The sequence below is a fragment of the Taudactylus pleione genome, unplaced genomic scaffold, assembly GCF_031769625.1.
Source record: "Taudactylus pleione unplaced genomic scaffold, aTauple2 ptg000041l, whole genome shotgun sequence".
In the NCBI taxonomy this organism is placed as follows: Eukaryota; Metazoa; Chordata; class Amphibia; order Anura; family Myobatrachidae; genus Taudactylus; species Taudactylus pleione.
This window is the reverse complement of record NW_028284443.1, coordinates 23,141,767-23,285,945: the sequence shown is the minus strand read 5'-3', so window position 1 is coordinate 23,285,945 and position 144,179 is coordinate 23,141,767. Positions and strand designations below refer to the sequence as shown.

The following is a 144,179-nucleotide window of genomic DNA, read 5'->3' as shown; positions in this document are numbered from 1 at the left end:
GTTATTTGCTAACAAAGAGCAAAAATGCCTAATTAATGACTATAATTACTATAGGTTACTGCTCATTTGCACACTATAGGGTCGATTCAATTAGAATTACTTGTGGACACGAGTAAGTGTGGCTATATCCCCACTATAGAGCATTTATAAAATGAGTTTATGTAGCCATCTGGACCCGGGGCCTTGTTTGAAGGGAGATCATTAATTTCGGTTATTATCTCCTCTACTGACCAAGGGCGGCTAAGAGACTGAAGGGCTTCTTTGTCCAGAGAGGGCAAATGTATGTTTCCTAGGAATTTGTCAATGTCATCTATGGTCGGCTGAGGAGTTGCAGAGTCATTGGTCAAATTGTAGAAGTGAGAGTAATACTTAGCAAATGCATCAGCAATTTCCATTGGATCGGTAACATTAATTCCCTGTAAATTAGTAATAGTTCTAAGCCGCTCTCTAGCCACCTTTCCTCTAAGTTTTCTAGCCAACAATCTGCCAGCCCTATCTCCTTGTACATAGAATTTCTGCCTCAAATGAAGCATTGCTTTATGTACGGCCTTCAAAGCCAGCACATTCTATACCTCCCTAACTTTAAGGAGAGTTCTATAAATTTTTTTATTGGATGGGGATGCTTTATGTTTAGATTCAAGGTCGGCAATCTGGGTTTCCAAATCTGTTTGTTTTTGTAGAGCGCTCTTACGGAGTCCAGCTGCGGTCTGGATGGCAGTCCTGCGAACCACTACTTTTAAGGCACACCATACCGTAAACACAGATGTTTCCCCTACTGGGTTAGTCTCGAGATATAATGATAAAGATTGGGAGATTGATTTTTTTGCATCCTGATCATTAAGAAGATATTTGTTCAATCTCCATGGTCTGGGAAGGGTTCTAACAGGAGAGACATTCCATTGTAGGCTAAGTGCGGAGTGGTCAGACCACATCAATGGCAGGATAGAGGCCTTTTTTATCTGTTGGAGGGTCCATTTGTCTGAAAGGGCTAAGTCGATCCGAGAGTATGAGAAATTAACCTGGGAAAAGAAGGTGTAATCTCTTACAGAAGGATTTTTGGCTCTCCAAATATCATACCAAATATCAAATTCCAGCAGAATGCATCGGAATGCCTGAGAATGGTCATTGGAGGGGCGAGATAAAATTAGGCGTGGATTTGTCCACGTTCGGGTCTAGCACCATATTAAAGTCTCCTAAAATAAGAGGCAAACCTTTACAATGGGAGCGAAAGACATTACAGAAACGTCTGGTGAAGCTAACCTGTTTCGAGTTAGCGGCGTAAACCGTGGCTAGAGTCACCTGGGTGTTCTCGAGTTTACCAATAAGGTTGAGATAGCGGCCCTCCTGGTCCGCTATCTGTTTGTCTAGGGTAAACTGTCAAGATGCAGCCAGAAGTATAGCTCCTCCTGCTTTCTTGCTAGGGACATTTGATGTATAACAATGAGGGAATTTGTAGTAAAAAAAATTGGGGGGGCAGAACGAGAAAAATGTGTCTCTTGTACAGTCACGATTTGAGCTTTAGTGTTGGAAAAGTAGCAAAGTGCCCGTTTCCTTTTATTAGGGGAGTTTAGACCTTTCGAATTTATTGATATTACTTTAACCATTGTAGGTCAGAAGAAAAGAGGATGATAGTTGGTGGTATACAGTTGACATATCTAGGAGAATCGTTCTAATGTGTATGTGCGGAGAGGGGTCAGGGATACAATACCAGGGATAGTTACTCAAACAAAAAGGGTAGAACATAGTAGTAAAAGAAAAAAAAATAGCGGTAAATTTACTAAAGGGAATAATTAAAAAATAATAAAGAAAACATAGACCCATAGTGGGGCTATATGGGGCCACCTCCAGAGGCAGCACAATGGGGTACGTGGAAACATGAAAGGAAAACACTCCCTCCAACACTCCATTTAACATAGAATTTAAAGCACATAATAACCATATCCTATAGAAAAAGGAAAATAACATTGACACTTAGCCGCCAACCAGGCCAGATCTTCAGCACCATGCTCCAGGCATCTGAATCATCATCTCAACTTTGATAAGGACAAGAGAATCAAGGAGCAATAACATCGAGCAAAACAGTCCCGTCCCGGGACAGCCATGCCAATATTTATATATTAATATTAATTATATATTATATTTATTAATATAATATAAACATATATGCTTCATCAATAGAAAACATTTGTAAACACTAGCAAACAACAAAATTAGATAAATCGCAATAGTCATATACTATAGCAGAAGTAGTGAACATTAAGCTATTGTAAGCCCAGATTAAGTAATGAGAATCTTATAAACAAATTAGGCACAGATTGCCAGATAAAAATTATAGAAATAATTCTAGGCAACAGTAATATAAACAGGAAAACAAATATTCCCATCTGTAAAAACAAGCTTAGCTAGGTATTAAAGTAAGGATTTAGTAAGTACTTACAGGCAACCAGACAAAATTTAACCTAATAATTCTTTCATGTGGAGGAGCTGCCCGCCGTGGTCCACTCTCTATCTACATGGGGGTTATCAGTAAGTTTTGAAGAAATGTCCTCCAGGTTCCATGATACTAGTAGTTGAATTCCATCAGTAGGGTTAAGGACCACTGAAGTAGCGCCATCTCTTCTGATAAGCAGTTTAGTCAGGTATCCCCACCGATATGGAATATTAGCCTTCTGTAAAGCTCTTGTGACCGGTAAAAAGGATCTGCGCAGGGCCAGGGTGGATGCAGAGAGGTCCCCAAAAATTTGAAGATTTCTCAATATCTTGGAGGTGGCATCTGAGGGTCTGGCTGCACGGAGGATAGCATCTTTAATGTAGTAGTAATGGAGACGCATTAAGGTATGATGTGGGGCACTTGTCGGGACATTCCTTGCTTTAGGTAAGCGATGGATGCGATCCAGAAGAAAGTCAGATATATAATTGGTGGGCAGAAATTTCGTAAATATGTCCGTGACATATTGTGTATGATCCGGTGGGGAGACTGATTCAGGGATGCCACGGATTTTGGTATTATTCCATCTTGGCCGATCTTCCAGATCTCCAACCTTTCTCTGAAGGGACCCTAATTCTGCCTGCATTTCCTCAAGAAGGTTAATAAGATTATTATGCAATTTTACCACTTCTTCGAGTTTATTCTCTAGGTGATCAGTACGCTGGCCTAAGTCATCCACCGATTGTTGGCATGTCTGGAGGGCTAGTTTGAATTCAGCAGAAATGTCAGTTTTAAATGATGCCAGGAGGCGTTTCATAGAGCCCACTGTCAGGGGGGCATCATCGCTGGGATCATCATTTGGGGATAGTGTAGGAGTTTTAGGGCTTTGAAGGGGGGCGGGGGGATCCAGCTTCTTATTCCTTGTGTTCATTCCAGAATGGCGTTTAACAGACTCTGTAGGAGGAGTATGTTTGAAGAAACTGATTGTGGGCACTGCTGTCGGAGTTTTCTGACGTTTAGGCGGCATGAGTTGAATTCCAATGTTATACAACTCAAAACACTGGATTGACAAAGTACTGCTGGGTATATGACAGAAACACACCGGTGAAATGTATATATAGATAGAGGTAGTACTGATGTCCACTAGGTTGTCTGCAGCAAATACATGCAAGAAGGAGTGAACGAAGGGAGGAAGTGGATATATCTAGGCCATATTGATCATATCAGAGTTTCCCTCACAACGTATGTGGGGTAGATTGTATGAAGAAAAGGAATGTTTGACACCACTGATTGCAATAGAATTATAAACCACAGAGATGGTTTTTCACATGAAATGAGTAAATAGGCAGGTATAGGAATCCACCTCTAGGCCCTTTCCTTACAATATGTGTGCATTAGAGCACAACACTAGCAATGATAAGCTCAGTGGTTAATGGGTACAAGGGAGAGAAACACTGCAGAATAGCAGCTAAATGGCAGGAGCTGATCTGTAGGCTTGATCCTGCAAGGGTTAATTCTTTAGCTCAAAGTTAGGAGGGCAGCTGAAGGTGGAAGGTATAGGGTGGGCCAGGGAGCCACCTGCGCTGCCAAGGCACTTAATCTGAGTGTGTATAGCTGGGCTGAGCAGAGTTGTGCTGTGCACTTATCTGTAGGAGCACTCTCCGGCTCCCTCACCGCTTCCTGGCAGAGCAGGGGAATCCAAGATGGCGGGTGCTCTTCTTCCACAGGTGCTGGCCAGCGCCAGGCGCCTACGCAGGGCCGGTAGGAGAACGAACAGGTAGGTCCTTCTAGATTCTTCTGCAGGCACGTTAGCTGTGGGGGCCTCAGCAGAGGTTGCTAGCGTTTCCGGCGGGCTCGCGATCCGCCGTGGAAATTTAGGTCCCGGCTTCAAGGGGGAATGATAGGCCACAGAATGCTAAAATCGGCCAACTACGAGCGAACGCCGCTTTGCGTCCAGGTCTGAATCGGTCCCTCTGTGCAATATTCTTCATGTGGAAAACGCCTCACGTAGGGGCTTGGTTTCCAAATAAGCAAATATTACTTTCAACAGGGAGACTAACTTTTTGTCACTGTTGAACGGTGTACGGTGTACTGAATGATGATTTTTAGCCCAGGTGCGTCAGTGCATTCTATGGCATTTTGTCAGAAGCATGTTGTTTCTTTCTTTTTGGGGGGGGGCAAGGGGGGGTTTACAGCCACAGATCAAGTGCTTGCAAATGCCTATGGACAGTACATGTGCAGACATTTGCTTTCCATTGTGACAAAAATATAAGGTATGTGATGTGCCTTATCTGAAAGACAGATGCACAGAAGAACTGGATCTTGGCATCCATTGGGCTCTCTGATTGTGCTAGAAAATGTTTCTTTGTGTTTTTTAATAATTCTTCAAAAGTTATTTGAATACAGTTAATTTTATTTGTAATATTTCTTAAAAAAAAAAAAAAGATTTGAAGGCGATTTTCCTTGTCAAACATGGAGGCGCATATGATAAAGTTACTTCCAAATTCCAAAGAAAAGCATGCTCAACTATTTATATCAAATGCTGAATGCTAAATGGTCAACAAACTGCATCATCTCATTGGTCAGCTACTGTCTGTATCCATTATAACTGCTTGTGATTTTTAACAGAGTGACACATTTAAAAACTAGACTAATATCTGAACAAAATGGTACATAACACCTTTATAGTAGCACAATAACAATATTAACAAAATTGCAAGCACAATAAAAAACATGTTGACATGAAGTGATGCAGGACTTTTTGCAACTATTGTAGCTCAGTTTTATATTAATTAATATTATTGTACAATGTTATTTAATCTCATCAAAATTAAGTGGTTAAACCAGCTGCAGTAAATAGGACAAGAACAGTACAGCAGGCAGAAAAATAAATAATTCTTAGTACAGACGTGGAAAAAGTTTACATAACTATCCTAACAGAAGAGGTGGAGCTGAATACAAAAAAAAACTTTAATGTAAATGATGTTGACAAAGCTATCAGTGATACAGATGATCAGAGTGTTGCAAGCATTGAACTATATTTATAACAATAATAGAATTAGATCAGCAGTTTGGCTGACACCCATGGTATGTGGAAAACCTTTCCACGTGGAGTTAGACACTGGGGGCCTGATTCTGAATTGCATGCAAGTCCGAATGTAGCTGCATCTCAGGATTCTTAGCAAACTGCAATTCCCCACAGCCAATATACGCAACTTAAAACCGCTACAAGTGATTCTAAACCATACACTTCTCAAAGACAGCTGAATAGGCATTACTCGATTGCAACTGGGCGATAGCGGGGTGTTTGCACATAAGAGCAGTGGACCGTGTGTGTAGCCAGAGTTGTAACATATTATTTTTGTTGTGCATATGGTGTGCTTGCCATTTTTAGTTGCATCTTCTGAACCAAGCATAGGGTAGGCGGAAGTGTCATTACTAGTGATGACTGCTTCTCTCCTGGCTGGAGGGCTAGTGGTGGTATGATCACATACATACATACATACATACACATGTATGAATACTGACTATTGGTTGTCTGGAATTGCCACTACATTACGTGTGACTCAGAATCAAGCCCTGGTCTATAGTGTCCATTACAGCATGCTCTGAATACTGTACAGAAAGTTTCGGTACATTTCCCACTACAGAAAACATTATTACCACTTTAATCATATATTGGGCAAAAACATGCACCTTGGTATGTTTAAGTTGATGTAGAATATCAACATGTAAAACATATATTGAACTAATATTGTATATTGTTAAGAAAGGAGGACCAGCATTTTACCATGGTGTTGACTGGAAATCCATTAAATGTTCTATTCTGTAGCAGTGGGTATCCCAAAATAAGTGAATCCGCAACTAATTGGCTTTATTAAATTGGGCATCAGAAGTTTTCAGAGTAGGAACACATACCACAGAGCCTTGAAAGAAAACATATCGGTTGATGAAATAATAGCATATCCAAAATGACACATCCTGTACCAGAAAATGTAAATCGAAAAGTGGAAGCGAACAGAAAGTTGAGGAAAGGGTGATATAATTTCACACAATACAAAGTGGCTGACAAACTCCTATTTTTAAGCAAAATGGGAACTAAGGGTTAGTTGAGTATTTGTTTTCAGGACTGGGTTTACAGCAACCCTCAAAACTCATCAATGTCCATGAATAAAATATAGCATGCATAGCATTCTGTTGGACAACAGTTTAGGGCCGGGATGTACTAAAGGAAAAATGTGGTAAAGACCCCGTTATCTGGGTTTTTACCGCATTTCCATATGTGCAAAGGCCCGGCCGCACTTTTATCGGTGCAGAGGGTAACGCCAGAAAAACCTGGCGTTATCCTAAAGAAGCCTATGGGCTTCTTACCGCACCCTGCACCCGACGCTTCGCCGACGCCTCCCAGCCATCGCCCAGCCACTCACCTGCTCTCCATAGTCGCCGGCCCGCGCTCCTCCTGGGTCCTCCACCTCCTCCTAATCTTCTGGGTGCAGGGAGGAGGAGCCCAGGGCTTCCCGTCCCACGGGCACCAAGTCACCGAGCGTCGGCTGGTTTGCAAAGGGCAGCTCTTATCGCAAGAGCTGCCCTTTATGATACTAATCGCATATGTTAGTACATATGCGATTAGTAAGGTTGCGGTGGCTGGCGGAATGGTCACCGCAACCTTAGTACATCCCGGCCTAGGAGCGTTGACGTCTCCTATACATATCTACAAATGGAAATTCTCCCTAACAGTGAGACTGCTATACTAGCACAACAGAATGGTGTGTGACATTTTCCAGCACCTGCTATCTGGCAAATAATAATGAACCAAGGTTTGCAAGCAATGCTTTACCCAGGGGGTTGTCTCTACCATAGGTTGTGTTGTGGTACTGATAATATAGTCCTTATTAGTGATGTAAAAATTGACTGCATCTATTAAAGTCATATACAGTATATCTACAACTCATCAGTTTTCCAACCTCTGTTAAAAAATTTATTATTCACTAGACACTCAGGGCCTGATTCAGACCCACTCAATAGCAAGTGGCCGCTCGTTGCAGATGATGCTCGCTAATGTGTGCATGCGTGTAGTTCGCAGTGCGTGTGCGCAAACTAGTATGAGCGATCGGAATGTGCTCGCTCGCCCTGCAAAGACAGCCCAGTGGAGTGAGTGACAGGAGAGGCCGTTTGTGGGTGGTAACAGGGGCAGGCCAGTAGTAACGGGGGAGTGGAGTTGCGGACGCAGGCATGCCTGAGTGTTTTCACGCCGTTTCTGGGGTGTGCATAATTAACAGGCAGTGCCATAGTACACGTCACTTGGTAGATTTTTACACTGAGCTGCTCGCAGTGCTTGCAGTAGGGTACAGTCAACCGCAAGCGCTGCGGTCTGATCTGATGGTTCCCGATGTACCGATGGTTGTATATACTTCCTGGAGATGACGTACGCTAGTGGGCGGCTAAAGACAGGCTGGTGGGTGTCTATAAACACAAAGTGATCGCTCGCCAAGACATAGTGGGCGTGCTTATGTCTTGCCGTGCAAGCGGCTGCCTTGACGTCACTTAGCTGAATTACCATACGCTGGGAGCGAGCGGCCGCATCTAGCGAGGGTCTGAATCAGGCCCTCAATTTTTACATTTGTCTTTTATTGCAGTCTTGCTTGCACTCAAGAACTCATTTCAGCTCACCAGAGCTTCCCAAAAGTCTTCAATTTCTGTAAACTCAATAAAATGAGCTGACCTTTGGGATTAAGCCTTCACTAGGGAAATACGCGCCAAAGCAGTGTCTGCGGATCCCACTGTACACACAATGGGACCCCACCTCACAACAGTGCTCTTGATGGTATACCCTTTATCAACAGGTACCCTTTTATGAGCCACAAAGTAAACAGATACATGTGTTTTATACAGTTACAGTATACTGTAAGTAGCAGGAGGCAAAGAGGGTAAGTGTCCCTTCTTCTACCAATACAGTGAACCCTATAGCTCTGTGACCCATGTATCCCCCCATTCCCATCTACTCAAAACACCAGGGGGTATATTTACTAAAGTGAGAGTTTTTAGAAGTGGAGATGTTGCCCATAGCAACCATTCAGATTCTACTTAACATTTAACTAGCACCTTCAAGAAGATAATAGCTAGAATTTGATTAGTTGCTATGGGCAACATCTCCACTTCTTAAAACTCTTACTTTAGTAAATGTATCTCCAACTTGGATTCCACTAATGCCCCACACACCAATACACTTGTCTACTCTCCCAAAACAGCCGTAAAGCTCCAGAACCTCAGGTGGCAATCCCAACCTCCAGGAAGAGCATTCAAGTCCCAAGTGAAGTGGGCAATCCGGGCAGCCCATGCCGCAATTTGTGTAGATCGCATCATCGTAGAGCCATCCACTGCTTTAAAATAATGTAATGTCAAAATTGTAATGGGCGGGTTGGGTCCACAATGACGCTATGGTGCCGTCAACCACCCCGCACTGCCCACCTAAATTTGTATTGTTTTTAAAAAAAATTTACGTTGGGAACCCAGCAATGCCCCACACCCTAACGCATAACTCCCAACATTGGTAAGTATGGCATCATGGCACCATGGGTGGCCGAAAAAAAATATTGTATAAAAGGTTATATGTACGAGAACAAAATTCCCTGGGGAAAAGTGCACAGACGTAATATAAACAATAGGATAAATTGTTTTTTCCAATTTTTTTAATTCACAGCTATATGTACATAAACAAAACGCACTGAGGGACAGCACACACAGGTTGTATAAACAATTTTGTTTTCTTTTTCCAGAAATGACAACTGCGGAGTCAAGAGAAACAAACCTAAAAACTATTTTCTAGAAAATACAGCGCATAAATGCAATGTAAATTAACAAAAAAACAAAAAACAAAAACCAACATATATAAATGTATCAATTAATAAAAATAAATAAATACTGTGTGGGCGACCTATGCAAATATATAAAAAACTAGTTCAATGAACATAATATGCAATCCAAATGTTAGAACAAGCACAAACACATGGTTATATACATAGTATTAAGAAGAAGTGATGTAAAATGGGTATTTTAAATAATCAGAGATATGGACCAATCCCTCTTTTGCAAAAGCATTGAAAATAGTCAATGGAGGCTCCAAATATAATTATCGGGAGCCTGCTCAGTCCTATTGGGTGCAGTGGTAAAGATCCAGCAGGGTTGGAATAGCCTGCAGCTTGTGCAGTCCCTTGGCTGTAAGATGCTCCCAAATAGTAAGGTTCCAGCGAGGCTTGGCTTGTAATCATCCGGTTTTGGATAGAACAAAGGCTCAGTCCCAAGATGGTAGGCAATAGGGGTCCAGTAAAGTGCAAATCTCTGGTAATTGGGCTGACGCGTTTCCCTGTCACAGACAGCTCTTTCAAAGGCAGTATATGTTTTGCTCCAATTCATAAAGGAGTATAAATACTCCTTCTCATTAGAGAACAAACTGCGGAGTCACACTGCTTATATCGCAGTGGGGTATGGACTGCGGAGTCACAGTGCAGCACCACTGTATGACAGTTAGACTGGTAATAATAAATAATACTATAATAATTCCTGCACTATAAAAAAAAAATAAAACAATGATTTGCCATCTGCCTGTACTGTAAATCTAACTTGGCCAATATTAACAGTGTTTAACAATAAGGGGAATGTAGTGGACACAGCACAGCAGCATCAACTGGAGGTGGGGAGGATGGGCCCAGCAGCACTGCAGACACAGTGAGTGGATGGACACAGCAGCAGCCACGAGACACAAGGACTGAAGAGGGCTGCCAAGAGATGGGTCGGGCCTGGGTGTTGCAGTGCCGCAAAGCGGTGCTGTGAGCTTGGGAGGGGGCCACTGTGAGCCCCTCAGCCCAGCACATATCCAGGGGGTGCGATCAGGATGATCGCTCCCTCCCACAGGCAGAGGAGACTGATGCTGCAGCCAGGGGTGCAGAGAAAGGGGGGGAGCTGATACAAATTACCCGGACCTGCTGGAGGGACCCGGCGCCGCCCGCCCCCCAGCACACATGCTATTGTGTGCTGGGCTGCACTGGGAGACTGCTCGCGGCTGCTAAACAGCAGCCGCAGCAGTCTCCTATGCCTGTGGGGGGAGCGATCAAACTGATGGCACCCCACACTGGCTATGCACAGGGCAGAGGGGGCTCACACCGCCTCCTCCCCAGCGCGCGGCGCTGCAAAAATGTTGCCTTTATTGTTATTTTTCTAAAGGGGGCGTGGACACGGCTCCCACGATTAGGTCACGGCCCCTTTTTACGGGCCCAGAGCAGCTCTTGGCGCTCCTGGCTGCAGCAGCAAGCAGTCTCCCTGTGCAGCCCTCCCCCTCTCATTGCCCCTGGGGCATCATTGAAACTTTCACCAGAACATGGACTGAAGTTAAGGAGTAATTTAGAACAATGTGAAAGGGCCCTTCAAACATATGTCTGTTCTCCAAATGCAATGAAATCTTTAACTGCACTTGGAGGACAGACAAATGTCCAGGCCATTTTTTGGGATCCACTTATCCACTGGATTTGAATTGACAGTTTTGTGTGATAATGCAAAATTTTTTTCCTATTGTTATGAATGATCTAGGAATGATTTCCAGTACAGTGCATTATAATTCTTGATTTCTTACCCCTGAGTAAGTCCATTTATGGACAAAACGCATAGGGTTTCTGGTGCCATGTCCATACACTAAGCTGGAGGATCCTGCTAATTGAGCTCACACCCATAAGGGTGGCGGCAGGAATATGTCATCACCTTTGTGCTCTAAGCATTTTTATAAATCATGTACTGTATTCTATCAAAAATAATAAAATTGGCAACTGTTTACTGATCACCCATTTTGGCCTTTTTTCTTGTCGTGTGAACTTTGGTGAGAGGGTATTTTTAGGAACATCGTGGACATGTCAGCCTCCACAATTCCACACCTTGAGGTGTCCTAGTGGAAATAACTTGTAGACACAGTAAAGATGACCTACTGATCTTATCATATGATTTCATCACTCGTATATTTTAATATTTATTCTATATAGCGTCCTCTGGTTTTTGCATTTGAGTATTATTGTTTTATCCTTACTAACAGGGGATTTACTGAGAGATGCAGCTTTTTACAATAGTTTGTTTAAGCGCAAGATAAAGGCATTGGTTTCTACTTTATATATATATATATATATATATATATATATATATAAAACACAATGACTACAATTAGTTCAATAACGCCTTAGTTGTCCTGTTAAGTCTTTCAGTGTTCTTTTAGTTGTTGAAGTTGGAGGATAAGGTTTTTCTTATTGTTTCTACAATGAGACCCTCACACCAGAGTTCACCCAAATATGCAATAATCAGTTTCTGTATACTTGATTCATAGTTATTTATTATAAAAATTTAAAAGGTTAAAATTCTTACATAGTACATGCAGAGTGGCCTATATGGGCTAGATGTTAATAACTTGATGTCCCTCCTTTTCAGGAGTAAGAGCTCTTTAACAGCAAGTTAGCCCACTTTTGGTTACTTTGCATTATCACCCAAAGCTTTTAGTCAAATATCGACTTCTTCAGGGGTGTTTACTATCCGAACAGATATGCCCAATAGATACTTCTTTATCAGGCCACCGCTGGTTTAAATAAATCTCTCCTTTTTGATATGCTTAATTTCCAATGAGTGTTTCAAGCTTTTTTGAGGCAATGGTTTTGCATTAATAGTCCTCAGATGTACTCGATTCAGTGAGGATGACTGTTCTCTGCATGTGTGCTCAGTTCCCTTGTCAGGCAGTGAAAAAAATTATATATACAGCCAGCAATGCCCTGGCACTCAATGGAAATCCGAATAGCCTGCTCCGGTGCCTTCCTAGAGGGACAGCACCCTCAATATTCACCAGAACATACAGATGCGGCACTCGGAGACTGAGTATATGGTGAAATACCCCCAACTGGGGTGTTTTATTTATCAACGTTTCAGGGATCGAATCCCCTTCCTCAAAACAATAAACATGTTTGTTGTCCGTAGGAAGGGGATTCGATCCCCGAAACATTGATTAATAAAACACCCCATATACTCAGTCTACGAGTGCCGCCTTCTGTATGTTCTGGTGTGAGATATATATATATATATATATCTAATAGTAGTTTCAGGCTCGGACTGGGCTGCCGGGGAATCGGGTAATTCCCCTGTGGTTCCCAGTGCATAGTGGCCATGCCCCTTTCTGTGAGAGGGTGGGGCTTAGGAGGCTGCGAACGGGGGGTACATTGCAATCAGGGCCTGATTAATAATGGGAAAGTGAAACTCCAGACCCCTGCCCATTCAGCCCCTGTCAGTCCAAAGCCCCACCCAAGGCCAATGGAGCTCCGCCCACCTGCAGACAGCCAAAGTTCCACCCACTTTCTGGGTAAACTAGGTTCCAAACATTTTCTCCTGTGATGTCACGTGCAGCCAGTGGGGGGAGGAGCCCAGGCTGCTGGAGGCACTCACTGCAGTGCACAAACACAGAATAGAGGAGCCAGATCCATCCATCACTGAGAGACATATCCTCCCTCTGGGCAGGTAAGTTTAACTGGTGATCTGAATCTAAGGGTTTGGTATATGGTGGGGGAGAGGGGTGGATTTGTTTTTTCCTGGGGGATGCCGTGTTTTAATATTGTTTATGGTGGTGTAATAATGTTGTATGTGTGTGTCGAGGTGGGGTGTATTAATATTGCGTGTGTGCGTAAAGGGTTTATTCATATTTGTGTTATATGTGGGTCACCGATGTTCACTATATTAGATCACATCCACTGCAAAATTCGGTATTATATTGTGAGCACTGGGACAATCTCTGCATTGTATGGTAGGTACTGCGGCACTCTCTACTATATGGCGGTAACTGCGGCACTTTCTATATTATTTGGCAGCACTGCGACACCTTCTGCATTATATAATGAATACTGCAACAACTCTCTGCATTATATGGTGGGCACTGCGGCACAAAGTGTAGCAGGCGCAGGCACCTTAATGTACCGGGACTATGAATGAGTTTTTCCCTCACCCCACATACATTTCAGACTTTACAATGCTGATAGCTGTATTCAAGGTAGCCCAAGGTGACTAGAGCTACAGCTTCTAAACCATATGCCTTCTGGAGACTGGACGTAAAAATTATTACTTACCTGGTTTTACACTATAACTAGATTACCAGATTTAGCGTTGTTATTCTTTTTCTTTTTAATTTTGGCTCTGTACCTGTGCGTTTTTTTTTATTTAAATATTACTTATGTTCGTCTGCTAGCTAGCCACACTCCTGGCTGGCCACACCCCTTTAGCTTTGCACCGTCTCCTTTCAGTCGGCCCCTACCATTGCATTCTCCCTGTGGGCCCTGTCACGACTCTAGGAAATTTGGCCTCCTGTGACGAATCAGATTCTTCGGGCTGAGACCGTGGTAGCAAGAACTGGGGAGGTTTCAGATAGCTTTTCCTCATAGGAGAATTACGACTCCAATCTTAATAGATTTTGAAAGAATACGAGGCTTTATTAGAACAAGCAGAGGGATGTTGGGAATGATGGGTAGAATCAGCACTAAAAGTCCAGAATGATAAGAACATAAATCTGCGACGGGAATGTAGCAGTGCAGTAGGAGTGAGATGACTGGTATTTAGTGCATGAACTCCACAGCAAACAGGACACTGGTCAGGAGATGCTGAGTTATCTTCAATAGACGGAAGCGGGAATCCTGAGTCCGAAACACTGGGGTTCACCCAGTAAGACGAGACTGGGATCCTAGATCAAAGATATAGAGGTATACAATGGTGCGTTGAACTCCAGATGTAGTACACTGAGATGTGTCATGGAGATATGGACAAGATGCGCAGGAGTGCGTCTACAGGTGCTCCGGGTTTGTACCCAGAGTAGCATCTTTAGGTGTTTCAGGCTTTGTACCTAGAGTAGCGTCTTTTAGGTGCTTCGGGTTTTGTACCTAGAGTAGTGTCTTTAGGTGCTTCGGGTTTTGTACCCAAAGTAGTGTCTTAAGACAAAGGTCGGGACATGAACATATACTGGAAGTCAGAAACTAGACAATATCAGGAGCCAAATACTAAGACTTGAGAAGATATTGTACAGGCACTGAATGAACGTCCATGAAGGATTTATATAGGCAGTGCCTGTCACTGATTGGCGGCAGATTCCCAGTAGACCTGAGGGTTAGATCTGATTGGTTGCTTCGACATCCCATGGCAGAAGCAAGATGGCCGCACCCATGAACCAGCGTCCTCACTGTTGGTATTGGAGGATGATGCATCACTGTAGGAGAAGTATCAATCAGTCCTGGAGTGAGAGTTAGAGAGTGATAGGATCTACACTCTGTGTCAGTGAACCAGAGGCCGGAGGTATGTAATGCTGCTGAGTGGGCCTTGCGTCGGGGCCTGGCGATCACATTCCTGACAGGCCATTCATGTCCCAGTCCGACAATGAGTAGTTTAACAGATTCAGCATATACTAGGTCACCTCAGTCTCCACCCCCGTGCTTGGGTCCATCCTCTCTTTGGAAACCCCCCTACAAATCCTGCATTTGCCCCTGCCAACCCTTTTCTTGATATAGGTCTCCTTTTGCAGCCATAATATAGGCTGTTGATCAGAGCTCTCTGTGCTGTTTCCTCATAGCTGTTCCATAGTAATGTAGGTTCGCTACTGGGACTCCACAACCTCCAACCAAAATGCGCTTCTGCACATGCACACCATTAATGCATATTTTCCTCTACTGTCATCCGGATATTAAGACTGTGCCCCTGAGTGTTTTCCAAGAGGAGATAGTGTCATAGACACTGTTGGGTACGGTATACAATCGGGAAGCCGGCTGCCTTAATACCGGCAGCCGGCCTCCCGACTGTCATATCCAGGCGAGGGATGAAATGCCGGGCGTCTAGATGTAGACGCCCGGCATTTCCCCAATGCCAGGAGACCGGCGCCCGCCATCCCGATCGAAGGGATGCCGGGTGCCACGAGTGGTCAGCCGCGTGGGGGAGGGTTAGGTTTAGGCCACCCGGGGGGGACTTAGGGTTAGGCACCCCCCCCGGGAGGGTTAGGGTTAGGCTAGAGGGAGGGAGGGTTAGGGTTAGGCACTTAGAGGGGGGATTAGGGTTAGGCACTTGGGGGGGGAGGTTAGGGTTAGGCACCGCTAAGGAGGGTTAGGGTTAGGGGGTTAGGTTAGAGAATACTTACCTATCCACGATCGGGATTTCCAGCGCTGTCGGGCTTCCGCTGCCGGGAACTCTGCTGATGTCGGCCAGGCGCTGCCGGGAATCGAACCGATTCCCTGGGTACAACTAAAGCCACTCTGTTACCACACTTACCGCCACATATATATTTCACTGCCTCCACTGCCTGTATCTGTAGGTGTGTGCTCCATCCCAATGCACACCACCTGCATTAACCCACATCCAACTGTATCTGTTTTATATTGTATGTTTCAGCATTGTGCTGCATTAACTCTGTGTTCTATCACATTCTACTTCTCTAACTGGTTAATAAACCAATCCCTGGTTACAGTATTCATTATGTGGACTAGCCTCCATTACACATGGCTGACCCCTTATAACATACTGAAGGTTCTGGCAATCGGTTATGGGCCCAGGCTAGCAGCGTTTGAAGAATAACGATTTCAAGAATGCATTTTTACCAACATCGACTAAAAAGATTTGAGTAGGTATAGAAAATACATTTATTCATACTGTGGATGAAAATGTAAAGTGTAAATGGTACTCGCCAAGATAACAGATTATTATCTGGAACTGGGTGGAGGCCATGCAGCAGTCTCTGGAGTGGGCTGAAGGCTGGCCAGTCGTTACAGGAACTGGGTGGAGGCCAGGTAGCAGACTCTGAAGTGGACTGAAGGCTAGCCAGTGGTCTTTGGAGTGGGATATAGGACGACCCAAAGTCTTTGGGGAGAGCTGTAGGCTGACCAGCACTATCTGGAGTGAGATGGAGCCTGTTCAACAATTTGTGCAGTAAACTGGAGGCCAGAGAGTGGTCTCTGCAGCAGGCTGGATGCAGGACAACAGTCTCTGGAGCAGGCTGGAGTCCATCTCTCAGTCTCTAAAAATAACTGGTGGTAGACCAGTGGTCTCTGAAATGGGCTGGAGGCCAAACTGCAGTCTCTTAAAATACTAGGAGGCAGGCCAATGGTCAGTGGGGCAAGATGGAAGCTGGCAAGTAGTCTCTTAAGTGGGCTGTAAGGCAGCCAGGGATATCTGGACTGGGGGCCAACTAGTAGGCTGAAGGCAGGCCAACAGTCTCTGGAGTGGGTGGAGGTCAGCCAGCTGTCTCTGGAGTGGGCTAAAGGCTGGATAGTGGTCTCTGGGCTTGAGGCTAACCAGTGTTCTCTGGAGTGGTCAATTGTAAGGCCTAGAGGCAGGCCCATGGTATTTGGGGTGACCTGAGGAAGACCACCACTCTTTGTTGCTTCTGAAGGTTGGCCAGTAGTCTCTGGAGTAAGCTGGTGGCTAACTTGCAGTCTCTGGAAAAGGCTAGAGGCTGGCCAGCAATTATCTGATGGATGGATGCTAGACAGCGGTCTCTGGTGCATTCTCTGGAACAACTAGAGGTTGGTTAGTGGTCTCTGGCACTGTATGGAGACCAAGTAGTGGTTTATAGAGTGGGCTGAAAGCCAGCTATCATTCTTTGGTGTGGAATGGGTGCAGGCCTGCAGGCCCTGGGGAGAGCTGGCGGCTGTCCAGCTGTCTCTGAAGTTGGCTGGTTTCCAGACAGTTTTCTCTAGAATGTGGTGGAACCAGCATTGTGGTCTTTGGGACAAGCGGGAGGCTGGCCAGCAATCTTTGGTGCAGTCTCTGGAATGAGCTTAATGCTGGCTTGTGGTCTCTGGAGCTGGGTGAAGGCCTGGCAGTGATTTCTGGGTGGAGGCCATGCAGCAGTCTCTAGATTGGGCTGGAAGCCAGGTTTTGGTCTCTGGTCAAGCTTGAGGCCAGACAGTGGTCTACAGAATGGACTGGAGGCAGGAAGGCAGTTTCTGGAGTGGACTGGAGGCAGGGCAGCAGTGTCTAGTGAATACCTGGATCAAGACTCGAGATGTAGACATATTTGGGAGCTGTATTCATTATTTTTTTTGAGTCCAAGGAATATGTCCAGCTAGTAGGGTTTATGCAACTAATCTTCATTGTGTGCCAGAAACATTTTGATACAGTCATGTCTAGTGGGCTCCTGTTATTAGGAAGATTCAAAATCACCTTCCTCGACATCACTCTTTTTGCATCTAGATGCATACCAACGTACCCATCCATAAATGAAGCCTGCCAGTAACCCAGCACTGATGCCAGCCACCAGCATGATGTATAATCTTATTTGTAATATGGTAAGTTTAGCCTCTGTAACTGGTCGTCTTCTTTGTGATATCTGAGCCATCACCTTCTGGCTCCTAGCAAGTAACTTGTCAGTGTGGAGACTGGCAATTTTAGGATTCCGCACCTTAATCCCAAAATATTGCCTTTTCACTAACCTATGGTCTTGTTTATTATGCACATCACATTAGTATGTCCCAGCATGTTCCTCCTGTATGTGTGGAAACACCACCATGTAACTACTTTCCAGTAAATATCCACTGTCTCCAGGTCTGCTTCAGTGTCTGGGTTTAAACATGTAATATTAAAATATTCCCCAACAGCCTTGGTGTATGTGTACATACCTCACATCCAGCTGGTCACACATCGCACTGCCACCTTTTCACAGTCATCCACCAGGCCATCTTTGTCCACTGTGCAGCGGGTCTCTATCCTTGTGCCTACTCCGCAGGATGTACTACATGTTGTGCTCTCTTTCATCACCTTAGCAGAAATACCTTTCAGTAGGTAGTATTGTCACCATCTCCAGATTTTCCAGAGATCTGTCCTGGGTTCTGCATAACCCAAATATGAAGAATAAAACAAAAATATTCACCAACATTTTCTTTCTCTGATAAACACAATGGTTTTTACAGATATAAAACCTGTAATGAGCCAAGTAACTTGTGTCTGGGTATTATATAGTGAGTCACCAGTATTGTTGTACAGAAATCCATCTATTACATCACAATGGCAGATAGAATTTTCAGACAAGCTTACAAGGATATCTCATGTGCATGGGATGGAGTCAGGTGAATGCACTTGATCAGAATAACCAGTACACTATTATATATACAGGCATGCCAAGAAAAGGGGGAGAGACCAAGTACCCAGGCTGGGAAGGCATATAAATATCCACCAAAGTGGCCCCCCTCAGCCTATATGATAAATGCACCAGATGGGAAGTTGCAACCCCCCCATCAGTTTGGGGCCTGCCAGAACCTGATTACATAATAACAATGGAATATATAAATAACACATTCACTAGTCTGTTTGGTGTAAAGGCCACAGTCCCTTTTCTTGTACAAGTTCTATAGTAACATGTCACATACTAACCCAAGTTCTATAGTAACATGTCACATCAAAGCCGCAGCTCAGCCATATTTAACCCAAGTTCTATAGTACCCTGTCACATCAAAGCCTCAGCTCAGCCATACTGACCCAAGTTGCCCATTTCTCCTTAACAGCTCAGCTACCTAACTTGAAATTCTATGTGTATAACTGTAATTCGCCATCATTTATTTACTAAGCCTCAGGTTCTAAATCCCGACGCTACTGATCGTGTTTATGCCCAAAATGTAAAAGGGCAATACTATTACTAGCAAAGCACAGTTAGTAAAAGCATTCCCCTTTTTAAATTTTGGGCATAAACACGATTGGAAGCACCGGTTTTAGAATCCGATGTTTAGTAAATAAACCCCCTAGCATGAGAAGAGAGCTTCAGCTTTACAAGGATATTTCACAATAATAATAAATCACATTCATAAGCAGAATTTTTATTTATGTTTATGTAAAATTGACACATTAAATAGTAAAATATATATAAAAAGAAAAATATGGTGGAAGCAAGCAGTAGTTTTCTAAGCGGGTTTGTAATAGCTGCATATCGCTGGCCATCCAAACATCCGGGGTTATTATCTGCGTAGGGTCAAGATATGAAGAAGGAAGGTAAGTAGTAACCACTAAAAAGAGGCACATACTGTATATGCATTATTAATTGAAAGGGACAAATATTTGTCAGGGGCTTCATATAATATTTTTTAATTGACGGAGACCACATATATTACTTATTATTTGATTGTGATCCCATATATCATTTATACATTGAAAGGAACACAGATTCTAAATGTACTTTCAACAAGATAGCAAGTTTTTTTTTTACTCTAGATTTGCAAATGCTGCAACTAACAATTAATATTGCATTTCTTGTACTAAATGATCACATACTTACCTACTCTCCTGGAAGTTGCGGGAGACAATTTTTTGTGTAGTCTCCCGGACCTCGGCAGATTGGATGGATCTCCAGTGACCTGCCCACTTCCTAGTGAGGCCCAGCTGTGCTTGTTTAATTAATTTTACCATTTTAAGATAACATTTTATTGTGGCTCCTAATGTGGTCCTTAGGCCAAAAAAGGTTGTGTACCACTGGTACAGTATTTGATTGTTTTGCTCTTGCTCCTAGCTAGCAATAGCATAATATGTACACTTGATTGGGCAGTGATATATGTAATCTCATGTTGTACACACCAGCTAAATATTTGATATTTATCTGTTTAGCTTTAATTTTTTTATGTAGCTGTATGTATAATCAAGTTTAATACATTGATACTAATACTAATGTACACTCATAATTCATTTTAGATGTCGCCTAATTAGACAGTTGACATCTGGTACTTCACATTTGTAGAACTCTATTTACCTGCCTAAATCCTGATAACATTTGGTGTGTGTATATCACACAATACTGTGCAAAAGTTTTGGGCAGGTGCGGAAAAAATTCTACAAAGTAAAAATGCTTTAGAAAATAGAAGTGTTCATAGTCTATTTTTATCAAGTAACAAAATGCAAAGTGTATGAACAGAAGATAAATCTAAATCAAATCATCAATATTTGGTGTGACCACCCTTTGCCTTCAAAACAGCATCAATTCTTCTAGGTACACTTGCATAAAGTCAGGGATTTTGTAGGATTATAGTTAGGTGTATGATTAACCTATCATACCAAACATGTGATAATGATCATCATTTTCATATGTAGGTTAAAACGCAGTCATTAACTGAAACAGAAACAGTTGTGTAGGAGGCTTAAAATGGGTTGGAAACAGCCAGACTCTGCTACAGAGGTTAGGTTGTGGAAGACCATTTCATGTCACAGGTCATACACCATGGCAAGACTGAGCACAGCAACAAGACACAAGGTAGTTATACTGCATCAGCAAGGTCTCTCTCAGGCAAAGATTTCAAAGCAGACTGGGGTTTCAAGGTGTGTTGTGCAAGCTTTTTAAGAAGCGCAAAGAAACTGGCATTGTTGAGGACCATAGATGCAGTGGTCGGCCTAGGAAACTTAGTGCATCAGATGAAAGACACATCATGCTTCCCTTCGAAATCAGAAGATATCCAACAGCTCCTTCATAGCCACAGCATCATCTTTGGTTACAGCCCCTCTGCGGGCTTTAGTGGCCGGACCGGAACCACCACCACTTAGGGGAACACCTCCGTGTATGGAGAAGTATTTCCCCCCTGTAATGCCCAGAAAGTCCCAGCACCCTGAAAAAGATGGGCGCCGATCTAAGATGGTGGCTGCTGCTCCCACGACCACACCCTCAGCTGCTTCCCCGCAGTATCAACTCTCCCCTGTGGTCTATCTGCTCCCTCCTCTGGAGCCCCTCCTGATGATGTACAGCCAGGATTATTGGTTACCTATGCGAACATTGTGAAAGACTATGGCTCCCATGATACAAGAGCAGGCAGACTCTTTTAAGCAAGCTTTAAAGGAGGCGAATACTAACATTATTCAGCTCACAAGTACAGGCTACTAAGAACAGGCTGGGCAAGACATTTAATGATTTCTCTAATTTAAAGCAACAGTATGAGATGCTTTATAAGTAACAAAAGCATGTTTTAAACAAGGTGGACGACCTTGAGAACCGCTCGCCAAGGAATAACTTAAGAATCGTGGTCCTCCCGGAATCCGTGAAAGGAGACTCATTGATCTGTTTCATCACCAGAATTGGACTGCTGCGATGGTATGATAGTGGAAAGAGTGCATCGGATTGATCCCTCCCGCACTAACGCTGATTCACGCCCCAGAGTGGCCATTTCCTGCTGTCTTAATTTCCTTCATCGCGAAGCTCTTTGGCAAGCATCCAGACATAATCGTTCCATCACTTGGGATGGGCACAAACTGTTTATTTTTCAGGATTACTCTGCAGAGGTGACCAGAGCCAGGTGTGCTTTCTCCGTGGTGTGTGCGGGATTGGTTAAAGACAGTCATCATTTTGCCTTACTGTTTCCTGCCCGTCTCTGCATATTAATCGAGGAATCCTTTGTGGACTTTTCTACCACGCAAGATGCTGACGCATATCTCCGAGAAGAGGCCCTGGCCAAATTGATTCCTGTTTCTGCTTCTCATATTGACTCTCGGGACTGATTGCCATTTAGGCATATGTTGAAGCTTCTCCTGAGTCCCTTGGGGGCATAATACTCCCTTTCCTTAGGAGCTGGTATTGTATATTTAAATACTATGTTATTGCATTATGTATACTGTTTTATTTGCATTGTTCTGTAATTGCAAGTATTACTGTTACATCATTGGTGGTGGTGTAGGTTCGGTTACTTTACATATCATACTCCTCTCACTCTGTTTACATTTTTATGCCATATATTCTGTTGTATTGTTTTATTGTGTGAGATGACCATTGTATGCTGTGGCTCCTTGGAGCCCATCTCTCCGTTGTATTTTGGGTCTGGTTATGTATGCCTGGAGATTTACTTTTTGGCCAGAGGGCATGTGGGTGACTTATGTCCTTGCTTTACTTTTATTGGTTACTGGATACAGTTTTTGATTTCTACTGTATCTGTTCTGCATATGTTTCTGTTATTTTTTTTGTAATTATGTTTTTTTCTCTATTTGATGCTAGAATGCACTGGGTTATTACATGTGTTGGGATTCATACTTGCTCTAGGGTGCATATGCTGTTGTTCTATGTTTTTAAGAAAAAATGTGTTCTCAGTATATGAATAACTCTGCCTTAACATGGCTCCATTAAAAATTTGCTCATGGAATGTGGGTGGGATTAATTCCCCTATAGAAAAAAAAAAAGATTTTTACCTACATACGTAAACTTGGGATAGATGTGATGATGCTACAGGAGACTCATTTATTGCAAGCTGAAGTTTTAAAACTAAATATTATGGGTTACTCCGTGTTGTCTTATACAAACTATTCGTCTAAGAAATGTGGAGTGGTCACGTTGGTCAGAAAACAATTAGCCCCACAGCTACACACATCACTGGTTGATCCATTTGGAAGATACGTTATTTCTGAAGTCACTATTTTGGGTTATAAATTTGCATTTTGCAAGTTATCTGCACCTAACGTGTACTCCGGATGTTTTTTCCAGTTATAGAATTAATTTACATTAGTCGGATTTGCTCCCTTTAGGTGGCATCAATAATGAGGATTTCAGAGATCCTGCCTATAGCCAATTCCTTATTACCACCTCACATTTTAAATTACTATCCCCATAATGCTGTCTTCACTTTATCACATGAACTTTTCTCCAGTGTTGACACAGGTAGCTAAATTGCTGGAGTGCTGGAAACTATTACCCCTGTCCATTCTGGGTCATTTAGCCTTTAGTGGTTCCTATTTCTCTGTCACTCTTGGATATAAAATTTTATACTAACATTTTTACTGCATTCCTATGGAAAGGTAACCACCCAAGGATAGAGGTCACCAAATTACGGTTGGCAAGAGAAAAGGGAGGGCTGGGTTTGCCGAATATTAGTTTGTTTACTAAAGCTGTGTTTTTTTAGATATATTAGTGATTGGCTATTGGTTAGGGAAGCTTATACTCACTCTTCCTCTGAATCAGCCTAATTTGCCCCCTATTCAGCGGCTACCCTTATCCATATGCCCAAAAGGCTCACCCTCCTCATACTTATAATAATGTTCTTTTTTATGACATGTATTTGGCTTGGAAAAGTATTTTTTCCAAACTATCTGGGCCTCCAAATTTATATCTTTTTGAGGTAACCCACTTTTCCCACCAGGCATTTCGAAAATTAAAGAAGTGTTTGACCCTGGTGGTGGTCTCTCATTTACTGCACTACATGATAGTTATCATATTCCACATAGACAGTTTTTTATGTATAACAACAATTGCCGGAACCGGCTTCTCCGGATCCTGTTCACTCGCTGTTATCTTTTATTGTGTTGCATATATATAAGACAAGATATGTCTGCTCGGAATTGGTGAAACATACACCTTCTAGGCAACGTGGAAACGTGATATACCCTCCATTGACTCTTCTGAGTCCCTCTTGCTTCATTATGATACTGTGTTGAGATATCTTCGCTGCTCTTGGCTACAAGAGGTTCATATTCAAACGATACACTGTGTTTACATCTCCCAGGCTCATAGATGCCACATGATTTTAGAGGAGTCGGGTGATTGCTTAAAATGTAAATGCCCTAATGCACCACCTCTCCAGTTGGCCTTGACCATTTTATACCTATTATTTTCAATGATCTTGGGTTGTTCTTACAGTATGTGTATTTTTATAATGATTCGAGAGACTATGGGGGGTATATTCAATTGGGCGTGAGGTTTAGTGAGGCTAAAACCTTGCGGCCAATATCGGAATCCCACGCGCTCTCCCGATACCCGCGGGATTCAATTAAAAAAAACAGTGGACACGGGGTTTTCATCAATGAAAACCCCACGCCGAGTAAATTACAAGAAAAAAAAAATCACTTACCTGCCCGGGTTTTCGCGGCTCCCAGTGGCTTACCCTCTCTCTTCTTACTGGAGAGGGGGCTGCTGGGAGTCCTGGGGGCTGATGGGAGGAGCAAGGGCTGCTGGGAGATGTAGTTCTCCCAGCGCCCATTCCAGGGGGGGCCACACACACCGCACCAGGGGTCACACACACTCATGCACACACACACACACACACTCACTCACTCATACACACATACAGCACACACACTGACATACTTACCCTGCTGCAGAAGAGCTGGCTCCCGATGCTGGATGCAGAAGAAGAAGAAGAAGACAGCGCTTCTAAAGGTGAGTAATTAAGATAATTGGATACTTCCAATTGCTTGATTAGTCCTCAGGGGTTGTGCCGTGGGGGTGTCAGAGCAAGTCTCTGTGACTTTTCCTTAAATCATTGATTTTAGGAAAAATCACGCTTGCTCAGGAGGTGCATGAAAAAAAACCTCCCGGTGCATGTTTTTTACAAAACCATGCACCTAAAAGAATAGCAAAAAACCCTCACCTGCAGGAAAAACCTCGCAGGTGCGGGTTTTTTGCATTCTCGCACACAATTGAATATGCCCCTATGGGTCTCAAGCCCTTTATAGATGTTCCTGACATGCTCTGCCATTCTAACGTTCAATTGTCTAGATGTTCTGCCCATGTATGGGTAGCTGCGTGGGCATTCTGCCAGATAAATTACTTCTGCGCCTGCACAAGTTATGTGTTCCCTAATTTAATATTCTTTGTTTTATTAGACATAAATGTTTTAATGCATTTTGTAGTTATTTTCATCGTCTTGCAGCTTGCAAAGCTCCCGCAGTGATAAAATCCATTTTGCAGTTTGCCCATTGATAATGTAGTTTGGTCTGATGCGGTTTTTGAGATATGGTTGGTGACCAGTTTTTTCTTTAGGTCCGGAGCTTTTTTGTATGTGACCAAAGGTTTTGGTGTTAAGATGTCGGCTAATGTCTCATCTTTGAGCAATATATGCCTGTGTTTTTTGCAGCACATTTTGAAGTTAGGAGCATTTTGGCTGTATTCTGCTATAAATCTCATTTGATTATTTGTTTCTTTCTGTTTGTGTGTACTGGTTGGGTTCAGAAGTGTCGCTCGGTAGATTTGAAAGGCTTCTTTGAAGGCCTGTTCTATTTCTATCTTATTGTAATTCTTTGTGATAAATTATTCTTTCAGATTAGCCCCTAATCTGGGGCAATTCCTCCTCATTCTTCGGAATTGGTTCATGGGTATATTCCCTAGCCAACTTGGTTGGTGCCCACTATCTGGTGAGATATAACTGTTTGCATCAACAGGTTTCTGGTATGTCCTTGTATTCATTTTGTTGTTCTCTATGAATACGGTGATGTCTAAAAAATTAACATGAGTTTTACTGAAGTCCGTGTAGAATATTCAGTGCTGGTTGTTGTTATTGATGTATTTGAGAAATTCTTGCAGTGTTGACTCATCTCCTTTCCATATAAAGAAGATTCCAGAGGACCAAATTTGCCCCAAACTTATGCTGTGTCCAGATGGTGTCATTCTCCCATTTACTCATTAAGAGTTTCGCATAGCTTAGGGAAAATTTAGCCCCATCGAAGTCCCAGTGGTTTGCCTGTAAAATGTGTTGCCAAGCTACACATAGGTGTGTTCTAGTATGCGTTGAACTTCTTGTTCTATAAAAGTTGCTTGTTCTTCTTTCATAGTTATGTCTCTTCCAAGGAAGTAACTGATTGCTTCCAATCCTTGACAGTGATCTACCACTGAATACAGTGACATCACATCACTTGTGCAGAGCTAATATGTGTCTTGAAAATCTATGTCTTGCAGAATTAGTAGTATGTCCATGGTATCTTTAAGATACGATTCTTGTTCTTTTACATATGATTGTAAGTAGTAGTCGATGTAGGCTAATAGGTTTGTTGTCAGGGAATCGATCCCAAAGATTATGGGCCTTCCAGGTGGTTTTTGGGGGTGTTTGTGAACCTTTGGAAGGTAATAAAATACCGGTGTTATCAAGTGTTCTTTGTCTAAATATTCATGTTCTTGTTTTGTCAATATTCCTTTGTTACGTCCTTCTTTAAGTAATTTCCTTGTGTTGGTGTCACCTAGAATCCTAAGGGATTCTGTTTCATAGTCTATTTTGTTCAGCAGCACAATCCCCCCTCCCTTGTCAGTGTTAAAGTCTGTTTTTGTTGTGGACCCGGGATGGAAACAGGAGTAAACACCTGAACAGGTTAAAACTGAAAAGTAAGTAGTTTAATGTGGTTTTTGGTAGAAATTAACAAAAGATAACTAAAGTCCAGTAATAGCAGGAGGAAACTCTAGTGAGTGGGAATAAATAAATGTCCAGCACGTTGACAGAGATGAATAAGGTGAATCCAGATAGGCTGTAAAGGTGAAATGGAAATCCGGGTATGCAGAGTAATGGCTTGAGAGGGATATCCGGGAATTCTATGATGTTGGCTGTACAGGAATGGGTCAATTGAGGAGACAGGTTCAGGCTGTCTCCTCAGAGACCGCCTGAACCTGTAAGTGTTAGAGGTGTAAGTGTTAGATATGCTTATATGCAGTGGCGGCTCCAGAGGTGGGGTTGCAGCGCAGTCCAAAATTCAAATAGGGGAGCCACACCAACTACACTTCCAACCGCTGGCCAGGACTCACTGGCAGTTGGTGTGGTTCCCCTATTTGACTTTTGGACTATGCTGCAGCCCCATCTCTGCAGCCACCACTGGTCATACATCTTATTTTCGTGGTATGTGCAGTCCAATACAAATTTGTGATTTTCCGCTATGCAACCAGGCATATGCCAATCTCAGCATGAGTCCGTTAATGTCTAACTATACTATTTATCTTTAGTTTATTAACGGAAGAATAAAATATTGTCTTCATATGAATTTAAATTCTATTTTGCCATTTTTAATAAAAATACAATTGTGGTATGCAGACAAATTAATAACGTTCAACATTAACTGTACATATTTTTTCTTTTTCTGCTAGCTGTATGTGTTTATCAAGGCCAACTCTATTTTGATGGGGAGAATCAAGCAGTTTATTCTAGTTCTGGAGCTTGTGCACTTTTCCAATGCAAGGTACTGTAAGATGTTTTAATTTTGTTTTGTTTAGACAAAGTTTCCATGACAGATGTGTGTTCATATCTTGTATTGTCTGCGCTGCATGGAAATGTTTCTTCTGCTCCCTGGGAATTGAATTTTTTGTAAGAATTGTAAAAAGGCAGTTTGTTCATGCTGCAAGAAGGGTAAATAGTAATTGCAGGAGCAAGTATAAAAGTCTCCCACTCTAACCTTTTGCCAAACATAACCTGCCCCATTTCAAAATTCGGGATTTAGTAATGAGACCGACTGCTCTCAATGCTGACAGCGGAATCCCGGCAAGGGATGTAACATAGGCGTCGAAATACAGATGCCTGTTAATCCCGACGCCGGAACACAGAGGACGCCAGCCCGAACGAAGGTAAGTCCGGGGCGCCCTTAGCGTTAGCCGCAGGGGGGGAGGGTTAGTATTAGGGAGTCTAGCGGGGTTAGTGTTCGGTTTTGGGGGGGATTAGGGTTAGGCACCCCTAGGAGAGAGGGTTAGGCTTAGGCACCACCCTGGGGAGGGTTAGGTTTAGGGTGCAGGAAGTGGGTGTTAGGTTTAGGCACCCCTGGGTGGGAGGTTAGGGTTAGACTATAAGGGGGGAGGTTAGGCACCACTAAGGGAGGGTTAGGGTGCCTACAGTTAAACAGCCATCAGCATTTCAATCCCATTCCTCACAATTCATATATCTATATGATAATCTGATAAGGCCTGTCCTGTCTCCAATATTCGCAGTGGGAGCCGTTGAAGGGGCGGTGCAGGGAGGGCAAGACCTTAGCCGATGGAACACTCTGTGCCTGGAAGGGGTAAATATATACAGTGGGGATAGAGCTTTGAGGTGGCAGGATGGGACGGAACGGGATGACCCAGAAGGTGTCCTATAAGTAGTGTAATAATAGCACATCTAACATTCTTAGCAGCCTATTCATGCCTAACTTTTATAGCAAATGACCAGTATATAAAGAGCACTATAGTATACTTGCCTACCCTCCTGGAATGTGTGGGAGGCCCCCAAACATCATTAAGTTCTTACAAGAAAGTAAACCTTCATTCCAGCCCCCACCCCCCCTCTGTCCTCTCTGGGGTTTTATGACAATAATAGTGCCATTAAGGAACTCCCCATCACCTAATGCTGCAAATTGCATCATTGCACAGTGGGGGGCAGAACTTGCGACCACAAATCTTGTCACTATTTCCCAGGCATGCCCTATTTGGCCCCCATCCCCAGCGATCTCCCAGTGGGGAGGCATACAATATCAGCAGATATACACTGCATAACTCGGTTCTTTTGTTTAGAACACTAAAACTGAAAAAGTATTACTTGAATAAGGAGAATTGTAAATGTAACTTAATCAGTTTGTCAACTTGCAGTATAGATGTGTCCTTATATATCTAGCCTGAATACACCATGTGGCGCAAGTGAGTCTCCAGATCCCTTGCGACTCTTCTAGTGGCGGGAGAATTTTTTGCATCCTTTTCGCTCAAAAATGCAGTTTGGTTGTAATGTCATGTACTAGGATTCACCAGGAGAGACTGTGCTGATTAATTTGATATGTGACATTGTATATATGACTGTTTGGCGCAACTGCAGCAAGAATGTATGTGGACACATCTGTATGTCGACGGGACAATGCTGATGTCAGTATGCCGATATAATAGTTATGGTAACACCATTTAAACTAGAGATGTGCGGGTTCGGTTTTATTCTGTTCTTATCGCCAAATTATCGCAAGTTCGGATTAGCTCTGTTCTCTCTTACTGGCTATCCAAAACACATGATAGCCGGATAGCCAATATGATGCTGTTTTTGAGATCCAAACATATCCGAGTAAATCCAAACTGCACATCTTTAACTTAAACAGAGTCGGCAGTATAACATTAAGGTTTATGATTAGGTTTAAAGTTATACTGCTGGCATGGTTAAATTGCTGTAATATTACAACTGTGTCAGCATAATGATGTCTACATTCTCCCATCCACATACAGTCAGGTGCATAAATATTGGGACATTGACAGAATTTTCAAATTGTGTCCTCTATTCACCACCATTTCAAAGCCATTGTGGCTTTGAAATGAAACAAACAAGATGTGCTTTAACTATAGACTTTCAGATTTAATTTGAGGGTAATTACATCCAAATCAGGTAAACGGTATAGGTTTCTATATGTGCCTCCCACTTTTTAAGGGGCCAAAAGTAATGGGACAAACTAAACAATCCTAAATCTAACTTTCACTTTTTAATACTTTGTTGCAAATCCTTTGCAGGCAATTACAGCCTGAAGTCTGGAACGCATAGACATCACCAGACGCTGGGTTTCATCCCTGGTGATGCTCTGCCAGGCCTCTACTGCAAATGTCTTTAGTTCCTGCTTGTTCTTGGGGCATTTTCCCTTCAGTTTTGTCTTCATCAAGTGAAATGCATGCTCAATCGGATTCAGGTCACGGGATTGACTTGACCATTGCATAACATTCCACTTTTTAGCCTTAAAAAACTCTTTGGTTGCTTTTGCAGTATGCTTCGGGTCATTGTCCATCTACACTTTGAAGCGCTGTCCAATGAGTTCTGAGGCATTTGACTGAATATGAGCATATAATATTGCCCAAAACATTTCAGAATTCATTCTGCTACTTTTGTCAGCAGTCACATCATCAATAAATACAAGGGAACCAGTTCCATTGGCAGCCATACATGCCCACACCATGACACTACCACCACCATGCTTCACTGATGAGGTGGTATGTTTTGGATCATGAGCAGTTCCTTTCCTTCTCCATACTCTTCCCTTCCCATCACTCTGGTACAAGTTGATCTTTGCCTCATCTGTCCATAGGATGTTGTTCCACAACTGTAATGGCTTTTTTAGATGTTGTTTGGCAAACTCTAATCTGGTCTTCCTGTTTTTGTGGCTCACCAATGGTTTACATCTTGTGGTGAACCCTCTATATCCACTCTTGTGAAGTCTTCTCTTGATTGTAGACTTTGACACATATACACCTACCTCCTGGAGAGTGTTCTTGATTTGGCCAACTGTTGTGAAGGGGTTTTTCTTCACCAGGGAAATAATTCTTCTGTTATCCACCACAGTTGTTTTCCGTGGTCTTCCGGGTCTTTTGGTGTTGCTGAGCTCTCCGGTGCGTTCTTTCTTTTTAAGAATGTTCCAAACAGTTGATTTGGACACATCTAATGTTTTTGCTATTTCTCTGATGGGTTTGTTTTGATTTTTCAGCCTAATGATGGCTTGCTTCACTGATAGTGACAGCTCTTTGGATCTCATATTGAGAGTCAACAGCAACTGATTCCAAATGCAAATGTCACACCTAGAATCAACTCCAGACCTTTTACCTGCTTAATTGATAATGAAATAACGAGGGAATAGCCCACACCTGTCCATGAAATTGCTTTTGAGTTGATAGTCCCATTACTTTTGGCCCCTTAAAAAGTGTGAGGCACATATAGAAACCGTTGTACTTCCTATACCGTTCACCTGATTTGGATGTAATTACCCTCAAATTAAATCTGAAAGTCTGCAGTTAAAGCACATCTTGTTTGTTTCATTTCAAAGCCATTGTGATGGTGAATAGAGGCCAAAATAAGAAAATTCTGTCAATGTCCCAATATTTATGCACCTGACTGTATAGTTTGCCAACATATTGACTATTAACAAACCATATGTACAGCATTCCATTCTAAATACAAAGTATTGAGCCTTCTTTTCTAAAAATGCCTTTGAAATGACTAGTAAGATGAGTCATATATTAAACAGTTTGCTTGACATAAAATAATATTACTGTATGGGAGATATTTAAGATTCGTGTTAGTCGATTTGGTGTCTTTTTGTGATTTGGTGTGATTTTGCAAATCGGAGATTTACTAACAGCCAATTTGATTGCAACTTGCAGGTTAAACACGACTTCATACACCAATTCAGCACAATACATATTGTATACTCTAGGTCTGGTGCCGGACCTGGAAAGTGGCACTTCAACGCACACAAAAAGGGAGCATGGCCACTAGAAAAGGGTGTGTGTCTTTAAGACATGCCCCCTTTTCATCACTCTTGGGGGCGTGGCGGCACTTACGGACATGCCGGGCTGCCCCCAAGTTCTTTTGTCTCTGTGAATAGATGGCGGGTGAATGTGCCCAGCATTTATTCACTGGCGGTGACTGCTGCACCGCTATTTTTCCCACCCGTGGGACACTGTGGCCCACGAGTGAGGACTGCACCCGGGAGGTTGTTTTAGAGGGGTTCCGCCAGAAGGGCAGGGTGCAGCATCCCGCTCAAACAGCCACTGTCGGACGAAACATCACATCGTGGACTAAAATAGCAAATCATGAATTTACTAAGAAATGTGTTTGTCAGATTGTTGAAAATCACAGCAAAATGCTCTAAACAAATAGACCTGTCTGTGATAAGCGAGTTTGACTGAAGCACTGGTGTTTTAAATGATTTATTAAAAGGTTAAGCTAAAGAAAAGAAAAAAAAAAGGTTTCTGTTGCATGCGAAATCAGTTGAATTGTCCTGTTTACAATAGACTCTGCTGATAAATCAAAGAATGAATCCGCTGACAATCGGCAGTGATCAGTATGACCTGTGCAGGATTTTGTATTATAAAATGTAATTAAATGGTTAATTAAAAAAATTAAAAAAAGTGTGTGGGCTCTCAGCCCTGAACCTCTGAGTCTGGTCTGGTACTAGAAAATTGGGGGGGGGGGGGGGGATTACCTGCGTGCGGTCCCCCTATTTTTCAGTAACCAGCATTGGGCTGAACCAGCCAGCTTACACTTTATCAGAGATACACACAGCATGAGGTCCCACTGCCATAATGTAAACCAGCCCCAAACTGGTCAGCCCAGGGCTGGAATTTCTAATTTATTAATATTTTTTCCTATAAGATTATTTGATCTATATTTGTATCAGGCAGGGTTGTCTTAACAGCAGTGTGGGCCATGGGCAAAGCAATGCACTGGGGCCCCTACCCACCCATTCATGGGAAAAAAAATGTAAATGGTCAATAAAAGTAAACCCTCCTGCATGCCCATCAGACTTCCCACACATGCAGAGAGACTCTGGGGCCTATTCATCAACACTAAAATACATTTTCCTTAAATAACGTAATTTTAGTATTCATGATGACACTTAGCACAGGAGAAAACACTGATATCTCCTGTGCTAAGTCCCTCTGCGTTAATTTCCACACTCCCCATACATTAGTATGGGGATATGGAAATTATGGTATTCATCAAATTCCTGCGGTCAGCTAGACCGGTTCCCACGCAGCTCCCTCCGGCGCTCTGGTCCCTCCTCTGGCTCCGGTGGTTGCTCGCACACTGTGTTCTCCTAGCAGAACACAATAAAGTTTAAGAAAAAAAGTTTTTTTATTTTTTTCTAAACTATACTGTGGTGTGGTGGGAGACCACATGTCAGACCAGCAGGACGGAGCCGGAGGCTGCTGCGCGGCAGGTAAGTGCGGGACGGGGGGAAGTGAGCGGAGGGGGGAGAGGGGGTTGGGGGGGCACACAAACTTTCCGCCGCTGTAGGTAGTGCTGCACATGCGCTGGGTTTACGAATGTAACAGCGCATGCGCAGCATTGTTTCCAGCTGCGGTAACTTAGAGTAGAGAGGGAAAACTATTTCCTGAAAAGCGGTCATCGCAAAAATTACAGCTTTTCGGAATAGATACTGATGGAGAGGAGGAATGATGAATTCCTCCTGTAATTAGGTAGAACTCCATGCGGGTTCTAAACCTAATTACCTCCATTGATTTTTAAGGTATGATGAATAGGCCCCTCTGTCTGACTGGTCTGAAGCCAGCGGATGAAGTGAAACTGGGACTGAGGTGAGTACTCGTCCCCGGGGGGGGGGATGGGGTGGGGGAGGTTAGATCGGAATATAGTGCACCGGCGGCCGGCTTATAAAAATATCACAAATTTACCAACTGGCCGCAGCTGCAGGGGGGCGAGTTGGCGGGCCTCTACAAGCTTCAGGCCCTCGGGCAACTGCCCAACAAGCCCAATGAATGCGAATGCCCTGGTATCAGGGGCGGTTTAAGCTAGCAGGGAGCCCATGTACAGCCTCTGCACGGACCGCCTCCTCTTCGGGAACGCAGTAGACTCTGGCTTTGTGCACACCCTGCACCCATTATAAATACGCCAATATTTTGCATTATTATGTTAATAAATCCACAATACATATATAAGAAGACACAGAGCTGGTATTTAATTTAATTTTTCTCTTTTTGTGTTTACATACGCTCTATTAAATCTTCTTATCCATTATTTCAAGAAATGTTTTTAAAATTATTATCGAATGATCTTTTTATTTTAGTGAAAATGATAAAAATGACATTTTACTATACAATAGTACTGTTTAACAGACTTTTCTTTCTCCTGGTATTGTCTCCAATTAGTCTGTGGTAGCACCCCCTGATTTCAGAGGTGAACTTTGACCATACATTGTAAAATATAGGGGTAGTCAACCTTAACGCAAGGAAATTCCTAGTGCAAGGATGCAACTCTTCCACAATCCACCAGCCATCACAACTACTTAGGTGGGACCAGGGACATGATGACGCAATTCTCTATGAATCTCATCATCTCAGCCCAGCCCCCAGCAATGCAAAACTCATTATCACAACAAAACATCAAGATAGCAGAGCCATGATTACTCGATTGGCAGCGCCCACTCACACAGACCTCCTGGAGAGGGACAAAGTTGGCAAGTGTGCTCTATTGTCGCCTGCTAAATCATGAACGCACCCTAAACAAGTACTGTATATGTCTTGAAGCTCATATAAATATATTGTCCTGCAACAATAGATCATGTTTTTGCATGTGGGACAATGTGCCATGAGCGTTCCTGCGCCTATCTGACATTCAGCTTAGAACCATGTGAAGAAAAATTACTACCACATGACCAGCTACAGTAAGCCATACTGTACATAAATCTGTGTAACCTATATAAATACACCAAAAATAGACATACATAGTAACCCTCTAGAAAGGTAAAAAAAAATAAAAATGTTGCATTGTGGGCCGGCATGTTTTGTATACATGACCTTTCATCTTATTATCCCAATTATAAGGAACAGGATTATTGAACAAATCTTTGTCAATAGTGACGACAATCACCCAACACGTTTCGTCAATCACAACTGCATCAGGGGTTCTTTGACTTACTTGTCTCAAAATGTGTAAGAGACCACCCTTTTAATGAAAGCTAAGACTGGTTGATTCGTTAGACAGCTCCTGAGTATTTAAAATCCTTAATTATAGGAACATATAAAGTTTGTTCTATCTTTCAAACTTAAATTCTGTTCTCCCAGGTTTGGATCTTGATTTTGATAGAAACCATCTTTAGATGTTAATGAGGTGTATAATCCTGTCAGTCATGTAAATGCAGGATCTTGCTTGCGAATGGACCTCTCCACTATGTACACAGCGATGGAATATTCCAGCAGGATAATGCACCATGTCATTGGTTCCAAGTTGTCCAGAATTGGTTCGAGGAGCACTCTGGAGAGTTTTGATGAATGATGTACCAACACGTTCTCCCGACGTGAATCCAATCGTGCATTTATGGGACATAGTGGAGAGGCCCTAATGAATCCGGTCTAGTGCATACACAGCAGTCTAAAAAGTCCAAGAGTCTCTTGTATGTTTGTCGGCAGTTCCATGTATATATATATATATATATAATATATATATATATATATATACTTATATATGATGGTATTAGGCAAATCAGAAGTCCACATAACAATGTCCACTATGCGCATGTTCAGAATACAAACCAACACCGCCTAATGGCAAGTGAATACAGCTGTGTGTTAATTAGTTAGGGTATTTATATTGCATCTAGTGAGCCTTAATGCACAATTCTGATGAAGGACAAATGGTCTGAAACGCGTTAAGCATGGGTTCTATGGACTGCATCCATTACTATGTGGCTGGGCATCTATCAGAATTTCCTGCCCCTGTGGTGTATCCCGGTATCTGGAGCTGGTTTATCACCTTCCTTATCTACCATCTAGGACTACAAGGATGGATTCTATGAAAACGCTGCTGCTATGCCACTGTGGATGTATTTTTAGATGCTTGATTCTCACTACATTTTGTAAGTGCAATCTATTATTAAAGTGTATCTGCCAAGTCTGATCTGCACTATTGTTGTATTTCTCTTTGTAGCCTCCCACACCTGTGGTGCTCTAACCAGCACATAAGGAGGGAATATAAAAACTCTATTTCAGATTCCACCAAGGATTAATCATAAATATGTGTTGTATGGACCTAATGGGATGATCCAATGTTTAGTTTGTATTTAAAGGTGATTACTATCTTTGCAACTTCTGTCATCCCCTACCTGCATATATTTGTTAATGGGAGAGCGCGAGAAGGTGACACACATACTCATTTATATCAATGTTCTTTTGAGTACTGGGTGTTTACTCTATTATGTTATCACCACTTGCTGCATTTCTGATTTTATTGCGCACTGGTTTTGTCATATTTCTAAATTTACTATATTTATTCATCCTATTGATAAATAAGTGCTGCAAACATGTTTACATTTAGGGAAACAAGAAAGAAAATTATTGAAAATACCTTCTCACAAATAACTGAAGAAACAGAAGTTTGTGATGATAATTTATGATCCGTATTTAAGAAATTAGAAACTGTGATAGTGAAATAAAATAAATTTTGTTGGGAGCTGGTTACAGAGGAACAATATCAATCCACCCAAATTATCCCCAAGGGTTTGAAAATCATAAAACCACCTTCTTTTGATTCCTCAGAGGAAAGTTTTAAAAAAGAATGGGAAACCATCCTTGAAACATGCTCCTTCTCCCTGATTAGTTTAATTATTAAGGAAAGAAGGAACATACTGGTGAAATTAAATAAAGAAATAACCACATTGCAGACTATGGTACATGCTTTTAGGGATCTAGAGGATTTTAGAACACTGGAAAGTAAACTCATGTTAAAAATAAATAAGAATACAAGAGAACTAAGTGACAAAAAGCAAAAGAAATACCTGAGGGATATTAATTTAGCACTTGTTCCCAATAAAGGGAAAATGACAACTAATATGGATAATGAAAAAAAAATTGAAAAAAATATGGTAAGAAATTAGAAAAATGTTAGTAATAAACCACCATTAATGAGAGGAAAAGATTCTTTGGTAAACAATAAAATAGAGAGAATTATTCTCCTAGGTACCAGGAAACTAGAGATATAGGATGGAGAAAAATAGGAAATAAAGAAAAAATAAATTATGGAGATAAATGGGGAAACAAATGTTTCTATGAAAGACAAGAGGAGGTGTTTAAAAGACAGCCAAATATGGCTACATATAACCGTTTTTCACCACTAAAGAATGTGAATATAGATGGTCCTTCTACATCAAAATATTCATCTTTTTTAAAGTGGGACCAGAGAACACCAAGGAAAAACGGGTACTAGACCAGTCAAAAACAACTAAATCATGTAGATGGAAAAGAACAGGCAAACAAAAAAGAAGAGTTAAAAAAAAACATAAACTCATGATCAAACAATTCTTCTTGAATAAAGAAAAGGAGGATGGTATTAATCAACTACAGAGTTGAGGCTAAATCCAATTTTAAACCCCCATCCACGTTTAATCCTGTGCAGTCAAGAGGTAGCTATATAGAGTGTTTTAATAAAGTTGTCTGTGAAGATATTGAAAAATTATACAGAAACAACATAAAGGACATAAACATAAATTGAATCTAAGTAAAAAGGAATTTGAGGCAGCGAGATCCTTGAAAGATGATAAAAATCTCGTCATAAAATCACCCGATAAGGGTGGAGGTGTGGTCCTTATGAAAGAGAAACATATATGGAGGAAATAGCTAAGCAGTTAAATGATGGAGTAACATATAAAAAGCTAAAAGGCGATCCAACATTAAGAATTTAAAAAGCTCTAACTGATTTAGTTATGAAAGCATTTGATGGGAAAATACCATCACTAAAAGTTAATCCAATTTTTTTACTAATTAAGGAACCTTCTATATCTACCATATATGTGTTACCAAAAGTGCACAAGGACCCCCTTCTCCCTCCTGGTCAACCTATAGTATCAGGCTGTAACAGTCTGACGAGTAACGCTGCCCCTTGTTCAAAAAACTAAAGCATATCTAAAAGACACCAGTGATATATTATGTAAGGTGTTGAGGATAGATTGGCAAGTGGGTAATATTCTATGTAGTGCAGATGTCAGCACACTATACACTATAATCAACTTACATAAGGGATTAGAAGCAGTTAATTATTTTTTTAAAATGACTGAATATAATGAGAGAACTAAGTCCTTTTTTATTGGAAAGTATTACATTTATTATATCAAATAATTATTTTTATTTTGATGGGCATTTTATTTTTCAAATCATCAGCACTGCCATGGGCACCAGGTTCACGACCAGGTATGCAAATTTATTTATGGCGTACTGGGAAGACTGCCACATATGGATTGGTGGTGGTCTGGTGGCAGACCTGGTGTCATGGCAGCACTTTATAGATGATGTATATTTTATTTGGAGGGGAAGTGCGGAAGCACTTTTACATTTTTGTACTGTGCTTAATAAGAATACCTTCTCCATCAAGATTACATTTGCACATAGCACTTTATTGGTCTCTTTTCGAGATCTATTAATTTATATAAAAAATGGATCGATTAATGCTAAGACATTTAGGAAGATTACTGATTCAAATGGCTTTATAGAGAAAACAAGTCAGCATCATCCAAATTGGCTGGATGGGATCCCCTTCTGACAATTCCTAAGAATCAAGAGGAATTGTACCGAGGGGGATATCTGCCAACAGCAATTGGATGAATTATCTGATCGATTTAGCGTAAAAGGCTACTCAGAAGCGATTCTTGAGAAATCCATAGAAAAAGTTGACATACTGGATCGCACTGACCTGATTAAAGAGAAAGGGGATAACACTATATGTAAGTAAGATTTCCTGTGGGCCTTTATTACACAACATAATTCATCTTATAAAGAAATTGAAAAAATTGTAAAAAAGAACTGGAATATACTTATACAAGACCCAATTATTGGAGATGTGATTCCAGAAAGACCAAAGTTTATTTATAGAAAGTCCCCCTCCTTTAAAGATAAATTAGTTAGGAGCAGTGTGGAAGTTGAGAAAAGACAAAGTATAAGAACGAAAGGATTCCATCGTGGAAGTTATTTGATGTGCAAAACTGTAAAATCAAATGAAAGGAAAATTACTGAGTTTACTGTGAATGATATAAAGTACCCCTTCAGAGAGTTCATCACATGCCACTCCAAGAATGTGATATACATCTTGGAGTGTGCATGTTGTTTATTTTATGTAGGAAAGACAGGTAGAATTTAAAAGTAAGGTTAGCAGAATATACCTATAACATCCGTAAAGGACCGGGGACACATACGGTCGCTATGCATTTTAAAAAGCACCATAACTATAAGGAATGTCATTTTAAAAAATGTATAGGCATACAATGAGAGATCTAGATAATTGTCTCTTGTAATTAGAGACGTATTGGATCCACCAATTAAAAACCCTTGTGCCCAAGGGATTAAATGGTGATTTCAAACTGAAGTGCTTTTTAACTTAATTCAATGATCCTATATTAAATGTGATTTCAAACTGAAGTGCTTTTTTAACTTAATTCAATGATCCTATATTTAAATGTGTCATGTTTACATTTTTTATTTATTTATTCTTCACAACTACCTAATTTTCCTTTAAGTATTTTTATCTGTTTTTATTAATATATAACATATATTTCCTATTTTTTGATGTGATTATGAAATGGACATTGTTATGTGGACTTTTGATTTGCTCTATACCATCGTCCATATATGGAACTGCCGACAAACATACAAAAGACTCGGGGACTTTTTAGCCTTCTGTATATGCACTGGACCGGATTCATTAGGCACTACTTCCGCCACGTGGAATGCACTAATACTCCACTGCATCAAGGTATAAGTAGATGTAACTTCCGGTGACCTTGGAACGCACCGCCATCTTGTTTTCGGGATTGCAGGGACTATGCGCCTATGCAGAATACAAACCAACGCCGCCTAGTGGCTAGTGAACACAGCTGTGGCAAGTGAACACAGCTGTTAGGGTATTTATATTGCTTCTAGTGAGCCTTTATGCATGCTTCTGATGAAGGACAAATGGTCTGAAACGCGTTAAGCATGGGCTCTATGGACTACATCCATTACTAAGTGGCTGGGTGTCTATCAGAATTTCCTGCCCCTGTGGTGTATCCCGGTATCTGGAGCTGGTTTATCACCTTCCTTATCTACCATCTAGGACTACAAGGACGGATTCTATGAAAACGCTGCTGCTATGCCACTGTGGATGTATTTTTAGATGCTTGATTCTCACTACATTTTGTAAGTGCAATCTATTATTAAAGTGTATCTGCCAAGTCTGATCTGCACTATTGTTGTATTTCTCTTTGTAGCCTCCCACACCTGTGTTGCTCTAACCAGCACATAAGGAGGGAAGATAAAAACTCTATTTCAGATTCCACCAAGGATCAATCATAAATATGTGTTGTATGGACCTAATTGGATGATCCAATATTCAGTTTGTATTTAAAGGTGATTACTGTCTTTGCTACATCTGTCATCCCCTACCTGTGTATATTTGTTATTGGGAGAGCACGAGAATGTGACACACATACTAATGTATATCAATGTTCTTTTGAGTACTGGGTGTTTACTCTATTGTGTTATCACCACTTGCTGCATTACTGATTTTATTGCACTCTGGATATGTCATTTTTCTAAATTTAGATTACCTCTGTTGCAGGTCTGGACATTTCCAAGATGTCACAGTATGGTGAAGCCTCCTACCATTACCTTTACATACTGCTATCCCATGACTTTTGGCACTCCAGTGTATAATGGTGTGCAGGTTTTTTTTTCTTTTTGAAATTTTTGCAAGCAGCCATGAATAATCACCCTAAACAAGTCTAAAGATAACGTTTGTTAAACTGGGAACATTAGTAATCATTACAAAGTATTGAAAAATTAAGGTTACCAGGGCCGGATTAAGGTCTGTGGGGACCCCTGGCCAACAAATTTGTGGGGGCCCCTATATACCACCGTTTCTTGTCACCCTTAATTTTATTTCTTTCTATTCACCTTAATGCCCCCAGTAGTAATGCCCCTCTTGCAATGCCCACTGTAGAAGTGCCCCTTATGCAATGTCCCCAGTAATGGTTCCCCCTATGCAGTGCTCCTTATGCAGTGCCCCCTGTAGTAGTGCCCCTTATGCAGTGCCCCCAGTAGTAGTGCCCCTTATGCAGTGTCCCCAGTAGTGGTCTCCCCTATGCAGTGCCCCCAGTAGTGGTCCCCCTATGCATTGCCCTCAGTAGTAGTCCCCCCTATGCATTGCCCTCAGTAGTAGTCCTTCCCTATGCATTGCCCCCAGTAGTAGTCCCCCTTATGCATTGCCCTTAGTAGTAGTCCTCCCTGTGCATTGCCCCTAGAAGTAGTCCCCTCCCTATTAAGTGCCCCCAGTAGTAGTCCCTCCCTAAACAGTGCCCCCCGTAGTAGTCCCACCTCAGTGTCTTTTATATAGTGCCCCAGTAGTATTCCCCCCTATGCATTGCCCCCAGTAGTAGTCCCCACTCTATGCATTGACCCCAGTAGTAGTCCCCCCCTATGCATTGCCCCCAGTAGTAGTCCCCCCATACAGTGCCCCCAGTAGAAGTCCCCCCTATACAGTGCCCCCAGTAGTAGTCCCCCCTATACATTGCCCCCAGTAGTAGTCCTCCCATACAGTGCCCCCAGTAGAAGTCCCCCCTATACAGTGCCCCCAGTAGTAGTCCACCTCATGCTCTGCCCCAGTAGTAGTCCCCTCCAATACAGTGCCCCCCGTAGTAGTCCCCGCATGCTCTGCTCCCAGTAGTAGTCCCCCCTATACAGTGCCCCCAGTGGTAGTCCCCCCCTATGCATTGCCCCTAGTAGCACCCCCCCTATACAGTGCCCCCATGAAGTGGCACCCCTATACAGTGACCCCTGTAGCGGCCCCCCTATACAATGATGCCTGTAGCGCTCCCCCCCTGTGCAGTGACAGTGCATAAACACACAAAAAAAAGAAACAACTTACCTGAGTCCCCGCTCCTGATGCGACCGCCGCTGTCCGCTCTGAGTCCCGGCTCTTCTCCTGCACTACAGTATGGGAGAGACGTCATGACGTCTCTCCCATCACCCGCTGCGGGGGAGCCAGAAGGCGGAGCTCATAAGCGAGCTCCAGCCGGCTCCCTCAGTTGATGCAGCAGCGAATGAGAGTCTGTCTGACTCTCATCAGCTGCTGTAACATACACACAGCTGCCGCTGGCGGCTGTGTGTATGTCACTGTGTAGTGTGGCCACGCTCCCTGCGGTCTACACTACACTAGCGGAGGGGACACTAGCGGTAGGTGCAGACAGCGGCCGCTAGTGGGGTCCCCTCCATGTGTGGGGGCCCAGGGACGACTGCCCCTGTCGCCCCCCCCTTAATCCGGCCCTGAAGGTTACTATATGTATATAAAACATAATTCAATGTATCACAATATTGCTGTTTTCAAAGTACTTTAATGCAACATGAAACAGCAGTAGTAATCTGTTGATAATCAGGGCCTACGTGCATTCTTAAAAATAGCTTGCCTCTTGTATGATGCAGGAGGCCAACATTTGATGAGCAGTTCCAGGTGTATGAATGTCCGCATCATCCAAATGAAAAGGTCATGGCAACAGTTGCTACTATCAAATTCCTGACAGTTTCTGCCATGTGATGTCTGATATTGTTCTGGAGTAATATGCTGCTGATCTCATGCATCCAGCCAGCAATTCTGACATGACAAATAATATTTGCTGATAATGATTACAACGTTATTCTGAATCTGTTATCAAGAGTCTCTGTTTTATTTTTTGCTCTGTTTAAAATTCAATGCTGGATATAAATTTAGAAGAATGGAGTATGGATGAGCACTGCATGCAGAAAATGTTTAAGGAAATCTGAGTTTAAGTAAAGGTACATAATAAGCCAATCAACAGCATTTACATGATGACTTTTATGTATCATTTACAATTACAATAGTATTGTATTTGCTCAAGTAATGCTTTGCAATAAATGTGAGTAGCATAAGCATGACATTACATTAATATAAAATACACTATATATCATATAAGATATTCCCTGTTTTACTCACACTTTAAAAAGACTCAATCCACAAAGGCTTTATAGTATTTTTTCTGTTAGTTACAGCATTTTCTATATTACTTTCTTTTCTTGATCCCTATATATTAATAACATCACTCAATCAATGTAAATAAAAACAGTATTTTGTACAATTACATACCCTTATTAGTGTTATATGAATTATATCATTTGTACTGAGAGATTAACTACATTTTGCAGCAATCTATTTAATGTAATGTTCTAACAATACAATGTCTTGCAGTCTACTATACTGTGATAGCAGATATAACATGACAGTGGGGAATGGGATTGAAATGCCGACGGCTGTATAGACGCCGGTTCAAATCCCAACATTGCTAGCCCGACGCGGAGGAAATACCGACAGCGGACGTAAGTAATCTAACCATCCCCCCGACCCCCTAACCCTCCTTTAGGGGTGCCTAACCCTAACCCCCCCTAGTGCCTAACCCTAACCTTCTCCCGTTAGTGCCTAAACATAACTTCCCCTCCCCGCACCCTAAACCTAACCCTCCCGGGGGGGGTCACTAACCCTAACCACCCCCCCTAGTGCCTAAACCTAACCCCACCTTTCCCTAGCCTAACCATAACCCTCCCCGCGGGGTTGCCTAACCCTAAGTCCCCCAGGGGGGGTCCCTAAACCTAACTCCCCCATCCCAGGCTACATTGCTACTTACCTCCGGCGCTGGACGATTGTTCCGGCATCCTGTCGGAGTCCTGGCATCGGGATTACCATAGGCGTTGGTATTTTGATGCCTATGTTAAATCCCCTTTCATAACTACATCCCGATAGGGGAGTACAATCTTGTCTATTGTTGGTTAGCTGCCCTCATAGTAAGGTAGGTATTGATAATCACTTTGGTAAACTTACTGTACTATGTAGTGATGTTTGAAAAGTGTGTAATTTCAATTTGTCATATGTCATGCATTAGTAAAACCTTGTGATAACTTGTCCTAAGCAATGATGTAGAAATTATGCAACACTGACATACAGGTCAATGTGACCATAAATCTATTTCCGTAATCTACTTTAATGTAGCACTACTACTCATCCATATAAATGTGCATTGCATTATTAGCTGGTTAGCACCACTAAAACCTAACCCAACAGTAATCATTGCAAAGCGTCCAACAGAGTTCACTCCTTACCACAGAAGAATTTTCAAGCCAGGATACTCATGAAAGTTTACACGTATAACATATTATTGTTAAAGTAGCATAAGGCTATTAAAATTTAACAGCCCAATGTATGGTTTCAATTGAACAGTTATGCAAAAATGTACATTGTGCGTTTGCTTGCTCCATGTTCGCATGAGTTTCCCTGCAATTATTGTTCATACAGTATGTGTTTGGAACTGATAAGTGCCATACTGTAGGCAATTTTCACTAAGTACTAATTGTGTGACTGTGACCTAAAGGTAAGTTAATAAAATGTATTTCATAATACACATTATTACAGTCAGTTTAATTAATCAGATGGTAAGAACCACACAATTGTATATAGCAGGGACTGCCTAATTACTATGGTTAATTTCATACTTAAAATAGTAATAAAAATAATTTACCCCCACTTTTAGCTACTCTAGCTAATTAGTTGATTAAAGGGAAGCTATATTATGGACAAGGATAACTGATCCGTTTGAGCCAAATGAAAATGATGCAGCACTGACAACTTTGTATTTTTTTGTATTTTTATATATTGACATGTAGAATGGTTAATGGATGATAAAATAGCCATAATCCCTGCAAGAAAGCCACCCATTGGTCAAATTATTACATAAGCTGTTGGACATTTTCAAGCAAATTGTTTTGAATTAAGAAAATCTTGAACACTCCTGTTGTAGTGAACATGAAGAGATCACATATCCAATAATACTTCAAAATAAAGAATTTTTCTTTATATTATACCTTGAAAATTAGAAAGGATTTTTAACGTTTTTGAGTAATGCTGAATATCATTATTATGGCCAGGTACATAAGCACTTCCATCAGCTTGTAGTGCTGCTCTGAAAGTAGACCTGTCATCAGGTACTTAAGCCCTGTACACACTGGATGATTTTTTTGAACGACAATGATATCTTTGAATGATATATCGTTCAAATCGTCCAGTGTGTATGCACTTACCGATGAATGATGCGTGCTCCTGCGGGTCGTTAATGATATCCCCAGTCATCGGAACATGTAGCTCAATCTGGGGATACTGCTAACTGCCATGGCCTGCTCCCCCCCCGCCGTCATTGCTGGCATCAGCAAGTGTGTATGCACTGGCCGATGCCAGCACCCCCACCGGGTCCACTGCATCCGACATTGCAGGGTACACACATCGTCCAGTGTGTATGGGGCTTTAGATGGCATTTTATAGCCACACAGCATTAGAACTGCAAGGCAAAGAGGAAGCCAGTTCAGAAGTGAGTATTGTATGGTCTGAAAGCTTGACTCAGAAAGTGAAACAAGCTGCAGAGTAGAGAGACCGGCTTTCTCTAAACAGGTAATGGGGCTGATTCTGGGTTTGGAGTAAAGCAAAAAAAATAAAATAAAAGCAAGATCGTTTGCACCTCGGTGAAACCATGCTGCACTGCTAAAGTGTGCAGAAAGCTTTAGATGTGAGTGTGGCGAGTCTAAGCTCAGATGTAAAGTGCAGTGTAAACATAAATCTGTCCAGCATTTGTGGGCTACATGCAAAAGCAGCCAGTATTTGCCCTGCATGCAAAATAATACATTTATTGCAACATACCGGTACAGGTGCAGGTGCAAAGTTACTTGCTTTTTGTGTTTTGCACCCACCTCAGAATCAGCTCCAGTGTGCTCTTTTCTGGACAATAAGAGCTATTGGAGAACCCTATTCTATGATTTTTTTGCTATCTACATAATCTACAAATCACTTTATATTAAAATTTAAATCAATAAAAAGGTAACAGGTCCACTTTCAGGTACAAAAAATGCAACAAGCAACCAACAGGTTACATTATGGTGTTCTATGCACAATTTATTTTATCATCTTTTCTTGTTTGCATTGCTACATTATTTCAAAATGTAGTTTCAAGCAGGACACCCACACTATGTAGTTGGTACCTATATTTTTATTGAAATGCAGTGTAGGGAACAATATCTTTCCAAATAACCTTTGTGAAAACATAACAATTGAATGGTGTGAAACAGATGTGTAATACACTGGTGTGTCACAAGGACACTGTAACACCTTGATGCAGACTGTATTTATATTTGCCGGTATGCAGAGTTGTAAGTATCTTGCAATGCCACTGCTCTCTATGTGTACTCCTAGCTTGCTACTAGTCATCTTCATCAGCTTATGCTGGGTGCAAAAAATACGCCTCCAAACAGTCATATTTACATTTAAGTCTAACCCTGCAGAGCCCACAGCTGTGTCAGTACACCCTCAATTAATTTATCTTCCATGAGAACGCCCTTTCACTGTTCTGTCGTAAGTTTATATACTTCTTTGGAAGTGAGTGTCACTTGCTCAGCACAACGCTTCAAGCCCTGACGGCGTTTACTTTCCAGACTCCTGTCTTCTGCCACTCTGGACCAAAATGTTGCAGCTCATCTGTTACCCTCTGGGTAGTATTATCAGTGCTGTGCCATCTGCAGGACTCTCTTGCTAAGGACTGCATGGATTCATTGTTCCATCTTATCTGGTAACACCATATCTACTGATTACTAGACCTTGAGTAAGTATACCATACATAAATATAGCAAACTATCTATATAAAAGTCTGCACTTATCATCACCAAGAACTGAGATTATAACAGTAGCCGGGACTATTTACCATTATTTCTATTTAAGTGACACCATACTCACATATGATTTTATTGAATAAGTTTGATAATATTGTCCTTTTTTGATATCTATTTGCAACTATATAAAATAAATCTGTGTTTTTATCTATAAGCCGTCCATTACATATACAATTTACTATAATACATTTGGTACCATAGAGCCCTGTCATAAGTGTAGATGCGATTGAATTGCATACAATTCTGAATCGTGCATACTGACATGCGCTCAGTTCCACAACATGTGCAATATGATAATACTTGAGATATATTCCGCAAACAGATGTGCCTTCAATTCAGCATCGCCTCCCCTTAACCCTAAAGTATTGGCACGTGCAATTGTGTCCACTAAAAAATCAGTAATCTTTCAATATTTAGCTGCAAAGTTTCACTTCCATAACCCAGTTACAGATGCCTTATTAGTAAATTCATGACCAAAAACTACTATCATAGTGCAATGTCCAATATATACTATTATATAAACTACTGTGTAGCCTTTACAGTGATCTTTGTATTGTACCATTCTTTAGTCTGTCATTTATTTCAAGAAGATAGTAAGCATATTTTGGATTGTTACACAAGAAACATTACATCACATGTATATAATATTGTACTTTAACCTAAATGACAACATATTAGCTTAATATCACACAAACCCCATTCAATTGAAGGAACTGTAAGTACAAGTAATGCCAATCTTGTAACAAAACACTCATTACAAAAATATGAAGTATATTATCTACTATGCTGGTGGTTCTCAACCTTGTCCTTAAAAAACAAAACAAAACAAAAACCTCCCCTCCACACAGGTGCACAGGTGAATACATTTCTTGACTGAGTATTACTTTGGATTAGCATACCTGCATCAATGTATCATATTGGTGTAATTCATCTGTGCTGCTAGGATACAAATATAACATACTAGTGTGCCTTGGGGACAGGATTGAGATCCAATGCACAGATTCACTACACAAATAACATGGAAAATATTCAACCACAGCTGTTCTAGATATTGACTGACATGTTTGAGTATTTTACAACTCCAAATATTTTTATATTATGGTCCTTTCTCAAATAGTGATCAGTAATGAATGCTGATAATCTCTTAAAATTAATAAGTACTGCCACCAAATCCACTAATCCCTTGGCATAATGTGTGTGCTAATTACATTCTGATGCTAAATTGTTGTTACTCCTTTCTAACAGGTTTTTCACCTCTGTCTTCTTCCCAGTACAGCCAGTATAATGAGAAAAGGTAGAGGGCAAAACATACCAGGAAATCATAATGATACATAAGGCCAGCAAACACCACAAACATTATAAAACACAAAACCTTGGAGCTTACATGATTGATATTCAAGGGTTCTGCGGCCTTTGTATCAGGATGAATTTGCTGATGTGGATCTGTTTCATAATCATCAAAGTGATGATAATATTGTGCATCCTCTAGTTTATTTTGCTCTTCTGTTTCTCTGCCTTGATCTACACCTTCATCATCAGGCTCACTAATAAGGATAGATGGTCCTGCAATACCACCCCCCACACTAGCCTGTACAGTGTCTATGTTTATGCGATCCTCTGTTAGAGTTAGTTCTGGAAGCTCTGTGAATCCTACAGCTTCTTTTTTAGCTGTGGAATTGACATTGAAGTCATCCCACAAAGCCTTTTCTATATCATCACTCAATGCAACAAAGCTATTATTGGATCGAGTTACAGGTTCAACGACTGACTGCTGTACATTACTTTCTTCATCTAAACTATATGACCTGTGCTCACATTGAAGTTCATATTGTTCTTTGAAAATATATTCATCACCCTCATGAATTATAGCTTCAGAGAAATATTTTAATTTACAGGTATTTGTCTGTTCACCTTCTCCATTGTTATCAACTTTAATTTTGCCAATGGACAGATGAATATCCTCCATGTCTTCACTAGAAAGTTCTATGCTGGCCTCTGACTCTTCTGCAATTTCTTTTTGAACATATACATTTCCACTGTCACAAATATCCATATATGAAGGTTTGCCGTTTTCTTTTCCTTGATAATGTGTTTGACTTTGACCTTTTTCTTGTGTTATCTTAGCAATGATGACCTTGTTTCCCTGTGTCACTTCACTTGGAACACATCCCAGCATTTCGTTCCATGCATGCAATGTGCTGTGGGTCACATTTTCAGTTGCAGTACATGCTATAGAGGAGGGACACTCAGGCAATGACACTGCTTGGCAAGATAATTCCTTTACCTTGCAATCATTGACTTCACAGGTTCCAGGTGATGTTCTGTCTGTTTCATACACAGCAATATCTTCCTCTGTATAGAGGGGATACTTAAAATCATACTGTTCACCATGGTCTGATAAAACCGCATCTTTATTATATATTTTGACGTTCTTATCATCACAATAACTAGAGGTGGTGTCCTGTGTTGTAACATAATATTGTTTGGACACTAACGAAGCCATAGCCTGTGAATCAGAGAGGTCTGTGTCCGTTTCAGTAACAACATATTGTTTTTCATCTGACATCTCACCGATTTCTTCTATAGTTTTATGATCTATGCAAAAGGAGGTAATGAGATGTGTGTGTGGACTTATTTCCTCACCTGTGTTCTTTACTTGGCTTTCTCTAAAGATGTAAGCATCACATGAAGAAGCTGGATTCAAGGCTGCTTCATTTGATTCTGTATGTTCTTTATGAAAGGCAGTGTTGGTAGAAAGTTCACATTTATGTGAAAGATCCTGAGACATTTCCGGTTGTAAAAATGATATAGGACATTCCTGCTTCGTATTTTCTGTACTTACCATCAGAAGTTCATTATTCTCTTTTAAATTGTAAATAGAAACATTATCTGACAGCCTATTTTCCATTGTCTCAGTTTTAGCTATTTCCCTTTGCTCATACTTGATTCTCTCTGCGTCATCTGTTGAAAAGTATGGCACAATAACTACATTTTCACTCAAACTTAGATTAGCATTATCATCCAACATTTCTGTTAATTGTATAGCCTCAGCTTGTGTAAATGGTGTTGTTTCTGATGTTTTCAGACAAATGTCATTTGTAAAGTCCTCATTCTGTTCTTCAACCATTGACCTTTGCACCGATTCCTTTGGTGGTAAGTCATCTTTAACACCTGGTGAGATTTGTACTAGTTCAGTTGTTTGTTTAGTTGGAACTGGATCATCTAAACATAATGCTCTTGCTTCTGTTTTATATAGACATTCATCATGATCTTCAGAGTGATAATCAGCCATTGACATGGATGTTAATTCCTCATCTGCCAGTGATGGGGTGGCCTCAGCCAGTGGAAGATACACCCCACTATTATCACATTCTTCTGGCTCCTGTAGATGATGTCCTTCTGTGCCAGTATAATTATCACTATAATAAGTTATTTCATCATCTAGCTGCATTTCATTTGGTAAAGTTGTTTCTTCAGAATACCCAATGTTGAGCTTTTCTTCAGAAGAAGTGATTCTGGCTTTCATGAGTCTTTGACTTAGCTGGAATGAAAAAAAACAAACAATAAAAAATAAAATTTAAAAAAGCTAATTTTATTTCTGATTCTGTTGTAAGGGAAGAAAGCAGCATCTCTTAGGATTTTCATGACATAAACTCCATTTCCAAATAGGTGCAACAAGGTGCCTATGTTTTCCAACATAGGGGGATGCTCAAGCAGTTAGAGGACAATATTTAGACATGTTTTATCTGTGGGATGCAATAATTATACTATGGTGGTTACATATCTTCACATAGACCATTCTTCATCACCTATGCATCACAAGCAGGTTAATAGATGTCAATCAATCCCCATACTAGTAAATAACCTGGAGCCATACCTGTCATTACATTCCAGGCACTCTGAGTGTTGCACTTGGTACGTGTAGGAGTGCTGCAGCTCATGAGAGTTAGGGCTGCATGTGCCTGGGCTTGGAAGCTGAGGGAATTGAATGCACTTTTCTTAATTCATTAAAAATTGTAGCAATATTAATATTATGTATTAATCTAAATATACATAAATGTATTTACAAAGAGTATATGTTGTATTATTTTAACGACAAGTTCTTTTCTTTAATTGTTTTTACTATTTTTCTTATGAATCTTTTCAATCTTACAACAAACATGGATGATAGCAGAATTACCTGTACATATAACATATTATATTGAATGTGACCTGTTTTGGGCAACTGCACCTTCTGTCTAAATTGGCACAATATAAATTAGGCATAAGATATTGGAGTAACTCAGGGGGATATATGAAATGGCATGAAATTTGCCTTTCTTGCACAATATGCCTGAGATGGGAACCTTAGACAGGAAAACATAGAGAGGCCACAAATATAATCTGTTTATTCTACTCAAATGTCAATAACCAGATCAGTGGCCAATATGACCACTCAAGTGACAAATGGAACAGATGATACAGATATTTGGCAATTGTGCTGAATAACATGATAACAAAATAATAGATTCACATAATACTTGACAATTGGTTATTTGCCACATACACTAATTGGCCTTTATTTATGAAATCCCTTGAATTCACACTATAAACACTGTGCTTTTGAACCAGTACACCAAGATTGTCCTACCAGGGCTCATAAGAGTGTGCGCCTATTCTCCAATCTCAGGAGATGCCTCTGTGATCTAGAAATGTGCATAGGCGAACAGAGGCCCTGCTTCAGAGCCGGACGCTCTGACAGAGCGCTCGCTCTGAATCAGGGCCATCCCTTTGAATTTAAGAGCGGCCTCCCGGCCGCTCACATAGCTGTGGGTGACCACCCACAGCTATAGCGAGCGGCCAAAATGATGGTCGCAATGGTCAAGACCATCGCGACCATCGGGCTTGCGACGAGACCCTTGCAGTAGGGTCTCATCTGCCGCAAGCCCTGGAGTGCTTTTGGCTCTATCAGAGCCAAAAGCACTCCCACTGACATCACTAGTGATGTCAGTGGGGCCGGCCCCAGATGGTAGGCGTTCCCATGGGAACACCTCTGTCTGGGCAGCCATGCCTCCGGCACGCCCACCAAAGGGGGCGTGCTGTCAATCACCATCGACAGCACGCCCCCTTTGGTGCAAGACCCATAACGACGGCTTGGCCGTCGTTATTCGGGTCTCGTGCATGCGCACGATGGAGCCGCCTCGTCGTGCGCATGCGCACTTGGGCAACATCGACCCGCTTGCGAGCGCTGAGCGCTCACAAGCGGGTCTGAATCAGGCCCAGAGTCTAATCTCCTAACATTAGAAATGTGTTTCTCTGCCAAAAGTGCAAAACTAAGTCCCAAACTGTGTTCTATTAAAGGAATAAGAAGAGAGCAGTTATTTTGAAGAATGGCCATGTACCATTCCGCACAGCAAGGGACAGCCCTATAAATGTGCCCATTGTACTGATTTATCTAATTCTAACAATCGCCCTCTGCAAAAAGGAATACTGTTTCTGTATTGCTCAGGAAAAGAGCACAATTGTTCCTATTCTGTACTAAGTAAGAATTGCCCCCAAACCTATTCTTCTGCTCTTCTGCAAGGGCCACCATGCTGATTCATAAAATCTAAGTGCAGATGTTCCTCTGTACATTGGATATATTTTGGTTCATAAATGAACTCCAATGATGGCTATCAATAGCTCAATTAATTTTCACCTCTAATTTCAACAAAACAAAATGTTTGTTAGTTGGCCACAGATATTGTGATATGTCGCCAAATTTGTGGAGAATGTGTATGACAGTTGTGTCTTGACTTTGTATAAATAGGAAGGAAACTGAGTATCAAGAACAAAATTGATTTGATTTTCATAACAATTCTAAATGTAAAATGATAATTATTAGTGCAAATCGTAAAATAGAATATCTTACAAAATACATAAAACAATACAATTACATAATTATCAAATATTGTAATAAAAAGGTTATAATTTTTCAATGTGAGCGGTGGGTGATTTTGACGTTCAGGTAATGTGCTATTGGAATCAAAAAATATTTTCAGCTTTCTACTAAAGAACTAAAGATTAAATTAAACTAAGATCTTAAATACAAGTAGCCTTTTATGAAAGCGAAAAAACTCAAATGTTCTCTGATATAAGTTATGTGTTTTTGGTTTTTTAAAGGTGACTAGCTGCATTGTCTTGTCCTGTCTTGTTGTTATTAATACTACCAGGAAGCCTGCTACAATGACCAAATCATTCTGCACAATATCATCTAGTCTGATAAACTGCAGAAACCTTTTACATACTGTATACTGTATATTTGTGACAGTTAATAGTTACACATGTGTATAGGAAAACCTGTATAGTGGAGCAAAGATATATTTGAAATAACCGCCAGGAGATCACTTGCTCAACCTAACCCTACATCCAATGCATCTTAAATTCTGAACGCCACATTTTAAAAATGCTTAGATTGTACAGTATGTTTTAAATCTTTACTATCTTTACTAGTAATATTTCGAGATCATTTAGAAAAGATACAGGATTAGTGCAGAAAACCCATGTACTTTCAGTAGGTACATTTTTGTTATCCATATGTTCACCATTACAAATTGCAGTTCTTTTGGTCAACAGTCCAGTACCATATTACAAATACAAGCCAAAAAATATAAAGTGTATTACTATTATTACTATTATACTGTGATATTACATCACAATACAGAAATTATTATTATTACTGTGTATTGCCCAATTTGAATTCAAAGTCTAAACTCCTCTAAACAGAAGCAAACACATCAGTTGTAAATTTGCCAGTCAATAGGTTCTAATGTTGTCAATTACTCTTGTCCCATCACCCTGAGTAGGAGGGTGCATGTCATTTTTTGTGATTTCACCCCACTCCAAATAAGGGGAAATAGCATGGAACTGACCAGCCTGGGCCTGGTTTTCAATATTTAAGTGGAACCCAATAGTGTGGCCACGCTACATACTGGAAACCGCCCACATCTGTCTAGCTTCAATGTTTGGTTAAACATTTGGGAAATAAAAGGGGACATGTTCACTAATAATAATTCATTCATTTATTTTTTATTACACAGTATACCTTTTATGAGAATTGTTATGTATCATTAAAATAATTGTCCTGGACCACTCTGCTGCATTTTACCAATGTCTTTCTAATTATCATATCAGTCATTATTTCTTTCACTTTATCTATCTCCTCTTCACTTCCTTTATCACTTGGAGGACTACAAGGCTGGGCGCAAAACCATCAACTCTTCTCAATCTGTGTCATTTGTCTTGGAATGTAATTGGCTCTTTTCAATTTCAGTACTATCTACAGTATATGCTGGTGAAAGTTACACTGTTTATCTTTTTTGGATCTCTTGCCATTTGCGTTTGGCCTAGTTCACTAAGTGAATATTGATCAATTGTGCAAAATATATTCCCATCAGCCAACAGAATCTGACATCTCTCTTTTAAATGATATCACTAGAATAAACATTATCTCTCAAGCTCGCTGCCTATGTCTTATCCTTGACTCAGAACTGTACTTTGTTCCTCACTTTCAGTCTGGATCCAAATACATCCAAGAAACATTTCCAGAAAATACTGTGTATCTCACACAAGCCAATGCCAAAATCTCATGAACTCATTAAGATTTTTTCCCATTGCTTCTGGCTGGACCCTATCTGCATTATGTAATACTTCATTATGTAGTTTCCTATAGATTATACTTAAAGACAGGGCTCTCTTACCACTTTTTGTCATTGTTACTGTATCTTGTTTTATAACTGAGTTTTTCGAAATTTGCACTAATGTACTCTGATACTATAAATAATAAAATGTTCCTGATCTCCACTGGTTTACTTAGGTTAATTTTACTTTTCTTTGCCTCATTACTACTTTTTTTTTTACCCTTGCCCAATTTATGTTTATCACATATTAGTAAATTTCCATCCCCATCTGGATACTATTGAATATGCTATGAGACTGAGGAGTATATTAAAAAAATGGTTGATTTTGGTCATTTGTCTGTTGTTTTTGCAAACCAACCAATTACTAAAGGATAAACTGATGGCTAAATGACCAAACTACCAATGGGGTAAAAGGATGCATGCTACTAGTTCGAGTTGGTGTGAAAACAATGCTACCTTCATAGCTTGTGATGGTATATGAGACAGAGAGCATCCCAGGCAAGAGACTGTTTTAAGAACAATGCACTGTATACTGCATTTATTAAAAATAAATTTAATTAAAAGGTTTTAGAAATGTAAATTGTTTCTACATTTAATTTGTAAATATAAAGTTATTTTAATGCTTATTTTAAATTAAGCCACTGATAATTTAAAATGTATATTAAAATAATCATAACAATAAAAAAATATAATTAACACCTATGTTTGTAGTAATTCTTATATTTTAAAACAACTGATTCATCTTCTAATACATTTTTATTATGATTATCAAAATATACAGAATATATTCTAAATTTTATCATTTATAGCTTTTCTTTTTGTTTTACTTTTTCTTGGTTTATTTTCAAACAATTGTGTAGGGTTATGTACAGTATGTCAAAGGAGAAACAAATGTATGGCATTGGTTTCCTAGAATTTATCTATCTAAACACAAATATTCTCAAATACTGGCAGAAACAGATAAACTGTGTAATATGAAAATTAAAATTGATTATAGTTATAATTCTAATGGCATACAAATATGGACCAGCTCTCTACAGTCTGTTGACTTTATTTTATTAAGTTTAGTAAATTCTTAAAATCATGTTTCTTCATTTTTTAGCTAATGTTAATTTTCTGTATGGAAGCAGTTAATTTTGTCATTCCAATGAAAAATCTACTATAATTTCTGTCTTTTTCCTCACATGTCAGAACCATCTCAACTTTATGCATATGTACAGTATATTGATAGCTTTTTTTCAAATCAATTAAAAAAGGCTCAATATCCACATACTCCTCTATGCAATTTTTATGTGGAAGCCCACTACAACTTATCTTGCTAGTATGTTTTCTGGAAACTCTCAGCTAACTATAAATAGCAAACTATCACTCAAAGAACAGTGAGAGTGTTAATGTATCTGCAAATTCTGTTTTAATGACCTTCTGCCAACTAGTACTCAAATGCATTTGAGCTTTTCAGTGATGCCAACTGTCAGGATTTAACAGTGAAATGCCTGTGTTTTTTTATATTCATAACTGACATTTGCATGATCTCGGTAATTATATGCAAATCTTACAATTTCTTATTTTTCTAACATAAGGTTCATGCTACTTGTCAACTGCTCAGCTGTCTAGTGAGCTAATGCCTGTGGGTTTCAACCATGCTGGATGGATGTATTTCAAGGTCTTATATTGCTTCATTGTTTAAGTCATTAAAGTGTTCGAAGTACAAATCTAAATTGCAAATATCTAAAGGATCTACCTCTAGAAAATCAAATGAGATGGTCAAATATTGCTTTACTACCTTAACTGAACCATTCACAGTACAGAAAATACATTGATAACTTATTTTAGCAAAGTGTTGTGACTGTACATGATAACCATTTATGGTATATTATATTATGGGACTAAGAAGTTCATAGTTAAACATGATTGAAAAAATACATGTTCTAAATTGATATGAAGTATACCTGGTGTGCATCATATATAGCTTTGCTTTTTTATGTCAAAACTATTCACACTGTGAAATATATATATATATATATATATATATATATATATTTTTTTTAATTTGGTATAGGGCAAGATACACTTTAATGGAGGACAGGGAGCGAGTCCACAATATGCTTCACTATTTAGTCGTGAATTATTTTTCAATTAAATCAGGAACATTTAACAAAAGATCCTTCAATTCAATGAAACCACCAATTTATTTACATACATCTTTATCCTTTCTAGTTTCCTATTAAATAAATTAGTGGATACAATTATGGTAAATAGAGTTTGGTGCTAGTCTGAGTTTAAATAAATCTGTTGCTGCTTCACGCAAAAGATCATAAGTGTAGTGTGATACATCTAGTATTACGTAGTCTTAATATAATCCTGGAAATCTACTAAATCTTATCTATTAAATTTATTACAATATATACTACACTCTTATATTTTGTATGAGGGTGCAATGAAACATTTCATGATGTTGCACTGATGATGATCATGATTATAACACTTTCAGGTAGCATCAAAGTTGTCCTAACCCTGTTGTAATCTTCAAAACAACAAAAGCAAAAACAATATAACATTTTTCTTAAATTTCTGTAGAAAAATCAATGCATGGGAATGGTAAATGGTCAATATATATATATATATATATATATATATATATATAGAGCAAATACAAGGCGGCAATCTTTGGAATTTGCACAAGAAGAAGAGTCAAGACACCACTTGTGTTAGAGCTCAGCGTTTCAGTCCATCCAGACTTTTATCGTGTTCTTGATAAAAGTCCGGGAGGACTGAAACATTGAACTCTAACACAAGTAGTTTCTTGACTCTCCTTCTTGTGCAAATTCCCGAGAGTGCCGCCTTGGATTTGCTGTATCTATTTGGACATGTGAGTGGCCCCAGGGAAGTAATTATTGGGTTCAGAGAGGAGTGCTTGCTTGTGTCAAAGTTTTATACATAGAAGTTTTATATTATCTTTCTAAATATGTGCTCTGTTCTGAGAACAGATGTCTCTCTTCCAAAGAATGAAATTACTTAAAAATATATGCAGAACAAAAGCAAATTATATTCCAGTCAAATTTTTATCTCTGTTATTGTCTTCTTACACTTGTACTACTTTCTACTGCACATCCAATATATATTTTAATTTAGCTTAATATCTAGGATAAAAAATATAAAAAATACATTGATTTGATATTTGTTATTTATAGTGATCCTCCCTTTCATTGAGATGATTAGTATTGTCTTAGTTTTGTAGCTGTCAATGCTGGTACTATCCATAAAGAGATTTGCACAAGATTATAGTCATTGATGGGCAGTATGTATTTTTGTTAATTCTGGCCTGTATTACATACTTATCATTCCTGGGATGTAAATATACTTAAAATTGTTGGTCAGTGAACAATATAAATTCCATAACTGTGCATGCAACATATGCACAAAAAGTGCATTTGTTCTAGTAACCTGACAAACCATATTACATTTATCAACCCAAACTACATTTCTTCTACTAAAATTCAGTACTTTCACTGATGGAAATGGCGACATTTTTCCCACCAATATTTTAATTGCAATGAAGTTGATAATATTGCTGTAAAGGTCACTTCCCTTTTACTGATGCCTGTGTGAAGAGCTCTGGAGCTGTCTTAACAATCATTAGACAGACCAATAAGATAGCCCTATTTACTTATTTAGTGAACATAGCTGATTGACAAATTGACTGACAGCCAATAGGTGAGCTCAGAGTGGTTGTTTTGATCACTCAGTAGCATTTTCTGTAGAGATGTGGACCGTGAGGCTGACCCAGGCAGCAGTTACAACTATATGGGAGAAGGAAAGGCAAATCTATACTGTCTGACAACAATTACAGAATGCATTCAATAAAAATACAGATAAATAAATATTTCAGTAAAGCCTCTAAAACCCAGTAGATATCTAATACGTACAAATGTGACAGGCTGTTAGAAATTCAAACTAAATAGGAAAGTTCTGCAGTTACATACGGAAGTCAGTCAGATGTTATCTATTCATAAACCTTCATTGTATTCAGTCTGCCACCTTTGGAAGTACTTTTTTTTATTGCATTTTGATTACAAGAATTTGATCTGCATTGGGACTGCATTTAATTTTTATGACTTTTGCAATAGCATCTTTTCATACATGGGCTTGGCTGAGCAAAACAAGCTAACAACTTTGTGGCCACACCTGTTTGTTCTGCTATATGTGCCCAAACATTCTCTTATTTCCAACCACCTAAGTTGACATCTCCGAGAATGCAAAGGAAAGAGGAAAATTTAGATAGCTTTTAAGGGCCTATGTACTGTAATCAGGGACAATACTTTTAGTTTATTGATTTTAAACCATTGTGCAGTACTTCTAAAATAATTCTCCACAAAATTCTTTAGTGCCGATTTTATGTTCTCATTAAACCAATTAGCAATCACGCATCCAGGTATTATATTTCAGCACAGCGAAAAGTGACAAGCCATTCAGACTGAGGGTGGAAAACTACACAAATAACAATTGCAGCTCCACAATATAATTATTACAGCAATGTATCCAAATGTATACAGAATAAGAATAAATGGATCAACAGTTCATTATTTTTATCTCAGCAAATAATTTTTAGTTTGTCAGGAAATATTATACAATATGTGTGTGTTTGTATGGTCCTTCTTAGGCTTTGCATTCTACAAGAACAATGCATACTGCATTCAGAACAGATCAGCCATTCAAACCTTAAGTACAGGCTGTTGGCGATTCTTTACTGCATGAGGTTAGGAGTGGGAGGATATGGCTTCCCACTATAATCACCACTTACATGTGCTGTTTCTGAAATTCTTAATAAAGTCTCTTTCTAGAGTATTTTCTACTTTCTACAACAATAAAAAATAAAATGTTAGTTTTGCTTTAAAATTTAATTCAGTGATACTGAAAACAGCAAAACAGATTAAAAATAAATGGCAATTAGCAGAGGATTGAATAAAAATATGAGCTGAATTGAAAAACACAATTATGCCTAAAGTGAACAATAGATCCATTCCCATTAAACATGATAAATAGGAAGAATAGTATATTTAAATGTGCATATTGTAACCCACACAATAAAGCCACTGCTTTGTAAAGATGTAACAAGCATCCACAAAATGAAATAACAATGGAATACCTTTCCAACAAAGGAAGGAATGCAGCAAAAAAGTGCTATCTTTATCTTCTCAAAACTGCATGTATATAAAAGAAAAGTAAATTATCCCCATTTGTTAGAATTAAAAGACGAACACTGACAGATTCAATACCCCCCCCAAAAAGACTTACAAACAATTCCAGATCACTTTCCTCCTCATTGTTCTTTTCCTCACTTTTATGTGCTTTCTCTTCATCATTGTTGTCTTCAGCAAATGCATCATGTGAACAGATTATTGTAGGAATAAATCTTTCTGAAAAATAAAATATATTTATTTAAAGAGGTTTAAAGCACAAACATTAACATTAGTTACATAGTCAAAAGTAATTTGATTCACATATTACCTGTTGCTGTAGAACTTTCTGCTTCAAATACATCTGACTCTTCATCTTCTTTACTATTAAAGGAAAGTTGTACAACTATTAAAAAATAGTATAATATTGAAAATTATATATACTAATAATAAAAATAAAATATAGAACTGCTTTAAATGTACTGTTGCAAACATTATTATTTTTTCCATTGGCAAAAAAAAAATAAAAAATAAAAGTAAAATATTAAAACTGAGCCCAAATTAATATTTTCTTGCAAATGTAGGAAATGGGTGTATGCCTTACAGAGAGTAAGAATGTAGGGTTAATGTGACATGCTGGAAACATGGAGGTGGGAAAGAAAAAACAAGCCACTAAAAAGGACATAGAACCAATGCTGGTATTTTTCAAAATTATCCAATTTGCTTAGTAATTTATTTATTTGTTTTGTCTTACAGTTTACTGAAGTACTCTGACCACATTGAATACATTCAGAGATATTTATGAAGTTACGCATAAATTCGTAAGTAGAGCTTTTTTGGCAATTAATGACTTTCATGGCAATGAGCATCCTTATTTTCCATTCTTCATTGCCATTTTAAGGATTGATGAGCTCATAAAAGTAAAAAATTAAACTCAAATGCTTCATACTATCACTTAATTTCAACTTACAATTGTCCCTTCTGGTTTGAAACCTCAGTTATTCGGTATGATCTAGATGTTAATGAGACCCTCAAAATGAACAAACTAATTATTGGTTTACTGTAGTCCATCTGAATCTGATAAGTTACATTTTCACATGAGCTTTCTTATGCCTATACTGCATCCAGAAGGCAATGCCACTACACACTCAGCTTCACTCATCAGTAGGAGGTAAACTCTGAGCTGTTACAGCAGTGCTGGGTTTACATTTATAGGCCACTTTTTTCTACTACATCATTCTCTCTATCCTCTATCTATCTTAGTTCTCCATGATTCAGTCCCAATACTTATCTCATTTGTATAACATAAAGATATTTCAGTCTTAACTGAGCCTATTGTTCATTGTGTTAAATGTGTTAATTGTAACTAATTTAATATTAATATATACAATAAAAAATGCACAAACAAATTATGCAGAAAAAATTAGAAGGGTGTTGCCTTTAAATTTCTGACACGTTACGCCCAGCCTGCAAATGACGCCATCTTAATGCGCTAAGTCATGTGTAGTTTTAATATGATGCCATGTATTTACGAGATCAGTCATTTACAAATCTTATTTTAAAAAAAATAAAAATATATCATTAAGTTGGTGGAATATTTTTGTGGCAGGGTGATTTTTTAGTTGCATTATAGTATGTTTAATACACATGAAATGCTCTTGTGTGGAAATGTAACATAAGGTTCCTCATTCCTTTTATAATATTCTGCATTTTAATTGTGATCAATGACCAAGGATGTGCGGTCAGGATAGACAGGGGAGGCAGAGCCTCCCCTGTCATACTCCCTCCCCTATCATACTCCCTGTCATGCTCCAGAGTTTTGATATAGAAATGATTAGAATAATACAAAGAACATGTGTGCCTCTCCAGCCATTGACCTCACCGCATGTCACTGTCAATTACTATATAATAGCATATATCTTACACATTGAAGGATGCCTGTAAGTGAGATGGTGCATTGTATGTTCTTTCATTACTTTGGGTCTGATGCTGAGTTTATATGTAATTATGGCAGACATAGGGCGGAATTCAATATATTGCAGAAATAGATATAATATACAGTATATGTTTATATCGTTAAAGCTGGGGCAGCAACATCAATTATTTTTGCTCTGTGTTTTAGCTCGGAATGCACTTGTTTAAAAACAACTTGCTCACAAGAGGTTGTTTGCATCTTTAAGACCTGTCCCAGCTGGAAAGAAAGAAATCACACATGATTTAAACCTAGAATCAAACATGGTTGTCAAATGTAGTGATCTAGTTCCAAAATACTAAAAACCTTAGGATTCTGGTGAATTTAAAACAGAATTTGATTTACAAGGCCAAAAAACTTGGCAGAATCTTTTACTTTCATACATCAGCTTCTCCAGCTGTTTTTCCAGTAGTTTGTTTAGAGGTATTACTTGACAATATCCAAACTCACATCATTTCAAGCGATTTGGGTATCTTCCATAAAATCTAAAGTATTCACCATAGGGTATTCTCCCCATCTCATGGTTGGAAGTGTACTGTAGGTCTTATTAGCTTATTGCTGTTCCTACAGTTGCTGAAGAATATAATGTTTGGAATTCCACCCCATTGCTACCTCTTGCGTCAGTTATTAGAATGGCAGAGCACAGCAGTTAAAGTGGGCTGGATTGGGGCAGAACTGCGTTCCGTCAGTTGTAATTGGAGGCGGAACTTGTTCTGCCTCCTCCCACCCACCTACCACGGCCACAGTAGATAACTAACAGGCAGCTATGGCTGCCTGAGTAAGAAGCACACTCAGGCTTCTCCCTGGTGGCTCCGCCTCTGCCCACCTACCTTGCCCGGTCAAAACAGCTAAGAGCTAACTACAGGCAGCTATGGCTACCTGATTAAGAAGCACACTCAGGCTTCTCCCTGGCTAACCCACCTCTGCCCGCTCACTTTGCCTGGCCACATAACAACTAAGTACAGGCAGCTGCGACCACCGAATGCTGCCTGAATATGAAGGACTTGTCACAGAGGTTCTGGCTGGCTTCCCTCTGATTGCCCCGCTGTGTGCCGCCCACTGGTGCCATCCATATAAATATGGGTGAGCGGCGCTACAGAATTTCTGATTTGACCTGTTCCGCCTCCTCCAGTCCTCTGGTGGCGGAAATGAGATGGCGCAGTGACATCATCGCAAGTATGTCCTGAGTTCTGTCGCGCAAATAGGAGCCAGCCTGAGAGGACCCACGTGGACGCTGATGCCAGGGATTTTTCAGAACTGGTCACTATGCTGGCACTGGTATTAAATACTCTGCAGTAGTGCAGCTACAGTGGAAATATGGCTTATGTACTGTAACTGACCTGTGTGTGTGTTTGTTTAGTTTTAACTGGGAAAATTAACCTAGTTCAGTGATTATTATTCTATAAAAAAGGAGCATGAATGTCACTAAGTCATAGGCATGTAATAAAAAGCTAAGCATTCCAATCACACACAATATGCTGCACAGCTACAGAAATAAGTTTACATTTCACACTCCAAATGAGAGTACAGCAAAAAAGCAGATATAGTTGAATTAGAAAGGTGATAAGGTTACCATGTTCCCCTTCCCTCCACTGTATATGATGACCCTGCTTCCCTGTACCCCCCTCCCCTCTGTATGTGATTTCCCTGCTCCCAGAGCCGGCCCTAGCCAAATTAGTGCACTAGGCAAGATTTTGGGTGGCGCCCCCTACCTCATGGGATCCTGAAAAGGGGTGTGGGCAGCACAGCACGGTATCAGCACCCACCCTCACCCACCACCCTATCCCAGCAGAGCCCCCTTTCATACCAGTGAGCACCACAGAACTCCGGCCCTCTCCAAGTTTCAAACTTACTTTACTTGAACGCAGACTGCAGAGCCATCCGACTCAAGGTACAGAAAACCACGGGTGGCGGACGTGCTTTTCCCATCTCAGGCTGTCAGGCCGCAGCTGTGTGTGATGATTGCTGGAGGCGGAACCCAGAGCCGTGAGGTGTGACTCACTACTCCGAGCTCCGCAAAGGCCCATGGTGCAGCAGCCCTCCTGTGACCATTTACTTATAGTTCTGCTTCTGAATGAGCCTCTGCACATGCGCAGAAGCTCATTCTGATTGTGTGATGCCTCAGAGCCGGCCGGTGCTAACCCCTAGCCACTGCCCAGGTGCTCCGCCCCCGCAAATTGATGCCGGCTGTTCTGCTGCTGCCAGGTCCGATCAAAACTGTCAGCTGAGCTCCAATCGTGGACGCTATGCAGCAGCAGTAGCAGCTGCCAGCATTTCTGCCCAGCCGGCAGCAGGTGCCCCAGCCGTGCCTGCACCAAACCTCCACCAGCCCTAGGCAGGCTTGGATGCCCCTAGACATTTCCAAATGCCCTAGGCATTTGCTTAGTTTGTCTATGCCTAGGGCCTGCTCCCTCTGCCTGCTCCCTCTGTCCCCTTACATGTGAGGACCCTGTAACCACTGTACCACCCCTGTATATGATCTCTCTTCTCCCACTGTATTTGATCACCTTGCTGTCTGCCCCCTCACTGTGTGAGATCTCCCTATGCTTCTGTCCCCCTCCCACCGTGTATGTGATGGTGGGAGGGGGACATTTACAGTCCCCCCTCTGTAAGTGATCTCCACTATTCCACTGATCATCATATACTGCATGGTTATACTTTCAAGTCCAACAGCAAATGCTAAAAGAATGAACATACTTGAATGGAAGGGGCTAGGGGTGTGGCATCTGCCAGGTGGGCAGAGAGGGGGGTGGCTAGTGGGATGGCACCCACGGGGGGGGGGGCTTAAGGCTGATAGGGAGGTGTGTTCCACCAACCCTCTAGGACCACTTTCAGCACTGGCAGAGCATATTCTTTTTGTGGCTGCTGCAATGTTTTATATCCAATCTCTGAATTGTGACAATGATCAGAATAGTAATGGACCACAGACAGCATCTCCTGCATGGACCTGTAATTTTTAGGAACTACCAAGTAAATTTTGTATGCAACGCATGGTACATGTTGATATTTTCCCAGTCATAAAGTACACATAATGTTCAGTCACATATCGGTAATGAGGAGAGCTAAGAAGATTGACACTGGTATGTTTCTTACAGAAGCCAGCAATACAGAATGACCTGTCATTGTATTGTATTCTAGCACTGCAATGTTGACAGAATTAGGAGTGTGCTCATGATGCTATAGTGGGCTATCACAGTCATGTGGTCCTTTCACCAATACTGTCTATTCACATATCCACAGTTAAGCAGATATTCAATATAATGGCATTTTCTAGGGAATGAATGACTGTCTTAAACATCACACTACAGAGCAGGAATTACTGCTTGGGAGAAAAGGAATTGAGATAGAATTTTGTGATACTAACTTCAAACCATATGATAAATTCTTGATGGTAGAAATTGGATGTAATGCTAACTTGTCATGGCTTTAGTGATCTGCTGTGCAACAGGATGCTCTCTGTCATATATGGTTCCCTTGCAAATAATTGTTTTAAAGACAATTGTTATTGAAATATCTCTAGATACTAGAGGCGGAAGTTTTTGTCTTTTGACCAGGTCTGAAAATTCACTTATCATCATTATGAGGTGTTACAGTACCTCTGGTGGCTGTCTTACATTGACATAATCAAACATTATCCTCATTAATCATAATTTCATGCTGCACTATAGCAACTGCCAGAATAGCATCCTCAACTTGTCTGTCTAAATCAACATTTCCAAATGGTTGAGAAATTATGAAAGAATGCTCTATAGTAAGAGCCAGAATCATAAATCTCAGACTCACACATAAAACTCATAGACCGCATTAAACTGTCCTCAGGATTCTATGAAAGGCCAATTTCTTCTTCAGACTCAGTGTTCTTTTCAGGCACTGTTTTTGAGGAAGTACTTACACTCAGAGCAAGAAGGCGAAGTTACAGAAGATACATGACCATAATGGGCACTCGCTTTTGTACTTAGCATTAAGAGAAGTAGCAGGAACACTATGAAGTTAGCTACTTTTGCAGTTTGTAATAAATCACCAAATACATCAGTAACGTTTCCATCTATACTTAAATCAAGAAGTGATATGTACTTTCAGATAGTTTAAAAGTGTTTGGGATGGGAACAACCTTTCTTCCCACATCACCTTTTTACTAGAAGCTACTTTTCTATAGACTGATGCATGATTGACAACAAGAGTAAAGCTACTTAAAGTTGTAGCTACTGTACTTGTAGATGCCACCACACCAGGTTAAAGTACATTGAGATAGGGAAATGTTACTTTAAAATTTAGACATTGCCCCACAATATCTTTCATATTAATACAATTGGCTAGACAATTGGTTCCTTTAAAAAAACAGTTATCTTTGTCTTTGGGATTGCTGTGCAGAACAGCTACAACAGCACTCTGTATGTTTGGAACTTGCTATCAAAGAACTGAAACTGCCACTCACACAATACTTCCACATTTGGCCATTTCAATTTTTACACCAAGAGAGATTTTTTTTTTGGGTGGGGAAGTGGGGGTGGGGGGGATACGGGGGTGCTGCACAAAAGTCAAAAAGCCCCAGCACCTTGTAGTTTGGCCACTTGTTATCAAATACCTGCTCCTCACGCAACAATATCTGTCAAGTTTCATCACATGGATTTTAGAAGGTTTTTTGGTTGGTAGGGGACGTTTTCTGTGCAGATTAAAATGGGCACTAACACTTGTATTTCTGCAGCTTGTCTTCTTTATATCTGTTAATGCCTCTCACACAAAATACTTTTCAAATGTAGATACTTGGAATTGCAGCAATAAAAGGCTTGCTGTTCTCATTCAGCTACTATAGAACACATTGATTGCCTAAACACTCTTGCAGCATAGAATTAACACCTAGGGGTAAATTTACTAAAGTGAGAGTTTTTAGGAGTGAGTTTTAAAAGTGATGTTGCCCATAGCAACCAATCAGATTCTACTTAACATTTAACTAGCACCTTCTAGAAGATAATAACTAGAATATGATTGGTTGCTTTGGGCAACATCACTTTTAAAACTCACTTCTAAAAACTCTCACTTTAGTAAATTTTCCCCTTTTACTGTATTAAACTCACCACATTTTCTAGTGTAAAATGACAGCTACTTCATTACACATTGATAGCCTTCACCTGCTCTAGCTCTCTCTGTAACCCACTTTTGCAGCAAAGCATTTACACCTATAAACTTCCCCAAACACTTTGTAGTGTAAAAAACCAGGAGCTAGAAATCTATCAGAGCCAAAAGCACTCCCACTGACATCACTAGTGATGTCAGTGGGGCTAGACCCAGACGGTAGGCATTCCCATGGGAACGCCTCCATCTGGGCAGCAACGCCCCCGGCACGCCCACCAAAGGGGGCGTGCTGTCACTCACCATCGACAGCACGCCCCCTTTGGTGCGAGACCCATAGCGACATGCTGGTCTCACGCATGCGCACGAAGGAGCTCCCTCCATCGTGCGCATGCGCATTAGGGCACCATCGACCCGCTTGCGAGCGCTCAGCGCTCGCGAGCGGGTCTGAATTAGGCCCTGTGTTCGTTACTAAAATAAAAAAGCCTACTGGGGCACTTTTTTTTTATAAAACGAAAATAAAATTATAACATCATTAGGGTGTCAGCCTCATACTAGGAGCTGTGAGGAAATTTGTTGTGAGTTCAGGCACTGTTAAAAAATGTTAATATAAAATTTGTGTGTTAAAAAATAAAAACATCATTACTAGGGTGCCACCCGGCTTATACTAGGGGAGCTGTAAGGCAGTTTGTTGTGTGCTCCGGCACAGTAAAATAAAATGTAAAATAACACTTGTGTGTTAAAATACAACTTCATTATTAGGGTGCCACCCTTACACTAGGAATGCTGTGAGGAAGTTTGTTGTGTGTTCAGGTCCTTAAGGCACTTTTCAAAATTTTACAATAAAACTTGTGTTTTAAAAATTGTAATGTCATTTTTAGGGTGCCACCTGGCTTATACTAGGGGTGTTGTGAAGCGATATCAGTCTATAGAAAAGCAGGAGCAGCCACTTTGTAGTATTGCTGTGGCTGATGCCACAGTCATGATAGTATTTCAACATCTGCCTAGGTGGTCCAGGGGAAATAAAGTTTAAGAAAGGGCTCCTGAAATGTAAACAATATTTTGCAAGGCAATGTTAAAGAAAAAAAATCACATAATAATAAAGGGTAATTTTACTGCCAAACAGCGTAGAATGCCAACATTCCATACACCACACACAGTGGCAAGGAAAGGTTCAGGCCATGGTCTTCCTTTGTGAGTGGTGATCCTGCTACTGCTGTTTGATGCACTAGAATGCCTATTGTGGAAGCCAGTACCAAACACAGTTAGGAATCTTCTGAAACCTCACATGCAACACATTCTCACTCTAAGGGGCATATTCAATTATGTGCAAGAACAGCAAAAAACCTGCACCTGCGAGGTTTTTCCTGCAGGTGCGGGTTTTTTGCTATTCAATCAGGTGCGTGTTTTTTTTTTTTTGCGCGGGAGGTTTTTATTCTCGCACCTCCAGAGCCAGCGTGATTTTTCCTACAATCGTTAATTTTAGGAAAAAACAGTGGGACTTGCTCTGGCACCCTGGCGGCACCCCTCCTTAGGACTAATTAAGCAATTGAAAGTTTCCAATTAGCTTAATTAGTTTTTAATTACTTACTTTCTGCAGTGCTGTCTTCTGCATCCAGCATCGGGAGCCGGTTCTTCTGCAGCAGTATGTCATTGTGTGAGGTGTTTGTAAGTGTATGAGTGAGTGTTTGTGTGTATGAGCGTGTGTTTGTGTGACCCCCACTGCCAGTGTGCCCCCCCAGTGTCCGTGTGGCACCCAGAATGGGCAGCCCTTGCCCCTCCCATCAGTCCCTGGAGCCTCCCAGGAGCCACCGGGCCTCCCAGCAGTCCCCTCTCCAGTAAGAAGAAAGAGGAGAAGACATCGGGAACTGCGGAGATCACCAGAGACCCCTGGCAAGGTAGGTGAAGAATTATTATTTTTTATTTACACGGCACAGGTTTTCAGAACTGAAAACCCTGCGACAACTATTTTTTAATTGAATACCACGGGTATTGGGAGCACGCATACCCGCGGTATTCCTAAATTGGGTGCAAGGGGCGCAAGGTTTTTTCCTCACTAAACCAGGCGCCCAATTGTTTATGCCCCTAAGTCTACATGTGTCACCTTTAAAACAGGCAAATCAGTTCACCAAAACAAAACTAAGGCTGAAGAACAAACTGTGTGTTCACAGACTTCACAGAGTAAAGTGTAAGAAATGTCAGACTCACACATAGGGCTCGTGGACATTCTTAGACTCTCCACAGTCCGCGTCTACATGCTCATTTTAGCCCTTGTTCCACCCCAAGTCATACACCCATAGGACTGAGATCTTGAGATCGATTCCCACCAAGACCCTATCTGTGTGGAATTTGAAAGTTTTCTCTGTGTTAGTGTGAGATTCCTTTAGGTACTCTGGTTTTCTCCCACAATCCAAAAACATACCGATAGGTTAATTAGCTTCTGACAAACAATTAATTGCCTCTAGTGTACTATGTTTTGTGTACCTGTGGTAGGGAATATAAATTGCTGCAGGGAGTAATGTGATGACTGAATGCTCACTGTAAAATGCTATAGAATGTGTGCGCTATATAAATAACTGTTCAAATGAAAAAGTGACGTTTAGGACTGAAGACAGATGCACAATGTGAAAGATGCACATGCAAAAAAATGCATGTGAAAAGACGTGTATACACTCAAAAGCTGCACGATGCAGACGTAATAAGCCACAACTTGCATTTACAGCCAACTCTCTTTAGCACTAATAAAAATATGAGTGACAACCAGGGGTGGATTTGCCAGAAGGCAACATAAGCGGCCACCTAGGGCCCGGCGGGTCCCAAGGGGCCCGTGTGCTGGCCAGACAAAACTAGACATCTAGACAGACACTAGAATCACTGTTCCTGTCCTGTGCCCAGTGTAAACTGTTCCCAGAGGAGCACAGCGCGCACCACGTGACATCATGACGTCACGAGGACCTGCCCTGCACTCTACCAGTGTCTGCACTAGTCTGCAATCTGGTAGTCTCTGCAGTGCAATGATTGAATGGAGGGTGTGGCTTCCTGGCTCCAGCCAGCTCCATGCGGCCCACTGGGGGGCCCTGCACCTGCCAGATGCCGGAATAATGTTGCTGTGTGCAGGGACCCAGTCCAGGAGCCCCATCACTGAACAGTCCGAGGAAAGAGATTAGTGGAGGAGGCTGCTGTGTACATGGATAGGTGAGCTGTGCTGGGTCCGTGGTTGTTCTGCAGTTCACCATCAACCTGCTATAGTCCTGGGGGGAGGGGCGGCCGCGGGGGGAGGGGGGCGGGTTGATGTTACAGAACCCACCTGCTGTAGTCCAGGAGAGGGGGGGCTGCGAGGGGGAGGGGTTGATGCTTCAGCAGCCACCTGCTATAGTCTGGGAGGGGGGGGGGAGGTGAGGGGTTTGTGTGTCTTGTGCTGTGTAAATGCATAGTAAATGAATGTCTGTGTCAGTAAGTGGTGTTAGTAAGTAAATGGTGTCTGTGTGAGTAAGTGTGTGTGTCAGTAAGTTGTGTGTGTGTCTGTAAGGTCTGTGTCAGTAAGGGGTGTCTGTCAGTATGCATGTACTGTATAATAATGTGCTAATAAGTAGTGTCAGTAAGGGGAATATTTCAGTATGTGTTATCTGTGTCAGTAAGTGAGTGTGTCAGTAAGGGGTATCTGTGTCAGTAATAGGTGTCTGTGTAGGTTAGCGTGTCTGTTAATAAGTGGTGTCTGTCGTGTCAGTATGTGTTTGAGTCAGTAAGGTGTGTCAGTAACTGTCTGTCAGTAAGTGTGTCTGTATCAGTGTCAGTAAGGGGTCTGTGTCAGAAAGTGGTATCTGTCAATAAGGGGTGTCCCTGTCAGTAAGCGGTATCTGTGTCAGTAAGCAATGTCTATCAGTAAGTGTGTTTGTGTCAGTAAGAGGTGTTTGTGTAGGTAAGTGCTGCTGTGTCAGTAAGTGTGTTTGTGTCAGTTAGAGGTATCTATGTAGGTAAGCGTGTCTGTTAGTAAATGATGTCTGTGTCGTGTCAGTAAGTGTTTGTGTCAGAAAGGTGTGTCTGTATCAGTGTTAGTAAGGTGTCTGTGTCAGAAAGTGGTATCAGTCAATAAGGGGTATCCCTGTCAGTAAGAGTGTCTGTGTAGGTAAGTGTGCCTGTGTCACTAGGTGGTGTTTGTGTCAGTAAGCGATGTCTATCAGTAAGTGTGTTTGTGTCAGTAAGAGGTGTTTGTGTAAGTAAGTGCTGCTGTGTCAGTAAGTGTGTTTGTGTCAGTTAGAGGTATCTATGTAGGTAAGCGTGTCTGTTAGTAAATGATGTCTGTGTCGTGTCAGTAAGTGTTTGTGTCAGTAAGGTGTGTCTGTATCAGTGTCAGTAAGGGGTCTGTGTCAAAAAGTGGTATCAGTCAATAAGGGGTATCACTGTCAGTAAGAGTGTCTGTGTAGGTAAGTGTGCCTGTGTCACTAGGTGGTGTTTGTGTCAGTAAGCGATGTCTATCAGTAAGTGTGTTTGTGTCAGTTAGAGATGTCTGTGTAGGTAAGCATGTCTATTATTAAGTGGTGTCTGTGTCGTGTCAGTAAGTGTTTGTCAGAAAGGTGTCAGTAACTGTCAGTAAGTGTGTCTGTATCAGTGTCAGTAAGGGGTCTGTGTCAGAAAGTGGCATCTGTCAATAAGGGGTGTCCCTGTCAGTAAGTGTGTCTGTGTCAATAAGGCAGTGTGTGCGCGCAACCACTGTATGGCGTTAGTGTTTGTGTGCGGCTATGAGGCATTGTGTGTGTGGCTAAGGGTGCAGTGTGTGTAAGTGGTTATTGGGGCAGTGTGTGTGAGGCTTTCTGGGCAGTGTATGTGTGTGGCTAAGGGTTCAGTGTATGTGTGTGGTTATAGGGGCAGTGTATGTGAGGCTATGGGGGCTGCATGTGTGTGGCTATAGGGGTAGTGTGTGGGTGCGGCTATGGGGGTAGTGTGTGTGTGCGGCTATAAGGGCAGCATGTTTGTGTGGCTATGAGGGCAGTGTGTGTGTGCGGCTATGGGGTAGTGTGTGTGTGTGCGGCTATAGGGGCAGTGTGTGTGTGTGTGTGCAGTTATGGGGGCAGCGTGTGTGTGCAGCTATGGGGGCAGCGTGTGTGTGTGAGGCTATGGGGCAGTGTGTGTGTGTGTGTGGCTATAGGGGCAGCGTGTGTGTGAGGCTATGGGGGCAGCGTGTGTGTGTGGCTATAGGGACAGCGTGTGTGTGTGGCTATAGGGGCAGCATGTGTGTGTGGCTATAGGGCAGCATGTGTGTGAGGCTATGGAGGCAGCGTGTGTGTGAGGCTATAGGGGCAGTGTGTGTGTGTGCGGCAATGGGGGCAGAGTGTGTGTGTGCGGCTATAGGGGCAGCGTGTGTGTGAGGCTATGGGGGCAGTGTGTGTGCGTGCAGCTATGGGGGCAGTGTGTGTTTGTGTGTGGCTATGGGGGCAGTGTGTGTGTGTGTGGCTATGGGGGCAGTGTGTGTGCATGCGGCTATGGGGGCAGTGTGTGTGTGCAGTTATGGGGGCAGTGTGTGTGTGCAGCTATGGGGGCAGCGTGTGTGTGTGCGGCTATAGGGGCAGCGTGTGTGCGGCTATAGGGGCAGCATGTGTGTTAGGCTATGGGGGCAGTGTGTGTGCGGCTATGGGGGCAGTGTGTGTGTGTGCGCGGCTATAGGGGCAGCGTGTGTGTCAGGCTATGGGGGCAGCATGTGTGTGCGGCTATGGGGGCAGTGTGTGTGTGTGCGGCTATGGGGGCAGCGTGTGTGTGAGGCTATGGGGGCAGTGTGTGTGTGTGGCTAAGGGTTCAGTGTGTGTGTGTGGTTATGGGGGCAGTGTGTGTGTGTGGCTATGTGGGCAATGCGTGTGTGTGTGCGGCTATAGGGGTAACGTGTGTGTGAGGCTATGGGAGCAGCGTGTGTGTGCGCAGCTATGGGGGCAGTGTGTGTGTGTGCGGCTAGAGGGGCAGCGTGTATGTGTGCGGCTATGGGGGCAGTGTGTGTGAGGCTATGGGGCAGTGTGTGTGTGTGTGGCTATAGGGGCAGCGTGTGTGTGAGGCTATGGGGCAGCATGTGTGTGTGGCTATAGGGACAGCATGTGTGTGTGGCTATAGGGGCAGCGTGTGTGTGTGGCTATAGGGCAGCATGTGTGTGAGGCTATGGAGGCAGCATGTGTGTGAGGCTATAGGGGCAGTGTGTGTGTGTGCGGCAATGGGGGCAGTGTGTGTGTGTGAGGCTATAGGGGCAGCGTGTGTGTGAGGCTATGGGGGCAGTGTGTGTACGTGCAGCTATGGGGGCAGTGTGTGTTTGTGTGTGGCTATGGGGGCAGTGTGTGTGTGTGTGTGGCTATGGGGGCAGTGTGTGTGCATGCGGCTATGGGGGCAGTGTGTGTGTGCAGTTATGGGGGCAGTGTGTGTGTGCAGCTATGGGGGCAGCGTGTGTGTGTGCGGCTATAGGGGCAGCATGTGTGTGGCTATAGGGGCAGCGTGTGTGTTAGGCTATGGGGGCAGTGTGTGTGCAGCTATGGGGGCAGTGTGTGTGTGTGTGCGGCTATAGGGGCAGCATGTGTGTCAGGCTATGGGGGCAGCATGTGTGTGCGGCTATGGGGGCAGTGTGTGTGTGTGCGGCTATGGGGGCAGCATGTGTGTGAGGCTATGGGGGCAGTGTGTGTGTGTGGCTAAGGGTTCAGTGTGTGTGTGTGTGGTTATGGGGGCAGTGTGTGTGTGTGGCTATGTGGGCAATGCGTGTGTGTGTGCGGCTATAGGGGTAACGTGTGTGTGTGAGGCTATGGGAGCAGCGTGTGTGTGTGCAGCTATGGGGGCAGTGTGTGTGTGTGTGCGGCTAGGGGGGCAGCGTGTATGTGTGCGGCTATGGGGGCAGTGTGTGTGTGAGGCTATGGGGCAGTGTGTGTGTGTGTGGCTATAGGGGCAGCGTGTGTGTGAGGCTATGGGGCAGCATGTGTGTGTGGCTATAGGGACAGCATGTGTGTGTGGCTATAGGGGCAGCGTGTGTGTGTGGCTATAGGGCAGCATGTGTGTGAGGCTATGGAGGCAGCGTGTGTGTGAGGCTATAGGGGCAGTGTGTGTGTGTGCGGCAATGGAGGCAGTGTGTGTGTGTGAGGCTATAGGGGCAGCGTGTGTGTGAGGCTATGGGGCAGTGTGTGTACGTGCAGCTATGGGGGCAGTGTGTGTTCATGTGTGGCTATGGGGGCAGTGTGTGTGTGTGTGGCTATGGGGGCAGTGTGTGTGCATGCGGCTATGGGGGCAGCATGTGTGTGTGGCTATGGGGGCAGTGTGTGTGTGTGCGGCTATAGGGGCAGCGTGTGTGTGAGGCTATGGGGGCAGTGTGTGTGTGTGCGGCTATAGGGGCAGCGTGTGTGTGTGGCTATGGGGGCAGTGTGTGTGTGCGGCTATAGGGGCAGCGTGTGTGTGAGGCTATGGGGGCAGTGTGTGTGCGTGCAGCTATGGGGACAGTGTGTGTGTGTGGCTATGGGGGCAGTGTGTGTGTGTGTGGCTATGGTGGCAGTGTGTGCATGCGGCTATGGGGACAGCATGTGTGTGTGTGCGGCTATGGGGGCAGTGTGTGTGTGTGTGCGGCTATAGGGGCAGCGTGTGTGTGAGGCTATAGGGGCAGTGTGTGTGTGTGTGGCAATGGGGGCAGTGTGTGTGTGTGCGGCTATAGGGGCAGCGTGTGTGTGAGGCTATGGGGCAGTGTGTGTGTGTGTGCGGCTATAGGGGCAGTGTGTGTGAGGCTATAGGGGCAGTGTGTGTCTGTGTGTGCGGCAATGGGGGCAGTGTGTGTGTGTGCGGCTATAGGGGCAGTGTGTGTGTGCGGCTATGGGGGCAGTGTGTGCGTGAAATGAGGGCATTGTGTATGTGAGACTGTGCGGGCCATGTGTGTGTGTCTAAAATGGCATTCAGTTGAGGGAGTGGGGCCCCAAACTGATATCTTGCTTAGGGCCCCATGAGGTCTAAATCCGGCTCTGGTGACAACAGGGCTTTGTGAGAAAATAATGGCAATATGAGATAGTAACTAAAACAATGGCTCTCTAGTGAATGGCTAGCTTTAAAAAGGTTAAATTAGGTTTTACAATTATATTATAAATTGTTATACATTGATCTGTTACAACTTCAAACATGTATAAATTAGCATAAGAAAATTAATTGGGTTTTTGTGCTTTTATAATTTATGGGCAGATTTACTAAGGTGCAGGTTATCAAAGCCGACTAAAATCTGCATCGTGGACAGCTGGATTTAAAACAATGGGTTGGGTACGGGATCCCGGTGGTCAGAATCCCAACACCTGCATCCCAACCAGGTTAGAATTCAGACGCCCCCAGGTAAGTAACCCTAACCTCTACCCTAACCCTCCCTCTCCCGGTGCCTAAACCTAACCTCCACCCTAGTGCCTAAACCTAACCCTCCATCCCCGCAGCCTAAACCTAACCACCCGCCCTGCAGCCTAGCTCTAAACCTCCCCCTAGTGCCTAATCTTAACTCTTACCCTAACTCTCCCCTAACCCCAGTACTTGTCTTCAGGATTCCGGCGGTCAGGATTCCAGCATCAGCATTCTGACCGCTGGAATCCGAGAGGTCGACATTCTGACTGCATCCCAAAACAAAATAGGAATACAATTTAAACCAGTCTTGTTAACAAGTTATTCCTATTGCGTTCTAAAACTATTCGTTAAAGCTGCTCATGAAAGCTACATCCTAATTTACATCCTAATATTTAAGGTATGTGATTATTTATATGGTGTTTATATGTTATTTATATTTGATTTTGTTATTTATATGTCATGAGAGCTATCGCTAGTTATAGCCTTTCTGTTGAACTCTGTTGAGTTGAACAGAAAATTCTGTTCAATTCTTACCTCTCTCGTACTTGTCCTTATTATTAAAGTTGCCAACAAGACATAAAGCTTGTCTGAGGAAACCAGCTTCTAAATCCAATATATGGTCCATCTGCTGATATTAGTGATGTAAAATACTGTAACACTGTATATTAAAGTTCATACTCAAAAACATATTATTAATTAAAATAAAAAAATGTATGTGGCTTTATATACTGTATATATAATATATTATATATATATATATATATATATATACATATACGAATAAAGGAATGAGCAGAGCTCTGCAGGCTTGTAGTTAGAAGCAATAAAAGTCTTTTATTGCTTCTAACTACCAGCCTGCAGAGTGATGCTCATTCCTGTATTTGTATTTTGGGTGTCATCACCTCGGTAGGGCACCGCAGCAATACTGCATTTATCCTGGAGTGCCGGGCATCTCTACAAATATATATATATATATATATATATATATATATATATTATAGTATAGTATATATTCACAAAAACGAACGGCACTCCAGGTCTTTAAATGCAAAAAGTATTCTGCATTGGAAACGTTTTTATATAATTTTCTTTATGTATTCAATATTCTTTAATTACTAGACCGTCTCGTCATCTTGTCCTTACTAATACATTTAGTCATACTACAATTAGTATTTGGCAAATCCTACAGCTATCCATTTTTTTTATAACAGAAACAGTCTAGAATTATCATTAAGCAGCATGTAAAAAAGGAAAAGGACAATTTTTTACTTAAATTTGCAGAACATGTCTCTGTACATTATCTTCTTACCTCGGACCCCTAGGTATGCTGAAAAATTGATTTATTTCATCATAAGCTAGATCTTTATTCATATCTAGGTTCCAAAATTTTATAAGATTTCACTTCTAATTTTTTTTTTATTCCTCTCTTCATTTCAATTTAGACTATCAGAATAGCAACTCTTATGAATAAACAGTTGAATGTGTGGTTGAGACAATTATAAGAAAAATGAATGATATATATTGATGAAGATGATTAGCCAGCCTTACCATTTGTTAGGGTGATTTATGTGTGAAGAAAATGTTATTACCAGGTAATAAATTATTCTGCAGATCATCAGAACATACTCTTGACCACTGCAATTACTGTTACAGTAAGACTTTAAGAAGCTTGGTTTGCCTTTAAACCATAATGAGTCCAGGCTACTGTTAGTGGTATTTTTATCAGATATGAAATGTGGACTGCTACCAGTAATATTGCAAGTTGATTTTATTAATAAATCATTCACTCAATCTTTGCATGCTCTGCTGCCATAGAAAAGCGGTCCACTTAATAATTAATGAAAAGGCAACATGTAGGTAAATAAGAGCATAGCTTCAAAATCATGGAAAAGGGCAACCCGGGTAACTATATTGAGAAAACACTGTTTTTTTTATTTTCTTCAGTAATTGTTTCTAATCTACACAAATATATTCAGTCTTTTGCTGTATTTTATTATTTTAAATATAATGTTTAGTTGCCATATAGACTGCTTTGGGCCAGTCAATAGGTATTAAAAAATAATATTGTTATAGTATTTGTATTAAAAAAATACCCAAGCATTCTGCGCAATGATCTGGGGAATAACAAAAAAAGTAATTACACTTTTTCAGACTATGAGTACGTACTGTAAATTGGTCGCAATTCCAGCTAATTCCTGCTTTCAAAAATCAATATGAAAATCCGCCTGTATCCTGAGTTGGCTGTATCACCACACTGCCCCAGTTCTCTGCAGGTGAGAGCAACTGTCCTCACTATTATCTAAATTTGCACCAGGACAGATCTCTGTATCTCTAAATAACCCACAACTATGTCTATACATATTTCCACACATGTATTATTACTTAATATAGTGCCTGCATATTCAGTTGGACTTTACAATTGGGGACATACTGCAGTAAAACAAATTAGGTCACTCCACCATAGACAAAAATATTTTGAAACATAAAATTATTACTTAATTATATGTCTGGTGTTGGGAATCAATGGGGACACCATAACACTGTCTTAAGGCGCAAATCCACTAGCAGATGAGGTAACGACAGTACGATTACAACAACGTAATCGTACAGTCGTTCCCCATTCCCTGCAGTGCCTACACTGAATGATTAGTCGTTCAGCGTAGGCACCCTACATCATCCCTGAACATGGTCAATCTGTTGTTATCGGCAAGATTGACCGGCATGTTCATCTGATGATTGATGTCATAAACGACCAGCGGGAGGCTGCATTGCTAGTCGTTTGACATTATAGTGCACGATTTGTGTATGATTAATGACCGATTGCATGATTACAATGTCGTAATCGTGCATTCGCTCATTAAGATCTGCTAGTGGATACGCGGCTTTATCCTGATTTGTAGTGACCATCCATACCTGAAGTTGCGAATTACCTTTTGTAACAAATAAATAATAAATTAAACAGAACAAAACAAATTGTCTTCTGTGAAATCACTTTGCAACAGTTACATTGGTAGAGAAGAACAATTATCTTATCCTGCCAAACTTGTATCCAGCTCTATATCCAGTTTCATATAAACTGGTTAGCAGTTGATTTTTTGATGATACACATATGACCATCAAGATATTGGTTAGTCACATAGTCACAGATATTAACTTGATGTCAAAAGTTATGCATGAAGACATTTTGCATAAAAAGGACATTTCTAATGTCGTATCTGGTAGAATCAGTAATAAACAGGTAGCCTATTCACACAAAATATATACACAGTAGAGAATAAGATCGTATATCTCCCAAACAGTCTATATCAATACCTCCTCATAAAGAAATATACATCATTTCCAGCATTTTTGCACATATTTTGGGTTATCGAGGGTTGTGTTTACAGAGTGTCATGCCTGAATAGGGCCCCACTTTTGCTTTTAACTCATGTGCTGGGCGGTAATACCCGGCAGAGAATGGGTTAATGAAAGAACAAAAAGAAGACAGTAGTGTGAGCTTCTGCTGTCCAGCCCGTTAAAACTGTCCTTCCACTGATACTGATGCATTGCAGTGTCAGTGATCGGTAATAAGCGGATGAGAGAGCCACTGAAAAGGTACCTAATTGAATGGTGTGTAATTTCAAGTGAACAGACTCAAGTGCGTGGTGTCCAGTGTAGAGCAGATTGGTAATTCACATAATCTGCTGTGCTGCTGTGATGTCTAGTATTCCTGGAGCCGCGCCCCTACTGAAGTCTGGTCTTGTGAGTACTAACACCAAGAGCCCAGAAGTGCTTGTCAGATGACGTACGTTTCACAAAGAGCTTGATCACATCCAAGACCTTTCGGTCTGCATCTGTGGACCAATCTTGATATAATCTTACAATTTTACAGTCTTTGGGGAATTAGGCATTGATACACAAGGATAAATACTACTAAGTACTACCTATTGAAGTTCTTGGTGTGCTATATGATCCAGTCACACAGGTATGTTGACCTAGGGTCAGGAGGATGTGAAAGTGCAGAAGGAAAAAATATGTAAAGTTATGTGTGGACTGTGAGTAAGATACTGTAGCTTATGGAGGTTATGTGAGTGATTCCGGATTTGTATAAGCTAGCCTAAAAAGGTGAGTTTTCAGGGAACGCTTGAAGGTTCATAAACTAAACGGAAAGTTATATTGTGCATAAGAGGTAATTCCACACAGTGGGTCCAGCTTGAAAAAAGTCCTGTAACCATGAATGGAAGCAGGTAATACATGTGGATCAGAGATGCAGATCTTGCTCAGAGCAGAGAGGTCAGATAGGGAGATATCTTGAACACTGTAAGCAAATAGATGTATGTTGATGTAGTTTGGTTAATAGCTTTATTTGTAACTAAAAGATTTTATATTTATTTTTTTAGAAAATAGGTAATCAATGAAGGAACTGACAGAGCAGAGCAGCAGACATGAATGTTAAGCAACACAGCTGCATTCTTAACAGATTTTAGTTGTGAAAGTCTGTTTTGGGGGAAGACCAGTAAGATGACTATTGCAAATATCAATGCAGGAGATAATGAGTTCATGAATTAGAGTCTTTTCAACGTCCTTTGTAAGAAATGGGCATAGTCTGGATATATATTTTAGATGTATGTAACAGGATTTGGAAACAGATTGAATGTAGAGAACAAAGGACAGTTCAGCGTCAAGAATGACATTTAGGCAGCGAGCTTGTAGGGTAGGGTTGATTGTTGAGTTATCAACAGTGATAGAGATATCAGGGTGGTAACTATTATTGACAAGTGGAAATATTATGAATTCAGTTTTGGAAAGACTAAGGCCCGTATTCAATTTGAGGCGAAAAGTCCAGACTTTTCGCCTGCTGGACTTTTCGCCTCCTTTGCCTGTTTTCCAGGTGGAAAAGTATTGCAGGTGTGCCCAAATATCCCTGCATTCAATTTGAAAGGAAGTGAAAACGGGACCCGGCGAAACTGTTAGCGGTGAAAAAAATGGGAATTTTTGGGAAAACATCCTATCACCCCCGTAAAAATGTCCAGACATGGGGGATCACTATGGGTACCCCCATTTTTGCCTGCTGAAATGAAGTCAGGTTTTTAAATAGCTGCGGCAGGTGCATAAATGCGGCTTTGAGAAGGGGATGAAGAATAGCATTTAGCAATTAAAAAAAAAAACTATGGATTGAATTTAGCCATTTTAGAAGTGTGTACTCTTTTTGTTTTTTAAAAACCCCAACATTTTATATATTTTTTGGGAGTTTTCCGATTTTTTTTTTTTAAAACTTTTTTTTTAACTCATTGTTTTAGGGGGCATTCCCAGGGGTGCAGGCTATTTTTTTTAAGCCTGCACCCCTAAACCCCAATTCTGCACTTTTTTTTGCCAGCTAAACACAGGAGAAAACTTATCCCCGTTTTTTTACAAATACTTTTCGCACCGGCAAAAACTCTTTGTAATTGAATACGGGGATAATTACAATAGGCGAAAATAACGTTTTCGCCTGTAATTGAATACGTGCCTAAGTTTGAGGAGGTGAGAAGACATTCAAGATGAAATGGCAGGAAGACATTCAGTAATGCGGACCAAATGGTGACAAATCTAGGGAGGATTTGAGTATTATCATCCGAATACAAATGATACTCAAATACGAAAGAGCTGATAAGATTGTCAAGAGATGTGGTATAGATTGAGAAATGCAGGGGACCTAAGTTTGAGCCTTATGGTACTGATAGAGCTAGTGAAGAGAAGTTGGTTTCAGAGAAACAATCCCTAAAAGAGTGATTAGATAAGTAGGATGAGAACCAGAATAGGGCTAAAGACCTATGGATTGTAGTGTTTGTATGAGAAGAGAATGGTCAACAGTGTCAAATGCAGCAGAGAGATCTAGAAGAATAAGAAGTGAGTAATGGCCTTTAGACTTACAGTAGCAGTGATCAGATCATTCACTACCTTAGTCAGTGCTGTTTCTATGAACTGTTGGGAACAAAAGCCTGACTGAAGTGAGTCCAATAAGTTGTGCGAGTGAAGAAAGTGTGTAAGGCAGGTGTAGATAAGTCTCTAAAGTAGCTTGGAGGGTGTGGAAGCTGAGAGATGGGATGGTAATTTGAGAGATTTAAAGTCTGAATTTTTTTTTTTTTAGAATAGGAGTAATCACTGCTTGAATACTGATGAAAAGATACCAGTAGATAGAGAGAGATGTTACAGATTTTAGTTAGGAGACAGAGTTACAGTATACTGAGAAGGTGCCAGAGGGTACAGGGAAGGAATTGAGCAGGTCACTGGCAGAGGAAGAGCATACCATTTCATGTCTACAGCACGCTTAATCTTTTATTTTGCACATCCTGTCCTCTCCCTCTCCTCTTTGAAAGGAACATAAAAAAAATCCATCAAGACAGTGCTTTCTAAACTGTGCACTGCCCCAGGAGTGCCAAAGCTGGTCCAGTCCCAATGATATGGCCTGGCATGTTTGTGGGCTGGGCCTTGTGCTTCTTGTTATCCTTAAAGAGACACAGCAAAGCAATTTAGTCTTGATAGGCTGCTGCTGTATTTTTTGTTTGCGGCCCCTGTTCCCTCCTCTATTTCCCTTCTATTCTCATCCACCTCCTCTGCGCAACAAAAGGGTTCTGTTGGGGAGGGTTTTCACCCTGGTGGACCGCATCTAACATTCTGCAGCACATTTGTAAAGAAGATGCTGCAAATCTGATTCAGGATTTTAATGAAATGTATCTACTGCCAACATATCTAGCTGCTCATTCTGTCAATTGCCCCTATTCCCTACCACATCCACAGCAATCAGAATAAAACAATAGATGTATTTAGGATAATTGGTGTCCACTCTGCTCCTCAGCCCACCACTGACCCTAGATCCCCTCATGTTTGTCACAACTTGACACCCAACCTTGATGTGTATGCCTACTCTTTTTCCCCCATCCCATGTGTTCCCCGTATTTTTCTTCCACGTGCTCCCACGGGTGTGATATAAAAGATTGACAGTGTAGAGATAAACAGTCAATAGGTCAACATGGTCAAATGGTCGAAAGTTAAAAGGTTGATATGGACTAATGTCGGCAGGGTGAAATGGTCAACAGGATCAAAAGATCGACTCACAAATTGTCGACACAAAGTCAACTGTTTTATTATTTTAACCCTAATCCTCCCCCTAACCCTCCCCCTAATGCCTAACCCTAAACATCCACTTCTGCATGCCTAACCATAATCCTTAGCCAAGTGTCTAACCCTAAACCATACCCTAACTAAAACCCTCATCCTAACCCTAACAATAATGAAAATTCATGAAAAATAATGTGTCAACCTTTTCTGTGTAAACCATTTGTGTGGCAACCTTTTGACCATGTTGACCATTTCACCCTGTGAACCTAAGTACATGTCAACCTTTTAACTGTCGACAATTTGACCCTGTCAACCTTTTGACCCTGTCGACTGTATCAGGAGTGATCAAAATGGAGTTAGCTAGTTAGCTATTACAAATGTCAGGTTATACTGACTATTATAAAAGCAATCAAAAGTTTAAATAATGTTTGTAACTTAATTTGGAAATTATATCTATGCTTTGTATACAATATAAGCTTAAGAAGGGTGGATTGTTATACAAATATAAATTGTGTTTTTTAAGGGACAGTTTGGGGGATAGATATACATTGCATCCGGAAAGTATTCACAGCGCTTCACTTTTTCCACATTTTGTTATGTTACAGCCTTATTCCAAAATGGAATAAAATCATTTTTGTCCTCAAAATTCTACACACAATACCCCATAATGACAACGTGTAAAAAGTTTTTTTGAGATTTTTTATACTAAGTGATGTTGCGCTAATGTTGATTAGAATCAAAATGTATACTTATAATAACTTGACATGTCAGAAATAAATACCAAGATGCCAATAATATAATCAAATAATAATTTATAAAAGACACAATCCCTACAGCTTAATTAGAGTCCACCTGTGGTAAATTCAGTTGATTGGACATGATTTTGAAAGGCATACACCTGTCTATATAAGGTCCCACATTTGACAGTGCATGTCAGAGCACAAACCAAGCATGAAGTCAAAGGAATTGTCTGTAGACCTCCGAGACAGGATTGTCTCCATGCACAAATCTGGGGAAGGGTAGAGAAAAATATCTGCTACTTTGAAGGTCCCAATGAGCACAGTGGCCTCCATCATCCATAAATGGAAGTTCGGAACCACAAGGGCTCTTCCTATAGTTGGCTGGCCGTCTAAACTGAGCGATTGGGGGAGAAGGGCCCTAGTCAGGAAGGTGACCAAGAACCCGATGGTCACTCTGTCAGAGCTACAGCATTCCTCTGTTGACAACTATCTCTGCAGCAATCCACCAATCAGGCCTGTATGGTAGAGTGGCCAGACAGAAGCCACTCCTTAGTAAAATGCACATGGCAGCCCACCTGGAGTTTGCCAAAAAGCAACTGAAGGACTCTCAGCCCATGAGAGACAAAGATTGAACTCTTTGGCATGAATGCCAGGTGTTATGTTTGGAGGAAACCAGGCACCGCTCATCACCAGGTCAATACCATTCCTACAGTGAAGCATGGTGGTGGCAGCATGATGATGTGGGGATGTTTTTCAGCAGCAGAAACTGGGAGACTTAGTCAGGCTAGAGGGAAAGATGAATGCAGCAATGTACAGAGACATCCTGGATGAAAACCTGCTCCAGAGCGCTCTTGACTGGGGTGACGGTTAATTTTTCAGCAGGACAACGACCCTAAGCACACAGCCAAGATATCAAAGGAGTGGCTTCAAGGCAACTCTGTGAATGTCCTTGAGTGGCCCATTCAGAGCCCAGACTTGAATACAATTGAACATCTCTGGAGAGATCTGAAAATGGCTGTGCACCGACGCTTCCCATCCAACTTGATGGAGCTTGAGAGGTGCTGCAAAAAGGAATAGGTGAAACTGCCAAAGGATAGGTGTGCCAAGCTTGTGGCATCATATTCAAAAAGACTTGAGGCTGTAATTGCTGCCAAAGATGCATCAACAAATTATTGAGCAAAGGTTGTGAATACTTATGTACATGTGATTTCTTAGTTTTTTTTTCTTTATTAAATTTGCAAAAATCTCAAAAAAACTTTTTACAAGTTGTCATTATGGGGTATTGTGTGTAGAATTTTGAGGACAAAAATGAATTTACTCCATTTTGGAATAAGGCTGTAACATAACAAAATGTGGAAAAAGTGAAGCATTGTGAATACTTTCTGGATGCACCCTATGTCTCTCTCTCTCTCTCTCTCTCTCTCTCTCTCTCTATATATATATATGCTAATCGTAAGGTGTTTTTGGTATATAGAAGCTAGGAAAGGACAAAGATTACTGTTTGGTTATGTGACCAGATAGTCCTTGCACATAAGTCAATATTGTGTTACCTTGACTTATTCCAAGTATACATTGTAAAGATATGTTATTTAGAATACTTGAGGCAAGAGTGCACCTACTGTATATTCATTTTTATGTATATTTTTAAAAATGACCTTTATACCTGTGAAAGTGTGGAAGTGCTTATTCGGGAGATTTTCTCTCAGAGAGCAGCCTATATAAGATGTAAATTGTCAGTATAGAATTATCCTTATTCCTGAACAACACTGACTGCAGAAGTTCTAGGACATTTTGAATGTACAATAATCCAGTCTCTAGATCAGTGATTCCCAACCTCGGTCCTCAAGGCACACTAACAGTCCTGGTTTTGGTGATATACAGGCTTGAGCACAGATGGTCAAATCTGAGGTACTAATTAAGTCACCTTTGCTCCAGTATGGCTATCCTCAAAACCTGGACTGTTAGTGTGCCTTGAGGACCGTGGTTGGGAATCACTGCTCTATATGCTGAGAAAAGGGCTCCTGGATTTGCTGATGTGATTGCTGTATCTACTTAAGTAATAGATGGCTGTAGCTAAGTATTATAATTAATTTACACTTATATATTCAATTTGTTTGTTGAAGTATCTTCTGGTAATCCACCCATCAATTATCTCTTTGTCTGAACCCACCTGAAACATTTGGTGAGCCAGCCAGGAGATCCCGTTTGGACCCTGAGAAAGTGCTATATATTGTGTAACAAAATGTTTAAACAATTGTTTAGTAAGATAAAGAGGATAAGTTTTCCTTCATGGCTGACTAGATCCAGATCCTGGGCTGACATGATTTAAACTGCCTATAAATACATGCAACCAATCAGGACTGTAACTTTAGAAGATTTAACAAATGTTGATTTAAGTATTTATTCTGAAAATTAGATTTCAGCTGCAATTCTAAATCTCGCTGCACAGGCTGTCTGTTCCGATTTGGGTATGACATACCGGCAGTTGGGATGTCTTCTGTCAAAATGCAGACAGTGACATCCCAAATATTGGAATCCTGACAGGGGTCAGGTAAGTATACTAACCCTCCTCTTTATCCCCCTAACCCTCCCTTCTTGCACCCTAACCCTTCCCAGCCCACACCCTAACCATCCCCGTTAATGTCTAAACCTAACCATCGCCCCTTAATGCCTTACCCTAACTCCCCAAGTGTTGGCTAACCCTAAACTCCCAGTGGTGCCTAACCCTAACTTCCCCAAAGCATATCCCTAACCCCACTGTGGAGCCTAAATCTAACCCTCCCCTCAATGCTAACAGCTAAGACATCCTGAAGTACCTTCGATCGGGATGACGGCTGTTGAGATTCCGGCATTGGGATTTAGACAGGTGTCGGGATTTTGATGCCTATCTTTCGTCCCGGGTCGGGTTTCCAATGGCCGGCATCCCGTCCGCTGGCATACTCACTACAGAACAGAACACTGTACTGAGGACCTGTGTGCAGTTCAAGGAACAGTGTACCAGTGAATTGCAGAATCAGTTTGAACAATATGTGGTATACAGAGTGAACCGTAAGAAACAGCAAGGTAGAAAATCAGACATGATGCTGCACAAATACGTACATTGATTACTGCTCAGAATTGGGTACAGCTAGACAATGATTCTGAGGTAAGAATATGAGGAAGATGTAAAGGGCATCTGCGCGCTGTTAGGCATACTACCCGTACATCCACACAGGAGAGTAGACAGCAGCAGCAACAGGTCCTAGCAGATGGGATAGCTATAACAGGACAGGGAGGGGTACAACTGTTTGTGAGGAATCCTCTATATATACTGTACAAACCCCTGAATCTGTAAAAATACAAGGAATGAGACAAGGGGTACGGGAGCAGGAAGCCACTGCTTCAGAGACAGAGGGGACTTCCGTGGCAATGGAAAACTGGAAACAAAGAGATCTAATTGACACATCCCACAGATTGAGAAAGGGGGTACGGAATCCCTTCTAGAATGGGTGTGGGAGGAGGGAAGAGATTCCATTGAATTAAATGCCAGGGAGATGGCCCAAATGGGAACTTTGTCAATAGATCCCTGGGTGCTTTTGCAGTTGCAGGTGTATCATAATAGGGATGGTATATACACTCTGCTGATAGGAGTATGAGCAGCCATATGTGAAGTGATTAAAACCCCAATGTCTTTGATGCCTACCACCCCATATAACACAACAGAAGGTATTCGTGGATTGTGTTTACTGGGAGGTGTGAGAGGGCTGGTGAAAGCGGTAGCCATGGATGGTACAGGCACTACCCTGACCCCCTTATTTGTGTGTATTGGATGAAGAGATGTGTGATGTGTTTGTAAAGTCAGCACCCACAAATATGAAACCCCCACTATATTTAGCAGTGGGTGTCTCAGCTAGTATGACTATGTGGCAATTGAGCCAAACGTAAGGTCAGTTGGGGCATTTAAGTACAGAAGCACCATGACAGAGGGCCTGATTCGCTATCATATGCAACTGCGATTCCGCATGCAATCATCCAATTGTTGCGTTCTCCGCATGCGTATGCATCACAGTGCATCTGTGCAAACTAGCTATTGTGATAGGGACTGCAATTACAGAGCTACGCAGACCCCTCACAGATTGATTGCCAGGTGGTGGTGATGAGGGGGTGGTCGGGGAAACGCGGGCGTACCAGTACGTTTGCACGCTGTTGTAGGGGCATGCATAAATTATCCACTGCGATGCCATACGCAGTGTGAGGTCTCGATTGTACCAATGGTGTTGCTATTCTGCTAAGTATTATGGATTTGTGCAATGTAAAGTGGGCGTCCTTATGTAGTGCTGAGTTTGCAGTGTGATCGCAATGGATTAGCATACTATCGCAGTTGAACTGCATGTGTACACAATATTGTGTTCTGCAGTGAAACAGGCCCAGAGACAGCTGACACAAAAGGGACACCAGGCCAAGAGTAATACATGGAACAAAGTATCCCACAAACAGATGTTTTTCAAGTTATTGAATGCGGGTACCCCCAATAAAAGAAATAGATGGGGTTGGGAATAATGTCTTGTTAAAAATGTGGTTAGCATTGATGAAGAAGGGTGATAACTCAACACTCACCAAGCAAATAGCAAAGAGTAATGTGGATGAGGAAGTAGCAGAGCAAGTCATTCTAACCGCTCCTTCCAGGAGCTCCTACTCCATGCCATCACCCTATGCTAAGGTAAGGGAATAGCTAGACTCATTTCTGGGGACACACCATCCCCAGATACTCAAAAAACAGGAGGGTGGATTGTACCACAGTCTCCGGATTGACAGGCACGGCGATCACAGCCTTTGAAATACCAGATATGCATATTACAACCTAGAGACAAACACCCTTCTGTGTTATTTGCCATTTCATGGGATAATGGGGCTGCTTTTACACATTGTACAGCTCTGTTAGATACTGGAGCTAAAGTCTCATTGTTCCACAGAACACAAGTCCCAGCTAGTGCCACTAGGGGTACACAAATGTGGGCAGCACAATGTCACTGCAAGATGCGGCTGGGCAAAGAGCCTTGGTTCCATGCAGAGGTGTTGGTGTCTGACCTGCCAGACAATATCTTAGGTATGGATATTTTGAAGGAACAGTCAATAGTGACTTCCTCGGGTATCTATGTGTTTGGTTGTGCCATAAGGACATGCACCATCTTGCCAGTGAAAAGAGTAGTGAGGAGTAAGGCAAAATGAGACCCTGTGTATATCCCTGACACCCATGAAGACATATCACATACCAGGTGGCCACAAAGAAATTACAGTGACATTGGCAGCCTACGTGGAGGCTGGAATATTCAGACCAAGTTTCAGCCCATTTAATGCCCCTGTGTTCCCAGTGAATAAACCTGATGGATCATCGATAATGACTGTGGATTATTGAGATTTGAATGAAGCGACACAGTCTTTAACTACAACAGTTCATGATATGGTGTCAATTGTACACAAGATTCAAGATACTTCTTCTGAATGGAATGCAGTAATTGATCTGGCTAATGCATTCTTTTCTATTGCTTTTGATCCACGCAATCAAGACAAGTTTGTCTTTTCCTGGGAAAGGAGACAGTATTCTCCCACAGCATTGCCTCAAGAGTGAAAACACAGTCCATCTCTCACATCTGGGGATTGGAATTGGTTGGAACAGGCATGGGAGGCTGAAGAGGAGACTTGGGAGGCATGGATGAAGCTGGGTGGCTTGAGCCAGGACTTCCTCATGTGTTAATGTGAGGAGGCAGATGAACTGTAAAGGATGATGGGCCCAAAGGTATGTATTGACTTTATTAAACAGCAGATTGGAATGAGAACTGGAAATGATGATATCGGGCTGGGACCGATGATGTAGAATTGATGATGAGCAGAAGAGAATATTACTGGAGTTGATTATACTGGATAGATGAGCAGAATCAGATTGGGACCAATGATGCTGAGTTGATGAGTAGCACCGGTTTGAGACAGGTGATGCTGAATTGAAGAGCAGGGTCAGTTTGAGACCAATGTTGATGAATTGAAGAACTGGATCAGTTTGAGACTGATCTTGATGAGTGGAAGAACTAGATCTGTTTGAGACCAATGTTGATGAATTGAAGAAATGTATTGGTTTGAGACTGATGTGTGGATATATAGGATGAGACTGATGTTTGGAGTATATCAGATGGGACCAATATTTTGACATATCAAATGGGACAGATGATTCGAGGTATTGGCTGGAACCGATGGAGGCAGATATGAACAAGTCTCTGTGGTCAACCATACTGGAGCGCTAGATGGAATTGGAGAGTTGATTAACAGACATGGAACTGCAATGTAATGAACTGGGACCATTCAGATACAGAGTACCTCAGAGCTCAGCACAGAGCTGCAGCTTCAGCAGAAGTTACATTGTACTGTCAACAGAGGGCAGTCAGGAAATTGAATTTATAGGGGAGGAGCTCCAGCGAATGGAAGCTGCAATCAGTTGGTCTGGGAGCAGCGTTCTGAGTGGAGGAAGAGTGTTAGATGACAGAGTCCAACATGGCTGCATCCATACTGTGGTTTAGGAGGGAACTTTGGCATGCAGCTTGTGTGCCATCTTGCTGGGAAGGCACACTGTGATCATGGGGCTGTGGAGAGCCATCTACATGCTCAGTGACAGGACACTGAGCAGACAGGGCAGGAGCAGCACATACAGCCCTCAACACCAGCTGGGAGGGATGTGCAGTGTGAGCAGACCTCTGTGCTATCTGTGAGTGATGCACAACACGATCAGACCTCAGTGCTAGACTGGACAGACACCAGAGAGGTAAAAAAGTGATTTTTTTAAGGGCCAGAGTGTGACACCATCCATATGCCACAGTCTTGTGTCCAGGGACCTGGAGATACTGACTAGAAAGCTGAAGTGTCAGATATACCACTACATTGATGACATCATGTTGTCTGGGGCAACTGCAGCAGAGGTAAATGAAGATCTACACAAATTGACCACCTACATGGAAGATCCAGGGTGGGCACTTAACCAGGACAAAGTACAAGGTCCTGCCAAACTGTAAAGTTCCTAGGCATGATGTGAACTGGTTCACAGAGGAAGATTCCAGAGACTTGGGACACTGGTATATTGCAGATCTTTTGTGCCAAATTTGGGTCTCATTCTCAGACCAATCTATGAAGTAACCAGAAAGAAGTCCGAGTTTGCATGGACCAATGAACAAGAAGATGCATATCAAGCTGCAAAACAAGCTATCAATGTGCAAAATGCCAAAATCAGCCATTGTATCTGGATGTAACTGTGACAACTCATAGGATGTTTTGGGGTCTATGGCAGAGAACCACAAACAGTGGGGAGAAGAAAATTCCCATAGAGATCCTGGCTAAAAAATATGCCCCTGTACAGTGCAGATACATGCCTTGCCGAATGTGGAGACTACAACCAAGAGCCAGAGAGTCACCAACAGGACAGAGTACTAGTGGCTGTTTGGTTGAGGCAGGAGGGGCTAGCCATTGCCAACAAGGTGACTTTGATGAAGTGGAAATGGTATCTGCAGAAGCAGGGAGGTATCAGCAGCCAAGAACCATCACAAGTAGCGACCCACATTGCGAGGTTGAAGAATTTCCAGAGTACAGAGGTAGAACTACCACCTTTACAATTTGGAGGTTCCAGCCAGTATGCAGAGTTGAGAGCAGTGGTCATGGTCCTAGAAGAGCAATCCATGGACCAACAAGCTGCTGAAGATGTTGGAAGTCCTACAAAGACATAATGGTGTACCGTAGGAAATACAATCAGATAATGGTACTCATTTCACTGGATGCCAAGTTTGTGCCTGGGCTCAGGAGATGGGAGTGTAAAATATGTCTTATTACCCACAGGCAGCAGGCCTAATAGAATGCATGCATGGCCTACTCAAGAACCAGATTAGGAAAGAGATGCCCACAAATACTGTAAGGGGATGGGATAAGGTCCTTGGGAAGGCAGTGTGCAGTTTGAATGTAAGGGCTGGTAGGGGGAGACATGTCACCCTTTGAGAGAATGTTGACACCAGTACCACTGAGACCCACACATGAGGTTATCATCCAGGTAAAAGAGAGTCTAGAAAAATGTAGTTCTCACAGCTTCATTGTGAAGGCAAGTTGCGTCTACACTTTCCAAGAATTACTGTACCATGTGAATTGAAGGTAGACACTGCAATTATACACAAGATTCTAATCCTATCTATTTTCCTGCACACAGGTTGTATCCAAGGATTACATAAAATACCACCAAGATGCCATATTTCAATCTGCTGGGCCCAAGATCTGATCGAGAGCTGTGGGGATGTATATTGGTATCTACTGAGGTGATAGTGGGAGTGATGTTTAAAGTAAATGAAGACTGTGCAGGAGACTCAATCTATCTCAACAGGGAAGTCATATGACTACTGAAGCAAATAAAATAAGAAGGGCTCTACATGGAATGACTAAAACAATAAATCCCATATGTAGCTACCCCAGTAACTGGGAAGAAATAAGTTAAAACATGGACACCTGGATCAAGCTCATAATGACTCAGTGTACCAATTGTGACAAAGGGCCTGATTCATCATGGGATCACAGATGCTTATATGCATGCAATCAGCCAATTTTTGCATTCTGCACATGCATACTGTGATCGAGACTGCGATCACAGAGACTTCACAGACCTATCGCAGAGTGATTGACAGGAAGTGCCATTTGTGTGTGGTGATAGGGGGGTCATGTGAACGCAGGCGTGCCTGTGCATTCAACACCGTTACAGGAGTCGTGCATAAATTCCCCACGCGAAGCCATATGCAGCAAATGCAACACCAGTGGAAAAAGTCCCTAAGGATGGTAATTGGGAGAAATTTCACAAATATTCTGCAGTTGTATTAAAAACAACTATTTTAAATATGATTAAAGATGCATTTTCTCCACACATACACAACAATGGCTACATCTGTATATATGATTTGCAGAATTCTGAGCAGAGATAGGTATCTGGATATCATGAAAAGCCAGCAGACTAAGGGCCTGATTCAGCAAGGATCGCAGTTGCTAATACACACGCAATCGGTCGATTGTTGCATTCTGCACATGCCTATGCATCTCAGTGCACGTGGTCAAACTGGCCACTGTGATCGGAACTGTGATCGCAGTGACTATGCAGACCATGCAGTGATTGACAGGAAGTGCCCTTTGTGGGTGGTGACGAGGGGGTGGTCTGCGAAAGGCAGGCATGCCAGTGCATTTGAACACCATTGCAGGGCCTTGCATAAATTATCCACTGCGATGTTTTACGTAGCTTGAGGACTCATAGTGTGCGATGAAGATAGCAATTTCTGAATAAGGGCAGACCTTGTGCAAGTGATTGTACTGATTGTTTTGCAGTCTTGCTAAACATTACAGATGTGTGTAAGGTCAAGTGGGCGTCCTTATATTGTGCTGCGATGGCATAGCCATCGCAATGGATTAGCATACTATCGCAGTTGAACTGCATGCGTAATCACTATTGCATTCGCAGTTGCAATCGGTAGTGAATCAGGCCCATAATGCCTACTGACAAGGGAAATCATAGAGAATAAATTAGTATCATCACTGGATTACATAATATTGCATGAAATCAGAGAGAAGCACAGTTTACACAATTAGAACACAGAGTCTGGAATGCAGTTATTATACCTACAGCTGGCATCCCGGCTGCTGAAATCCCGGTGCTGGAATGCCACTACCTGGCCAGAAGACCGGTGTCAGAATACCGACAGTAGTGGAGATGCTGACGCCAGAATCCCAACAGCCAGGATGCTGATCGGAAGTATAGCGGGGCTGGTTAGGTCTTAGCCGTAGGGGGGAGGGTTAGGTTTAGGTGCCACGAGGGGGTTAGGGTTAGGCTAGGGGAGGGGGAGGTTAGAGTTAGGTACCCCCCAGGGGTGGGTTAGAGTTAGGTACTACTGGGGGAGGGGTTAGGGTTAGGCACCAAGGGGAGAGGGTTAGGTTTACGTACTAACGGGAAGGGTTACTGTTAGGGTGGGGGGGAGGGTAAGTATTAGGATGCAGGAACAGAGGGTTAAGGTTAAGGGGAGAAGAGGGGAGGGTTACCATACTTACCGGATCCTTGTTGGGATCCTGAGCATCGGGATGCGTCAGTATATTGACACCAGGTATCCTGACTGCCGGGATTTCATACCGATTCGTAGAGTCTTGGCAGCTGCGTTTTACAGCAGTTGCATCCATTGATCGATGGTTAAGTCATTGCACTAGTTCAGCTATTATAAACAATCTTATGGTATTCATATCATAGTACAGATTTTTCAGTTAGATCTATCACTATATAATATGGAATGTGTCTCACATTTAAATATATAAGTATGTGTATTATGAATTATCCTAGAGTCAGGGTCGGCGCAATATGGTAAGCAGTGTCTGCATTGCAGGAGGGCACCAGGCTGGAGAGGTAGCGTTCCCGCTAGGCTGTTTTAGCGGGGCGCGGCGCCCTGCCCTCCTTCTGGAGGGCAAAAAGCACCCTGCCCTCCAGGAGGAGGGCAAAAAGCGCCCTGCCCTCACAGCCTGCAGGAGCCGTTCTCACCCGCGGGACGCAGTGTCCCGCAGGTGGAGAAACATGCGGTGACCCGGCCGGCATCTATTCTCCCTGTCTGCAGGGCTTGGGGGCTGCCCGGCGTGTCCGTAAGTGCCGGGCACGCCCCCAAGAGTGACGAAAAGGGGACGCGTCATATAGACACGCCCCCTTTTCCGATGACCACGCCCCCTTCTCGGTCGCGCACGCGCCGCACGGGCATGCCCTCTCTAGCTCCGGCGCCCTGCCTCCTGCCGGAGCTAGAGGGAACACTAGAGAGGCACCATCCTGGTCTGAAGCTGGCTGCTGTCTCAATCACTATTTTTTTTTTAACTCAAATAGTTTTCATTATAGAAAGAACATATTTACATTACAGATCATACACAGCAATAAACAAAAATGTATATAACAATATGGTCTCACAATCTGTAATACAATTTGTAATATATTATATAAAACAAGTAAAAAGAACAAACCTACTATAGTATATTTAGATTAGCGCAAAAGTATTACTGGAATTAAGTATAAGGAACACTCACTGAAGTCATCATCGAGACATGAGTGTCATAAAAATCAGACCAGGGGCACCATTTATTCAGTGGGGATAAGGTAGAAGTGGAATATTTAAATCCAAAGGTTTCCATTTCAAAGCTTCTTTGGACATTAGACACTATTTTCGAGAGAAGAGGGGGATAAGGTATTTTCCTGTATTGTGCTAAGGCTGCTCTTGTAGCTATAAAAATATGTACAATAACATTTGTTATGGGCTTATACTGATAAAGGAAAATAATAACCCATTACAGATCTCTAGATCTTTACACATAGAATATTCTATATCCACCCATGGTTTAGTGGGCGGTGAAAAAAGCCAATCTTTCACCTGGTCAAGAAGACAGGCATATTGATATAACTCAAGGTTAAGCGCAGCCCATCCACCTCTAGCCTTAGATCTAAATAAACGGACTCTAGGTATACGAGGTCATTTACCCTTCCAAATAAATGTGGAAATAACTGAATAGAACTTTTTTAGAAGGCCTGTCAGGACCAAGCATGTTATAGCTCGAAAGCGTTAGAGAATTTTAGGTAGTAACATCATTTTCATGGAGGAAAGACGTCCTTTCCAAGAAATTTCATAGTTTACCCACATCCTAGTAAGTGCAGAAAATTAGTCTAGTAGTGGCTGATAATTACGCACTATAACATCCTGCAACTTTATCGGTATTCTAAATCCTAAATATCAGCGAACAGTAGTCTGCCAAGCATAAGAATATTGAGTCTGAAGTTTCTGTAGGGAGGCTTGATCAATATTATATGCCAATGTTTCAGTTTTTGAGGTATTTAATTTATAGTATGATGCTGCAGAATACTCTTGAAGGACAGTATGAAGAACAGGTAAAGAAATTTCAGGTTTTGTAACAAAGAGTAGTATGTCATCTGCAAAGAGACATATCTTATGCTGAGTAGAACCAATAGAGGATGAAGAACTCAAAGGAGGATGAAGATCTAATTTTTTCAGCAAGGGGTTCCATAGCTAAGTCAAATAATAAAGGCGATAGAGGGCACCCCTGTCACGTCCCATTGGTAATATTAAAACATTTGAGAGAAAACCATTACTAAAGATACGGGCCAAAGGGTTAGTGTATAAGTTCAAGATAGCTTTTAAAAATAATTCAGAGAAACCAAACCTAGCAAGAACCCGGGACATATATAGCCAATGTAGCCTATCAAAGGCTTTTTCCGTGTCGAGAGAGAGTAGGACCATAGGAACAGTATGAGCAACACGAGCTCCCAGAAGGGAAAAAACTCTTCTAGTATTTGGGGCATGTCTTCCCAAGGTAAAGCTAACTTGATCATGAGACACATAGGGCTAAATGTAATGGGGTGAGAGTTCAGAAAATGTGAGAGTTTAGGAGTAAAACTCTCACACTGATACATTGATCGAGTTGTATTTTCAATACAGGAAACACCTAGATGAGAGTTTAAATCTTGAGAGATTTTTGAGTCTGAAAAACATGCAGGTTTGCATGTTCTATGACTTTATTACATTGGCTGAGTTTAAAAATGTCATAGTTTTCTCTCACATTTTCTAAACTCTCATCTTATTACATTTGGCCCCAAATCGGGAAAGATAGGATTTAACCTATTGGCTATTAGCTTTGCATAAATGTTAAAGTCAGAATTCAATAAAGCTATTGGTCTATAGTTTTGGCATAATGACAGATTCTTGCCAGCCTTAGGTATTGTAATAATTTGAGCCTCTAACATTTCTTTAGGAAATGAATTGTTAGACACATCACTATAAAGATTAACTATTACAGGGGTTAGGGTAGACTGGAAATGGAAATAAAAACTGTTAATAAACCCATCTAGGCCAGAGGCTTTAACTTTTTTAAGAGATTTGATAGCCAGTTGGACTTCATTGTTACTCCAATGAGAACATAAAGCAGCAGCATCTATAGAAGAGAGACGCAGCAGGTTAACGGAACCTAAAAAAGAGTTGATCAAGGCTTCAGAAGGTTGAGGAATAGAGGAATCCTGAATAAGGTTATATAGTTTCTCATAATAAAAAGCAAAGTCTTGTGCTATATCCTCTGGGTTTGAAATTAATGTTCCATCATATTTAGAAAGGCATTTGATCCTATTAATAGCATTTTTTCCCCTTGCGAGCAATTTACTTTCTCTGTTTCCAAGAGTATAGAATTTTTGGTTCAGCTTGGTAATAGCACATTGAACTTGAGGGGTAAATTTACTAAAGTGAGAGTTTTTAGGAGTGAGTTTTAGAAGCTATATTGCCATAGCAACCAATCAGATTCTAGCTATTATCTTCTAGAAGGTGCTAGTTAAATGTTAAGTAGAATCTGATTGGTTGCTATGGACAACATCTCTTCTGAAACTCACTTCTAAAAACTCTCACGTTAGTAAATTTACCCCTGAGAGAGGTGCAAATTATTTAATTTCTTCCGGGCCTCGAGCAGAGCAGAAGGAATGACAGAATCTTTTGGATGTCGCTTATGTTGAGCTTCTAATTTCACAAGCTCAGATTGGTATACAAGTTGAACTTTATGATTAATTTTTCTGATCCTGGCTGCCGCTTGTATAGCAGCCCCCCTCATAACCGACTTAAGGGCACACTAATGGTTCATTATAGAAGTATCTTCAGGAATATTTGTTTCTATATAGGAAGTAAATGATTCCTGCAGAATTTGTCTACCTTAATTATCTAATAAAATATATTCCTGCAGACGCCAAGGTCTGAGAGGAAGGGTAGTAGAAAAAGGTGACTAGGACCAAATTAGAAGTGCATGATCAGACCAGGAGATTGGTAATATATCGACATGAGGAACTAATTGTAAGGACCATTTATCGGTCAAAAGGAGATCTATCCTGGAATATGATTTATGAACTGCAGAGCAGAAGGTATAATCACGCGACCCCGGGTTTTTGACCCACCATGTGTCATACAGGTCCAATTCAGCTAATATATCTGAGAAGGAGGAAGCAAGAGAACGGGCTGCATTAAATGACTGCTTGTCAATAGAGGAAGATTTATCTAGTTTGGGATAAGGTGCAAGGTTGAAATCACCCATAAGGAACAAAGGACCTCATTCAGAGCCGGACGCTATCAGCCGTTCGCTCGTACGCATTCAATTGTTTTAAACCACGCATGCGTCCGGATCTCATTGCGCATGTGCGGCCGGATCATTGCGGTCATTTCTCGATCGCTCGTATACACAGCGAACAGGAAGTGACCTATGTCATTTGATTGACAGAATGTTCCGTTTATGGGTGGTAACGGGGGTGAAGATGATAAAACGCAGGCGTGGCAAGGCGTTTTTTGGGCGTACATGTATTATCTTGTGCGAACGTCCAATGGGGACGCTATTTGGTACACGTCACTGTGTGATCCAATTTCCATTAAGACTGCTCGCTCAGCTTTGGGTCTGGTATAGTCTACCGCAATGACGCTGGTCTCCTCGTACTTCCCCGGACTCATCGATGCTGTTGCGATTAATCAAGTGAGGCAACAAAAACAATTAACTTTTAATTGCTAAACAGCTTCTAAGATGTTTCGCAAATAGACCTTTTTTAGTAGTTAAAAACCGAACGCAGGTGAACTACTCAGCTGCTAATTTCTGGGGCATACAATCAATTAGTTAACAAATGTTTGGGTTTTTTGAGTGCTTTTTACATATTTGTAAGTGTTTATTTTGTAGACAAACAATATTGTACGCATGTTTTTTTTTTTGGTTTTGGACCAAGAAACCAATCGTCCTTTTTTTTGGATAATTGTTAATTAAAACTAATAAATTGATTTTAACCCTTATTTTTTAGGCAAAATATGAAATGTTTATATTTCCGTTGTACTGTTTGTAAGTTTGTTAGAGGGATTACCTTTTAACCAGTTTGTGAATAAATCAACAATAGATTTTTGCAATTTTGTTTCCAAAGTGTAATCATTTTTTGTTTATTTTTGTGTCAAGTTTTTTTTAAAGTAAACATATTTTTTTTCATGGGACAAAATCTACAAATCATTTTGCACACACACCCACAAAATAAGTGGCATTTGAACAGAATTAAAACAAATAAAAACAATTCACAAGAAAGGAGATGGAGGTTTTTGCCATGCAGGAAAATGGGGCAAACACAGAGATGGATTGTGGGGAAATTAGCCAGTGCTGTCATTGCCTTTTAGGCCATTTGGCTGGGGGTTGGCAGGAGCCTGAACGGGTCCAAGGTGTCCTTCGGCTGGCCTGGCCAGAGGCAGGTGTTGTGGCCTCTGGACTAGGCATAGGGCTAGGCACATTTGGAGGGATGGTTGTTGTTGTGCCAGAGGTGGAGGGTCCTGATGTTCCGGCAGGAAGGGAAGCCGGCTCCAACATGTGCTGACGAACGAGCTGCTCCAGGGCATTTGCTATTCGCACGTTGGCCCCAGTATTTTCCGCAAGGGCCTTAGCAATGGTCACGTTGGCCGCAGCATTTTACTCCAGTGCGTCCGCCACCCGTAGCAGATTGGCGTCCATCCTCAGCAGAATCTCGGTCTGCTGATCCGTTTTAACATTGAGATCAGTGAGGAGGGCCACTTCCTGCGAGGGGGAATGCCCTGGACTGTCTGCCACAGGGTCCCCAGCCGGATCTACTGCTTCCTCCCCTGCAGAGACAGAAGAAATTCTGCGGCCAAAGCTCACCTCTGGAGCGGACTCATCTACCTGTGTCTCTGTGTGAAAAAAGAGAAAAGAGTAAAATTATAATCTAGATATTGTCAAAAACACATTTCTGAGTTGGTAACCTTACAACATTTACCTGGGGCAACATGAGGAGCCGCAAACTCTGTCATGTCGGTATCCATGTTCGACACGCCAAACACCTCCTCATCCTGCACACACCCCTGGGCCAGCTCCTCCAAATCTGTGAGCTCAAGTGACACAGGGGTGGGACCCACACCTGTCCCCCCTGCATGCCTAGCCCTATCAGCCAGTTTTTGTTTAAGCCAATATTTGAAGTCACTCCATCTGTTGGTTTAAAATTTGGCATTATTCCTGTAGTATTTTGACCTGTAAACACTTTTTACTAAAATGTAGTTTTTACGTACCGGCGTTTGACCTCCTGGGTTGAATGTTCAAACTCACCCTCACCATTGACACCACTGGCTATGTCGTCCCACAGTTTCCATCTCTGGGTTGCACCCATATTCCTTGGTGCCTGTGCCAGGTTGTCATTGCACATTTGCACCAAAACCTCCATCTCCTTCCTTGTGAATTGTGGCTGCCTTTTTTTTTGTCCCTAGTTTGCCTACTAGGGCCAGCAGCCTCTTCCATGGCATCCTCCACATCTTTTTTTTAAAATGTTAAAAATTATTTTTAGTAAAATGTTTTAAAATGTAATGTTAAACATACGCATTTTCCCATAAGAAAAAAAACCACTTACATGGTGCCTGTTGGCTAGTACTTTGCTGCTCTGTACTCATTTTTTGGGGTCAATGTAGCAGACCGATTTTGGCCTTCAGTGACGTTTTTATACATGCGTCAGCATTATTCGGCCACATCATTCCTTGTGCGCTCCTATTGTCTGTCCTTAATTTGAGCGGGAAAATAAAGCCTATTTATGGCTTGGTGTGACTCGAGTTGAGGTGGCATGTTTTGATTGTTGGAGGTTTAGCATTGGAGTTGATTGTTGGTGATTGGTTTGTAGAAGGAGGACTGGTTTATTTTGATCTTTTGGCTTTTTTTCTTCGTTATTTTCCGTTAGCATTTTTTTATATTTTTCGGCTTTTTTGATTTGCATTTTTGAGTAAGTATTTAAAAAACCACCGTAAAAAATAATAGTAAATAGTTTACATTTTTTTCTAATTTTTTTTTTTGTTTTACAGTTATTTTGGCAGTGACCGAGTGAAGTTTTTGAACTTTGGGATATTTGTCTGTTTTTGGTAAGTGTTTTTGGTTTCAAGATTTTACAAATTCGATGTGTTGGTCTTAGCATATGTTTCGCTAAGTAATGTTGTTTTTTTTCTGTGAACAATAATGTCTTACCACTAAATGTAGCGTACTATTTTGCGAACTAACGTATCCTTATTTAACTGTAAAAGTAGTGTACTATTTAGCGAACTAATGTATCCTTATTCAACTGTAAAAGTAGTGTACTATTTTGCGAACTAATGTATCCTTATTTAACTGTAAAAGTAGTGTACTATTTAGCAAACTAATGTATCCTTATTCAACTGTAAAAGTAGTGTACTATTTAGCGAACTAATGTATCCTTATTTAACTGTAAAAGTAGCGTACTATTTAGCGAACTAATGTATCCTTATTCAACTGTAAAAGTAGCGTACTATTTAGCGAACTAATGTATCCTTATTTAACTATAAAAGTAGCGTACTATTTAGCGAACTAATGTATCCTTATTCAACTGTAAAAGTAGCGTACTATTTAGCGAACTAATGTATCCTTATTTAACTGTAAAAGTAGCGTACTATTTAGCGAACTAATGTATCCTTATTTAACTGTAAAAGTAGCGTACTATTTAGCGAACTAATGTATCCTTATTCAACTGTAAAAGTAGCGTACTATTTAGCAAACTAATGTATCCTTATTTAACTGTAAAAGTAGCGTACTATTTAGCGAACTAATGTATCCTTATTCAACTGTAAAAGTTGCGTACTATTTAGCGAACTAATGTATCCTTATTTAACTGTAAAAGTAGCGTACTATTTAGCGAACTAATGTATCCTTATTTAACTGTAAAAGTAGCGTACTATTTAGCGAACTAATGTATCCTTATTTAACTTTAAAAGTAGCGTACTATTTAGCGAACTAATGTGTTTTCAATTTTTCTGTGTAAAATCATGTCTTACCACTAAATGTATCGTACTATTTTGAGAACTAATGTGTGCTCCCTTCTCTATTTTTTAGAATATGAACTTTATTTAAAATCATAGTTTTTTAAATTAATATCTTTAAAAATTTCAAATGTTGAAATGTAGGTTGATATGCCCATGACACGTCCCAGGCCTGTAAGCATCTTTGGTTTTCTTGGAAAAGATAAGTATATTTTTCTTAACACATTTGTCTAAACCTATAACTACCTTGCTTAACATTTCAGGTTCATGTTGGTCGTATTATATTGGCCATGGTTCCAGAACCCGACCAACCTCAACTTCATCCTAGGTGTAGGCCTCGTAAGCGTGCAAGGCCCCAGATATATAGAACACGTGTCACCCTTTTTTGGAATGCCAGATGATGAGGTGTTAAGGCACTACCGTCTTCCGCCACAACTCATCATAGACACTCTCTCATTAATAGAGAGTGATCTTGAACGGCAAATTGACAGTCCTACAGCAATACCACCACTTACGCAATTAATGTCGGTGTTACATTTTTGTGCCTCAGGATCCTTTCAAACCACTGTGGGAATAGTCGCTGGAATTTCCCAATCCTCCTTTTCAAGCATCCTGAGGGCAGTGATGGAGGCCCTTTTCAAACACCTCCATCATTTTATTAAAATGCCTTTGGATATGGGTTCCCTTAATGTGGCGAAGGCTAATTTTTATCAAATAGCTGGCTTCCCACACATCATAGGGGTTGTGGATGGCACTCACATACCACTTCAGCCTCCAGCAAGGCTGGAGGCTATATTTAGGAACCGCAAACACTTTCACTCAATGAATGTAATGGTGGTATGTGATGCCTCCCTCCAGATCCTATCCCTGAACGCCAAATTCCCCGGCAGTGCACATGATTCCTTCGTCATCCGGCAATCAGGGATTTGGCACAAATTAAACAACCTACAAGCTGGTGATGCGTGGCTTCTGGGTAAGTTGACAACTTCTGTTGAAACCAATGCAAAGCTTGTTACACAATGGTCCTGATGTTTTTTTTATCTGTTTTCACAGGAGACAGTGGTTACCCTGGCTGCTCACTCCTTATTTGGCTCCCACACCAGGGCCACAAAGTCAGTATAATTCCGCACTTACAGCCACCAGGCAGGTGGTGGAGCGCTGTATCGGCCTTTTAAAAGGCCGATTCAGATGCCTCCACCGCTCTGGTCGTGACCTCATGTATTTGCCTGCTATGGTTTCGAAAGTTGTGGTCCTGTGTGGGATATTTCACAACATCGCCATAAGGAGTGGTGTCCCAATGCAGCCAGTGGATGCCTTGCCTGAGGACGGCCCCCCGAGGTTGGTCGGAGGTCAGTATGTGGGGGGGCCATACGCGATTAAGTTGTGGCCAGATTTTTTAGGTAATTATTTCTTCATAATGTTTAAAAATGCCACAATGTAGACATGTAATATTATATTATAAGTACACTTTTAACTGATTTTTTTGTTTTGTTTTTAATCCCTAAAATGACCATAAAAAACCATGCCTACTACCTGATCAACACAAATGACTTTATGTGGACACATTGGATATAACTTCGGGAACAATGATTTCTTCTCCTCATTTGTGGATTCATGTTGGCATGCTCCTTCTTCAAACAGTTCCTGATTTTGTTTTCTTGGGGGTTTTGGTGTGTTTTGGACGTGTGTGTTTTGAATTTTTGTATTTATTGTGTGTATTCACTTGGTGTTTATTATTTGTGTGTATTAAAATTTTATTTTCCATCGTAAATTACAACCAAGTGTAACCTGTTTCTAAAAATGCAAAGTTGCTTAATGCCTAATACTGTAAGTTCTTATTTTTAAAAGTTTAGTACCCTGCTTTGTTGCTAAAAACAAACACAAAAGGTATTATGGTGAATCAGTATGTTTGCAATTGTAGGCCTAAGCAGGTAGCTTTAAATTTAACATTACCCACACCAAAAAATAATCACATTTTGAGGTTACTTCTCCAAACCTATTGGTATTGTTATGTGTTTAATGTGCAAGATTACATACTTACTTGAGCTTTCGACAAACACATTTACATTTCTTTAAAAATCAGGGACAAATAGTAGACTTATGTAAGGATCAACAATCTAAGATTTACACACAAGGAATGAGACTTAAATAAATCAAAATAAATTTTATTTTTTTAAACATTTTTGGAGGGAAATATAAAATAATTAGTGGCGCAGGCGCGCCAAAATGTGATCCAAGGCCACAAGCATGGCAACTACATGGTCCCTCAAATTCTGCAAGCCTGCATAAATTTCTTTGTTACGCCTCTGGTTTTCTGTGGGTAAAAAAAAAGAGCGGATTACTAAAATGAAACCTTAATTTATATGTGAAAAAACAACTAAAAAATCATACTATACAAAAAAAGGTGACAAAAAAAACCTACAAAACAAAAGGAATGCCAAACGAAAAGATTGTCTAAAAACAAAGACAAAAAATATTTGGCAAAAATAACATAAAAGAGAGTTACAACTACGCAAAAATACAACATTTGTTGGTACCGTAAACAAGAAAGACACAAGTATGAGTGTTTGGACATGTGTCATATGTGTATGGGGAAAACATCCTAGACATTGTTTCACAAAGATATATATAAAAAACATTAGAAATACTTTACAATTTTGAAGTGCACAGGCAAAAGGACAACATCAACCAAAATCAAAATAATGAAAAAACAGCCATAGTTTTAAAGGGAAACATACCGCTCATAATGGTGCCTGGTCCTGGAGCCCCAAAATCGTCCTCATCAGAGGTGGGCCAGTGCAGCAGGGATGGAGGAGAGGTGATTTGGGAGGAAGTTGAGGGTGAGGAAAAGAGAGGGGGGGGTTGAGGGGAGTGTGAATTGGGAGGGATGGGAATGTGAGGAGAGGGAGGGGCCTCACGGTCAGCCAGGTCTGGGTTGGAGGGGGAATATGGGGAAGAATGGGCAGAAGAGGTTTGGGTGGGAGTGGGCGATAGGGGATGAGCCTGACGTCGATGATGTTGGCGACGTTGTAGTCTGCGCTCAGCCCCTAAATGATGTTGAAAAATTTATATTATTACATATTTCAATTTTTGTTTCAACAATTTACACACCAAAAAAAAACAAAAAAAAAAACAGGGCTATACAGTAAACATGCACACGCAGGTATGTCCAAAATAAACAAACAGGACTATACAGTAAACATGCACACACAGGTATGTCCAAAATAAACAAACAGGACTATACAGTAAACATGCACACGCAGGTATGTCCAAAATAAAGAAACAGGGCTATACAGTAAACATGCACACGCAGGTATGTCCAAAATAAAGAAACAGGGCTATACAGTAAACATGCACACGCAGGTATGCTTACATTTTAAATATAATTAAAAAAACACTTACTTTGCTGACGCAAATTGGCCAACAGGCGTGGGGATCTGCGCCCCAGATCGGACCACCTTCTTTCCAGTTGGCCGATATTTCTGCGGTAGCCGATCGTACGCAGGCAGCGCCGCACCTCCGCATGGGCCAGCCGCTTGTGGAGGTTAGTGATGGGGTGCGGCTGGTCTTTGATTCTCCGGTCCATCACATCAGTGAGGACCAGGAGCTCACGTCTACAAAAAGCTGCGGCTCTCATGATGGGAATGATTTTTTTTACACAAAACAGTTTTAATAAAGGTCCTAGAAAAATTTTGATTGGCTAATGTACTTTGTAAATTAACAGAAAGCATTCTATTGGTTATTGTATGAGTCATGTGACCTACACCCTCACAAATATAATGTGAGTTATGATAGGCTTGATGCAGTGACATGCGTAAGCTAATTTAAATATTAATAAAAAAGATGAAAAATCGGGCTAGAAAAAAAATGCAAAACAAGAGTAGCATTCAAACAAACTTTTAATTTTGAACAACCATACCCTTGGTCCAACCGTACGTATTCTGCTGAAGCAATGACACACACTAACAATAATAAAGTTTATTGACTTTGAAAACAAAAAAAGGATTGCAAACATGTGAATAACAATTAAGCTAATTAATATAGTGATTGCTATTAATCGATTCAAGTATGTTTGCTGAATGAAATAGCAGTCAATCGAAAACTGACAGGCCCACTTCCGGATTTGACTTGTGCGAGCATTCCCTGCAACCAAAGAGGAGACGGACGGTCGCTATTTCGAACATTCGCTAGCTAGAGGAGGGGTTGTGAGAATATGGGGCGGAAGATTAGCTGCGAGCGAACATACGAGCGAGCGCTTGAATTTACATTTTTTCGCTTGTACGGCAGACATAAGGCCACTGTAATCGGGTGAAAGAGACATCTTTTTGCAAGAGTCGCTGGGGAAATATCAGGAAATAATTGATTGTCCAGGCATTCAACTCTAGACGAGGAGGGTAATGCAACTCTGAGGATGTGCTCCTTAATGTGAAAGAAGTGGACCCTGAGAAGAGTGTCTCTGGGTGCCTGGGCTGGAGCTTGTAAAGATTTTGGAAACCTGTGGATCCTGTCTATAAGAAGATCCGATGTAGAAGCAGTGGGCAGGAGTTTCTGAAAGAGGTCCGTAGCATAATCGTATAGTTCAGTGTTTGTAACAGAATTTGGGATACCTCTTATTTTAATGTTGTTACATCTGGAATGATCTTCCAAATCAATCACTTTATCTCTAATAGAGGCCAAATCTTCCTGAAGGGCATCATGCTCTGAAATCAGGTCATTATGGGAAGCTACAAGTTCTTCCATTTTTGTTTCCAAATGGTCTGTATGATCTCCAATTTCACAGATATTAGACCGCAGTGCTTGAATGTTGGACTTCTGAGGTTATTTCCATCTTAAATGAAGACAGCATAGTATGGATAGATCACAGAGTAACAGGGCCATCTAAAATATTAATGTCTTCCTGGGAAGGTGGAGCAGGACCGTCCACTTGCTTAGATGAGGCATTAGAGATTGTAGCAGTCTCAGGTGATGATTGTTGAAGGCAACTTTTACCAGAGGTAGAGGAAATACCAAAGAAATGGACCGGTGGAGCAGATTTGGCTGCCTTAATTTTTTTCGGAGCATCGATCACTATTTTAATATGTGCCATGTGGTCAATAGGCAGCAGGGACTATCTGAACATGGCACTGGGCATGAGCCAATCCAGCTCATGGACCTGCAGCCAAAGAAGCAGCCAGAGTGAGCTAATCATGGCTCATCGAGTCATAGCTCCATCTACTCACGGCAGTTGACATCAGACGCTGCCAAGCAGAGCCTTTAGTATGGCAGCACTGGTCAATAGAAGAAGACGTTGTGTGAACAGCTCTGGCACCACAGAAGATCCTGGCCTCAGCACATCCCAGAAAATGGGGACATCACGCCCCCATTTTCCAGAATAGAGGCTGGTACCTCCCCCAAATAGTCGCATTCTGTAAATCAAACTGTAGCTCAGGGGGCACAGCATGCGACGATGCTGAATCCATTCTTCACATGTGTAGAATGGGTCCAGCTCATGCGCAGGTTCCCCAGCATCTGAAATGTACGCAATGTTGAAAATGTGTGTACAACTTGGTGGTTTTAGCAGAGTTGTGTACATACCAGTTGATATATATAGTAGAATGCAAGCGACTAGTCCAGTGGAACTTAACCAGGTTGTGTAGTTAATTAAATACAGCCATACTCACTGTTACACTGGTTTGTACAGGGGCATGAAGTGGAGCTTGTAGTGGAGCAGGGCTCACCAGCTGGTGATTGACTTTGGTATTGTGGTCTTGGTGTAGGTGCTGGAACAGCAGTCATATGCGAGTAGATGTTTCAGGTCTATGGAGCTAAGGGGAGGACAGTGGTCCTCCACTGTATTGCTCATACACAGTAAACAAGGTGGTGCCACGCATGCGCAGTTATAGTATTGGCAGCCATCTTGGAAAGGAAACAGAAGTGTCCCCTGAGGAGCAATTTTATTGGAGACTGCACAGTAGTGCACTCCGCTTCTAACACCCATACTAACTAGACTTTTTGCCCTGTGCCAGAGAGAGCATTGGTGCCCCCATTTTTTAAATAGGGACATAAGAGCACCTGAAAAAGGCCCATAGCCTCATGTGGAAGAGCCAGGTAAGAGATAGGGGAAGCCAGGAGATACTGGGGATAAAAGAAGAGGAAGCAACAAGTGAGTATGATAATAAACAGGAAAATTGACAGGCCCAAACAGCGCCAACTGCTCTGCGGTGCCCTTTGCCAAGGTACTGGTCGCACTACCCTAGTTACGGCCCTGCCATCGGGTTAGCATACATCTCTGAATGAGGCCCTGAGTTGATCAAAGTTGATCTGTGTTCCACTCTGCTTATTCTTTGCTTTTTAAAAAAGTAGTAAACAACACTGAACTGAAGCAGGAGTCTGCATTACATGACCTCATCTGCACACTGCATGTGGAGGTGATATGAAGGGCTTGTGGTGGTGGGCTGGGTGACATGTGATTAGCATGTGGGGAGGTCTGAGTGGCACATGGGGGATTTTTAGGGTACATGTGTGGTCTTGGGAACTGAGTGAATTTGGGAGGAATTTTGTGGCAAATAAGCATTTCAGTGCCTTTGGGGGAATTTTGTGACAAGTAGCAATCTGATTCTGAGGGCATGTAGGGCTATCTTGAAACAAGTGGGAGGATTCAACTAATAATTGCTCCTGAACCAGTATGTGTGATACTTACCTAGGTACTTACCTAGGTAATAATGCAAAACATACTGTAGAACTGGGCAAAAAGTAATGTGAGCTAGCCTCAAATGATTTACAAGGATACGATAATTCAGATATATGCAATACAGTATGCTTTCACAATAAACTGAATTGTAAGATTCCATGTTGATTCAGTATATAAAAGCTATTGTTATCTTCCTGTCATAAGTAATTATCAAATTGCTATACAACAAAATGATAGATAAAACATAGTGTATATAAATATGAAGAGTAGAGGAAAGGTCAAGGTCTGATACTTTATTATGATTTGAAGAGTTATTATTTTTTCCATAAATACATGGATAACAATGTTTTATACAGTCATGAACAACTTATACTTGTACAGTACAGATTTATTATTTTTTTTTTTTTAGAATAAAAAGGCAGATTTTTTTTATTTCCTTTTGGTGTTGACTGTATTGCATTCAGCTATGTTTAAAGTGCAAATATCCTTCTTTCCACTTCAAATTTTTAAGACCAGAATATACTATGGGCCTGATTCAGGTTAAATCGCAACTGCAACAGCATACGCAGATGGCCGATTGTTGCGTACTTGCGCGAATGCCTTACTGCGATCGGGACAGCGATCGCAGTGACTATGCAGACCCATCGCAGACTGATTCACAGGAAGTACCATTTGTGGCAGGTGACAGGGGGGGTGGTCGACGAAACGCAGGCATGCCAGTGCGTTTGAACACCGTTGCAGGGGCATGCATAAATTATTCACTGCGATGGCATACGCAGTTTGAGCTCTCACTGCGTACCGGAAAGTTAGCAATTTCTGAGTAAGGTCTGACATTGTGTTAGTGTGCGTGAGGCTCTGATTGTACTGGATGATACTGATAGTTTTGCAGTCTTGCTAAGTATTACAGATGTGTGTAAGTAAGGTGGCCATTTTTATGTTGTGCTGCGATGGCATAGCGATCACAGTGGATTAGCATACCTTCGCAGTAAGTATGTAATCGCAGCTGCGATCGCAGTTGCGATCCAACCTGAATCAGGCCCAATATTAGTTGCCCACACAAAGTAAGTGCCTTAATAGTTGCAGAGTGTGTCTTGTGTTGTTTTTACTCTGCACATGCTTTGGAACCAAGGGCCTGATTCAGAGCCGGACGCTATTTGCGCTCGCTCGTTCAGAAAAAGGGGCTGGCTATTTAAATGAACCGTTCGCTCTTTGCGGTCTGTTCACGCCTCTATGTCTGAACGAGCGAACAAAACATGCGAACGTAATTTTGAAAAAAATGCCCCCTGGCCGCTCGCATCATACGTCATGTCCAATATTTTTTAGATTAATCGAGTACATCGAAAGGCGTCTGAACTGCTCGCTATTCTTGTGGTTGGTTTTTCCTACCACAATCATGCGAGCAGTTCTGACTATAAAACAACCAAGTGACGTGGTCAATGACGCTGCTTTGTTAATTATGCACACCCTTAAAACGCCCGTTTTGACCTTTAAGCACGCCTGCGTTCGGATCTCCACTCCCCGTTTTCAAGCACCTTCCCCTGTTACCACCCACAAACGCCTCATTCTGTTACTCAAAATAGCAGGCATTCGCTATTTAGCGAGCACACGATTTTCGGCCGCACTGACTGGTTCGCGCATGCGTATTAAAAGCCGTACGCATGCGCAGTTGTGCGAACATCGGTAGGAACGAACAAGCGGCCGCTTACGAGCGGCTCTGAATCAGGCCCCAAGTGTATGCCACTATGAATGATGCAGAGTCATATGCAATTCATTAAATAACTGGACTGTAACAGGACATTCTTATATAGGCCAGGTATACTGAGGGCGCATCAATGGAACTGTGGTCTATACCAGGGGCGGATCTAGACTCTTGCTTTAGGGGGGGCGGTATATATATATATATATATAAATACTTCCATTGGTGACTAATAAAGCACTGAAACTTTGCATCTTTAGCAAAAGGAAGTATTGTTTGTTTATTTTCCGGAGTCCCGCCATTGGAAGTATGTGGTGCGTACACACTGGGCGATTTTACTGAGCGATTGTACAATTACATCATCATAATCATACAATCGCTCAGTAAGCGTGCACAAATCGTGCACTTTAATGTTTCGGAAACGACCAGCGATGCGCGCTCCCACTGGGCGTTCCTGACATTGTCCATTGCCTGAACATGCAGGAAAATCTGTCGATAACGACAGATTGGCCATGTTCAGGATGGTGCCTGCACTAAACGACTGATCATTCAGTGTAGGCACTACAGGGGAACAGGAACGACGGTACGATTACGATGTCGTAATCATACTGTCTTTCCTAATCGCCCAGTGTGTACGCACCTTAACAGTGCGTCCTGATCTGGGGCTGTTTGTGGAAGGCACCTGGTACAGTAAGTTTTTTCACCTATTGAGTGCCGGACTGTGGATAGATTTTATATATATATATATATATATTATACATATATATATATATTATATATACATACAGATACAGATGACAGCACCCCCGTACTCTACCAGTCACTCAGAGGCTTGCTCGTCTGCATTCTCTTTGGGCCATCTAGATCAGCCACTCCTCCCACACACATACCCCAGCAACCTCATCTGTTTCCAGGCCCTGTCTGTGTCACCTGCCATAGAGAGCTGGGCGTAGGCTAATCGTGGGAGGCGTGGCCACGCACCCTTAGGAAAAAAAAAACACTTTCTGCAGAGCGACATGTCCTCGGGCTCAGAGCTGCCTGCATGCATTGATGTAACCATTGCAGAATGCAATTGCAGAGCACTCAATCCATCTTTAGTGGGAAGAGGCTGCTAGTACTACTGTGTACACAGTGGCTGTGTGTATGGGGCGATCGCCCTGATCGCTCCCCCCGGGATCCGCCACTGGTCTATACAGAGATGCGCAGAAGCAAAAATATGCCTGTTCTCAGATGCATCTTTTGCACCTAGTATAGGACTAGTATAGAACTGCCGGGGTTAATGGTGTCGGCTTGTAGATGTTAGCTGGCACCGTGGCTTGCACTCAGTCTTTTCAACCCACTGAGCTGCCGCAGGACCTGGTTATTACAGCACGCCCGCCGGGGTAATTTACTGGCTCCTGGCTGTTGATGTAGCTGGCAGAGAATACTGCTCCCAGTCTTTACAAAGTGCTGCACTGCTGTGCAATCTAATTTGCTCAGTGTTCCTTCAGACACAGGTGACTCCAGGGATAAGTGAATGTTAAAAATCACTTGTTTTTTAAAATGTCGTCCTTCACCAACGCGTTTCATTACACAATGTAACTTTTTGAAGGTGATCGGACCACCTCTCTTGCACACCTTTATTCAATTAGATGTTAGCCTATTAGCTGCAAATAATGGCAGTCCCAAATAACTGTGTTTAAAACACTCTTTTATTGAAATCTTAGTTTAAAATTATTCCATAAAATATGGATTTCTTATTCTCCTGAAAGATTATTATGTAGCAGGGATTGTAAACATTCTTTAATGTTACAAATTTCAGTGGACACAATATAACTGATACATTATAACATGGATCTGTTATAATGTATCAGTTAAATTGTGACCACTGACGTACATCAAGCAGTCATGCAACATTTAAGAGTGTGTCCAGTTGCAAACACTGCAAGTCTCCTCGCACGCAGAGAGCTCTCATGGTGCGTATGCAATTGCATTGGCTAATTTATGCAGACCCATAAAACGGCATTCAAATGGACAGACCAACCCCCATTACCACACCCAAATGCAAAAAGCCTGTCACTCACTTTGCAGTGGATTCCTTTGAGCATTCGTACTAGCAATGCAATCACTGTGTAAGCACTGGGCCTGATTCAGAGCCGCTCGTAAGCGGCTGCTCGTTCGCTCCGAGCGATGTTCACACAACTGCGCATGCGTATGGGTTGTAATACGCATGCGCGAACCAGTCATTGCGGTCGGAAATTGTGTGCTCGCAAAATAGTGAATGCCTGCTAATTTGAGTGACAAAATGAGGCGTTTGTGGGTGGTAACAGGGGAAGGTGCTTGAAAACGGGGAGTAGAGATCCGAACGCAGGCGTGCCAAAAGGTCAAAACGGGCTTTTTAAGGGTGTGCATACTTAACAAAGCAGGGTCATCGACCACGTCACTTGGTTGTTTCTTAGCCTGAACTGGTCGCATGATTACGGTAGGAAAATCCAACCACAAGCACTGCGAGCAGTTCAGATGCCTTTCGATGTACTCGATTAATCAAATAAATAGCGGAGATGATGTAGGATGCGAGCGGCCAGGGGGCGTCTTTACAAAATAGCGAGCGCATATTTCGTTCGCTCGCTCAGACATAGAGGTGTCAACAGACCGCAAAGAGTGAGCACTCAATTTAAATAGCCAGCCCCTTTTTCTGAACGAGAGAGCGCAAATAGCGTCCGGCTCTGAATCAGGCCCACAGTACGGCTTATACGCATATGCACTGGCAAACAATTGCTCGATCTGCATCTGTAATCACCATTGCACTCGCTGCTGAACCAGGCCATTTATCTCCAGCCAAGGCTTAGTAAATAGACCCCTAAATCTCAACATATACTATGAGAAGGTGATCCCCATATTTGTCACCAGCCACTGAATTTAATTGTTTTTGCTGTTTTAATTGTAGTATAATGTGCATATTTAAATTATAGCTAGCTGAACTACCCGGCATTGCCTGGCTTTAAATCTTCAAGTTATTAAGTTTTATTATGTGATGTCATCCAAATCCATCCAGTGGAAGGCCCCTGGGTCTGCCCGGCACACTCCACCATGAGGTCCGACCAGGACCCCAACCATTTCATTAGGCATACCAGACCAATTACCACCCCTCTGTTCTACCCAGCATCACCGGGTCAAAGCTCTGCCCAGCGTACACCAACAGGAGGTCCAACCAGGACCTGAAACCCCTATTATGACATCTGGGATCCAATGTTACCACTCTGTGAAGTTTTCATCCAAATCCGTCCAGTGGAAAGATCAGAACAGGCTCACTGGGTCAAAGTTCTACCCAGCATACACCAATGGGAGGTCCAACTGTGACCTCAACCCTCTAGTATGTCTTCTTGGATCCAATGTTACCACTCTGTGAAGTTTTCATCCAAATTATGTGATGTTGTGCAAATCCATCCAGTGAAAGGCCCAGAACAGGCTGGGTCAAAGTTCTGCCTGGTACACTCTGTCATGAGGTCCTACTGGGACTTCAACCACTCCATTAGGCATCCCAGACCAAATGCCACCCCTCTGTGAAGTTTTTATCTAAAACCATCCAGTAGAAGGCTAGAACAGGCTCCCCGGGTCAAAGTTCAGCCCAGCGTACACGTACGGCTGATCCGACTGGAACCTCAACTCCTAGGGATGTCTTCTGGGATTCAGGACCTGATTCAGACCTGCTCACTAGCAAGCGGCCGCTCACTGCAGACGATGTTCGCTAACGTGCGCATGTGTGTAGTTCGCAGTGCGCGTGCACAAACTAGTACGAGTGATCGAAATGTGCTTGCTTGCCCTGCAAAGACAGCCCAGTGGAATGAGTGACAGGAGAGGCCATTTGTGGGTGGTAACAGGGGCAGGCCAATAGTAACAGGGGAGTGGAGTTGCGAATGCAGGCGTGCCTGAGTGTTTTCACACAGTTTCTGGGGCATGCATAATTAACAGGCAGCATCATAGTACACGTCACCTGGTTGAATAATACACTGAAGTGCTCGCATTACATGCGGTAGGGTACAGTCAACCGTAAGCGCTGCGATCAGATCCAATGGAACCCGATGTACCGATGGTTGTATATACTTCCAGGAGATGACGTACGCTAGTGGGTGGCTAAAGACAGGCTGGTGGGCATCTGTAAACATAAAGCGATCACTTGCCAAGACATAATGGGCGTGCTTATGCCTTGTTGTGCAAGCGGCTGCTTTGACGTCACTTAGCTGAATTTCCATACGCTGGAAGCGAGCGTCCGCATCTAGCGAGCAGGTTTGAATCAGGTCCTCAGTCTTACAACTCTGAAGTTTTTATCCAAATACATCCATTCAAAATCTCAGAACATGCTCCACGGGTCAAAGTTCTGCCCAGCATACACGAGGTCCGACCAGGACCGTAAGCCTTTATAACCTGGCCAGGATCCAAAAGGTGCACCTCGCATTGGTTTTATCCCAATCAGTGCAGGGGTGTCCGAATGCATAACCGGACAGACAGACAAACCAACCAATCAACCAACAAACAAACAAACAAACAGACCAATTAATTTATATATAAGATGTTAGATTGGATGATATACAATCTCTTACTTCCTTTAATTTCAGTCTACATTTTATTCATTGTGCCAGATTTTTACTATTCCATTAATGTTGTTTTTTTCTACCTAGTTTCAACATTCCGGCACCACAATTGCTTTTTCCTTCTACCACAGTCACTACAACTAGGAAAAAGTCAATGTGCTTTGTCACTCAAAATCCCCTATTAGTTTGCCAGGTGTCATGTTGTGGTTATATTAAAATATTTAGTTTATATAAATGTATATATATATTAAGCCAAATACATGCTGCAGTATATTTCCAATAAATATCTCTGATATGTTTGGTTGGACCTTCAAAACTGTGATGGTTACAGGCTTGGTGACATAGGTGTTTGCCATCTGTTCATGCCCTGGAGTTTGGGACTCTTCTTCCAAATGATTAAGAATGTGTTTAGCAGTAACTATGTGAGGAGCTGAGGAAATGTCTCAAAGAAGAGCTAAAGAGATGGCTCTGAGAGATACTGGGAAAACAGCTTAGATAGTTCAGTGGGTATCTGATTGTACAGCTCAGTAGAGAGATGGCATAGCAAAGAGCTGAGGAGATTACCCAGTGAGGACCTCTGTAGAAGGCTGTATATGACTGTTGTGTGTCCTGCAGAAATCAGCCTGAGAACCAGTTGTTCTTGAAGAGAGAGTGGGATCACAGTGATTGACTACAGAGGGAACATTTTGTGTTCACCCAATAAACAGAAAGTGTTTAGCAGCCTAACTACCCCCTGATTAGGTAGCGGCCAAGAAGTGAGGTAATAGGGCCAAGTGGGGAATTTCTTTGTATCATTGAAATAATTAATTTTATCTGTGGTGCTAGAGCTAATTAAGGCTTTAAATTCAGTCTGAGTTTACTGAATAGAGACCCTTATGTGATCCTAAACAGTGTGTCACTGAGCAAAGTATGCCACCTTTGAATTCCATCACAATACCTAGGTAAAAGTAGGCTTTTATTTACAACATGTAAAAGAAACTACACTGAATTTGAAAATTATCAGATAAACAGCATAAACAAATTTACAATAACCCAAGAGAAGGTAAAAGTTTTTTGGCAACATTCAAAACCTGATATGAGTTTATTTAACCTAAACAAGTTGCTCAAGCTTGGGAAGCCCTGTAAATTTGGTCGTGGCTCAGATGGGATGGGTACGGAATGCCGGCGCTCCATATTATGGCGGTCAGAATCCAGATGCTCACATCCCGACGGGGTTACAATACTGGCACTTGTCGGTCAGTATTCTAACCCTCCCCCTCTGCCTACCACTAGCCCACCATCCTCAGTACCTGACCCTAACCGCCCCCACCAGTGCCTAAACCTAACCTCCACCTCTCCACAACCTAAACCTAACCCTCCCTCCTAAGTGCCTAACCCTAACCCTCTCCCTAGTGCCTAACCCTAACCACTAACACTAACCCTCCCCCCAACCCCGCTACCTACCTTCTGGATTTGGGTGGTCGGTGACAAGTGTTGGCATTCTGAGCGCCAGAATCTGGTCTAATTTGTAGTAAGAACTCCACACAAATATTTTCTTGATTGCTGCATCAGAAATCTTATATCTACACAGCTCTTTATCACTACTATTTTGTTTAGCCACAGTTTGTTTAAACTTTAATCTGCTATATCTTTACTTTTTCTTGAAATACAGTGTTATTTACTCACATGCATTATATAGATCTAACTGAAAGTTTGTTTGCATTCAGCTCATAGGGAAGTTTGTAGGATAAACTTTACTGTGACCAGTACAGGTAAACCTTATAATCTGGTATAACATAGCATAGCATAACAATAAATAATATGGAGAATTAATAAACATTTTACAATATAATATACTGTTTGCAACTTAGGAAACAACAGTATATTTTCAAGAAACACTTAGGCCCTCATTCAGACCCACTCGCGAGCGGCTGTCCGCTCGCAAGTGGGTCGATGGTCCGCACTGCGCATGCACACGACGGAGGGAGCTCCGTCATGCACATGCGCGAGATGCGACGAGCGAAGGACTTTCCTTTGCTCGGAGTGTCTCATCAAAGGGGGTGTGCTGTCGATGTTGACTGACAGCACGCCCCCTTTGGTGGGCATGCCGGGGGCGTGCCTGCAAGATGGAGGCGTTCCCAAGGGAACGCCTACCGTCTGAAGCCGGCCCCACTGACATCACTAGTGATGTCAGTGGGAGTGATTTTGGCTCTGATAGAGCCAAAATCACTCCTGGCCTTGCGGTTGAAAAACTCAACCGTAGGCTTTTTCTCGCAGTTTTGATGGTCGCGATGGTCAAGACCATCGCGACCATCATCCTGCACGCTCGTATATGCTGTGGGTGGTGACCCACAGCTATACGAGCGTCCAGGAGGACGCTCCATATTAATGGAGGTGGGCCCTGATTCAGAGCGAGCGCTCTGGTCAGAGCGTCCAGCTCTGAATCAGGGCCTTAGGCCCCTATTTATCAATGAATGTTAATACAGAGGTATATTTTGTTTAGTAAGTTAGCGATGTACTCCTCATTGGTGGCATCCTCCGATCAGCTGCTGGCAGCCTAATGCTGCCAGTAATGGGCTTCTGTGTAATGCACATGCACAACAGCCAGCTTGTGCATGTGCATGAGAGTTCCATTTGGAGGGTACCTGGCTGTGCATAGAAGGTTTCGCTGAAAGGCTGTGCTGGGTCCTTATTGCCAGCAATGAGGACCGTATCGCTTTCGCTATCTATAGATGGCGTAAGCAATACAGTGATAAACAGCAGTAATCTTAGATTACCTCTGTTTGTTAAATATTGAAAGAAGTGCTAAAGGGTTTACAGTATGCCTCATTGGTAAATTAGGCCCTTAATCTGTAGATGTTGCTATGATCCAACAGAAATTATCAACTGAAAAAAATAAGTATGTAGTGGTGCTATCTGATATTAATAAAATATATCTAATATAAAGATTTTCCATAAATTTTGTAACATGCCTAGGGCCAGCAAAGCCTAAGAGCTTGATATAAGTGATCTATGACTGAGGTTCTTGTAAACTGCTTCCAGATTCAATCAAAAAGTCTTATAGAGAAGGAATATGTGAATCATAAAGTGGTTTAAAGCCATATCCAGAATATGCTGGAGATAAAGAGAGACAACGGCAGAATCCTGCAGGGCATTTGAAGTGTTTAGCAGCTCTTTAACCTTCTAATGTATTTTAAATTATTTAACTGTATATAGTATTGCATGCGTGCTGACATGTGGGGTAACAGTAGTCATGTATATATACACTTGTTCTTCAATACCAGACACTTCCCCAGTATGTATGACTTATCGCCCTTTTTTTTAAGTGAAAATATGTTTATTTTTTTCACCCAACACCATAGCTTTAGGAATTGTGCTTTAAGTCATTTTGGAAAGAATAATAATATAAAATTTTTACAAATGGGATGTTGCTTTCATAAAAAGTCACATAATAGCTAACACATTCATTTCTCTACAATAGAAAATAAATGTGGTGCATTTTGTACCGTTACAACTCTTTTAATATTGCCAGAATGTGCCAGTATATTACATATCTAGCTATATGTTAGGAGTTTGTTTTCATTTTGAATTGCCTAAATATACATAGTGTTCTTATAACTGAAAAAAAGTTTAAACAATAAAAATGTATACAGTCATTTTACATGTTTGCAGCAAAACAGAGTATAGAAGAATAACCACAAAACAACTGAGTTTGTCTTTTTTTTCCCCTTAGAGATTGCACAAACAAGGACATTATAAGGTTAGACCTGTAACTATTAAATGAAAAACAAAGACATTTTAACAACAAAGAAATAGTGATTTAGAAATAAAAGAGCTAGTGACACATTTACCTCTTTACAAAGTAAATGAGATTGTTGTGTGCATCAAAAAGGAGTTATTCAGATAGAATTATCACTATATCTATAATCCTTTCAACTCAAAGAAATCCGTTATTAGTGGTAAAGCAACTTGTAATGGGTCAGACAGAGCGAAGGGTGTGAATAATCTTTGCTGCCTACTTTATTACAATGTCAGTGATTGTACTTCCTATGTCATGAAAATCTAATTATGCTTTCACTGAAGTAGAGGCCTCTTTTTTTATCGATTACAAATAGATGGCAAAAAAAAAAGGAAAAACTTTAATCACTGTTATCTTCGGAACATAATTTTCTTATTTGGCATTGCTAAAACAATATTGTAAAATACACTTTTGTTCTGTCTTCTCAGACTGTATGAATAACAATAGCAATTCAAAGAGAATTGTGTCATTATTAGACTAGAGAAAAGAATGCTTAAAACACAATATTAGATTATAAAATAGTATACAAGTGAAGAGGAAGATGATCTTTTTCTATGATGTACTTTAGATACAGTAGGAAACAGTAAAATAAGGTTGGGATGCATAAAATATGCTACATATGGGATAAAAGTAATCTCTGACATACATATATGACTGTGTCTAGGATTGATTCATTAAACCTTTATCTTTATAAAACAACTGCAATACTATCCACATTTTGTCCCCATGGCTACATCCACATCATCTGGGTTGGGATTATCACTGGGATTACTAGTGACTTTTTATAATTTTTATCGCTTTACCAGAGTATTTCTCTGAACCCACGAACTTATTTTTATTTATTAACAGTTTCTTATATAGTGCAACCTACTCTGTTGCGCTTTACAATTGGAAACATTAATACAACAAAACTGAGTAATAACAGACAGATATATAAGTAGGAAGGCCCTGCTCACAATCTTGCAATTTATAGGAAAATAGGCATTGATACACAAGGATAGGTGCTATATATTGCATTTTGGTCCAGCCAGAAGGCAGAGTTTCTTGGTGGGCTGAATGATCCAGTCACACAGGAATGTCGGCCAAATGTCAGGAGGATGTGAAAGAAAGACAATGTGTGAGGTTATGTGTGGAGTGTGAAAGGGGATGTAATTAGATATGGAAGCTATGAAGGTTATGTGGGCAGCTATGAAATCTGATAAGCTTGCCTGAAGAGGTGAGTTTTCAGGGAATGCTTGAAGGTTTGGTGATTAAAGGAAAGTTTTATTGTGCATGGTAAGGCATTCCATAGAGTGGGTGCAGCCCGGAAAAAAGTCCTGGGAGCAAGTAATGCGTGGGGATGAGAGACACAGTTCTTGTGCTAAGCAGAGAGGTCGGGTTGAGAGATATTTTGAGATGAGTGAAGAGATGTATGTTGGAGTGGTTTGGTTTATAGCCTTATGTGTAAGTAAAAGTATTTTGTATTGAATACGGTAGAAAACCGGCAATCAATGAAGGGACTGACAGAGCGGAGCATCAGACGATGAACACTTAGCAAGCAAGATCAGCCTCGCAGCTGCATTTATAATGGATTATAATGGCGCGAGTCTGTTTTTGGGAAGACCAGTGAGGAGATTATTGCAATAGTCAATGCGGGAAATAATGAGTGCATGGTTTTGCAGTGTCTTGTGTGAGATATGGTCAAATATTGGATATGTTTTTTATATTTATGTAACATGATTTTGAGACAGATTGAATGTGGGGAACAAAGGACAGTTCAGAGTCAAGGATGATACCTAGGCAGTGAGCTTGTGGAGTAGGGTGGATTGTGGAGTTATCAACAGTGATAGAAAGATCAGGTTGGTAACTGTTATTGGCAGGATGAAATATAATTAATTCTGTTTTAGAAATATTAAGTTTGAGGTGGCGAGATTACATCCAAGATGAAATTACAGAAATACATTCAGTGACATGGACCAATAACTTGGCAATGTTCATACATGCACTTTACATTTTCACCCTTAGGGGCATATGTATCAAAGCTTAATGTTAGTTAAAATTGTGAAATATATATCAATAACCAATCAGCTCCAAACTATCATTTCTTAAACACAGCATGCAAATTGTAAGTTAGAAGCTGATTGGTTGGTGATATATATCTCACAATTTTATCTCACATCAAGCTTTGATACATATGCCCCTTAGTGTGAATAAAGGACATTTCTGTACTGCTGATGAGTCACTGCTGATGAGTTCTTGGTATTGTCATCCTGCGCATGCTGGTGGCCTTGGCCCATAACCTATTAGTAGATCCTATAGGTGTTGATATAAGTGCCAGCAGTGTCTGATGCAGGCCAGGCCACATGATATAGAACTTGACTAGGTTTTTGGTTTGATTAACCAGACAATACAGGTTAGCAGGATGACACTGGGATAATGAAACAGGTTAGTACAACAGGTACACAAAGCACATACAGTATACAATGGATGTACTAGATCCTGCCAGGAAAATATGGGGTAGCACAGAGAGTATGCGGACAAATGGGAGCACACACCTCTGTGTGTACAGTACATACAGTCAGGTGCATAAATATTGTGACATTGACAGAATTTTCATATTTTGGCCTCTATTCACCACCACCATGGCTTTGAAATAAAACAAACAAGATGTGCTTTAACTGCAGACTTTCAGATTTAATTTGAGGGTAATTACATCCAAATCAGGTGAACGGTGTAGGAATTACAACGGATTATATATGTGTCTCCCACTTTTTAAGGGGCCAAAAGTAATGAGACAAACTAAACAATCCTAAATCTAACTTTCACTTTTTAATACTTTGTTGCAAATCCTTTGCAGGCAATTACAGCCTGAAGTCTGGAACGCATAGACATCACCAGACGCTGGGTTTCATCCCTGGTGATGCTATGCCAGGCCTCTACTGCAAATGTCTTCAGTTCCTGCTTGTTCTTGCGGCATTTTCCCTTCAGTTTTGTCTTCATCAAGTGAAATGCATGCTCAATCGGATTCAGGTCAGGGGACTGACTTGGCTATTGCATAACATTCCACTTTTTAGCCTTAAAAAACTCTTTGGTTGCTTCTGCAGTATGCTTCGGGTCATTGTCCATCTGCACTGTGAAGCGCCGTCCAATGAGTTCTGAAGCATTTGACTGAATATGAGCATATAATATTGCCCGAAACACTTCAGAATTCATTCTGCTGCTTTTGTCAGCAGTCACATCATCAATAAATACAAGGGAACCAGTTCCATTGGCAGCCATACAAGCCCACGCCATGACACTACCACCACCATGCTTCACTGATGAGGTGGTATGTTTTGGATCATGAGCAGTTCCTTTCCTTCCAAAGTTGATCTTTGTCTCATCTGTCCATAGGATGTTGTTACAGAACTGTAATGGCTTTTTTAGATGTTGTTTGGCAAACTCTAATCTGGTCTTCCTGTTTTTGTGGCTCACCAATGGTTTACATCTTGTGGTGAACCCTCTGTATTCACTCTTGTGAAGTCTTCTCTCGATTGTTGACTTTGACACATATACACCTACCTCCTGGAGAGTGTTCTTGATTTGGCCAACTGTTGTGAAGGGGTTTTTCTTCACCAGGGAAATAATTCTTCTGTCATCCACCACAGTTGTTTTCCGTGGTCTTCCGGGTCTTTTGGTGTTGCTGAGCTCTCTCCGGTGCGTTCTTTCTTTTTAAGAATGTTCCAAACAGTTGATTTGGCCACACCTAATGTTTCTGCTATCTCTCTGATGGGTTTGTTTTGATTTTTCAGCCTAATGATGGCTTGCTTCACTGATAGTAACAGCTCTTTGGATCTCATATTGAGAGTAGACAGCAACTTATTCCAAATGCAAATGTCACACCTAGAATCAACTCCAGACCTTTTACCTGCTTAATTGATAATGAAATAATGAAGGAATAGCCCTCACCTGTCCATGAAATAGCTTTTGAGGTGATAGTCCCATTACTTTTGGCCCCTTAAAAAGTGGGAGGCACATATAGAAACCATTGTAATTCCTACACCGTTCACCTGATTTGGATGTAATTACCCTCAAATTAAATCTGAAAGTCTGCAGTTAAAGCACATCTTGTTTGGTTCATTTCAAAGTGATTGTGGTGGTGAATAGAGGCCAAAATATGAAAATTCTGTCAATGTCACAATATTTATGCACCTGACTGTACAGTGGTGGCAGTGGAGTATGCACACAGTTGTAAATATACATAGTGGTGGTGTTCTAATGGAACATGTGGGGTCACTGGCCTGAGTAACGCCACCTCTCCATTATGGAGACTCTTATCGGCACGTCCTTCCTTTATGGAGGACGGAGATGGAAACACGTTGTGTGGTCATGCATGCGCATTAGCACATAAGGAGCAGAGGTTGTGCCTCTAGCCGTCCGGAGTTCTAGTGCCATCAGATAAGTAGACAATGCAGGGCACTCTCCCTTAATATCAAGACACTAGACCCAATGGCATAACTACATGTGGTGACACCCGGTAAGGCAAGAAACAGGCTTTGCCCATGCTAAAAAGGCCACCCCCTTTTTTGTGATGTTTTGGGGGTATGATTGTCAGTCTCGCCCTCAGGTGTCATCATGCTTAGGGCTTGCCCAGCTTTCTGGGAGCTCCTAGCTATCTCCCCGGATAGTACCGTGCGACATCCATCACCGCTGCATGATGACACTATCTGTGGGGGTGACACCAAAATAGCAGAGCAGCTCTGCTATTATGTCAGATAATGTCACTAAGGGGTCTATTTACTAAGCAGTGTTAGGAGACAGAGTGAAAAGTGATGAGAAAGTGATAAGGTGCCAGCCTATCAGCTCCCAACTGTCATTTTTCAAACACAACCTGTGAGATGACAGTTGGGAGCTGATTGGCTGGCGTCTTATCACTTTTCACTCTGTCTCCTAACACTGGTTAGTAAATAGACCACTCAGTGTTGGCCGCACCCCTCTAGTGATGCCACTGCCTAGATATAAAAAGCACAAAACAGCTAAAGCATATACTATTATCCTCTACCTCAATGATGGGGGAGTTGTGCAAAAACAAGCTTTTTGTGGAGTGAGATTGTTGAGATGAGTTAAAGGGAATGAGAGTGTGCAGTGTTAGGGCTATTCCATGCTGTGCATATTGTAAAACAAAGGTTTAAGTTTTTCACATAAACGCTGTAGAAAATTGTACAATCGGGATATATATTATATATGTATATTTCCATTGATCCCTATGTAAATAAATCTCCCTGCTGCAATGTTCAGAAAGTTCACTGGAGCTCTTAATAGAATATAGGAAGGACGTAAAAGTAAGCTCAGAGTAGAGCAATGATACAATTAGGAACTGCATAGCTCCTCTGAAAGCAGTCACCTACAGTAGTAATCAAAAGACCAAAACATTAAATGTAGAAAAGTTCATTTAAAAGCACAATATAACAGAGGGCAGCACAAAGGTCTCTACACATACATTTCATTTTATACCTGATATGTAGTAAATCAAATTTTAAAATATTTTTCTTCTTTTAGAACTCCAATAACTACATATTTTTATACTCCAGAATGAAAGGATTATGGAGCTCATGCAGAGTCGGTCGTGAGCACTGAGCGCTCACAACCGACTTGATGTTTCCCCACAGCGCATGCGCACGATGGAGCCGGCTCCATCGTGCGCATGTGCGAGACCCAGCTAAAGCGGGAACTCTGTCGTTAGGGGTCTCGTAGCAGACGGGGAGAGCTGCCGATGTTGAGTGACAGCTCGCCCCGTTTGCTGGGCGGGCCGGGGGCGTGCCCGGCCAAACGGAGGCGTTCCAGTTGGAACGCTTGCCATTTGGGTGCGGCCCCACTGACATCATTGCTGATGTCTGTGGGGAACTTCCTGCTCGACCAGAGCAGGAAGCTCCCTGGGGCTTACGAGTGCCCAGACTCTACCCTACTGTCTGGTCGTAAGCCCCAATGGTCACGATGGTCTTGACCATCGTGACCATCACCCTGGTCGGTCGTTAGAGCTGTGGGTGTTAACCCACAGCTTAACAATCGACAAGGAGGTGGCCGTCCTGGATGCAAGCGGCCGCCTTGATTCAGAGCGACCGCTTGCATCTAACGACCGCCTCTGAATGAGGCCCTAAATACCTTGGCAACAATATGCCATGTGGACTATATGGTACCCCTTCTTGGATGGTTGGTGGATGTCCTGCAGCATGCAGTGAATTACCATTAAACAGATGTGAGTATGCCACAGTTGTTAAAGGAGATGATGTAGTCTTAACATTTGACGATAACTACTGAAAGTTGTGATTTGTACTGTAAGTTTATTCTTTGAATTACTGTTTTAGCTGATCGCTGTTTTAGCTCAGTTCAAACTTTGTTCACCATCTGGTCAAAGTAGCAGTAGCCAATATCCAACACTTGAATGCCTGTATGTGAATACCTCAACAGTATTATAACTGGTGTTTGGTGCATGGTGTTTTAGTGCTTTCATGAAATGAAAAAGGAACAATACAATACTTGCAGGAGCACACATAGACATGTTGCTGCCTGAAGCAGCAACTAACAATATTATTCACTAACCATTTTATACACAAAACAACATAAATATCTATTTTAGAACATTAAAAACAGTGCAAATAATATCCCTTTATTTATGTGTAGTTTTTATCAACAAAGGAAGTAACCATTTAATTCAGAAAATGGTCCATCAAATGTAAGCCAATAATGAAAATCTAGTGTACTTCTTTCTTATACCAAATTATATACTATGCTCACAATGTGGCTAAACGTAGCTAAGGTTTAAAACACCACAGGTGCAGTAAACATGCTGTGTATACATAATACATACATAATCATGCTTAGATTATACAGATGATGAAGTGAAAGTAACTGGCGCATATATGAATACAATTCTGATACACAAAAAACAGAAAGAGATAAAAACCACCTAATTGATTAAATAATTGTTCAAGATGTATAAACCGAGGCAGTACTAATATCTTGTACTACAGACCCTATAAACACATGATAGAACACTTACTGTATGTGTGGATATAGGGAATCCTCACTGATAAAATACCTACTGACTCAGGGTCTGATTTAGAGATGGACACTAATGCGATCACAGCTGCGTTATCATACAGAACGCAGCTTCAAAAATATGCTAATACTTCCAAAGCTTACCCGAGTATAAGGACGCCCACTGCTGCCTACTCATATACATACTGTATGACAATGCTTACCTGCATAAATATCGGTAACATCGACACACATTGAGCAGCCATGTTGGCCTTGTGGTAGGTCTGACCAGCCGCAAACATTGCAGCTCTCCTGACATGTGTATGTAATCGCAATAGCTAATTTATACACACCCATGTAATGTTGTTTAAATGGTAAGACACACCTGCATTTTTCTTCCCCCCCCCCCGTTACCTACCGAAAACACTGACTACCTGTCACTCACTTTACAAATGGGTTCTCTGTGTGTGCAGACCTAAATGGTCTATTTACTACCTCTCACAGTAGGTGTTCCCCAAGGTTCTGTTCTTGGACCACTCCTTTTCTCCCTCTATACATCCTCTCTAGGTGAACTCATCAGCTCTTTTGACCTCCATTATCATCTTTATGCTGACGACACTCAGATCTATCTTTCCTCCCCTGACATCTCTCCCTCTCTCCTCACTCGGATCTCCAACTGTCTTTCTGCTATATCTTCCTGGATGTCCCAGCGATTTCTTAAACTTAATATGTCTAAGACTGAGATGATCATCTTCCCACCCTCCCACATAACCTCACCTCCCACTATTTCTTTATCAATTGACGGCACAACTATCTCCTCTAGCCCCAAAGTGCGCTGTCTTGGAGTTATCCTGGACTCCTCCCTCTCCTTTAAACCACATATCCAGAACCTCTCACAGTCCTGTCATTTCCATCTTAAAAATATTTCCAGGATCAGACCCTTTCTCACCCAGGATGCAACTAAGACGTTAATACACTCACTGGTCATCTCAAGATTGGATTACTGTAACCTTCTCCTATCTGGCCTCCCCAAATCCCATCTCGCTCCTCTCCAGTCTATCCTTAATGCTGCTGCACGGCTTATCTTCCTCTCCAAACGCTCTACATCTGCCTCCCCTCTCCTACAAGCCCTCCACTGGCTCCCCTTCCCCTTCAGAGCCCAATTCAAGGTTCTCACACTCACTTACAAAGCCCTCACACACTCCTCTCCCATTTACATCTCTGACCTCATCTCCCTTCACTTTCCTGTCCGCCCTCTTCGTTCAACAAATGCACACCTCCTCTCATGCCAGCTGATTACTTCCTCCCACTCCCGCCTCCAAGACTTTGCCCGTGCCGCTCCCCACCTCTGGAACTCTCTCCCTCTCCCCATCAGACTCTCCACCTCTCTACAATCCTTCAAACGGGCTCTCAAGACCCACTACTTCATCAACGCTTTCCAGCTCTCATCCTAACTTGCTACTACATGCTCCCTCCTCCCTGTCTTCCCCAACTGTATCACACCCATCTGTCTGCCCCTCCCCTTGAGAATGTAAGCTCTTGCGAGCAGGGCCCTCCACCCTCTTGTGCTTCTCCTTACTATATGTTCATCTACCTCTTACTCACCACTAGGACACCTAACACTTGGTGCCTATGCTTTGCTGCTTATGTGGGTGTTATGGCCACCTATGTATCAATGTATATTATCCTTGTCCTTCATTGTATTGTATTTTACTGTGTCACTTTTTGGATATGTACCTTGTAAGGCGCTGCGGAACACTTGTGGCGCCATATAAATAAACGATAATAATAATAATAATAATACTACGCTGTGTTAGGAGACAGAGTGAAAAGTGATAAAAAAAAGTGATAAGGTGCCAGCCAATCAGCTCCCAACTACAATCTCAGGCTGTGTTTGAAAAATGACAGTTGGGAGCTGACTGGCTGGCACCTTATCACTGTCTTATCACTTTTCACTCTGTCTCCTAACACTGCTTAGTAAATAGACCCCTTAGGGCCTGATTCAGACCCACTCGCGAGCGGCTGTCCGCTCGCAAGTGGGTCGATGTTATGCACTGAGCATGCGCACGATGGAGGGAGCTCCGTCGTGCGCATGCGCCAGACGCGACGAGCGAAGGAAAGTCCTTCGCTCGTTGTGTCCGATCAAAGGGGGCATGCTGTCAATGTTGATTGACAGCACGCCCCCTTTGGTGGGCGTGCCTCCCTGACGGGGGCGTTCCCACGGGAACGCCTCCCGTCAGAAGCCGGCCCACTGACATCACTAGTGATGTCAGTGGGAGTGATTTTGGCTCTGATAGAGCCAAAATCACTCCGGAGCTTGCGGTTGAAAACCTCAACCGCAGGCTCCGGCTCGCAATTTCGATGGTCGCGATGGTCTCGACCATCGCGGCCATCAAAAAGCACGCTCGTATAGCCTGTGGGTGGTTAGGCCCTCTAACCCTTAGGCCCTCATTCAGAGCCGTACGCTCTGAGCAGAGCGCACGCCGGGCTCCATTTTCATGGAGCGTCCTCCTGGACGCTCGTATAGCTGTGGGTCACCACCCACAGGCTATACGAGCGTGCTTTTTGATGGCCGCGATGGTCGAGACCATCGCGACCATCGAAATTGTGAGCCGGAGCCTGCGGTTGAGGTTTTCAACCGCAAGCTCCGGAGTGATTTTGGCTCTATCAGAGCCAAAATCACTCCCACTGACATCACTAGTGATGTCAGTGGGCCGGCTTCTGACGGGAGGCGTTCCCGTGGGAACGCCCCCGGCAGGGAGGCACGCCCCCGGCACGCCCACCAAAGGGGGCGTGCTGTCAATCAACATTGACAGCACGCCCCCTTTGATCGGACACAACGAGCGAAGGACTTTCCTTCGCTCGTCGCGTCTGGCGCATGTGCACGACGGAGCTCCCTCCGTCGTGCGCATGCTCAGTGCATAACATCGACCCACTTGCGAGCGGACAGCCGCTCGCGAGTGGGTCTGAATCAGGCCCTTAGTGTCTTATACAACCTCAAACCTGATTTCACTGCTCCTCATGAAGCCCACAGGAAGCCCAGCACGCAAGCATGCAGTGACATCTCTGGGCCTGATCCACTACGGATCGCAACTGCGATTATGCACACAATCGGCCGATTGTTGTGTTCTGCGCATGCATATGCATTGCAGTGCGCAAACCAGCCATTGCGATCAGGACTGTGATCGCAGAGACTACGCAGACCCATCGCAGAGTGATTGACGGGAAGTGCCATTTGGGGGTGGTGACGGGTGAGTGGTCAGCGAAATGCAGGTGTGCCAGTGCGTTCGAATGCTGTTGCAGGGGCGTGCATAAATTATCCACTGCAATGGCATACGTAGCTTGAGTACTCACTGCGTGCGATGAATTTCTGAGTAAGGTCTGATCTAGTGCAAGTGTGCGTGAGGCACCGATTGTACTCTATGTTACCGATGGTTCCGAAGTTTTGCATCCTTATGTGGATGTCCTTATGTAGTGCTGCAACGGCATAGTGATCGCAATGGATTAGCATATCATTGCAGTCAGACTGCGTGCTTAATCGCAGCCATGATCAGGGCCAGATAAAGGGGGGGCGACAGGGGCGGTCGTCCCGGGACCCCCACACACAGAGGGGTCCCCACCACTAGCACGCTGATGGAGCAACTTCCCTTGCAGCTATCGTGGCCGAAGTGGGTGTGGAGCCTCTATGGTAAGCCCCGCCCCCATGTGACACGCAAATCGCAGGATTACAACACGAGGGGGTGGAGCCTAATGAAGGGATCAGCAGCTGCATAAAATGTAAGTGTATGTGTACTGTTTTATTGTTTATATATGTGTATGTATGTGCTTATTTGTGTGTATGTGTTTGTGTATATATATGTGTATGTATGTGTTTGTGTGTATATATGTGTATGTGTGTGTTTGTGTGTGTTTATGTGTATGTATGTGTTTGTGTATATATGTGTTTATGTGTATATATGTTGTATATATGAAATTTTTTGTGTATATAATGTGTATGTACAGTATGTGTTTGTGTATGTATGTGTATATATGTGTTTATGTGTATGTATGTGTTTATGTGTATATACAGTATGTGTATGTGGGCCCTGGTCCCGGATGGGGGCTAAGCTGCCGCTGATCTGTGTTCTGAATGCAACAGCACAGTCAGCGCTGTAACATAGAGCGCAGAGCGACTCCCGACTCCCCTCATCAGCATCACGTGACACAACATGTCCATGATGCTGATCACTGATGTCGGGCTTCAGGAGCTGCTCTGCTCTCTGCTCTGCGCTGACTGTGCTGCTGCATTCACAACAGAGCCAGAAGGTAAGTAATCAGGGCATGTGGGGGTAGGTTCCGTGTGGTGGGAGGGAGGGTAGGCTCCATGTGGCTTGGTGGGGGCCCCCACAACTTATTGCCCCAGGGCCCCCACAAGCCTTAACCGGCCCTGGCCATGATTACAGTTGCGATCCATAGTGAATCAGGCCCTCTGACAAATCCTCATACTATCAGTAAATATACTACAAAAAATATATATATATATATTTTATCCATTATTAATATGTTAATAAATTGTTATAGTGAAACACTTTATGAAGGATAGTTTGGGTCAATAGTACCAATGAATCAATAGACATTGGTCTATTGGTGTCCGTGCAGCACGGTTAACGTGATATGGGCCTGATTCACTACTGATCGCAAAACTGCGTGTGTACGCAGTTCATCTGCAATTGCAAGCCAAACCACTGAGATTACAATGCAAACTCAGCACTATAAGGGCGCCCACTCTACCATACGCACATCCTTAATACTTAGCAGAATAGCAAAACCATTGTTACAATCAAGTACCAATCGGACCCATACACACACGTGCACAAGCCCTGACCTTTCTCAGAAATTGCTAACAGCCAGGCACACTATGAGACCTCACACTGCGTATGGCATCGCAGTGGATAATTTGTGCTTGCCCCTGAAACTGCATGTGAAGACACTGGCATGCCTGCGTTCGGCCGACCAACACCCCCGTTACCACCCATAAACGGCACTTCCTGTCAATCACTCTGCGATGGGTCTGCGTAGCTCTGCGATCGCAGGCCCGATCGCAGTGGCTGGTTCGTGGCTCTGATGCATACACATGCGCAAAACGAAACAAAAATCCCTGATTGTGTGCACATTAGCAGCTGCGATCCAAGCTAAATCAGGCCCTATATCTGGAAGACATGTTATTCACATCAGCTTGTGTGTACACATGACCGACTGACCCATATGTTGGCCACAGGAACCAGCGACAATGGCATCACAGCTGGTTTCTGTAGCCAGACATATTATGCGGCTGATTGGTAAGCGTGTATGCCAGGCCTGGCCAACCTATGGCTCTCCAGCTATTGTGAAACTACAAGTCCCAGCATGCTTTACGAGCTGAGCAGTGGTAGAGTATGCTAGGACTTGAGTAGCTGGAGAGCCACAGGTTGTATGCTTACCAAAATTGGTCAGTCCGCCGCTCTGTCGGTCGGTCATTGGGGAAGTCCGTCGGTCAAGTGTGTACCCTGCATAACATACTTTGCTGATGACAAGAGGAGCAATTATTTCCAATCTGTTTCTCTCAATAGCTTATGTGCATTTGGCAACATAATTATGTACATGTCACTGGCAGCATGTGGCCTCAAGTCTTCTGTGTGGAATTTCCTGTTTAATATGTTTGGCATTAAAATCCGCTCATATTTACTGGTTGCACATTGTAACAATGCAAAAAAAAATAGTGATTTGTATTGTGACAGTAGCTCCTCAATTGTAGGTAGAGGACAGCAACATTTTCAAAGCTGTTCCACAGAATATTTCTCGCATTCCACATATGTGCCTGGAATCTCTCAAGTTTCTAAGGAGACTGGGTATTTGCTGAATTCCTCCTAACAGTTTTCATAAATCTAAAATACAAACCTCCCCAAAGAAGAGTGGACTGAATTGGAAATGTTGGGCCTGGCTCTGAGTCGGGCGCAAGCAGGAATACGGACGGATCTCAAAGATTTCAGTATACTAAATAAGAAATTGGTGACTACGCATGCATTGTATAAGGCATAGTTTGAGATAGAGTGAGAGGGCAAAATTTACTAAGCGGCGGTTTGACGGCTGGTTCTATTCTATTCTGCAGCGGTTTCTAAATGACAGCCCTGTTCTATACTAAAATGTGTTTTGACTGTGGTTTGGCAGCAGTTTTGCTATCTGCAGATTTACTAAGGCCAAAACCGCTGCAAAACCGCTGCAAAACTGCCATCAAAACACATTTTAGAATAGAATAGAACAGGGCTGTCATTTAGAAACTGCTGCAAAACCACCACTAAACCCCCAGGGTTTAGAATAGAATAGAACCAACCACCAAACCGCCGGGGTTTAGAATAGAATAGAACCAACCACCAAACCGCCGGGGTTTAGAATAGAATAGAACCTGCCGTCAAACCGCCGCTTAGTAAATTTTGCCCATAGTGTGTACAGAATGATCCGACTGATGATGGAATACACTTTCTGTTGCTGTTTCTAGGCAGTAATTGGGCTGTGACCATGTGATAGTATAGAACTGTTTCGTCTTGTGAGAGTGTCATATGAGTGTTGTGGGCGTGCATGCCAGCGTATGCGCTCAATCCTCACGTCTGGATGGAAATTGGATGCCTGTTTCAGGCAGATTATGTGCAACCTGCATGGGGGTTGGTGCAAGTTGAGATATTAATGATGACAGTTGATAAATAAGATAAAACAGTGTACAGGATAGGCTTCCACATGCAGATATGCATATCTTTCGTATATATGAACAGATTCTTACATTAGTATAAGGAAATAGATAGTCTGCCGTTGCCATAGAAGTGTATGAATCAGTATCAGGCCTGTTGATTTTAGTCTATAGGTTCTGCAGCATTTGCGAATGAAGTTCAGAATGAGCAGTCTGTGCAATGGCACTAGGTTATTTTATCACTAGAACAATATACCTCTGCGCAGAGCACTTTTACTCTAATAGTAAGTGACTCCATCTAATATAATGAGTTTACAATGCCTGTCTAATACTATATAAGGTGCATTAAAGCATCAGCCAAAAGGCTTTTGTGATGTTTACAACTTGACCCCCTCAGTTATTCATACTTTAATTAAATCACAAAGTCATATGAAACTGGAATGAACATAAAAATAATACTGGGTGTATTCTAATCTACCCTCTGGGAAGTTTGGGGGAGGCTCAGTAAATACGCATAAGCTATAATAGTTATTTTGAAGGAAACAGTTGGTTGTTCTAAAGTGCTTCCTAAATAACATTTCAGTCTTCTACTTGTTATTATAGCTCTCATTTTATCACATGTTGTTCTCAATTACAGTATTGTTATTAGACCATTGAATAAAAACCTAACTGTACATGTTTATATCTAAATGTGCTGACTAAATAAATTATGTTTAATAAAGGTTTGCTGCAATATTCCTTTACATGTTTGTTATGAACAAGAGTTATAAATGACCACATATATGTACAACAATTATTGGAATTTTGCATCAATGATTACATTGCTTTATGTTACAAAGATACCAGACTTACCTTGGTACTGGCTTTAAACAACTTTTCTTATTTGTTTCTGCTACATCCTCCAAGTGCTTTTCGACCTCCACAAGACATTCCTTCTTTTGGCATGTTAGTACATAATTATGTCCTTCATTGTTATCCCAAAATGTGCCAACTGCTGTTTCATAGCATATAGAGAATTCCACACTTGCTCCCTCTTTTTGATGGGGACTCACTAGTGAAATTGTGAAGAAAAATTGATCTGTTTCCCCACTAGTAGAATCAGGAACATATTCTGCTAATACATCATGATAGCTTTGCCAGTCATCAAGTGTCATTCTCACATAAATCTGCTTTTCATACGACATATTGAGAACTCGGATGATTCCTTTCATAGATGTTATGCCTGGTATGAAATCCACTGATTCCAGTGTTACTTTTTTTGCATACAGTCTTTCCATAATCCCACCAGCTGGAGGTAATATAAAGCTCGGTATTAAATAAAATTCCTCAATTTTAATGGTGTCCATTATCAAGTTTTGTGATACAGCTGGTATCTCCCATGTATCAAACTCTTTAACAGATACCAGGTCAAAACCAAATGCATCTGCAAAGGAGACCTTTCTTGTAACTGTAGTTGGTGGTTCCAGGTCTCCTTCATCTGAAGACACAGAGCTACGTCTTCTGGGAAGTGGAGATAAACGTGGCTTAATAGTAGGTTTTACATCCTCTTCCTCACTATTAGAATCAATTATACCTGGAGGCTCTAATAGTCTATCTTTACTTACATTACTTTCTCCAAAACTCTCCATCTTTTTCTGAGATGTGCACAGGAGAAGAGCAGGCAGCTACTGACAGTTGACATTTGAGACTGTGTGAGTTAGGATGAGGATTAACATTACACATGACATTGCAAAGAGGAGTCAGGCCTATTAATAAGTGTGGTGGCTTGTGAGTTATGCTGGCCTTCCACCTAAAGGTTTTAATTCTGATACCCTTAGTGTCACTTGCTTAAAAGACAAACCATTTTTTTTATTGTGTATTCATTTTCAGATTTTCTAAACAGTATTTATTGGGTGAGATCTGTTAGATATACACACAGTTGTTTATGTTTAATTATGTTTTATAAAATGATAAACTGCAGTTGTACACTCGCATAGTCACTAACTGATAACTGTTTGCTATAAAAATATAACTATATAACACATTATAGTCACATTGCTAAAGGTGATTCCTCTAATAGTTTGTTTTGTATTATAAAGGGTATATTTACTAAAGTGCAGGTTTTTAGAAGTAGAGATGTTGCCCATGGCAACCAATCAGATTCTAGCTATTATCTTCTGGAAGGTGCTAGATAAATGTTAAGTAGAATCTGATTGGTTGCTATGGGCAACATCTCCACTTCTAAAAACCCTAACTTTAGTAAATATACCCCTAAGAGTCTAAGGGGTAAATGTAACAGCATGCGCAATGCAGTCATCGGCGATTACTGGCGAGTCTGTTCAATGTTTTAAATGACTACTGTAATAGCACAATGCAGGAGATTTCACATAAATCTCCGGCAATGTGCTAATTAGCACTCCTGTTCGCAGTCCCCATTATTATCAATGGGGACTACGATCTGACCCCTATGTACTAAACTCCAAAATGCTAAGCTTTTCGAAGTTTAGCACCGGTAGTTTACACCATCTTCAGATGGTGTAAACTACTGTAAGTCTATGATGGCTCCAGGGACAGGAGAGAGATCTTTCGATCTCTCTCCCGCAGCCCCCAGGCCAGTTTTGGAAGCTTATGCTCTGCTTATGCGCAGTGTCAGCTTCCCCGGGAAAGTCCATCACTTCTCCTAAATGCTGGGAATATAACTCGCAGGGGACATTGGTTATTGCAACCGCTGTCCCTGCGAGTTCCCCATAGTACTTAACCGGGATATTTTTATTCAAAATTAAAATATCCCCGGTGAGTTAGGTACAAAATAGTCACGCCAGTACCACAATTACTGTACCTAATACTTTAAAACATTAATTAGACTAGCCTGGATCTCGCCGATGCCTGCATTGCGCAGGCAATTGCATATACCCCTTTTTGATACAATTATTATTTTCCATACATTTGTTGTGTGTATGTATAATTTATTAAGGCAAGTGAAGGATGATTTTACATTAATGTAAGAAATTTTGAGAAGGGAACAAAACTGAAACAATCTCAAAGTATTTGTCTAATTTCTCACCACAATGTTCTTTCAAATTACACTAAGCAAGTGCACTGTATAGTAAGTGTATGCAAGTATTTGGGATATGGCACAATTGTGCAATATAAATTCTGTGAAGTGTGAATTTACTAATAGAGTGCACAATGGCATTCTGCACAACTGTGAAGCAAAAGCAGAATGGGAATATTTGGCCTGTTTAACAACAAAACTTGAGATGCAAAGGACCTGAATGATACTTTACTTGCCCATTCTCCTGGCATTTGTGGAGACTTACAAATTTGGGAGAGCACAGGCATTTTAATGTCTGGAGGGACACATGTGAGAGCTCCCCCATATATGTTTCTGCCGTGCTATCTTTCTGATGATACATTTGGAAGAGTGGTGCATGCTGGAACAGTACCACGATCTTTGCTGCCTTTTTATGCAGCGCCATCAATTCGCATATATTACTAATATATGTAGCCATCAGACTAGTATAGTGAAAGGGGGTGCTACATAGGCAGCCACAGGGGCAAATTGGTTGGTGTAGATTGTGTGACGCAGGACCAGGGTGTGGTACAAAAGATCGACAAAAGTTGACAGTCAATGGGTTAACATGCAACATACAATAGGTCGACAGGGACTACAGTTCGACATGTACAAAAGGTCGACAGGTTCACTTGGTCAACACACATATGGTGGAAACTTTTTGTACTTTAACCCTAACCTTCCCCCAGTGCCTAACCCCAACCCTCCCTCAAGTACCTGGACCTAATCCTAACCCTCCCCTAGTCCCCAACCCTAACTGTCCCCCAAATGCCTAACCCTAACCATAAACCCAATCTTGAAAAACACTGTTGATCTTTTATCCGGATACCCCATGACCCATGGGCACCAAATGCACATTAAAGAATTGCCACTTTGGGGGACAGTGGGCACCCTACTGCAGCCCACCAATTCACAAGTAAAGTGGGTGGGGCAGGGGCATGATGATGTGGTTCGCTATAAATTGTGCCATCACACCGCTGCCCTCAGGCAGGAAATGGTGGAAATCTCAGAAATTCACTGCACAATGCCACCACCCTGTCTAATTGGACTTAACTCTCCCCAGACTTCCGGGATCTCAGCAGGTAAGTGCACAATGTATTACATACTAGAATTCAGACTCTACGCTGTTTCACCAAAATGTTACTTTTCTTACAGCTCTAGTCATAGCATATGATCTGAAGATCTTCTAATTAGTAATACACAGAATGGCAGTTGCTCAGGTCAATTTATTGGTCCATCACTCACAGGTGCTTGTAAGGAAATGGCTAAGGCTATAAAAGAAAAAAATACAGAATTCCCCAGCACACTGCAAAGGATCAGCAAATGAGATTCTCATCCTACTGTACTGCACTTATAATAGCTTATCATATGTTTGCAAATATATGTAGCTGAGATCACTGTATTGCTAATATTATGTAGGGTGAGAATCTCATTTGCTGGTCCTTTGCAGTGTGCTGGAGAATTCTGTTTTGTCATTCTTTAAACGTACCCCCACTCTATTCTTCTGGCCACAACTCGTCCCTCCACATATTTTGCTATGCAACAGACAATACCACATTCAGCCCTTGGTAAATTTAGTACATTATAATTAGCGTTTTGTATATGCCAGTAGTTCAATTCAAAATGTTTTCCGAACAAGTCATGTTTTGAGGATTTCTGTCTTTGGAATCACGTGGGATAATTACTGATCCAGCAAGAATTGATGAACTCTCCTGTGCATGATTAAAGAGATACATAAAACATGACCTGTTGGTGTTACTTGAGAATTGCAGTTGAGAACCACTGGTATACACATTTTTTGTGTAATTTTGTATCATATTTTCTAAAAAGATAGATGTCACACAAGTGCATGGTTTTGGAAATATCTGTATCCCTATGAGAGCTTCTGCAGTGGAGCATGGGGTTTGATTAGAAGTGGGTGAACTGATTTGGACTTTTATGATACTCTTACGCTGGGTACACACCTAAACGATATGCCGCCCCAGCGGCAATGTGATGTAATGATATATCGCATCAACGTACACACTGCACGATTCGCTGTATGATGATGCAAAATATTGTTACATGCTTAATATAATAACACCATGAAGTTTGTGAGATCGTCCCATTTGATGAATTGGGTGTACACACTATACAATAGTCATTGTGATCCATTACATGCAACTGGCATTGGCATGCAAAATTATTTTGTTTTGATAGATTTCTCCTTTTGCAATTAATTAAGTTACTATTAGATAGATGTACTGTACCACTGCACATTGCTGCTAAGGGAACAGAGCATATGTAACGTTATAAAATATTACTTCCACATCAGCAGATGCTAATCAACTCAACCAGATGATTACATAAATGCATATTGCCTGCTACCTAGTGCTTCATCTCTGGACATACGAGAATATTCTGGTAGTATTCCAAGCACTGTACTCTCTGTGCCATGTAACAGAATCACTTATTAAGGACCAATAGGTAGAGTATAAGAAAGAAAACATGGAACACATGGCAGAATGTTAAATACATACAGTATATAAAGTACTTTAATACAACAACTTGGGACCATAAGCCTTATTCCGTAAGGATCGCTATTGCGATTGCAATAGCGATTATGCACGCAGTCTCACTGCAAAGATATGCTAATGTCTGCGATTTCAATGCCATGGGCAATTTAACATAAGGACGCCCACTTTACCTTACACACATCCGAAACACTTAGCAAGACTGCAAAACCATCGGTAACATCGAGTACAATCACAGCTGCACACTTGCACAAGGTCCGACCTTACTCAGGAATTGCTAACCTCGTTGCATGCAGTGAAATCCCAAGCTGCATATGGCATTGCCATGGCTAATTTATGCATGCGTTCGCCAACCATCCACTGTCACCCCTCCCAAATGGTGCTTCCTGTCAATCACTCTGCGATGGGTCTGCGTAATCACTGCAATCGCAGTCACAATCGCAGTGGAGTGTTCATGCAGATGCACTGTGATGCATACGCATTTGCAGAACACAACAATCGGCTGATGACTCGCGTCATCGCTATAGCAATCCTTGCTGAATCAGGCCCTATGTTTGTTAAATTCTAAGTTCATAAGCATGAATGCAGTCATTTACAATGCATAACCCACTACCCAAATGGCTATTTTCTATTGTATATGTATGAGTTATATAAACGCTCTGTGTATGTGCCACAATATGTTTATACTGTATGCAATTTGAAAAGGCATGTTAAATAATAAAACACTTATTTTCTTTTTCATAACTTGCTAAAAATAGGGCTAGTAGTTTGTTATAGAAAAGACAGGGGTTTTCTGCATATAGGGCCTGTTTCAGAAATGTACGCTATTCCAATATTTATGCAGTTGATCGATTGTCGCACTGTGCACATGCTAAGGTACCTCTGCGATTTTGCTCGCAATGAGAATTACTTCACAAAGTGATTCATAGTCAGTCGGGAAAGTAACGAGAAGTGTGTCCCGGCCATTTTCCGGGCATCTCGTAGCCTGCTTCAGCAATCCCGTACACAGATAAAGTGCTTCTGACGTCTCAGTTCAGGCGGCTCTTCTACTCAGATGGCCGATTTATCGAATGATCTGCAACAGCGGCTGTGTATTTGTACGTACTTGCTAGGATCTGTGAAGCTACCTGTGAGCGTCTCCATACATTTCCAGCATATTTAGCATATAATTGCACAGCAGTTCCGTGCGGGATCACAGCTTTGAATAGCATCAGTGTACATCTCTGCCCATATTCTACAAAGTACACACAAGAATATGTTTGTCAGTGTTCCATACTGAACTTATTCTTTAGATATTGAGCTATACAATTTAATATACATATATCCATTACAATTAGCTCTTTTGTTTCCAGCATAAGGGCAGCGTCACATGTAAGAATGTTGCAGATAGACATCACTTGGAGATAGACAAGTAAGTTACAGTATATTAGGATGTTTATTAAATTAACCAAACCCACAGCCTAACTTTTGCCTTTTATGTTCACTTCTACGGTGAATGCAATGTTAATAAATGAGTGTGCATCCAGTACTGCTGCCAATGTTACTGTTCCTCAAAATAACTTCTTAGCTTGTTTCCAAAAGTTGGCTCAACAAAACAACTCCAGCCTGACCTTTAGAACTGTGATTTCAGTTTTCCTTGCAGTTTTATGTAGCAGCCACTTAAACATACAAATGTTTTACCAGAACAGCTTTGTTGAGTCTCATTGTATCATTGTATTTATAATTAAAATTAGACTTATTGCAACATTTATTGAATAATAATCCCGGTATACAACACACAGAATAGTACAAGCAATGTACAGCTCTATCACTTTCCATAAAAAAACACCACAATCCTCTTTTTGTTATGCATAAAGACACATGTTCATCATTATTACAGCTCGCACCGCCTCATTCAGCAAGGATCGCAACTGCAAAAACACACGCACTCGGTCGATTGTTGCACTCTGCGCATGCCTTTGCATCGCAGTGTGCGTGCACAAACCAGCCACTGCGATCAGCACTGTGTTCGTAGTGACAACGCAGACCCATCGCAGAGTGATTGACAGGAAGTATCGTTTGGGGGGTCAGCGAAACACAGGCGTGCCGGGGCGTTTCAATGACGTGACAGGGGTGTGCATAAATTAGCCACAGCAGTGGCATACGCAGCATGAGTTCTAGCTGCGTACAGGAAGTTTAGCAATTTCTGGGTAAGGTCTCACCTGCCTTAATTGTGGATGAGGCTCAGAAGGTACTCGATCATACCGAAGTTTTCGCAGACTTGCAAGGTATTACGGATGTGAGTAAAGGGAACTGGGCATCTTTATATTGTGCTGCGGCGGCATTGCGATTGCAGTCATTTGCATAATTTCACAGCAAACTGCATACGTGCTTGCTTCCGCGGTCCTTGCTGAATCTTCTACTGTATTTTATTGTGGTTTATTATGCAGTCAAATAAAGAGGGTTCTTCTAAACCATAAATGCAAATGTCCCTCTTCTGGATTCCCTCTGGACTGCAGGCATTCATTTTATTTACAGCATGGATAGGCAGTGCAGAGTACAGCCTGTGACATTGTACACTTGAAACTGGTGAACTTTTCATGGGTCAAGGTGACAGCTGAAACTCCAGACATCCTAACAAGCAGCCTAGTACAGCACTTCACCAGGTTAGAGAGGATCCTACCGATACTAGGCATCTATCCCATGACTTTTGGCACTTCAGTGTATATAGAGGGGTGCGAGAACTCTTTCTAATACTGCATGTATTCTCTCTTTAAACCCTTTTATTTTGTGAGGACAAAGCTACCCACACTGGCAGGTTGCACATCTCCTGAACAAGGGGTAAAAATTAAAACCTTTATTTTAGTAGACGGTGACCAAGCAGTTTGTTACGATCCATAACTAGAAACTGAAGAACATTGTATATAGGTTGCATCCTTTGACATTTTCCTCAAATACCTTTGTCAACAGCATAACAGCAAACACTGTAACTAGACAGATTAAAAGCATTACTTAAACTGATGTGTGACTTGTCAGGGGGACGTCAGCTGCTCCCATCTCATCAAACTTTAGGTTATTTAAACCATCTCTCAACTTCAAACAGGAGTCCTGACTATTCTGAGTCTTGAGTGTACTGTAAGTCTGTGTATTAATTATTCATGTACAGTAATGCATTTTTAGATTACAAACACAAATAATATTATTATTAAAATAACTGTTTAGAAATGGATAGAAATTATGGAAAGAGGATGTTTCTAATGATAGCTTTAAGTTTATTAGCAATTTGTTAAAAAGCAAAAGAAATAAACTGCTATCACTCACAGATAATCATGCAGTATTTCTAGCTAACTGATTTGTTGCTCTGATTATGGCGACAATGATAATTTAAGAATCATCAGTTACAAAATGTAGTGTACATTGACTATTACTATGGTGACAAAAAGAGAAAGAACACACACAGAGGAGTGCAGTATGCCACTGGATGCTGTGCAAGGTCACGGAAGTACAGTAAGCAAACAAAAATGCCATTTACAAACCACAAAAGCTGCTACTAAACAGTAGGTATACGTTCAAAATCTCGCCATCAGGGTTAGGTTTAGGGTTAGCATCAAGCATACTTACTGTACCTCCAGAATGGACAGCCGACTGCTCAACTTCCTGTGCCAATAAAAAAAACATTATTTCATTTTGTGGAAAAAGTGGCTCAGAAAACATTTATATGGGCTTGCCCTGCTTTGTGGGAGGATGCACCGATTCTTTTTTTTACAAGAAATATCATCTTTCCATCACTTTAAGTGAAAATCAAGTCATATCCTACTCTTTTAATGGGACAAATTTTGTACATTCCTGATTTACTTTTGTGGGACAGCACATTTCAGACTTACTTTGTTCAACGCAGTAAAACCCCATCCCCCCACACTAAGTGGCATATGAAACCAAGATATTCTTGATGCCCACTCACTATTATGACCTGTACAGTAGTAAGGTAAAGTATTTCCACTTTTGCCTAAATGCTGAACTTTTACTATTCATGTTTAACCACATCCTACGGATTTTATTCATGCTATATTACAAACCGCACATCAATCACATGGGGCTTTCTCAGATCGCAGTTTCCTAAATTTACCCCAAGGCCAGGTACTTATTACAGCATTCAGCAATGAAGCATGCCTGTCACTGTCTTCTCATTAGCACAAGTCTCCGTTAGAACAGCTGTGTGTTTCTCAACAGCTGCGTAAATAAATGTGCTGTTTTCAACATCTGGATCTGAGTTCACAAAGTCTGCTTGGCTAGACATTACCCCCTTAAGAAATAAAACACTGTGGAACAATTATTATTTTTTAATTACAATCTTACTGTAGAAAAAGTGTTGTAACACACTATGCAAAAATAGCCTAGCTTTTCAAGAGATTTTCCTTTACATTCTCCATTTTTTTAGTAGTAGCAATTTGCAGATTTTTGTCAGCTTTAAAGTGTTTTCTCACAGTCTGTAGTATTCTCTGTGTACTATGACATCAAGTCTCATAAGCTTTGCAACTTCAATTCATTTATTGTCTATTTAGGTCATAATGTGGCCTAGTGTGGCTTCATGCTTTCTTCATTTATATGAGGCCAGGTGACAATAGTGATCAGCTCCTCTTGCAGCTGGAAACATTCTTAGACAGACCTCTGGTAAGGATATTAGTCTCAAATTTAAAGTGGTAAAACTGTCGCTCAGGGCCTGATTTAGAGGTGGATACCAAATCATTTGAGGCTGTAACCTCTGTACACCGGCACCGGAGTCTTCCAACGCAGTCCCTGATACCAGCACTCCCCGACATGCCCACTGACAAAGATCATTCTCCTAGTCACTGCCTTGGCATGGATCTCCATGCAATTCCGTTTTGCGTCCCCCAGGGGTAACCTTTGGGGCACATATGCAGTGTGTTTCGGACACGTGCAGATTTAAAACATCGGGTACTTGCGCCCGATGTTTTAAATGCATCCAGCTCTGAATCAGGCCCTCAGTTCCTTTCCAAGCATTGAATGATAGCCTTTCATACAAAACTGCATTACCAGGGGCTCTGAGCCTGATTCAGACATTTACAGAACTTTGATGTTCTTGCAAATATCCGATTTTTTTGATCTGTGCATGCGCAGGGTCACACTGTGCATTTGCAGATCTGGTCCAGCAACATCGTGCCCTGTTAGTTGCAGCATGATTAATGTGCTGTTGGTGTTGGGACTGGCAATTGGGAGCATTTCAGAAAATGGGGGCATGTCTGACCCATTTTCTGGGCAGCCAAAGCCAGTGGATGCTTCTTTGATGAGTTTTACTGGTCACTGCAGCGTGGCTGATGCGATGCTGCATCTGCGGATGCAGCCAGCAGATTACAGAAGCGGATAGTGGGAATCTTTTAACACAAGACGCCTCCTGTTTCAAAAAGTTTAATAACAATTTTAGCCTTGTTATTTATTTCATGCTCATCTGATCATGATACTTTATCCAACAAAATGTATGGTGGTTTCTTCAGGGAATATCCAGGGATAATGTTCTTTTTGTTACAGGGTGAATAAAAACCAGTAAAAGGTATTTCCCAGCACTCGGAAATTATATCAGCAATAAGATTTGAATAACTACATAGTGGTAGATTATTCAGAGATCTCAGTTGCATATATTTGCAAAAATATGGCTGCCATTTCACAGAGTCTCTGTGTACTGGAGGTCCCTAATACTTAGTCACAGTTGTGGCGCGGAACCCCAAAAAGCCAGCAAAAGCCAGGGCAGCACACCAGTGAGGGGTTAAGGTGTTGGTGAGTTTTAATAAGAATAAAGCGAAAGCTATGTGTTAAAAGGTGATACATAGGTTAAGGTGTAATTAAAATGCTAAAAAGTATTAAGGACCTCCAGTAAACAGAGATGCCATGAAGTGTCCTGGAGGCTTAGCCATATTTTTGCAAATAAATGCAACTGAGATCTCTGAATTATCTACCACCATGTAGTTTTTCTAATCTTATTGCTGATATCATTTCCGAGTCCTGGGTTATACCGTTTACTGTTTCTTGTATAGAATAACACCTCCCTTTTATGCACCTGAGTGATATTACTGAAGTGATCGAGCATCTACCAACATGTACTGCTGTACTGGGTGAATAAAAATAACATAGTTTATTGTTGATGACCAAAGTAAATGTGACTGGATGAATGCAGCTTTCAGATAATTAGTGCTAGGATGTTACTCATCTACTATATAAAAGCGGAAATTTGTCCTTCTGTCTTTCTATACAAATCCACAGTTTACAAACCACATCGTGAAATTTTACATACGAGAGTATTAAAACACGGCGGAGGCAACTAAAAAAATTTTCAATCTATATTAATTACTGTTCATTTTTAATTAATGAAAAAACACAATTTTTGCATAGCGTTCGCCCTCTACAGGTCAGGTACGGGATTACAAAAGGATTTAGCTTATCTACTATTTTTTCTTTTCTATCTTCTCTACTATATCAAAGAGAAAATTTGTCCTTCTGTACTTCTGTCTTTCTATACATATCCACAGTTTACAAGCGAAGATCGTGACATTTTACATACGAGCGTATTAAAACACGGCGGAGGCAACTAAAAAATGTTTTCATCGAAATTAATTACTGTTAATTTTTCATTAATTTAAAACCACAATTTTTGCTGGACGCTCATTGTGGGGCCTCACGGCATATGGGTAGGGCCTCGGAGCAAGCGTTTTGTGTTGTCATGATCTTAATGTTTATTATCGAAGAAAGCTTTAGCAGGCTTTGCCAGCATTCTCAGCTCATTATGCAAATAGGATGTGTGAACAGTGCTCAAGAGGAAAAATGATAGATGGTGAGGGAGCAGCTTAGTATTGGAGATGTCCTATCTCCAACAGGTTTTGTATAGAAAGAAGTTTTTGTACTATGCGCTCACCTATTTATGGAAGGTGAAGACATAATGGGTGTGCTGTTGTGACAATGTTGAATGACGACTGAGAAAAATGGATATATTTAAAACTGGTTGTTTTATCCTGGTAGACACAATGCTCCAGTATCTATTGGTATATATAAAATCTCCAAATATGGGTGGGTTGCTGGGAAAGTTAGAGACTCCTTTGGGTGTCTCTATCCGTAGTATCAATGTACTATGTCTCCTCTAAAGCCCCCGTGGTGCAGCAACTAGAATTAGTGGATGAATGTTCCACCAATAGGATAAGTTCAAGGTGATATGGGTGATAGGTGTGCTCTTTGAGAAGGTTACCTTCCGTAATTATATACGTTACCCTTAATTTGATGTGAAGTCAGTTGTGATCTGGGTGATAGGTGTGCCCTTATAGAGGGTTACCGTCCGTATTTTATATACGTTACCCTAGTGCTTTATGAAAAACTGGTGTGTCTACACCCTGCTGGTTATGATAAAACTGGGGATATGAGGATGACCTTGTAAACTAGGTACCTCTCCGTATGTGAACCATGCGTAACCCTACTCTGTCATAATGAAAATGTCCTGTGAGACAGAGGGCCTGATTCAGAGCCGCTCGTAAGCAGCCGCTCGTTCGTAGTCATTCGATGTTGTACAACCACGCATGCGTCGTTGTAAGAGTGCGCATATGCGTATGTCTGATTGCGGTAATTTTTCAGTCGATCGTAGACACAGCGAACAGGAAGTGACATGTCAAATGTGATTGACAGAATTGTCCGTTTTGGGGTGGTGACAGCGGTGGAGATGGAAAAACGCAGGCGTGTCGAGGCGTTTTTTGGGCATACATAAATTATCTTATGCGAGCGCCAAATGTGAACGGAACAAGTGATACATCACGGTCTCATCCAATTTCCATAAAGACTGCTCGCTCAGCTTGTGGTCTGGTATAGTCTACCAAAATGACGATGGTCTCTTCGTACTTCCCTGGGCTCATCGATGGTGTAGCGATTTATCAATTGTGGCCACAAAAACAATCATCTTTTAATTGCAAATCTGCTTGTAAGGTGTTG

At 41.6% G+C, this 144,179-nt stretch overlaps 1 protein-coding gene across 1 annotated transcript; it reads right to left on the bottom strand.

Moving 5' to 3' along the window:
* Positions 1 to 45,642: 45,642 nt before the first annotated feature.
* On the bottom strand, positions 45,643 to 132,301 carry PPP1R3A (protein phosphatase 1 regulatory subunit 3A). The gene is made up of 4 exons (XM_088456299.1): positions 131,505 to 132,301; positions 59,507 to 59,559; positions 59,294 to 59,415; positions 45,643 to 49,881 (listed from the first exon to the last, which is right to left on the bottom strand). The coding sequence occupies exons 1-4, from the start codon at positions 132,278 to 132,280 to the stop codon at positions 47,569 to 47,571; spliced, it is 3,264 nt and encodes a 1,087-aa protein (XP_088312425.1). The 5' UTR covers positions 132,281 to 132,301; the 3' UTR covers positions 45,643 to 47,568.
* Positions 132,302 to 144,179: the final 11,878 nt, after the last annotated feature.

Coding starts and splice junctions, on each gene's coding strand:
- PPP1R3A (XM_088456299.1), bottom strand. CDS start 132,280: ATGGAGAGTTTTGGAGAAAGTAATGTAAGTAAAGATAGACTATTAGAG. Junction 59,416..59,506: donor AGAAAGTTCTACAGCAACAG/GTAATATGTGAA, acceptor TTTATTTTTCAG/AAAGATTTATTCCTACAATA. Junction 49,882..59,293: donor AAAGTGATCTGGAATTGTTT/GTAAGTCTTTTT, acceptor TTTTCATTCCAG/CTAAGTCAAAGACTCATGAA.